The sequence below is a fragment of the Eulemur rufifrons genome, chromosome 26, assembly GCF_041146395.1.
Source record: "Eulemur rufifrons isolate Redbay chromosome 26, OSU_ERuf_1, whole genome shotgun sequence".
In the NCBI taxonomy this organism is placed as follows: Eukaryota; Metazoa; Chordata; class Mammalia; order Primates; family Lemuridae; genus Eulemur; species Eulemur rufifrons.
The window spans coordinates 4403327-4525222 of NC_091008.1; the positions used below are offsets into that span (position 1 = coordinate 4403327).

The following is a 121896-nucleotide window of genomic DNA, read 5'->3' on the forward strand; positions in this document are numbered from 1 at the left end:
CCCGGTAGCCGGTAAGTGGAGGCCATCTCTCCCGCAGGGATGTGAGATAATGCGAGTCTGCAAATTTGTTCCACTTTGGAGAATCCTCTCCGTAGGTGATTTGTAGCTCTCCGGGCTGCGTTTCCCTGGAGGTAGCGCAGTTGGCAAACAGACCTTGCAAAGCCGGTTCCTTTCGTCCACCCCCCCGGCACAGACACTCACGATCTACGGGGGTGCCGAAGTCTAGTGGGAAGCCAGACCACGGCTGGCATTTAAAATGAGGTATCTTGCCTTAAATCTTGGTGCCAACACTGCCGGGACAAATCCTCAGGCCGAGGATTAGCATTCTCAAGATAAAGGGCTGGGTACAAAGTTTCAGCTCCTGGAAGATAAGCCCCCTTCCCATTGTTACCCATTGGGGGAAAAAAAAAAAAAAGGTTCCATCTTAACTAGCAGTTAGTGACCTCTCCGGCCCAAGCGAATTACCTGGGACCCAGGCCTGGATGCCTGCCTTCCTCAATTGCTTTGGATTAGAACTCCTTTAAATTGATCACCGGTCGACTCCCGTCTTGCACTTCACCAGAGACACATTTTAAATGGATGCAGAGGATAGGACTTATTTGCAGCTGGCAACTAAGAAAAACAAAATTCGATTCTAAACCTGAGAATTGTGTTCCTCTTTTGATTCCAATTCAATCAGCTTACTTTCCTAAGCAATTTAAAAATCGAACCATCACAGGGTGATGTGATTTCTTTTTACTCTCTCTTTTATTCAAGTATAATCTTACTAAAGTAAAACCAAATGGAGAAAAACTTTTAATATTATGCATTCAAATGACAGGAATTCATACATTCTAAAATATTTTTATGAAAAATTAATCCGTTTAGGGAAATTTCCTTGCATTCCTTTTAGGCCATTAATCAGAACGAAAGATACTTTTTTTTTATCGCACAAAATATCATTAGCGGGCAAATCCATCTACAACTCAAATACCAATAATGTCGACGAAACAAAGCACATAAGCAAAATAAATTGAGAATCTTTGTTGCTGTAACATAAAATAAGCATACATAAGATTTCAATAATCAAACTTTCCTTAAAAATTTAATAGCCACCTTATTTATGGAATGTTTTGCTTTACCTCAGCAAAACTACACTTAAATTATTCAGGTGCTTTGTTCCTTAAGTTGAGTGTGTTTGTCTTCAAATGTCCCTAAAGCACTGGTATTAATTGGTTTAAAAGAAGGCTTACACATGGTAAAATACAGAACTGTATTAACTAGTATTTTAATTTCCTTAAATGATTACCCACTGCAAATTAATTTACTGGCTAATCACACCAATTTAGTTCATTTGAAACACATGTTCTTGTGCTGTTGATTTTTTTCAACTTTCCATTAAAGGTTTTGTTATGGGGTAACAAAGTGAATGGAAAGGGGGAGAAATGGGAAAATATTTGGAATTATTAGAACTATATTTTTTCCTGTAATTTTATTCTTGTGGCAGTCATCAGAAATTATTTGTAAGCAAATTATTTTATTTCTTAGGGCTTGCCTGTCTGCCTTGCCTGTGTGATTCCCAGTGCTCCATTGGCTAGGTGGTGCTTTTTAGCGCGCATACAATATAAAACTCAAGTTGGCCAAAACAATATTGCCTGGCATATAAATTCCAACCAGGACATGAACTTTTGCGGTGAGAGCTACCTCCCATCAAGAAAAGTCTCACATCTCAATTTGTGAGATTAGCCATCGAAGCCAGTCCCCGAAGTCTGGCGGCCAAATTTGTCACAGAAGACTTGTCTTGACAGGCCAAGCAAGTTTAAGGATCAGCAAGCAGGAATTGGAGGTGTCTTTTAAAAAATTATCTTTCCCAGTTTTGAGACTCAATCCTTCTAGTAGGCCTGATCGTTAAATGAAGCATAAAATGCAGGTCTCAAGGCTCATTTTGACTGCAAAATAAACCCCAAGTCACAAGGACACGTAGGAGTGAGCTAAGGAGCACGCCTTGACCTTCTTTTCAGTCCTTAGAGTGGAGCTCTATGAGTTCCTGAAGATTTGTTTTGTATTGCTTTGTTTGGTCTTGGCACTGAAGCAGGGGGTGGGGGCAGAATGTGTAATAATTGACTGACTTTACACCGAGAAGCCCAGTCTTTTTCTTTTGTATATTTCAGTCTTTAAAAAAAAAAAAATAAAAACTATTTGCAGTTACCATCTGCAGTGCTCCGGATACCGGCTAATAATGCAGCCAGTTCAGACATTAAAAAAAAAAAAAAAAAAAAGATTATCGAAATGATGATGACATGCAAATTTCCCCTGAAATTATCATAAGTAAACATTTGAAGTCTGGACTAATAAAATCCCATCTGTGTTACTTCATATCGAGTTAGTAGAAAGCTGTGATAATGAATTTTGTAATATCTCACGAACAGACATCTCAATCAGGGACTAATCCTGTGATTTTACTGCAGAATCACTAAATCTGGAGCCGCCAAACTGCTACTTCTGGGCCCACGGGCCCACAAGGATCGGATCGCCAGAGTCCCCCGCCTGGGTCCTCGCTAGCGGGTGGGGAAACCGCCTGGCGGTCCCAACCCCTCGGATCCCAGTGCCACAGCGCCCAGGCGGCTGCTCCTCTAGGCAGCGACCTTGGCCAGAGGCCCCCGGGGCCGGGCTCTCTTCGGGAGAGGCCGAGAAGCTGGGAAATGCGGCTCAGGCCAGGCTCAGGCCTGGAGCTCCCCGCCCCGCCTCTGCCCCTGCGCCGATCGGGCCATGCCGGCGGCCACCCCCGGCCCCGCACCCGCGCGCAGTGAGCCCTCCGGTCGCCGGCGTACCCGGGTTAGCGTGCAGAGATCCAAGGGGCCTGGGGAGCCCGGGACCTTCTTTCTTTGCTTCTGTCCCTAAAGCAACCGCGGCTCTGCTACCCACGCGACAGAGCCCTTCGAGACCCAGGTGTCCCGTGGGGCGGTGGCAGAGAAGGGTGCGCGCGTCCAGCGTCGCGGTTACAAATTCGAAAAACATTTGGCTCGCCCAGGAGGAGAAGCGGGGACAACGGCGGCTCTCCCAGAGCTGCTCCTCCGTCCTTGGCGGGCGGGAACCCCTCCTGGAACGTTCGCGCCACTCTCGTCAGCCTCGCTCGGTCCACCCCGTTGCTCTCGGCCACAATCTTAAATCAAACCTTAGGATAAATAAATGGCCGGGTGCGTCTCTCCAGGGAAGAGTGTGGCTAAATAAGGAACGGTGGCTCCCGGTGGATGGGAGGCCCGAAGGCAGCTCGCTCCCGGAGCACCCTAGGCCGGGAGCCCGTTGGTTTCGGAATTACAGAAAACCGAGGGAAGCTGCCAGTCTAGGACAAGCTGGCCCTGGTGTCCTACGCAGGTTTACTGAGCTCCAAGTGACAGGCACGGTGCTGAACGGTGGCCTTTGCACACGACCGCCCTGAAAGAAATGTCGTCCCCACCCACCCACCACCCTGCCCTCGTGCTCAGAAGGGCTCTTAACCCCCTTGAAAGGGGTTTCGCTGCGGCCCCAGGACACTGGCTTTGTGGGCTTCTGGCCCTTTCGCTGCCACTCCGAAGGGAGACCACTCTTGGTAAACATTTCATACGTCCTGGACCCCGGGGCTAAGGTGGCGACGCTGCTGCGCCGCCAGGGGCTGTCAGGTGGGAGAAACACACCGGAAGCCTAGCATACAGTAGGCGCCTAATAGCTCCTGCCATCGACCGCCCACAGGTAGTGTCCCCTGAGCCCTGCGCCCTCGACGGCCGCCGCTTCTCACGACCCTCCTCCTCTCCTGTTTTGCAGATATCGGGGAATGGAGACCAACTGCCGCAAACTAGTGTCCGCATGTGTGCAATTAGGTAAGAGCCCACTTCTCCTGCCCGGGTCACCCGACGAGAGACCGCGCCACGCGTGAGGGCGAGGAGGGGGCACTGACCCCCGTGGCGAGGCCCCGGCGAGGGGCGCTTCCCGGAGGGGCCAGGCTGGGCTGGAAGAAAATCAGAATCAGGATGCGGGAGCTCCCGGGGGCGGGGCGCGGGGAGGGGAAGGACGGTGGACCAGGAGGGAGCGTCGCGCCGCGTCCCCAAGCCCCTGGCCTACTCTTGCTGGCCGGACCCGAGGGCAGCCAGGGAGGCGCAGAGAGAGAACTGCGCCCTGCTCTGGATCGTCTGAGGGTCCGGAATACAGAAGTGCCACTCGCTTTTTCCTCTAACTGGGTCTTTGCTCTTTGTCCCTCTTTCTCCTCCACCCTGCCTCGCCCCCCTCTGCCACCCCCCGCTCCTTTGGGCCGCGCGGCCCGGGGCGTCTCTCTGCACCGCATGTGGGGTGGGCGCGCGCGCCGCCCAGGCGTGCAGCCGGCGGCCGTTGAATGCCTCTTCTCCAAAGACTCCGAAATCAAAAAGGTCGAGTTCACAGACTCTCCCGAGAGCCGGAAAGAGGCGGCCAGCAGCAAGCTCTTCCCGCGGCAGCATCCTGGCGCCAATGGTAAGGCCGGGAAGAAAGCGCAGGCCGCGCGCTGGGCACCCGCCTCCGGGTCGCTGGGCCTCGGGGGACGCGCGAGCAGGCGACGCCGCCAGCCCCGGCGCGCCCGCTGCTTGTAACTTAGGCACTTGGCCTCGGGGTGGGACGGGAAGCAGCCGTCCCGGGAACGTTAATTCCTTTCCCCAAATTATACTGCACTCCTGAGACCCAACACCTCTCCCTCTCGCTCTCTGCCTGTGGTCTGATCCCCTACGCGCGCCCCAGCCTACCTCGGTGCCTCTAGCTGGCGTGGAAAAGTGGTCCAACAGCGACCTCTGTCGCCCACCGTGTCCCAGTGCGCGCGGCGCCACCGGGGCCCACCCCGTCCCGGAGGCTCTCAGCCACGCCCCACCCCAGGCTGTGGGTGCAGGGTTTATCGCGGGAGGCGAGCACAGGAAACTCGTGCTGGCGAAGGTTTGCTTCGGCGGGTTGGGGGCGGGGCGGGGGCTGCCACCAACCCTGCTAGAGCCGGAGAGCGGCGACTGCGCTCTGCAGCCCCGGCTGGAACGGAGTGTGCGCCCCCCGTCGAGGCGAACCTGCCTGCTGTGCTTGTTGACAGGCCTCCGGTTTTGGAGATGTCGCTTGGTTGGCTGGTGTCACTCTGGATGAGTCAAGGGACCTTTGCCAGGCATAGTCTGCAGGCTTGTGTGAAAAGTTAAAACGTCTGCCACCCACGGCACGGGCCTTTGCTGCATTGAAACTTGTCCTTTAGTAGCGTGTGTGTACGGATGGGTGTCTAAGAGGGCGAGAAAAGTTTTCTCCGGGAATACGTGAAAAACTCAAATTTACTGTTCTCTCTTCTCCGGGTTTTCCAGGCTTCGTAATAAGTGCCTAGCTTAGGAGGTTGTCGACCTTTGATAGGGTGAGCAGATAAAGCCCCGCTTGGCCCTCGGCCCCTAACCTCGTTCCTTCCGGATTAAAGTGTAAGGATACAAAGTAATATGTGCCCGGGCGGGGGGCGGGGTTGGGGGGTGCGATTTGGGACCACCGCCAAGTAAACAAACCGTATTACTAGAAAGAAAACAAAGGTCCTGCACGTCGTCTTCCCCGCGAATCTGAGAGAAAAGCATCATTTGTTGAAACAAAACGTCTAAAGCTTTCAGGGTCCTGACACTGCGCACTGTCGCGAATCGTCCTGCTGGGCCAGTTAAACGCTCACTTGTCCGGGATTAACCCCCCGGGGTTAAATGGGGCAATGCGAGATAACATGGGGTGATTTCTGTCATTAAGATTGTGTTAAATTCTTCTTCTGTTTGATAATCGGTCGTAAAAATAAATTATTAGACCGGAGTATGTTTGGGATATGGTTAAAAATCAAGAGTAGCGATGACTCCCGGGGAGGATGCTTTGTGCGGGCTCAGCCCTGGCTCCGGCCAGACGACGGGAGCTCCCCAGTGTCGCTTCGCACGGGGCGGGCTGCGGCGACAGGGCCGAGGCTGACGTTTCTGGCCGCCCTGGGAGCCAGAGATGCTCACGATGTCCCCTCCTCCTGCTACTCCCCCACCCCGGGTTTCGCTGACCCGAGGGATGGCTTCTGAGGACAGGTGGCCACCTTGCGAGCTGAGGGAGGCAGGGCCCCTTCGAGGAGCAGCCTAGGGCGGGATGGGGTCCTCCTAAGTGGGCAGGAAGCGACCGAGAGCGGAGGAGGCCCCTTCTCGCGCCGGTCCCAGGCTGAGCAGGAGCCTCTGGGCGTTGGCTTTCGATAATTAGCAAATAAAGAGCTAGAAATAATGAACGATTGTTTTCTTAACCATTGCTTTCAGGCCTGGATTACTTTAGTGCACGTGAAAGGCTCTGCTTTTCTCCTACACTGTCAATACATCTACTTTGTACTTCTGGACCGAAGAGAAAAATTGCTGCCCAAACATGTTTAATGCCATTAATTAAGAAGAGGGCATGGAATGGGAAGAAATGAAAAATCTTGATTTTATTAGCTTTTAGGGAACTGGTAGACCAAAAAAAAAAAAAAAAAAAATGTCACACATGAGGGTGCAAAGCGACAGCATTGCTGAAGTGAAGTTGCCAGAGTACCCTTTACTGATTATGAGTTAATTTATGGGGTATGCAAACTTCTGGCCACAGCCTGCTCTTAAAACAAAAGAATGTATTTCTTGGTTTTGGGGGTTTGCTTTTATTTATTTATTTATTTTACAGTTTTCCTTTGCTTTTAAAATGAGAAAAGTTTACAATGACATGCAATTTTTTAAAAGGGCCATGCTATTCTATCATTGGCACGACCCTCCCTCCCCACAAAAAAAAAAAATAAAATAAATGCCATGTCCATGTTAAAAACTGTTTGAAAACGCTCTGAATAGGCAGAGGCCACCTCTGGGAGACCCAGGCTCTGCGTCCCTTCCCAAGAGAGGTCCCCTCCCCTTGATACGCGTTGGGCGGCCCCCCAGCCTGGCTGGCACCCGAGACAGGAGACACCCAGAGAATGACTGGAGACCCCTAAAGCCGGAGGTTAGAGAGAGGGTTAAGAGGGGAATGGCGAGCAGGGAAGGAGGGTTGGCAAGTTAAGCAGCCAGCGGAAAGGAGGCGCAGACGCTCTCTGGAAACGTCCCCTGGAGTAGAGGCCGTTGGCTTTCCTTGCCTTGGAGGCCCCAAAAGGCGCCTCTGTTTTGGCAGAATTAATAAAATGGTCTTTACGTTAAGGAAGAGGACGGACTGACCCTCCCCGTCGGTGACAAAAAGTTTCGGGGCGGCGACTCTGGGTTCTGGGCTAACGTCGCACAGCGCTGCAGCCCGTTTGACCCTGACTCCTGGCTTCGCGTCAGGACGTGGGGTGGGTACTTCGCCAGCCTCCCCAGCAAAGCCATTAAATTTTTAAATAGCTTTGGCAGAGTGGATGGGCCGAAAGTGTTCGTTCGGCCCAGGTCTCCGGTGTGTGCAGACTTCCTTCCCCTGGGAGGGAAGCTCGGTGGCCCCCCGAGGCACCCGCAGCCGCGACAGGACACCGACACGCGCCTCCTCGCGGGGCAGCAGCTCAGCCCCAATCGTCTTTAGAGGACTCAGGTTAACCCCGGCGGCCTCCGGCGGTCGCAGACCCTTCCCTGCCCCCATTCATTCAATCAGCAAATGTTTGCCAAGCACATACCATGTGGGCTCTTAATGTACCCGCTGAACGTGAATAATCCGGTTTTCCTGGCCGTTATGAAACGATTTCAATGCTAACACGGGTACCTGCGAGATGAGGACACCCGCTCTAGCAAAATGCAAAACGGTGGTGCGTGGGGTGGTGACCCCGGCCCTGAGAAATAAGGGGATGCGCGGACGAGTTGAGACCTCTGACCGTGGCCAGGGGACAAGGGACAGGTGCTTGCCGAAGGGGGCATGAGGCTGGAGGAAAAAGCAAGGAGAGAAGATTTCTCCACCTCGACCTTGCCCCACCCCGCCCCCGTCCAATCTGCAGTTTACTGGCAGAAGCTGCCTCGCTGCTCTGGGGCTTTTCCCCGCCAAGGGACATTGTACCAGTTGTGCAAAAGTAGTCAGTCCCTGCGGATCCCTGCCAGTAAAGGTGGCCCTTCCAGGTCGCGTTCCCTGCTCCCGACGCGGTACCCACTCAAAGTTTCTTAAGGCTAGTTGGGCTGGTATTCCACCCCCTGGCTGTTTAATATATGCAGCAGTTGTTAGAGCGACTCCGGGGAAAAGGAAATGTATAACGAAAGCTTATTCGTGAGCAGGAATATACTAATGGAACTATCTGATGTCTTCTTAATCCTATGTAAAAAGCTTTGTCGTCTTCCTAATATTGACTGAATGGGTAATTAATGGCTCTTCATCTAGGCGAATACCCTGTAATCCAAGATAGGCAAAAGACAACAAGCCCAAGGTAGAAGACAAAAGGCCCAACGGCAGCCACATTCTCCCTGTCTGCCCCCATTGGGAAAGTTTTCTCAGAGGAGAAAGAGGCAGGGAAGCGGGAATACACCTACCATTTCTAGCCTAGACTTAGCTACGGCACCTGGCGATGCAGCTCAGCTCTTCTTTACTCTGCCCTTTCTCCTCCAGTCCTTGTCTCTGCATTTCTCTCTTCCTAACTGCTCTAGGGTGTCTCCCACATTGTGGCCCTGGCCAGCACCTTTTCCTCCAAAACCTCCTCCTTTCTTTTGGAGATGAGATAGTTGAGCAACATACGAGGTCCCCAAAAGGCTCAGCAACGGATCAAGCTCCTGATCTAAAAAGAGACTCCGTTCTTATACGACCCAACACGTAGCATCTTTGCGGACTAAGGTAGCTGGAGCGCAAGGGAAGAAATTAACAGAAAGGAAGAGATCATATGGAATCGCGTGCGTGTATCAAGGGGCGGTCAGGAATGATAGAGTCACCTTCTTTGTGAGGATCAGACAGGAAGGCTGCCCAAGATTCTACCAGCATGTTTCTAACTGGCTGACATTTTCATTTAAACCTTTAGAAGAAATATATTACTTGGGTTACTACAAGGAGGTGGGTTCTTTTTTTTTTTTTTTTTTTTTTTGTCAGCTGACAGCTTTTAAAATATTATTTCGCTAGGGAAATAAAAGCTTCATCTCAGATTATAGGTGGGTATTTTTGGATTTATGTGATTTATGGTCACCATGACAACTAATGCTGAATGTTAGCTACCAGCATGTCTGGGAGAGAGAAAACCGAAAGAAGGGAGAGCAAGAGAAATAGAAAAAGGAGAGAGACATGAGCTGGAGAGGGAGGAAAAGAGAAAAGAGAATGAGAGAGGAGAGTTTTAATTCAACTGTTGTTTAAAAAAAAAAAAGTGGCTTCAGTTAGCTGCTTGCCACTTTCTTCTTTCCAGGCCTGGATATCTGTGTTTAATTTCTTATTTTCTCCCTCTCTCCCTCCTTCTGTCTCTCTCTTCTACTCCCAAAACACATTTATATTATACCATTCTCTTTATTTTACTTAGTTCCATGAAAAGTTGCTTTCCACAGATTAAATGAGCGCCTGCTAAAACTGCAGCACTAGCATGCAAATGCGAGGAAGCATTAAATGCTTGTTGGTTTAGTGGTTTCAGCAAACCCTCTCTCCTCTAATCCCTCTCTCTTCCAGCACCAGTGGGGGGAGGGGACCACCGCCACCGCCACCCAAACACCCTTCCTTCAGCTAGTTACCCCAAACCTCCAGACGCTGAGCCACTTGAGCCCATCTATGGGACATAAACCTGGGTACCATTTTCAGGGACCCAGAGAGAGTGGGTGTTTCTCAGCACATCTACAGGCTTCTGATTCAGAAAAGAGTCTTCCCCTTTTACCAAACCAGCGCTTTTTTTATTCCATTTAGGGCATGGGGGCAAAGCCAGCCACAGAGAAGCTTTTAATTTCCGAGGCCTTGGGTTTCATGGCTGTGGGCGGAGTAGACCCTTTCCAGCTCGGTTTGTGTACACAGAAAAGCCAGGCAGAGGAAAGAGGGGACGGAGGGACACTTCTTGGGCAGGGTGCAAGGTCTCCATCTGACCTCTGTGCCTTGCACCCTGCGCGCACACACTCCCGCCCGTCACATGTCCCCAGCTGAGTCCGGGCGGGCCTCGTCCTTGAGCCGGCCTGGGCCGGGCAAGGACTCCCTCCCCTCTACGGCCTGACAGCTCAAGGAGACATCTAATTGAGCCATCTTCCGAGTGAGCTCTGGGGACAGATTCTTTCCAAAAGTCGGGGATCGCTTGGTTGGGCCCAAGGCCATACCCGGCCCGTCGTCGCTACCGAGAGTCTGGCCGCGGAGCCTCACCGCCCACTGCCATGGCCAGAGGGACTTTGCGCAACTAACACTAACGACTGTGAAATTAAATAAGACTTTAAGACTAGTAATCGGTAGCAAATACCAGCTCAAAACGCGCCTGAACCCGTGTCACCCATTTCCCTCCTCGAGGGTCTTTCTCTGAAAGAATAAAGCAATAAAACCCAGTGGAGACGACTTCTGATGTCTTCCGGACCCCAAACCTCAAACCCGCACTAGGCTTCCTTTCCTGGCCCCACGGAAGCCGTGCGGCACCTCCAGTTTCTCTGTACCGATCATGCTGATTATTATTATTATTTGAAAACTGTAATGGAAGCTGAAGTCATAGTAATTTCTAGAACAAATCAAGAAGAATTCAGGTGGAGGTCACAGCAGTGCTGAACTCACAAAATATGTGCGATCTCTTGACTCTTCCAGAAATCTTTTTCATTTATATGCTATGCCGGCACACTTACAAGTCTTACGTAGGTTAACTCTCCAAAATTTCCCACCACCACGACCAGCAACCACCACCTCTATGGAGTTTTCATTGAAAAGCATCTCTTGGTCCCCCGTACACACCTCCCTTTCCTCATCTAGACTTTTCATGTCGCTGTCTGCCTGCCACCCATGGAGTGAACCTTCTTGGCCTGGGAAGAATGTCACCCAATCAGGGCTGCTCAGAGTGTATTAAAGTCATTAGGAGATTAGAAGAGTGTTGAAACTCCTGTTGGAAAAATGCAAAGAAAATCTTCACTTTTAATCAGTTGTTTAGAGAGCTGCTCTGTGTGTGTGTGTGTGTGTGTGTGTGTGAGATATTAAAATGGATGTGAACATATAATATATGGTTTTGGTTTTACTTTAATCCAAATTCTCTAGGTAATTGCTTTATTCTCCACTTGACTTCAGTGGATCCACACAAGTTAAGATTCCTTATCCTTTTAGGCTTATAGGCTGCCTGGAAGATTCCCAAAGTCTCCCCCACTTTGGCACCATGAAGAGCTGTCCTGTGCCCTTTGGTTTTTCAACCACTTTGGGGCTTGTTGCGGCCATTCATACGTGTATATTGGCCATGATGAAAGTTCCATCAGGAGAGCCCAGCCACCCGAGCTTAAGTTAAAAGTCTGCGGGTTTGCGAGAGATGGGTTTAGAAATCTACAACGTTCTGTGGTGCTTCTTAGCTTTCCAGGGTAAAGCATTTTGCAAAACACCTCAAGCTTCCAAAAACTCTTACAGCTGCAGGGTTGGAATCTTGAAAAAGAAGGAAGGAGGTATGATCACTACAGTGGAGAATTTTGCATTTCTTTGATATGATGGCGTCTCTTCCTGAAAAGAAACCTTAAGGGGCATGGTATCGTGGGGACCGAAACTATACTGAGGTTTGAAAGAAGAAGCTGGAATATGATTAGTAAACACATTGGGCGGAAAAGAGCTAGATTCATACTGATTTCGTTACAGGTCATCGGCTGGCAGTGCAATGGTAGGAAATATTTACTTTACACATACACTTTATGATCTTGGGGGAATTAGCGGAAATTCAACAAGAAAACGGCTAGAAACATTTAAAACCCTTATTTAAAAGACTTAAGCAAATTAGAGTCTTATCAGATTAAAAACCACTACAAATGTAAGAGCATTGTCTTCAGTGAAATGCTGTAGGGTCTGAGAAGAAGATTCTCCGCCAAATCTCAGGGATAAAATGCGTCCTTTAAGCACCAGATAATGAGCAGAATGTAAATTAATTTAACCTTCTTTACCAACAGGCTGCTGGTGTAACATGTATAATTTAGTGATAAGATTGCAGGACCTAATATAGTTGGATGTATGAGCCTCAGCTAAGGCGGACCTGTCACCTGGGGATGGGTTCCGCTCTGAGCAGGTGTGTGTATGCGTAGAATGGGGTGAACAGGAGTAAAAGATTAAAACCAGAAATGCTGATTTAAAGCTCACTATGACCAAAGTTCCCTGTTCTAGCTACATCCGTCTTAAAGTGGGATGATACTGGTAAGGCAAGACTGGAAAACAATTCTCACTTGGTTCCTTGGACTGCTCTCAAGCTGTTTACAATGGAGGAGGAGTCGCAGAGAGGGCTTGGGGGGCGCAGGGCAAAGGAGAGAAACGTAGGCTGCAAATATATTTGTAGGCTGCTTCAACCACTCTGTTCCAGACTGAAAACGTTTCCCAATCTTATGAACAAGGACAAAGAGAGAGTTTCCTGAAGATACCTCGTACTGACATTGCAAATCATTGACTGTAACGTCAAACAAATACACATTCAGGGATGATAACACTAACTCCACAATAAAACAATTGCCAATGCAGAAACCCAGGGGAGATTAGTTTGTGCTCTCTGGCTGACCTAAGCTGGGGGAACAAAAGGACTTTCAGAAATTACTTTGAATTTGTTTGCGTTTCTTTCTTTACTTTCTTTGGAAAGTAAAAAATGCAAATTAAATTTACTTGGAAATAGCACTGTAAAGAGTTGATGTCCCCAAAGATGGTTTCTTTTTGTTTTATATAAATGAATAAGGCTTTGCTTTTCTTAGTGGAGAGATCTTTTAGGCTTTTCCCCCTTAGCCCACACACTACCGCTTCTGCCTGCTTGGACTTTAATGATTCAAGACAGCCTTGAGCTGGCTAGGAAAAGAAAATGACTGTTAAAAATTATCCTTGAAATTGGTTATTTGGCAACATTCTTAATTGTATGAAAATTCATTAAGGCATATTTCATATATAATTAGCTCAAGGTTGTTGATTCTCCAGGCTTTATGGATTTGAATCTGATTGATAATAAAGTAAACAAGAGCATCGAATTTAAAGCATGGCTCTCTCGGGTTAGGACAAGCTTAATACAGTGTACAAGGAATTTGAAAGATCTAGGATATGTGTCTTAATCAACGTTAAATAGAATGGATAAGCTTTCAGCATTTTGAAAACGCTGGGTTAGGGTTTCTATTCTATTGTGTGTTTTCTGGCTGGGGACTAATAAGCATCACAGAGAACGTGATCTGAGGCAACTTTTTATTCTTGCATAAATCCAGAGTGAACCACCAAACAGTTGTTCGCTCAAAGTCAAGGTAATTTTCTTTTGACGGGTCCATTTGCTTCTGGGTTTCTAATTTATTGGCCTGCCTTTTCGGGGCTCTGTCTTCTTCGCAATTAAAGTAAAGCTTCTTCAGATTAGTGCAGCATTCGCTTGACAGGCTGTTTGGAAAATTTAAGATCGGAGAGGTGATTCGTTGGTGTTTTTCAAGTTTTTTAGTTTTAAGCAGCACGTCTCCTTTTTATACCGGGTGGGGGGGTGGGGGGCTTTTGATTGGAAATGGATGCGGTGAGACAAAAGGAAGGAGGGAGGGCTGCCTGGTTGATCCTTGCACCTTTGAGGCCTTGACCTTCCCGCTCCCTTCTCCCAAGCCTTCCACTCCCACTAGCCTCATCTCTCCGACTCCTCGTCCCAACTAAAAGCCGGATCGCCTGTGGCCGGGCAGGAGCAGAATTCCCAAGAGCCTGCCCGTGTAGACCTGGTGGGCACTGCGAGGCGTTAGCCCGGCCCCGCACTGTTGATAGGTACAGAGGGGACCGTCCCTCCGCCGCGGCCCGGGGCGTCCTGATTGGTGCAGAGCCACGTCACTCGCGGCCGGCGGAGGGGCTGGGACGAGGCAGAGGCGGAGAGGGCCGGGGAGGGCCGCGGCGGAGTGACGTCTGGGCACCAGGAAGCCCGCCTCTGGTTTTAAGATGTTAGGCCAACAGGGAAACGCGGAGCCGCAGAGCTGATCGGCCGCTCGCCCGGGTGCCTGGAGCTGAGCTGCGGCGAGGCCCGGCTCCGGCCCGACGGCCCGAGGGGTGTGCGTGTGCGCGCCGCCCGGGGTGCGCTCGGGGCCCGCGCCACCGCCACCGCCACCGCCACAGCCACCGCCGCAGCCGCCGCCGCCGCCGCCGCCGCCGCGGAGGATCTAATATCAGCTACCTGTCCCTGTCACTCTTGACACTTCGCTGTCAGGGCTGCTGCGCGGGGGGCGGGCAGAGCTAAGCCGGCGTTAGCCTTCCTCATTGGAGGGGCTTTTGCGGGAGGGAGGGAGGAAAGAAGGGGGTCTTCGCCCACTCTGGTTTCGCTTCGGAGCTTGGAAGCCTGCTCCCTAAAGACACTCCGAGCGGTGCCCTCCTGCCCACATCCCCATGTCTCCGTCTGCCCGCTGACTTTCGGCCTCCGGACTCTTTCGCTTGAGACTTTCCGAGGACACGGGGGCGGCCTGGTTCGAGGACTCGGCCAGGGTTGCGTCCCCTGGCTGCGCGCAGCGGCCACCGCGGGGAAACTCCGCGCCCGGAGCGCGACCCGGAACGGGCAGCGGCGGCCACGGGGGCTCGGCCGGGTGGCAGCCCGGGGACTGGCGGAGCGGCGCGCGCCCGCGTCCATGAACTGCATGAAAGGCCCGCTGCACTTAGAGCACCGAGCAGCGGGGACCAAGCTGTCGGCCGTCTCCTCGTCGTCCTCCTGTCACCATCCCCAGCCGTTAGCCATGGCTTCGGTCCTGGCTCCGGGTCAGCCCCGCTCCCTGGACTCCTCCAAGCACAGGCTGGAGGTGCACACCATCTCCGACACCTCCAGCCCGGAGGCCGCAGGTAAGGCGCCGCGCCGCCCGGCGGACGCTCCAGCCCAGCAGCCTCGAGCCACCCCGTCCCTCTTTCCCCCAAGGAAGTCAGCCCCTCCTGGGGGAGGCGTGGTGGGAGTGGTCGCGCTGCCTGCTCTTCCGGGAGCCGGATGCTGATCACCTCCCGTCCCTTTAGTTCTACCTCGACAGGCCGAGCTCAAGTGGCGCGAACGGGGCGAGCCATTCTGCCGACATCTCTATTTCTACCCCGGCCTCCCTTCTGTGTCCTGGGTCACAACGATCCCAGCATCTCCATTCGGGGACGTGCAGAGGCCGCCCCACCTCTGTCCTGTTCCCCTCTCGGCTTTCAGCTCCGCAGGGGCTGCGCTCGTTTGTTAGAAAAGTGTGTCTGAAACTCCCTAGACATGCTCTTCGCCAAGAGGCATTTGTTCTAAAGGACCCGCGAACCTGGGTGTCCAACCAGAACCCCGCATCTGCTTTTCCTCCCCTCCTGAAAGTGCATCGAAATCTGAGCTTTCTCTTGGGGGGTGGGGGGGATCCGCAAAACACGCGCGCCCGCGTGTCCCGGGAGGTTTGGTGTGTCTGCGCAGAGGTGTATAAATACACTTGAAAGCACTGGCTATAAAAGTGACTGTGCCGCCGCGGCCGCCGCGGGGAGATAAACATGTAAATAAAACGTGCGGCGCTGGGGGAGGGAGGAGACGGGGCGCGCGCACCCACACCGCCGCCTGCACCCCCCGCAGGCGCAGCGCCCCCCGGCCCGGGTCACCCAGCCCTGCTGTCGCCCCCCACCCCCGGCCCGCTCGGCGCTCGGAACTCGCGGGCTGCTGGTGGGCAGGCTCACAGGGACCTTTGTGTGGTTCGTTTTCAGAAAAAGACAAGAGCCAGCAGGGGAAGAATGAGGACGTGGGCGCCGAGGACCCGTCCAAGAAGAAGCGGCAACGGCGGCAGCGGACGCATTTTACCAGCCAGCAGCTGCAGGAGCTGGAGGCCACTTTCCAGCGGAACCGCTACCCGGACATGTCCACGCGCGAAGAAATCGCCGTGTGGACCAACCTTACGGAAGCTCGAGTCCGGGTAGGAGCCGGCGCGGAGCCTGGGAGGGGCTGGGGGAGGACGCTGTGGAGGTGCAGGCCGTGTAGACCAGGAGGGAGTGTGCGAGGCAGCGCCGCCCCGGGAGGGCGCCGGGAGGGAGCAGCTTTGCAAAGGCAGGAGGCCTCTCGGCGGCCCGGGCGGTGAGATCACAGCTCCCCCTTCCGAGGCCCGCGGGGGAGCCGCGGAGCAGCACCGGCTCCATGCCCCGACAGCCCGAGCCCTCCCCGGCTGGGCCGCTTGGGCATTTGCCTGCACTGGGCATTGTGTTCGTAGCTTGCAGTCTCCAGACAAGAGCTAATAAAATCCCTCCCAGGCCAGGAGCAGCTAACAGGCTCCAACCTGTGCGCCTTTAACAAGCAAAACCCGCCGGAGACACGCAAGGGTTGGCCCTCCCTGGGACACTTTCGCACCAGGCCTAGCCCCGAGCTCCAGACACGGTTTTTGAGATTTTTTTTTTCCCCCGGCCATTCAGGTCTCTCCCACGCACTATTCCCAGGTTTTGTAATCTCCGGAAGCCAAGTTTTAATACACAACTATTATTCTGCCAGTCATCTTAGAAGAAAAAAGAAAAAAAGAAGACTTTTCCGTTTGGTTTATTTATCTTCTCTCAGGAGTCGAACTCTTTGGAGATTGCTACTTATCCCCCCCCTAACTATCATCATAGTTTTATAAAAAGGACTTACCTTAACTTTGTAGCAAATCTGCACTTTATGGATTGGCAAAAAAATGAGCTTAAATAAATTACCCAATAGCAACGTCTTGGTTTACGCTGGTCGGTGGGAAATTCCAAATTTGTTAGGAGTCTGGAAGCAGAAAACAGAATCAAGCAGCAACCGGAGGCTTTGCTCTTAAAAACAATAAAAGTGCTCTGGATAGAAAAATAAAGCCCCCAGTTCGAGCAGAGAAAGCAAAAAGAAGAAAAGAGATAATGATGATAAAGATAGTAAGGAACAAATTGCGCTCCCAAGGCAGAGGGAACAAAGGCTGGGGATGGTATCCGTGCCGGGTGTGAGGCTATGCTGGCGGATAAAAGAGCCTGGACGAAGTTGGAAATGGTTTTAGTTTAACTGGCCAGAGCCAGCGCTCAGGCCGTGGCCTCGTGGTCGTGCGCAAGGTCAGCCCTTCCTTAGTCCTCCTTCGCATCCCGGGAACGGGCCTCGCACGTAGTCTTCTCTCCTGGGCAAAGTTTAGGTGGCCTAGGGTGAAAATGACAAGCAATTGAAATAAAAGCACAATCTGTGGGTTTTCTGGAATCCTGCGGAAATAGCCCTCCGTCCCCACCGTCCTGCAGCCTCGGTCCAGCCAAGCTGGAGTGAGGCGTGCTTTTTATAGCAGTCGAGAGCAAAGAGGAAGGGGGATAAAAAAGAAATCGAGAATGAAAGGGAAAAGGGGGGGAAATAAAGCGGATTAGGCGGCTGGGCCCTGGCGGAGATGTGTAATGTGAAACATCACCGGTGTCGGCTCGGAGACCTCAGGCCAGGCCTCGCTCCAATACACAAAAGCCGCCGTCTGGAGCGACGCGCAGGGCTGATGTGGATTGGGAGCGGGGTTGCGGCGGGGCCACTGGGTGTGGGTGGGGGCAGGCCAGCCGGAGCGGCCACCCGCAACGCCACACGACACGACTGGGCCCTTCGGGAGCCGGGGCCGGGGCGCTGGCCTGGCGGATGGTGGGCGGAGGGTGAGAGGAGCAGAAGGGAGGGCGACTCTGCAGACCCACCCGTCTGGGGTTCCCAGAGTTTTACACGCCAAGCTCATCGAGTTAACGAGCTGACGGGGAGGTGGTCTTCTGCTTTTTATTTGGCTGTGTTGCTAGGCTAGGAAGGGTGTCGCAGCCCGGCCCTTGCGGAGGGAGTACGTTCCAAGGAGTCGGGACGACGGGGAGGTCCGGGAGGGAAGGGAGGAGCTGTCCTCTGGTGCCCTCCCAGCCCCTTGTCCTCATCACTGGGTCTGTGGCTTTGGAATGGAAGCAAGTTTGCAAGGTGGCCGGGAAGGGTTGGGCGGAAAGCCTGCTTGCCCGGCGTTTATTTTGCAGTTAAGTGTTTTTGGACCCAGAGAAAAGCCTGAGTTAGTGATCAAGCTGCCCCGCAGGCCCCTGGGCGTTCGGCTGGGGTTTGTGGCGCAGCCTGGAGCCCCCGCTCGCTCGCAGGCCTGAGCCGACCCGGCCTTGGCGGGGGCTCCGGGCTCGGGGCTGGGGACCCAGTGCTGGGTGGACCTGGCGGCTGCGCAGCCACAGCCGGGCGGTGGGGACTGCGGAGGAGCGGGGCGGCCCGGGTGTGTGAGTGCACGCGCTTGGATGTGTCGTGGCGGGTGCTGGCCCCTGCTGCTTTCCGGGATCGAGGTTTTATTAATTGGCGCTGTGGACTCTGTTTGCTCCCTTGCCCCAACCGTCCCCCAGGTTTGGTTCAAGAATCGCCGGGCCAAATGGAGAAAGCGGGAGCGCAACCAGCAGGCCGAGCTGTGCAAGAATGGCTTCGGGCCGCAGTTCAACGGGCTCATGCAGCCCTACGACGACATGTACCCGGGCTACTCCTACAACAACTGGGCCGCCAAGGGCCTCACGTCGGCCTCCCTGTCCACCAAGAGCTTCCCCTTCTTCAACTCTATGAACGTCAACCCCCTGTCATCGCAGAGCATGTTCTCCCCGCCCAACTCCATCTCGTCCATGAGCATGTCGTCCAGCATGGTGCCCTCGGCGGTGACGGGCGTCCCGGGCTCCAGCCTCAACAGCCTGAATAACTTGAACAACCTGAGCAGCCCGTCGCTGAATTCCGCGGTGCCCACGCCCGCCTGTCCTTATGCGCCGCCGACTCCTCCGTATGTTTATAGGGACACGTGTAACTCGAGCCTGGCCAGCCTGAGACTGAAAGCAAAGCAGCACTCCAGCTTCGGCTACGCCAGCGTGCAGAACCCGGCGTCCAACCTGAGTGCTTGCCAGTACGCCGTGGACCGGCCCGTGTGAGCCGCGCCCGCAGCGCCGCCGGGATCCTGGGACCGTGCCGGAGGGGGCAACTCCGCCCTTGAAAGACTGGGAATTATGCTAGAAGGTCGTGGGCACTAAAGAAAGGGAGAGAAAGAGAAGCTAGAGAGAGAGAGAAAAGGAAACCACTGAATCAAAGAGCGATCTCCTTTGATTGCAAAGAGATGTCCTCGGTGTCTGACATCTTTCACTCAAGTATTTCCAACAGTTGCAAGGACACACGAACACAAGCAAACGTTTGACTGGATATGACATTTTAACATTACTATAAGCTTGTTATTTTTTAAGTTTAGCATTGTTAACATTAAAATGACAAAGGATGTATATATATCGAAATGTCAAATTAATTTTATAAAAGCAGTTGTTAGTAATATCACAACAGTGTTTTTAAAGGTTAGGCTTTAAAATAAAGCATGTTATACAGAAGCGATTAGGATTTTTCGCTTTCAAGCAAGGGAATGTATATACTAAATGCCACACTGTATGTTTCTAACATATTATTATTATAAAAAAAAATGTGTGAATATCCAGTTTTAGAATAGTTTCTCTGGTGGATGCAAATGATGTTTCTGAAACTGCTATGTACAACCTACCCTGTGTATAACATTTCGTACAATATTATTGTTTTACTTTTCAGCAAATATGAAAAAAATGTGTTTTATTTCATGGGAGTAAAATATACTGCATACAAATTGGTCTGGATTCTTTCTGCCCTTCTCTGTCTTCTGGCCAGGGCATCCCAGTCATTGCCCCCTAAACAAGCCAGTTCCCTCTGCCTGCCTAGTTAAACATACAAGGCAGCAGTACCTATTTAAATTTGGTAGAAATAAATTATAGCCCTGCATCAGAACCTAAAAAAGAAAAAAAAAAAAAAGAGGCACTTCCAGGGAGAAAAAGCTGCAAAGTCTGGTCTTGTCTCTCAGATTTTTCTTTGGCTTAAACCCCAAGGATTCCATTATTGTTAGCAAATAATATAAGAGAGAAAGAAGAAAGGAGAAAGAAATCTAGCAAGTATGCCAACCTGGAATGACTCTCAAGTTAACTCCTTTAGGGGAAGCCTGCACCTCCAGTAAATTGTTCTGGAGAAATATTTGTGCATGTGTACATGTACAGTTTATATACATTCCTCTCAGGAGGAATACATCTATAATAAATTTACAAGGAAACACCTCCAGTTCAAAATATTTAGGCCTCCAACGTTTATCTTTCAGGCTTAAGTAGAGAGATCCTTCATGTTATATTGCATTTCTATTTCCAAATCCTTTGGAGACATTAAAAGAAACAAAGACCATTTCTAATAACTACAGCCCTTCAGTTTCTCAAAGAGCCCAGGGGTTGAGAGGTTAGAGTGGAGTTTCCTGAGTCTTGTCGAGCAATATGTAGTTGAGGCAAAGGTCGTGCTCCCTGTGTTTTGTTTTAAATAATATTGACCCATTAATTCTAAACCTGCTTGTTCCTGAAATTATACAGGATTATAGTTTGCAAACAGCGGGGCAATGAAGCAAATCAAGATGAATTACGTCCCCAGCCCTCCCTCCCATCCTCTGACATCTAAACGGGGATTGAGGCCGGTGTGAGTGTTTAAAAGAACTTGAAGCACCGCTCGACTTCTTGATCGGTGGTTTTTGGCTCTTTTTTTAAAAAAATGTGAAATTTGATTTCATAACAAATAGAAGCAGATGCAGCTTAGCCCCAAAGAATTCATCACCATGGCCCTGGGAGGATGGGGTGTGTGGGGGGTGGGAAGTGCTAAGGTCTTTTATCATTCTTGTCACCCATCCCCCTCCGCGCGCTTACACACACACACACACACACACACACACACACTCACAAACACAGCAGGCGAGGACAAACACCACGCCAGGGAACTTAGAGCGAAAAGTAGCCGCCGGTTTTCTGGAGCCGAGAAAACCTGTGTTTTTGCGCGCCTCGATTGCTTTTATCTGGCTGCAACTTTACCTAAAAGCTTCTGGAGCTCAAACACGGAGGCTTTGTTCTGCAAGGAACTGCTGCCGCCACTTAAAGAGATTGCAGATAATGTTCCCTCGATTTAAGATCTGTGCTCAACGCACATTAACTTTCTTTCTTTTTCTTTCTTTTTGAAAGCTCTGTCTCCAACCCGCGGCGGGATCACGCGGCAGTGGGGGGGGGGGCTCACATAAAAGCCCTTTGGACGAGGGTCACCTCTGTCCTTGTCGTTCACTTGAGAGCAGTGGAGAGGAAAGCGGTCCCCACGGGCGGACTTTGGCTTCTGGAGCCGCGGGGCCCACCGGTCCGGGGCCTCTCCGCGCCTCCGCGGGGTCGGGGGAGGGAAGGGGCGAGGCGGGGGGAGGGAAGGGGCGAGGCGGGGGGGAGCAAAGGAGCCAGGAGAGGGGATTTGGGGATGGGGGCTGGAATCTCTAAGGAGACCCGCGGGGAGAGTCTGCGGCTCCTGCAGGTCGGTGAGTGCCCTGGGAGTGCTGGGTGAAGGAGGTGGATCTCGGCCTAGTTTGGTGGCTGAAATGCAACTACGCGGGGAAATCAATCAACCTGCAGGAAACAAAAAAAAATGGAAGTCGAGGTTTAGGAAGAATTGTCACTTCCCCGACTTGAGTGGTGCACACTGGGGGGGGCGGAGACTTGAGGCCGAATAGAGAGGCCTTTCCTATCACCTAAGTTCTTTTCCCCTGAACTTCCAGAAGGAAGAATTGTACCCTCTCCCCCCTTCTGCCCCCATCCCCATCCCTGATAGCCCCCCAGGCCACCGGCCCCTTTCTGCACCTCCTTGTCCCTTGGAGCAAGAAGCCGGTGGAGTCGATCGCCTCGCCCCTGTCGCTCCCACGCCAGTGTCCCTTGCAGCCCTGCTACAGCCACCGCCTCGGTTCCACTCAATCGATTTTTGCTGCATGTCAACACTTATTACCGGTGAGTGTGAGGGTATTTTTTTCTCCTTCTCTAGGTCTCTTAATGATTTCTGAGCTAGTTGTGTATTAAAGTGCTTAAAGGAACCTTTAACGTAATCTATAGCATGAACACCAACCTCCCCCGCCTGGGTTCAAAGATGGCGAGCTCGGGGGCCGGGCGGCAGGGAGCCCAGGCCTCCCGGGCCTCAGCCCACCGCCACCCACCGCCTAGAGCCACCAGGGGTTGGCCTGGCCCGGGGCAGGGACCCCCGCGCAGACGACATTAGTCTAGGGGCTTTCTCTCCCCCCCCCCAGCCCCCGCCCACCTGTTACTCACTTGCGCTGTTTCTTCTCCTGGTGTCCTTGGTCTATCTTGGGATTTTTATTTTATTTTATTTTTTACAAAATTTTAAAATATTTCCCAGGCCCCAAACTCTTCATTCCCCTCATTCTGATTTCATATTGGTGGAGACCTGGGGAGTGATGTCTACAGGCCCAATTGAGACATGTCCCAACTTCCTCCGGGTTCCTAAATCTGAGTTTGAATGCCTACGACTTGGTTAAAAATGTCATTTTAAAAAATATGTTGGGAAGCCTGGGCCATATAGGCGGATTAGGAGGCAAATCCTCCTCCTCCCCTCCTTGCCCTGCTCTTTTTCTCACCCCCACCTCTTTCTACGAGGTGCTGAAACCCGGGAGTCCTTTTAGGACTGCAACAAAAAAAATTAATGGGAAAAAATAAACAGCGTCTTAAAAGTCCCAATATTCCTCGAAAGCCCCATAAATTAACCCTATGAAGAGCGGCGAGCCCTTTTAAGGAGAGTCTATAAAAATCCAGCGAGTTCTCGGTGGAGGACTACCCTCCCCCCAGCCACTGTGGCGAATGTGACCAAACAAAGGTCTGCCCTGCAATCCACATCCTAATCCACGGGCGCCCCCCGCCGCCGTCGCCGGGACTCCCCGGCCTCCGGCCGCCCACAGTCGACGCTGGCTGTGCCTGGAGTCCCCGGCTCGCTGATCTGACTTTTTTAGAGAGGATGAAAAAAGCAGGGGTGTAATCAGATCAGAGGCCTTTATGAATATAGACTCCCTATTGATTGATTTATAAACCCCCCAGCGAACTGCAGTTAATCTAAGCACACGGCAAGCAAGCAACGTGGCTGCCTGAAGGGGAAGTAAACTGGAGGAATTTCTAGGAGCAAATATTCAGAAGGAATTTTGTTTAATACCTTTCCTTCCCCCAGCCTCCCAAACAATTGCATTTTAACTGAAGTTGGGAAAATGGTAATTAACAATGAATTTTTTAAAAAAAAAAAAATATGGGTTAAACAGAAACACATAAATCGATTTACCTTTTCAGGTTTCAGCAGACAACATCGGGGAAGTTTTACTCTAATCTTAAAAAGTTATCACTCTCGCCCCCTCCCTGCCTGTCCCCACCCCCTCCCCAAGGGAGGACTTCTCATTGTTGACTTTCTATCTGAAAAAATAGAAACCAGAATATTGTGTCTGAGATGCGTAACTTCATTCACGTCCGTGCTGAGCATTTGATGCATTTCATGTAAATGTTGATTTTAGATTTTGTTTCAAGATTAAAGTCCTACAGGAAATAAAATATATCCTACCGAAGATGTATTTAATTCTACTTCATTGCCTTTAAAAAATCATTTCTACTTTTGTAACAACGCATTGCTAACTGTTCAGTGGCAGTGGTGGAAACCAGGAGTTTCTTGAAGCTTAAGTTACTCAGCAGAAGAATGGCTAGAAGCCATCTGAATTCCTTATACATTGAGAAAAACATTTTTCAAACATTTAATGGCTACGTGGTAAAGGTGTTTATTGTGGGGTGGCAGTGAGGGAGGGGCTGCATGTTTTTCTTCTCTCAGAAGGACTCAGAGAGGTTCAGCCTCACTGGACCCTCCCTCAGCAGGGTGTGTGTCTGTGCCCTGTGACTTTGATGGATCTTTCCAGACCCAGGCCTTCTAGTCTTCTGGCAAAAATGTTTGAGATGCTTCCCAACCCTCCTGCTCTCTCTTTTTCTTCCCCATCTTCTCTTTCTCCTGTTTTGTTCGTCCACTGCCAAGATTTTGTTTTGTCTCCTGTTTTGTTTTTCCCCCTAGTCAAGCAACTTAGAAAATGGCCCCTCTAATGCAGGGACTTGATGATGTACCAAGACAAGGCCTGTGGCGGTTTCCCTACAGCCCAGGACTCCCTCTACCAAAGCTTCCTCTCCCCAAAAACAGCAAAGCTCTCTGCCTCCGCAGAGGGTTTGCAGCGGCGCCGGACGTCCCTGCCCGCTGTCCTGGGCAGGAGCATTTATCCTGGTCTCTCTGGGAAGATGAGACCTAGAACCGTCCCCGCTGTCCCTGAGAAAGCGATGGCGGCAGCATGTGGAATGTGACGTGGAACTCAGACCAGTGACAGCTGAATTCTTGGGTGCGTTTCCCCATTCTGCCAGTGTCAACGGTCCCCAAAACTCTGCTTCTCTGGGCAGGTATCACGGTGGGGTGGCTGCACCCAGGAGAAGCTTGATAACATCTTACTCTGTCCTCCCGGATGGACTGGCAGGGCCTTCTCGGTTGTCACTTACTGCGGTGTCGGTGTCTGCATCTGGTTGACCACTGGCCTCCCTGATAGCTTCGGCCCGCTGTGTGCGGGCGAGGGGGAGGAGGGGAGGGGACGACAGGGGACACCGACGTGGACGGAGGTGGAGACCCTGCAGGCCATCCCCAGCGCCAAGGAAGGGGCTTTGCCTGCCAGAGGCTAAGGCTACAACAGACTACTCATGACTTTTTTAGAAAATAAAATAATATCAAAAAAAAAAAGAAGAAGAAAGGAAAGTAAAATAAAGCCCCCCCACTCCTGGCGCTGGGCCTCCGGTGAGGTTCCTTCAAGGGACTCTACTGACCTCAACACCTCCAGCCCCTGCTTGAAATCCGTGAAATCAAGGGAGCCGTTCTTATCTGATGAGGTGGTGTCTTGTTTGTCTGTTTCTCAGACAAAAAAAAAAAAAAAAAAAAAAAGCCCCAAATCCTGCTAATGCCGGGCTGCAGCTCTGGGCTCCAGCTTCCTGGCGCGAAGCTCCCCAGCCCGGAGCCTCCTTCCCTGCGTACCCGGAGCCCGGGCCACCCTGGCAACCGCCACGCGCTGGGGGACGGCAGTTTGGGGAGCCCACCAAGCCCTTTTGGATCCCTGAATTCCGCGGGGACCACGCGGCCCGGCTCTCAGAACGATCTGAGGTGCAGCCCGCTCCACCTGAGCGTGCCCCCCAAGGTGGCTTCTCCTAGGTCCTCATTGGCCGCCTGAACCGTGGTTTGGGGACAACTGCATCCTAACCGCTTTCCATTGACCAGAACAGCTGCTGTATCTTGATGTTCATTTTTTTGACCGGTGACATGAGAAGATGTGCTGCCTCCATTTGCCCTGACAATATTTTCAGAGGCGCTGGGAGAAGTGGGAACACGAAGGCCACCTACGCACCTCCGGGGTCGCCCTCTGGGTCCTGGCACTCAAGCGTCTGCAAGGCCCTCCGGACATCAAAACCGGAATCTAATCTGCAGCTGCCGCTGCGCCCCCACTTCCCGCCCGCGTCCCTACCCTGAAGCCCCAGGCCAGGGAGAGAAGCCTGGGTGCTGGGGCCGCACCCAGCGGCCTCGGGGTCCAGCTGGGGCTCAGAGCCCGGCCTCGCGCCCGCGCCCCGGACGCCCCCCGCACGCGCCGCTCCCGGCCTGGGCGGTCGCCTCGTGGGCGGTCGGAGCCTCCAGGGACGATCGCGCTGGGCTGGGGCCGCCCTTGTGCCGGTTTCTCTGCTCTCTGCTCCGGGGACCAAAGGAGTCCCGGGCCGGAGGAACCTCCCCGCCCCCATCCCTTCTCACCCTTTCTGGGGCCTCTGCTCCTTCTCTGCCCAGCGGCCATATACCTTGAAGGGGTCATCCCTGCCTGCCTCCTCCAAGATGCCTCTGGAAGCCCAGGGGTTGAACATTAACCGGCCGGAGCTATAGACTGGGGTAAAACGTTACACATAAAAATGAATCATCTATCCGATCCTGGGAGCGAGGACCTATAGCGAGTTGTGACTCTCCGGGCAGCCACTTCCTGGGGACCGTTCGGCCACAGGCGGCCCAGGGCAGGTGAGGGCTGGAGGCACGGGGGTTACCGAGCCAGCCTTTCTCCTTGCGCAGCCTGAGGCTAAGGGCTCCTACCTCAAGAGAATTTCCTTTCCTTTCACTCTCGAGAAAGGTCTGAAACAGGTTTTCGTCTCTATATTATAAAGTTTAGTGGGTGCAGCCGGCGCTTAGGAGGACCTGGTGCCCACGGGGCTGAGAAAGGTCGCACCTCTGCCAGCCCTGGAGCTCGGGATGGGCTCCCTGGAGCAGGGCTGGGTGGCTCGGGAGTGGCCGTGGGAGCCCCGGAACCCAGGCCTGCAGCGGGAGGGGAGGCGCGCAGTGGGCGGTGCAACCTGGCTCTGGCGCAGGGACCCGGCCAGAGCTGGCCCTGGGGCTGCGACCACGCGCAAGCCCTGGCCTGTGGTCGCACCCAGATCCCAGGCTTCCGTCCCCGATCCCACCCCCCCACTCGCCTGGGCCCTGCCTCTCCCCGACCGTGACCAAATTCTTTTCTGCAAACACAAGTAATCAAAAGTAACAATGATAACTTCTGCACCGACTCGTGGGCTGGGCCCACGTGCCCAGTTAAATACACAGAATTTATAAAACGGTAACAGAGCTGAAGCGAGAATCCAAGATAGTGCACCTCCTGCGCTCCCGTGCCCTCACCTGGATACAGGAGTGACTCAGGGGCCCGCAAATTCCTGGATGGGAAGGTGATTCTGTTTCTGTATCTCCTTCCCCCTCTACCTAATCCTCTTCCCCTCCTCCCCCGTTCAAGAAAAGAGATAAAGTAGGTGCAGGCTAGAGAAAGAGGTGATGTCACATAGACTTTCAGGAATTGCCAACCACCATGGAGAACAAGTTTTATGCCTCTTGAGAAGGTTGGTTTATTTCTTATGCAAGGTAGTTGTTTATTTCAAATGCAGTGCCTGGTCCATAATAACCTCTCAGTAAACATTTTTTTTTTGAACAGGTGGCGTGCTCTCTCTCCCAACCTGGACCCTACCTCTGACCTGTGTATTAAACCAGCAGAATTTTTGCTGAGAACATTCACCGAGATCTTTGTGTTTAGGGGTGTGAGACAGTGGCCAGGGTGCTGTGCATGTCTGGCATGAGCTCTGCATCATCCCATCACTCTCAGTGACATCTTTGCTTCCTCAAAGGCCACTGCTGCTTCTTCGGTGTGTTCAGAGCCAGCACAGTGACCCTGAGAATTTCTGGCAGGGAATGGAGGAGGGTGGCAACAGAGAGAGACATGCAGTGAACAGGTTTTTCAGAGCCTCACCAGGCATGGAGCGGGTGGGGAGTACTGTGTATGTGTATTCATTGGACCATCAGGGTTTGAAACCATCAGGGTTTCTCTGGGAACCCCTCAGTTCCCAGAGAAAATGGCTCTGCATGTGAAATGTGGTTAGAGTGTTTATCACTTCACGCAGTGTCACTGCTCTAACTTCAGTGCACACAATGTTCTGTGTCATTTCCATGGAGCAATGCAGCCCAACTTTGTCATCACCCAACTTTGTGTTACCGCGCTCTCCCAAGAAAAACAGAATTGACTAGAATATGCCACTAATTAGCTCCAGACAGACAATGAACACATCAAAGCAAATAAATAAAAAGGTATGAATCTCACACTGGGCTGTCCTTCGGTGACTTGGAGACACAGAGAACTATAGGTGAGGAAAGGGCATTTGCATTTAAAAGGCAGTGGTTGGGGAAAGACGTATTATAAAGGGTATTGCAGCATTCATGCAAACTGTCTTCTCCCCCAACCTAATTACCATGTTATCTGACACCCTAGATCTATTTGTGTCCTGGGTAACAGACAGTTTGACCAAGAGGTCACAGACTAGAGGGCTGGGGTGACTGGAAACAAGTTTGACAAGAAAGGAATCTGGGTGGGGTGCCACCATGGAGGTGGAGAGAGGATGAGGCCACAGTGGCGGTGGCAGCCTAGCAACCCAGAGCCTCTGCTGGACCCTGCATTTCCACAAAGTGCCTTGTCACAGAATGGGGCACCAGGGGTAGCTGTCAACACAGCTTCATGGATGTGAGAAATTTAAGTCTTTCTCTACATCTCTTTTCTTTACCTTCCTTTGATTTCCTACCTTCTTCCTTTCCTCCATTTTTCTTGCCCTTCCTCCACCTCAGTAGGCTGTCCCCAGAATTCTGGTTGCTCCGGGATTATCCTCTCCTTGTCCTCTCTTTTGAGTGATGGCTTCAGATCGTTTTTAGTGTTCACTTTCCAGCTATGCAAGTTGTTTTATGCAATCAAGAGTTTACCTGTAAACCGTTTGTATTCGTGAGTACAGCAATAAAGGCTTCAGGACCGATAAGCGAGGCATGCAATATTGAAAGCTGTCTTTTCAGAGCATAAGACGGACTGTGCACATTCTTTAATAAAGCCCCCCTGTGTGCAAGGTGGACTGGGAGGGTCGATGGGCATACTCCCTTCACTCCAGGCAACATGACCCTTGGCATTCTCACCACCCAAGTGGGAGATCTCAGTTCATTTCACCTTTGTCACCTCAGAAGCTCCTCCTCCCTGGAACTTCCACCCATGGACTTGCACACATGATCAAAATTATGTGTTCCAAGAAAACACAGAAATAGTCCTTTGTAGAGTTTATGTGCTAATATGAGTTCCTCTCTGCATCTCTCCAGATAAATGCGGTTGTTTTTCTTGTGCTATCTCCTCTTATTATTGGATCGGCTGTATTTTATGGCGATTTGTCTTCCTTTTAGGATTGGGACACTCCATTGTCATCCTGCAACTCTTCTGGATTAGAACTTGGCTGAAAGATATCTTCTGCTCTACAGAGGGGCTGCTTTACCCTTCATTAGCCCCTTCTTTTCCTTTCTAACTGCCTCCAAAATCTCACTTAAAGGTAATTCTAAATTTCACAACTCTCCCTTCTTTTACTTTTAAAATTTCATATCTGGGCACTTACTATTCCCAGACCTCAAAACTACCTTTCATCCATATTACTTCTTTGGCAATTGCCATACGGGGTATTTTATTATGAGTTAAGATTTTGGGCATCACCTTTTTTTTTTTTTTTTTTTTTAGCTTCTTGTGGGAGCCAGCTGAAATACCTGGTAAGATAGTAGATGTTCAATAAATGCCTGTTTATCAAATACTATAATTAAAAGCTTTGTTCACAAAAATAAAAGTTCAAAGACATTAAAATCTATTGAATTGGCATGAATTAAGTCTCAGATTTATTCTAATTAATTTCTTAATCCTTTTCCCAACAAATTAGACATGTAAAAGAATTCTATAGCAGAAATTTCATCCTAATCTTTTTCATCAACGCTACCAACATCACTACATCAGAGCATTTTTAGGATGATGAATCGTGACCAGGGTTCATAAGATACTGGACAAATTTTAATATCTCTTAAAATACCTACATTAAAGAAGTTTTTTTTTAAATTTAGTTTGGGGAATATGTGGGGTAAAGGAAGTAGAGAGAGGAGATGTGTGTGTGTGTGTGTGTGTGTGTACAGAAGGGTGGGAGACACATAGATGACATAGAAGTTTCCAGCTCGTGACTGTCTAGGATCATTTTAGTAGTCAAGGGATGATGATGTCTAATCCTCACAATTATTTTATACTTTTTAAAATTTTACTCTTCCCAATTTATAGTAAAATATAGTGTATCAAAATATAGTGGACCAAGTTGTTTCTTCATTCTTATAGTTAGAGATAAGAAAACCTAAGAAATTAAAAATATTGGCCCAAAAACAACAACAAAAAGATTTAATTCAATCAGACTTTGATTAAAGTCACAGACCAAACAAATGGCAGTCATTTTAATTTCTGCAAATTTTTGTACAGTAGGTCTTACATATTTTTGATGAATTTATTGGTGGCAAAATATTTCTTAGAACATTTGCCTGCCATATCCACTCCCACTTTCCAGCTATTTCCATAAACAACAAACTAAACACACTGCGCCAGAAACAATGGGAAGAGTGACATTACCTTTGATGAAACATCTATGAAGCATTTGGTAACTCAATATATTCCAGAAAAAAAAAATTTTACCTTATTGTGCTAAATAAGTTAACAAAAAAATGCATACATAAACAAACAAATAAGTCAAATGGCAGGGCCCAGAATGATAGAGAATGACAATGAAGTGGTTTTGCAATGCCCCAGAGCTTGCTAAGGCCCCAGTCTCTGTGCACAAGCTCTAGTCCTGTTCACGCTGTTTCTTAGGGGGCGATACAGGGACGGTAGATAACTGGGGATTTGAAAAACCAAGGGGGAGGATGATTGGGAACTCACAAAAATGTAACAGATTGGACAAATTTTCTTTGATTGGCTTAGTCGCTACAATCATCATTTTAAAAAAGTATCTACACACTCATAAAGCAATGGGTCACTATGATTTTCACAGCACTCACTACATTTTTACCTTTATTTTATGCATCACCTTTTCTAAATATGACCGTAGAGAGTGATGCAGAAGACAATTTCTATGAGCCAGGAACTGGGCTGGTGTTTTTCAATCAGTTTTCGCAACAACCCTATAAAGTGGATGCTATTGTTTCCCTGTTTGACAGATGAGAAAACTGATGCTAAGAGATACTTAGCTCAGGCTGCCCAGTTAATGAGTGGCAGAGTCAGACCTCAACTGGCCCTCGAATCAGTCAGAATCTGACAGGGCCACCAAACAATACTGCCATCGTGAAAGAATTGCTAGTCTTCTATATCACTTTCTGTTCACGTGATTAGAAAATGCCATTCCTAAAATAAAGAGAAAAATTCCTTAAAAGTGCTATGAAGGCCGGGCACGGTGGCTCATGCCTATAATCCTAGCACTCTGGGAGGCCGAGGCAGGTGGATTGCTCAAGGTCAGGAGTTCGAGACCAGCCTGAGCAAGAGCGAGACCCTGTCTCTACTAAAAATATAAAGAAATTATATGGACAACTAAAATATATATATAGGAAAAATTAGCCGGGCATGGTGGCGCATGCCTGTAGTCCCAGCTACTCGGGAGGCTGAGGCAGTAGGATCGCTTGAGCCCAGGAGTCTGAGGTTGCTGTGAGCTAGGCTGACGCCACGGCACTCTAGCCCGGGCAACAAAGTGAGACTTTGTCTCAAAAAAAAAAAAAAAAAGTGCTATGAAAGTAATATTACCTAGTTAGCTTATAGGATGAATAGTGTTGGGGGAAAAAATAATTATAGTGACTGAGTCAATCAAAGGTAAAATTGTTTTACTCTTTCCCGTGTGTTTCCGGCCACGTTTCTTACACTAAAGCCAGAGACTCAACTTGTCGATATGGTTTGACACGTGACGCTTTAGGTATGATCAGAAAAGCAGCAAACTCTTGCTGATATTAAAGAAGGATTATGTGTGCACCTCCTTTGTATATACAGATACGCATATGCACAAATGTATGTGTACGTGTACACAGGTGCTTTTGCCCTGGTCTTGTGCATTACAATCTGCTCCTTCTCTTCTTGCCTCCCCCCACCAGCATTGCCCCCTTTTGAGGTTAACCCCAGGTCTCAGCTTAGACACCCCCACTCTAGGAAAGGCCTCCCTGACACCCTGGCACTGAGTTAGGTCCGTGTGGCCTTCCTGTGTACTTCCGTAGCCATATCAAAGCACATAACGCACTTCAATGAATTTAACACTTTTGAAGATTATAGGTCAGTAATTTTGCAGAATTGCAGAATGTCTGTCTTTTTTTTTTTTTTTTGGTGCTATTTTGACATGATTAGATTCAGGCTGTATATCTTCTGTGATATTCAGGCTATCACAGCGCATTGTGTGCCATGCTGTGTATCATAGTGCATCATCTCATGATGTCACCCAATGTCACTTTTTTTCATATGTGATTATGTCAATTGGTGACTTGATTAAGGTGATGTCTGCTTCACTATTTTCATGTTTAGAAGTTATTTTAATAGCTTCTCTATTACCATTATGCTTTTCCCCACTGTAATTGGTATTTCGTGAGCAGGGTTATGGTAACGAACGGAAGCCTCCGGCCAACAGCCATGTCAATGAGCCTGGAAGAAGATTCTCCGGCTCTTCCAACAGCTGCAGCCCTGGCGCACAGCTGGACTGCAACCTCCTGACCGTCTCTGAGCAAGGACTACGTAGCTAACCTGCTCCTACATCTCTGACCCTCAAAACTGCATAGGTTAAATATTGTTGAAAGAGGCTAAGTTTGGGGGTAATTTGTTACATTGCAACACACAGCTAATAACATACGATCTATGTTCTATATTCCAAAAGTTTTTGTCACTTTTTATCTATCATAGTCTCTCTCCTTCTTTGCACTTGGGGATTTATTCTTCTTTTTTTTTTTTTTTGCTTTTTTGCTGCCATTTTTGAGGAAAATAGAGATAAACAAATGTATTAATTCACCACATTTTATGAGAAGTCCAAGGAAGTGAATCTTAAGTACAGATTTGAAATAGAGAAGGGAAAGGACGCACAAAATACATTGAGATAGAAGAAATATGAGATAAACGCTAAGAGACAGAGAAAGATACTTTATAGAAAATAAAAAGCAATTGAAAAATATGCCTTTATTCACATTTAATAAATATAATTCTCATTTTCTAAAAATATAGCTTTAGGAATATTTATTTTGTCTGCCCAGCACCCGCCCCTATTTTTGGGAAACAGAACTATCTTCATTTTGAGGGAACTGCTCTTCTCTTTACTCATACTATAGTGTTCTAATTGAGGCTACCAATTATAGAACCGATCTCTGTGTTCCTAAGAGTAGGCATGTGACCTGGGCTGGCCTTGGGTCCTTCCCCAGGAGGTTTCAGATGGGAATTTTTTTTTTTTTTTTTTTTTTGAGACAGAGTCTCACTCTGTCACCTGGGCTAGAGTGCCATGGCATCAGCCTCGCTCACAGCAACCTCCAACTCCTGGGCTCAAGCGATCCTCCTGCCTCAGCCTCCCGAGTAGCTGGGACTACAGGCATGTGCCACCATGCCCGGCTAATTTTTTCTACATATATATTTTTAGCTGTCCAAATCATTTCTTTCTATTTTTTAGTAGAGACGGGGGTCTCACTCTTGCTCAGGTTGGTCTCGAACTCCTGACCTCGAGCGATCCTCCCGCCTCGGCCTCCCAGAGTGCTAGGATTACAGGCGTGAGCCACCGCGCCCGGCCTCAGATGGGAATTTAGAGAAGCAAAGCACTCCTTTTCATGATGAAAAGAGATGAGTTGTCAAAAGCCAGGTTCTCCAGGGCAGAAGATTGCAGTCTCTGGTTAAGACACAAAGCTGACTCAGAGAAGCACAGATTACGGTTGGCAGGAGAGTGTCCTGGTGCTGTCCCTACTACTGTGATCCTTGAGGTCCAGTTAAACTCATGCTCTCCCTGAGATTTTGCTACTCAGGTCAGTATATTTTCTGTTTTGCCTAAGGTAGTTCAAATTGGATTTCCGTCACTTGCAAAAGAGTTCCTAATTCAATAAATAGCATTCTCTTCCCAGCCCCCCAAAATAGTTTTCTCCCCTAGAGAGCAGAAAACAGTGCCTTTGGAGCCAAGATTTGAGAAAGCTTTTTGGGATACTCAGAGGCTCAACTGTTGAGTAGAAAGGTCTCATGTTCTAGTAGTTATCTGCGAACACTGCCTGGGAAGTATCGAGGGGAGAAGAAGAAGAGTTCTACACACACACACCTGTTAAGATTTTTGCCACCACAATATTATATTTCAGGCACTTTCATAAACATCAGTTCTACATTAATCCAAGACACTACATTTTTCAAATTTTTCCTAAAAGATGTTAACTACTAGTTTTCACAAAAATGAGGAAGTTATGAGAAAAGATTCTCTGGGCCCTTCCACGCCTTCTCCAGGTCTAGCCTATACCACAATCTGGGTGTGTCTTTAGCTTTTATAATATAGGTTTATCCCAAAAAAACTTGAAACAGGATTTCAAATGCAAATGCTATTTTATTATTAATACTTGAATGGCTTGTTGCTAAAGACATTTTGGGGAAAGATTATAAAAAAAAAAAAAAAAATGAGCCCAAAATGAAAATCAAACTACAACTAAATGCGTGACTTGCCTTGGAATTTTAGCTTTACTCATGGAAGTTTCTGTCCTCCAAAGAAGCAGACTGGGAATAAGTCAGCCCAAATCTATGTAAACAGACTTAAATTGGGGAGAGTTGTGGTATTAAACGCATTAATTCCAGTTTTGATTATTACTTTGAAATTTGGGCCCATGGTACTTGTCCAGTAATTTTTCATGTCTGTTTTCTCCCTTGGTCTTCCTGGGGGGAAAATGGTTACGACAGCTTAGGGTGCTCTTCTGAAGAAATATCCACACTGGCAAAGGTACCAACTTTTTGTTTTTGTGGGTGGGTGGTCTGGCACAAAAATTCCCCAGTGCCTGGGAATCTGGAGCCTGCCTAGGCCTCCCATAAGCTGCAGTATTTAAACATTTTTATGTGTAACTTAAGTTGTGAACTATTAGATTTAACACTGGGTAATTGGATTTTTCCCCTTAGAAATTTGTAAGGAATTCCAAGCATATTTTGTAGAGTTAAGACTATGCCATAAGTCTGTGTCAAAAATTAAATTTCTTGCTCACTTTTAAAAAAGAATGGACTGTCTGGACTCTGCTTTGTGGTTTTCATCGTCTCTTCTATATCCTTCCAAGCTTTTTCTGAATTGTTAAATATACATGTGTATTTAAAATATAATTCAAAATTCATAGTAGGTTTTTGTTTTCTAAATGAATCATTTATTTAATAAAGTTATTGAACACTATTGCAAAGCTAGGCATGCTAGAGGATGGAAAGATAAATTATTGTTTAATAAGATAAGTGTTTTATACCCATTACTCATTTAATTATGACAACAAATCAATGAGATAGGTATTGCTATTCCCATTTTATGGATGGGGAACCTGAGGTGCCAAGAGATCAATTAATTTTCCCAAGATCATTCAGCTAGGAACTGGTAAAATTGAATTTAAATCTGGAATTGTTTGACCTCCGAAAGTTTTTCTCTTAACCACACTATCCTGCATTCCTACCCACCACCCCCAAACCAATGTATGCTACTTATTTAACTCATTCCGTGATTTTAATTCATGAAGAACCACTTCTAAGTAAGGCAGATGAACTAACCACTACACATGGAATGACACAACCTATGCTCTCAGGAAGCTTAAAACACTCAAGAAGAAGTAAATCATGTAGGTAAATAACTGAAACCTAAGTTAGAATTCAGTGAATACCTTGAGAATGGTACAAACTACCGCGGACTCTCAGAAAAGGATGAGAAGACTTCTGGCTGGGAGGGTCAGGACATTGTGTTTGAGATTCTGTTTGATTTTAGTTTGGAAAGATGGGCAGGGTTTTGATAAAAGTGGAGGAAGATCATTTCAGGCAGAGAAAGAGATATAATAAAGACTTGATGGTAGATGTCAGATGAGTGTGGGGAACCAAGAATAATTCAGTGTGAAGAAGTCATGGAAGTTAGCCGGGCATGGTGGCGCATGCCTGTAGTCCCAGCCACTCGGGAGGCTGAGGCAGGAGGATCGCTTGAGCCCAGGAGTTTGAGGTTGCTGTGAGCTAGGCCGACGCCACGGCACTCTAGCCTGGGCAACGGAGTGAGACTCTGTCTCCAAAAAAAAAAAAAAAAGAAGTCATGGAAGTTAAGTCTGGAAGACAAAGCTAAACTGTGGCTAGAATGTAGCAGACACTGAGCACAACTAAGAAGTTTGGAGATTATTGTTCAGGCAGCAAGGAGATGAGACTGAGCTTTCTGAGCAGTGTAATGAACACATAGATGCTGTGCTTTATTTAGTAAGCTAATGTGCCAAGGATGTGTGGCCAGATGAACTACAACAAGGAGTAAACTAAAGGGTTTAAACTGGAATTATGGTGGAGAGAAAAGAGAAAATAGAGCTAAGCAAAACAGCCAAAAGACTACGGGATGAGAGGGTTTAGAGAAAGGACGAATTGAGGTCAATGTCAAGTTTTTGAGTTTATATGACTGACTGAATGAGGTCACTCAGATATAGCACAATGCTATTCACTTGAAGGAGAGTTTCTTAAATTGGGTCAACAAGGAAAGGAATCATGCACAGCAAGGCAAATAGAAATATAGTTTTGGAATCCCAGCCTCAGGAAGCTCAGGTTCCTGGTAAAGAATTCATCAATTGACATGTGCATCTAAAACTGACCTTAATAAGACATTAAGTAGATGGCAATTTAATGAGGTTTGTAAAGTCACCAAAAGCTTACCCAAATCTTTTTATTGGTCAACTGTATCAGAAAATTCATACCATTAGATACCCTAATATGGATTAAGGCATTGACCACAAATGCTCCCTAAATTTTATTAGATTGTCCAACTTCTTCCTTCTCAAAAATGGTCAAATGAAGATTCAAAAGGATTCTCAGTTTGAAACACTGAAGGTGTATTCAGGGTGCCAGGGGAGAGTTCCTAGTGGCAGGAGGAATTGGACACCAGGAGATTTGAAAGGAGGGGAATTCATAATCTGTAATAATTTATTAACCAGGTCACCAATGAAGAAACCTTTGTTAAGGATGTACTGGGCATAAGGCATCTTGCTAAGTTCAATGGGAGAAAACAACAGCAAAAAACATGGTCTCTAATCTTAAGAAGTTCAGTGGACAAAACATAATGAATGCATCCTACCTCATAATTTTGCCAGAAGCTGGTATTTTGTGTACAACTTTACCAATTCAATGTTTCAGTTTTCCAAATCAGAAAATTTAGAACTTGTAGTCTGTACTACTTACTTCTTGAGGGTTTTGTCAGTCTAATTACTGCAGTCTTTGAAAAATACATTAGAATTCCTGATGAGGTTGCAGTTTCTCACTGCTTTGCATATGATACTATCATAGTGCTTGGGAGAACTGGACCCCTATTTGTATCTGACAGAAAACAAATTTAACCTTCAGTAACCTCAGCAGAAGTCTTCAGTAGAGTGGGGTTTTTGTATAATGTAATCAACTCCATGAAATACTCACAATTTTGGAGTCTCTTAAAAGTTATAATTATTATTTTTTTGAATAATAAAAAAAGTTACAGAAGATGAGTTGATATCCTCATTCTTAAAAATAACTTACAAATTATTGTAAAGATAGTATTTATAATTATCTTAATATATCTGTAATACTTTCTTTGATAATTTTGCCTGATGTAATAACAGTTCCTAAAACAGAAATGTGGAAAACAAAGCCATAGTGTTTTACCAATTATCGCTGAAGTTAAGAATCTTTTCTCAGTTTTGCCATCTATAAATTGGAATTAATATCTATATAGAGCACATATGAATATTACACAAACATTATCTATTGTGTTTTGAAAATGAAGAGCCCGATAATTGTGAAACAGTTTTTAAAAGTAGTTTCATTTTTAAAATTTATTAAGACTTTAATCATTTTCACTAGAATAATATATATTAAAATGCTGACCTTAAGTCTAGAGTAAACTTTTTTTTTTACATTATAGAGCCCCCGTGTCCTGAGCTCTTCCTCAAGAGACTGGTCCACCTAAAAGCCCATCCTTAAATTGCTGTCTTGAAAAAAACTTATGTCCAAGAACTTTCCTTATCATTGCTCCTTTAGGCAAGTCCCCCAAGTTAGTTTTTCATCATCCTAATTTTGTTTTATATTACTAGTATAAAGTAGAAAAAATATATAAGGCAAAGTACACATAAACACATCAACATTCGAACATGTATATTAGCCTTTCAAAATCTTAGTTACTATGCCAAGATTTTTAGATTGTTATTCAAAGTTCTTAAGTCCTTTGCTTTATAACTGAGGGAGAATGTCTGTTTTTTTTTCACTTCTTATAAAGCACGTTCCTAGTCTATGAGCTTTTACCAATCCCTGGGATCCACTGGGATTAACATTTATAAACTACAAATACACAAAAAGCCAAAGGCCAAGGATTTCCAAATAGGTATAAATACGTTTTCTTTGCAGTGGTAAAATGAGGTAATCCTAATCATCATTAAAGAGAATGGAAAATTCTAATTTTCAATTTATACTACAATTAGATTAAGTTTCTCTAAAAACTGAATAGGTCTGGGGTTTTTTGGTTTCTTTTCTTTTTTTTTTTTTTTTTGAGACAGTCTTCCTCTGTTGCCCAGGCTAGAGTGCTGTGGCTTCAGCCTAGCTCACAGCAACCTCAAACTCCTGGGCTCAAGCGATCCTCCTGCCTCAGCCTCAGGAGTAGCTGGGACTACAGGCATGCAGGAACTAACCTTAAATCATTTAAAGAGAAAATAAATCTTAAAATGTAAAATGAATAGATTTCTATCTTCTCAACTGTCTCTAAAACTTATATGCCAATATCAAATTATCTCATTGTTATTGGTATATAGAACATTTATGAAATCCAATGTTCCTTTTCTTTGTCATAGCTTAAAGTGAGTTGTCAGTATTTGACTTAAAAGAAAATTAATCCATCTCCAACTTGTGTAATCCTTAGCCCTAATATGCTTTGGTCATGCTTTTTGCTTTATGGCTCTCATATTTACACTTTAATTCATAGCACAAATTAAAGGATATGCACCTACATATTTTGGAATATAACTTCACAGAAACTTTGATACATTATTATATTTCATAGAAGCTATGGTTTACTCAGTGTGTTACAATATTATAGAACTATATGATATTTTAGATGATATAAAGAGGAAAGAAGATAAATTTAGTGTGGAATTCACTATTACCAGGAGTTTATCAGTTACTGTTCTCAAGATCAAAATCATCAATGCAGTAGCAAGTATTTAGATAGCATTTTTTTTTTTTTGAGAAGTATTTTAGGAGAAAGTTTGGGAAATGCAGTTTGGAGAACATCTAGCCCATTCGCATACAAAAGAATAGCAAATACTTGGAGCTGACAGAACTGAAAATTTATATTCTAAATGTGTCTCATGTATTAGAAGACTAAAATTTTCTTTAAACTCTGAGCCCTTACCATGGTTTCCAGTGATTAAAAAAATGGAGAAATGCTACTCCTTTCAGTAAAGGACTTGAGGAAGCTTTTAAATACATAGTTTAAAAAAAAAAAACATAAATATAATTAAATTATTTTAAAATTTTCATTTTAAAAGGATCACTAAATTGTGAGCCTAGATGGATCTCACTTATCTTTGTATCCTCAGATCCTAAGAGTATATAGTACCAGGTAGAAATTCACTAAATATGTATTAATGAATTATTAAAAAAATAAAATAAAACTATAATTTGTGAAAACCTAGCATCTTTTATTACATTTGGCATTAATTCAATAACAACTCAAATTTTATTTTATTTTCAAAGGTCAAATCTATATCATTAAACACTAACATTTAATACGAATCAAAACTTAATAAAATTAGGCATAACTGTAACAATACTATTTATCATTTCCATATTAATATTTGCTTTAAAATGTTTTCCTGACTGGCTAAAATCCAGAGGAATAAAACATATCAAATAGGAAACAAATCTAAATGAATTGTTGAGGTTAAGTTACAAACAGCTAAAAATAGGAATGTATGGCAGAAATGTGAACAGAGTTGAACATCTGTCACTTATGTTATTAACTAGAATAAGTATCTTTATTCAACAGAATCTGGAGTTTATTTGCATTTATAACAGATACCTGGAAACTAGTTATTATTGCTGTGATATTGTTGCTGAACTTTTATTGGACTGCATGCTGTGCCAATTTTGGTGGACAGTAATTTCTTGTCTAAAAGTACAAATGTGTGAAAATTAAACAAAATGGAAATGCTGACAGATGTTCTGCTGAAGTATCACTACCTTAGACTTATTCCATCTTGTGTTTTCAAGCTTTTTTTTTCCCTCATATACTTTAAGAAACTAAACAACTCTAGAAGTGACAGAACGTCTTCACTGAGATCTCTCATGAATCTTGCATATTTTAATAATTGTCAAATTATGTTAAATGTCTAGATCCACTCTAGGATTACTAAATATATCAGGCTAAGTAATACCAATGTACTAAAAAGAATTGCTCCCTTTAGTGTATTCACAATGTTCTTTCACTTCTTGGCACTCCCATACTGAGTAATTTAATAAATGATGTAAATGATGATGACTGTTATGTTGATGATAGTGGTCTGGCCTACTTTTGCAATATTAAATTTTAATGTTTTCTGTGCTTGAATATGGGGAACTTCCACAATGATTGATTACAGCTGCTTACTGGATATTTTAGACTATTACATTTTTAAAACCCTCTGTTGAAAAAATAATTTATTTCTAAAACTCTCAAGATTACTTTGGAAACACAATCTGTACCACGTTATTTTGAGGGCTGTGGCCAAGTTGACATTAGCAAAGTAAAGAGGGGAATTAAAGCAATTGTCTCAATGATTAAAAAAGTGTTCTGGTGGAAGTAAGTTTAACTGAAAATCTAATTCTAGCTGTAATGCCTGTCTTTGCTCTGGTTACCATATACCTAAGAAAAACTAGACATTATCAGCCTATTCCTCTCTACTAGTCAGAAATATCGTGCAACTAATAATACAGATGTCAAAGCATTTGAAATTCTTTGGAGTTTTAACTTAAATTTCTAATACCCAAATAGAAAGTAAAGTAATGGAGCCACTGCAAAAGGAAGAATATTATTTCATTCTCAATTTGTTAACGCAGATCTGGACTTAAAATAATTCATTTGAAATCACAAGAGAAATTAAAATTGAAAAGCTATCCAGGTGATTACATGTATACAAGTCATTGATTTAAATGTGACAATAATAACAGATCGAAACAAACCAAAATCAGTTAGGAGACTCACTTTGCCTTCAAAGGAGGATTCCATTTTCTGGGGAATTTGAATCACCTGGGTAATTATTTCTGTATTCCACCATTTTGCCTAAACAGGCAAAGCCTTTTTCCAGTGTAATTTCAATCAACATAGCAGATGGCCTGAGTTACCGGTCCCATCAAGTTCTTGTTTTTCCGTATTAATAATAATAGAGTAATTCCATCAAGTTTTATGTAGTTTTGCGCCTTCCAAATGCTTAGCAAACATGGATTCATCATCTCAGCACTCCTAGGAGGAGGTAGGAATTTTTAATAAATAACGTTAATAAAATAGAATCTAGCTTAATTGATTTGAAAGCATCCGTGTAAGACAAGCAGAGAAACTGTAAAAAAAATTAAATGATTATATTAATTAAATGAAAGGAGGTAATACCGTTTTATGATTCATTCGCCCTTGAAGTCATTTCGGGAGGAACTCAATGGGAGTAAAGGGGCTTGTCAAGGTTTTGGAAAAAAAAAAAAAATCGTTTTCCGTCGCTTTTTTCAAGTGAACGGACAATTTAGCAATATTTCCACAGAGACGTGACTAAGTCCCAGGCAAGAAATAACCCTCGCCCCACGCCCGGGGCGGGGGTCACTGGACGCCCCAAGAACAGAAGCCCGGCCTCGCGTCCCCGCACGCTGGACACACGTCCCAGGCTCCACGTGGTCCCCTCCCCAGGCTCCACGTGGTCCCCCCCACCCCGCGGGTCCCCGAGGCGGAAATCCGGGTCTGGGAACCCCATGAGGCGCCAGTCAGGGCTTCCGGCCTCCTCCGCGCGGCCGCCTCCTTCCCGTCGAGACCGAGCGCGCCATCTTTGAGAAGCGTGAGGCCTCGTCCCCGCGCTCTGGGCCTCTCGGCGCGCGTCTCTGGCGCCTCGTTCCCGGGTGGAGAGGCCGCCTGACGGGGCGAAGGAACCGGCCCGAAGCCGGAGGCCGGGACCCCGCGGGCTGGAGGACGCTGGAGGCGCGGGGTCCTCCCCGCCGCGGTCCCGTCAGGCGCCGCCGGGTCTGGTGTCGCGCGTGCTGCGGGCGGGCCATGGAGGAGGAAGGATCGACGACGAGGTGATCCCCCGGGCTCCTGACAGCAGGGTAGGACCTCCACGCCCCGAGACGGCGCGCGGGGTTGGCGGCCTTTGCTGGGCCACACGTTCCAAAATGGTGGGGCCTGGTTAAAAGTCGAGGGAGACGGTGACAGAGGACATTCCCTGGTCTCTCTTCTGGGGTGACTCGGGTCAACTCTGAACCCCCAGTTTGCGTCCCAGCTTACAGCGATTTCAGCGCTATCCTATTTTTTTTTTGAGACAGTGTCACTCTGTCGCCCAGGCTAGAGTGAGTGCCGTGGTGTCAGCCTAGCTCACAGCAACCTCAGACTCCTGAGCTCAAGCGATCCTCCTGCCTCAGCCTCCCGAGTAGCTGGGACTACAGGCATGCACCACCAAGCCCGGCTAATTTTTTCTATATATATTTTAGTTGTCCATATAATTTCTTTCTATTTTTAGCAGAGACGGGGTCTTGCTCTTGCTCAGGCTGGTCTCGAACTCCTGACCTCGAGCGATCCTCCCACCTTGGCCTCCCAGAGTGCTGGGATGACAGGCGTGAGCCACCGCGCCCGGCCCGCTTGTTGACTTTTAGACAAAGGTAACATCGGTATCTTTGCGGCACTAGTCGATGAAGAACATTTTATTTATTCATTCATTTTTAATTTCATAACTGGTGAGAAGGGTTTGGATGTTGGGGCTCGGAGGAAGAAGAAACGCAGGTGTGTAAACGAGAAAGCATTTATTTGGCATAGCCTCACTGTTGGAGAAAGACTCTCCTTTGGAAAAGGTGAAGTTCGAGAAAGTTCGATGTTTCTCAGGCGTTTCTGTTTTCCCTGGGATATTTCTACTTTTGATCACTTCGCTTTTAAGGAGGTAGGAAAAAAACTAAGTCAGAGCTGGATTTCAATTCATCGAACCTGCCTTCATTTAGGTTTTAGTCAATCCTTTCTTCCTTAAAAAAAAAAAATGCTCTCCCACCCAGCCTCACCATAATTCAGATAATACCCCATTCAGTTAATAACCTGTCTTTGTCTACAAAGGATTAGGAGTGGCTTTTAAAGCTACATATTAAAAAAAAGAGACGATAAATAGAATATAATAAAAGTAGATTAAATAATATATAATAGCATAATATATAATGGTATAATAATAAAAGTAGATTCAGTAATCTACTACAACAGTTATTTTTCTGTACATTGCCAAAGCAACTCTTTTTTGCCAATTAAAGTTTGGCTAAACTGCTAAAAAATAAAAAATAAAAAAAATGTAAGAGTTAAGGACACTCAAAGTTGCGTGAAATTATGCATACATGATTAGTAGATTGGGCTCTGAGCTTGCTCAGAATAAGTAGTAAAAGAAGGCATTTTGGTTTCTGCAAGACCACTTTGTAAAATCCTTAATCTGCCACTAGAGGCTGCTCTTAATTCTTAACGTGAGGATTAATGGAGTAAGAAGAGAACTTTTTTCCCTCAGCCAGTGAGGAACTGGAAATTACTTTGAAAGTTGCATTTCTTTGCTATTCACGTTTTAATATCTTTTCCCCACTAATAGTTCTGTTCTGTTCTGTTCTGTTCCTTTCTTTTCTTTTCTTCTTTTTTTATTTTTTTGGTTTGTAATGGCTCTGTTTGATTTTTGTTGGTTTCTAAATAGAAAATAAAGACACTCTTGTTTTTAGCTTTTGTATTTCAGCACACAGTACAGGCCTGGGGTGTCTTGGGTTGCTGTTACTAAGTTTCCTTTTGCAATTCGAAAGAAAACCCACCTTTTATTAAGACACAATTCTCAGCCGGGCGTGGTGGCTCACGCCTGTAATCCTAGCATTCTGGGAGGCCGAGGCGGGTGGATCGCTCGAGGTCAGGAGTTCGAGACCAGCCTGAGCAAGAGCGAGACCCCGTCTCTACTAAAAATAGAAAGAAATTGGCCGGACAACTAAAAATATATAGAGAGAGAAAAAATTAGCCGGGCATGGTGATGCATGCCTGTAGTCCCAGCTACTCGGGAGGCTGAGGCAGGAGGATCGCTTGAGCCCAGGATTCTGAGGTTGCTGTGAGCTAGGCTGACGCCACGGCACTCAATCTAGCCCAGGCAACAAAGCGAGACTCTGTCTCAAAAAAAAAAAAAAAAAAAAAATTTTCATTTCTGACAAGCGGTACCCGTCCCTTAAGTGTCAGATGGCAAAGTATTAATCTATAACATGAGTCTTAAACATTCAGCCTTCTACTTAATATACATGACCTGCCTTTTCTGACTTCCACATCTCATTGTAACCTGCAAAGGGAATGGATTCTAACATTTATTGAGCTCCTGCTGTGTGCCAATTACTGTGCTAGGTGTTTTATGTACCACTATCTCATTTAATCCTTACAACAGTCTTATGAAGCCGATATGATCACCTTTTTAACATGAGAAAACAGAGTCAATGAAGTTATTAATAAAAGTAACTTATCCAGGATCCAGCAGCTACCAGCGGTGAAGCTGAGATCAGATCTGGTCTGATTGATGCCAAAGCCCATCCTCTAATTCGTCACACTGGAAGAAGTTTAGCAGGGACAAGAAAACCATTAAGGAATCATTCATATATTTGATAAATAGTTATTGAATTTTATTTTCATTAGCTAAAGTCCATACTTTATGCAGATTTCCTTATTTTTTTTCTAATGTTCTTCTTCTGTTCTGGAATCCCAAACAAAATACCACATTACATTTAGTTGTTATCTCTTTAGGGTCCTTTTTGTTTTTAACTGTTTCTCAGACTTTCATTGTTTTTGATGACCTTGACAGTTTTGACCTTGACCTTTGACAGATATTTTGTAGAAGGTGCCTCGATTGTGATTTGTGTGATGGCTTTTTCATGATTAGCCTGGGGCTACGGGTTTGGGGAGGATGGTCGGGTTTGGGGAGGATGGCCGCAGAAGTAGGCGCCATCCTTATCACATCATATCAAGGGTCCATGATGTCACTGTGATTTATCACTGCTGACGTTAACCCAGAGCACCTGGCTGAGGTAGTGCCTGTCCCGGTCTCCACTGTCCAGTTACCTTTTTTCTTCCTTTCCATTCTGAAACCACTGTGCACAGTGCTTACTTAAGGAAGGGGGAGTTACTCTCTGCTTCCTTGAGGGAAAAGTACCCTAATTATTTGGACTTCTGCACAAAAGTTTGTGTCTTCCATTTATTAATTTAATCATTTATTTGTATCGGTGTGGACTCATGGATATTTATTTCATACTTTGGGTTATCATTCAATAGCATTTTATTTTCTTGCATAGATTGGTCCAGCTTTGGCTGCTGGGAGCTCTTTCGGTTGGCTTCTGTGTCCCTCTGACATACTCTGATTCTGAGGGGTTTTTTTGGTCACATCTTGTTTTGTTTTTGAGCACTTCTTTACTTTCTAGCACTGTAAGATGCTATAGGCTCATCTTGTATATTTCCTACCCCAGTCCTAGAATCAGCCGTTTGTCCAAGGAGCCATGGCTTCTTTCATCAGAGAATAGTGTTAGAAACCGGGAGATGGGTGCTGTGTTCAATACTACTGGAGTAGCATTGTGTCTAGTCTTTGTCAGCTGTCAGAGCAGCTGACATAGGTATATATTGACTCCTATATATACATGTATCTATAAATGTCTCTACATGTAAGTGTCTGTATCTATATTAAGCTAAACATGAGTTCATACTGATGCCGCAAACTCTAATCCTTTACCACATGGATCGTTCTGGTCTTCTTCCCTTGCTTGTCTGTAACCTCCCACTCCAATACTGTAAAACGTGGCTCCTGCCATCTGCCATCTGTTTGCTTAATTGTTCAAATCCACTGTATGTCTACAGTGGTATCAGAATTGTTAACCAGTACTCCCATGGGAAATAACTTTGTCAAAGAAAGTACAGTGCTTACGTATAGTTTCTTTTCCCTTAATCTTTCAGATTCCACTCATTTTCACAGTTACAGAGGTCAGCCCTTCCCCCCCCCACCCTTTTCTGTGAGGTTGTGAATCATATTTGTCATACAGAGTTTTGGTCACTTTTTATATTTGATCTGGGATCCCCTGATCTCCTAAATGTTTTTTTTTTCCTAATTTGCACACCTTAAGGTTCATTCCATGTGCAATAGGTTTTGACAAATGTACAATGTCACGTATCCGCCACCACAATATCGTCCAGAATAGTTTCATTGCTCTGAAAAATCTCCTGGGCTTCAACTATTCACCTCTCCCCCCAGCCTTGAGTCCTTGGCAGCCACTGATCTTTTTACTGTTTCTGTAGTTTTACTTTGCAGAATGTTATATAATTGGAATTATACAGCATGTAGCCTTTTCAAATTGGCTCCTTATTACTTAGTAATATGCATTCAGAATTCATTCATGCTTTTTTGTGAGTTGATAGCTCATTTCTTTTTATTGTATAATATTCCATTCTTTGGATGTACCATAGTTTGTTTTTCAATTTACCTATTGAAGGGCATCTTGGTTGTTTTCAACTTCTGGCTATTATGCATAGATCTGCCATAGACATTCATATGCAGGTTTTTGTGTGGATATAAACTTTCAAATCAGCTGGGAAAATACCTAGGAGTACAATTGCTGGATCACATGGTAAGATTATGGTTAGCTTTGATAGAAGTTTCTAAATTGTCTTCCAAAGTGGCAATACCATTTTGTATTCTCAGCAGCAATTAATGAGACTTCCTGTTGCTCCATATCCTCACCAGCAATTGGTATTGCCAGTATTTTTGGATTTTAGCCATTTTAATAAGTTTATAATAGTATCTCATTTCAATTTTCAATTCCCTAATGACAAATGATGTTAAGAATCTTTTCATGTGTGTATTTGCCATCTGTATATTTTCATTGGCAAACTGTCTTTCAGATCTTCATGGGTGAACTGTTTGTCCAGATTTTTTTTTTTACTTTAATACATCAATGGTTTATTTCTTACTCTTGTTAAATATCCATTGAGGTATGGCTCAGGGCTTTATTTCACATCCTAACTGTTCTTACTTCTCAAATGAGGGTGATGTAGCTGCCACTATCTAGAACTGTGTCAGTTGTTGTATCAGAAGGAAAAGAGAACATGTTGAAGTTCTGCTGGTTTGGTGGCTTTTGCCTACCAATGGCACATGACATTTATACTTATATTTCAATGATCAAACCAAGTCAAATGGTCATATCTGATTTATTGGTGTGAGGAGATACAGTTCTACCATGGGTCTGAAAGAACAAAACTTTGTGAACAATACTAGTGAACACTAAATATAGAATATAGGTGTGGATTTAGAGGTTAGAGGTAGATGTAAATGTTTGCATATTTTTTCACTGTGATGAAATATACATGAAATCTTTTGCCCATTTTTAAATTAGACTTTTCTTTTTCTCCTTGATGAGTCTTAAAACTTCTTTGTGTATTTTAGGTACAAGACGTTTATCAGATGTGTATCCTGCAAATATTGCCTCCCAGGCTGTGGCTTGTCTTTTTAATTTTAATGAAGTCCAACTTATCAGTTTTTTTAAAATAGATTGTGCTTTTAGCATCATATATAAAAACTTATCACCAAAAAAAAAAAAAAAAAAAACCATCACCAAACACAGCTTCTCCTATATTTTCTTCTAGAAGTTTTATAGTTTTGCATTTGGTTGGGGGACGTTCTACTAGCAACTAGAGAATAAAGGCCAGGGATGCTGCTGAACCTTTTACCATGTGCAAAGCCCTCAAAGTATTATCAGGCCCAAAAAGTCAATAATGTCGATGTTGAGAAATTCTGGGTTAGAGAATAGAAGAAGTAAAAATAAAGAAGGGAAAGGAATTAAATGCAAAAGGAGGGAAGGAATAAAGATGAGCTTTAGCAGGGTTTTCTCTGGATGATTTATTATGTTAATATGTTTTGTTTCTGAAATAATTTAAAATAATATTTTACACATTTTTGTCTGGAAATTTTTTCTTTTATATCTTTTTCTTCCCAAACTACATTTGGATTTACTGGCTTAGCTGTATGGGTTGAGAAGTGATAATTAAGAAACAATAATAGGAAAGTATATAAAGTTACAGAGTACATGGTTAGGCACATTATTGCATAAAGTCTAAGCTAAGATTTTGATTGTTCCCATATGCTTCTCATCAAGCCAATCCTAGATGACTTTACATTTCTGAAAGTTACAAATAAATTTAGATTTTCCAGATATAGCACGTTGAAACACAGTAATCTACCATCTTTTCTGCCTGTTGGAATTACATTGTGGATCTATTAGGCATCAAGTACCATATTAAACATATTCTTGCCATCAGCTTCTACGAAATTGAAGTTGTTAATCAAGTCATGCATATAAATTTGATCAGTGCTTTTCTGTATGGATTAGGATCTAAGGGGTTTATACATAAAATTTATCTCTAAGAAGATACATCCTCAGATACGCAGAATCATGCTGGCGATGTCCATGGTTTTCCCCATTTTCACACCACGATTGCTAGGTGAACTCAATGCTAAACTCTAATTCCATTTAGTTTTATGGAATAATCTGCCGCCTTTCTTTGCTGAACTGTTTCCAATTATTTAGCTTTTTTCCTCTGAAATCTACGGAGCAGAGTTAAGCACTATGTTCCCTGTAATTTCATAGCATGTTTGAAGGAGCTCTGTAAGGAATGGAGCAAGATGAGAGAGTACCAAGCGTGAAAAGGCCAGATTCTTGAATCATCATTGTGATGTGCTGAATTATTTGGGGAACACTGCAGTCATTTTTATCCTAGATTAAAGTGACACTGGAAAACCATATTTTTTTCAAGGTAATCATTTATATTTATTTTTAAAAGGAGTGGAGAGTTCTCTTGTTGATTGTACAAGAGCAAAGGCAACAGCCGTTTCTTTGGCTAATTCATGCAGTCCTCGAGAAAAACTTAAGCCCAGGTTACTTTGGTAGGATTTGAAGTAGTAAGACATATGTGAATAAAATGATATTAGGTCTATGTAATTCTGAATAATAAAATAAAGATTAAAATGGTAATATTGGTCCCTCAAGTACTGGTATTTAAAGTTTAAAAATCAATCAAGAGAGAAGATTAAGTGGTGTTTCTTTGGTACTAAAAATGTAAAGCTAAGACGAAATTGTTCTCTTTTCACAGATTTAAGACACAAAGAATGATATTTAAAGACATTAAAATGACTATTAAATTCTCTTCAGTTTGTAAAGAATCTCCTGTGAAGCACACTTAGAAGAAATCCCTGAGTATATTAAATACCCTATTAGTATGTTCCTTCATAAACAAAGAGGAACCGTTTAAAAGCTTTTCAAGGCATATCAACACAGTACTTAGCAAAAGCACTGTTTATAAGGCTTCCTCCATAGTGCTTGCAAATCAGTCACCAAATGCTTAATAGGAGAAAGAACAGATTGACAGTATTAAACTATAACATTTGAACACATTAGCCATTGTTAGATAAATTAGAAAACCATTCTCTTATGGCGTCTGTATTTTGTTTTAGCCACTCGATATTGTTGTTCACAGTTTCCAACACTTGTGCCCTGGATGATTCTCCTGCTCCAGCATCTGGATATTTTGCGAAAAAGCTCTCGATCTACAAAAGAGAGGGCAATAATTAGGAAAGTCATTTTAAGCCAAATTATTCTCCAAGAATTTCACTTACCAACTGGATTTGTTTCCTTCTCACCTAGAAAGTCAGTATCACTGCACAGCCTGGAGTTACACCTCTTGGTGCATCGTTTGGACTGTGCCTGTCTCTTAGAAGAAACTGCTACCCCATGGCGTTTGGATGCCCACAACGTGTGAAACCAAAATATGCTCTGGTATGTTGGGGAAGGAGGGGGGCGTGTCAGTGGCTGGCATGCCCTTTTCAGTTTCTCTGGGTTCTCTATTTTCTGTAGCTTCCCCAAGGCATTCCCTAGAAAATCTGGCCCATGGAATGAGGGTTTTGCTTAGCGAATGCACTCCAGGAGTCTGGAGTATTTTGATATACTTTCAGTTCACTTATTAAGTACTCATTAAAAAAAAAAAAATCTCTGTTAAACTTGGTTCGATCCTCCCTCTGACCTCCAAAACCCTTCCCGAAACTCAACCGTACTATTATTTGCAATGCAAAAGTAAGAATTATTTGGTTTCTTCACATACAGAAGACTCTTAGCATTCCAATATCTAACACACAGAGAGTAAAACTTCATACCATCTCTATTTGTTCAAAGTTAATGGACATTCCCCCCCCCCGCCCCCCCCAGGAATTGAGATATTTGAAACCTGAAAGATTTGTGATTAGTTTTGAAACTCCAAAACTATGAATGTGAATGGAATCAAATTTTGACCAACTTATTCCACAGTTACATTTACCAGGAAAAGGAGGGACCTTCTGCCCACGCCTTGGTGAGCTAAAGGGTTTCGTGTGGCTGCCTCAGCCTTCCAAGCCCTCACCTCAGTCAGCTTTTAAACTGTAGACGTTGGCTCCATAGCTCATGGGTTAGAGCACTGGTCTTGTAAACTTTGTTTCTGAGTCATTTGAGGTTTTTTTTTTTTTAGTTTAGAAAACAAAGTAGGTGTACATTTTATAGACATAAGAATTATCTCTTACTTCACTATGTAAACTTATCAAGATAAATGTATCAAAACATCACGTTTTACACCTTAGATATATGCGATTAAAAAAACAGACAAAACCAAAAAGAATTATTTCTTTCTTTCTCATTGTCTTCTGTGATTTGGATTGAGATAATGCTATATCTATTTGGAAAAAAAACTTTAATTCCATTCCATTTTAGACAAATACAGAGAAATTTATCTTCATACCTGCCAGAGTTGTAGTTCAGTGTTGAATGGCTCTGCTATTGTGACAATTTGGCCGAGGTTTCTGTTATTGATTGTAAATCTGAAGAGAAATTTAGAGGAGAAAAAGGAAATGTCAGGGCTGAGAACGTCAAATCTTTTCTCTCAATGTGGATATTGTCTTTTTATTTTGTAGGGTTCTTTTTTAAAGTAACTTTCAATGTAAGCAAAACAGTAAGAAACTCATTTAATTTAAAATCATTCTATTCAGGAGAAATTCTCAGTAAATTCTGCACTTCTTTTTGGAGACAAATTCACACCACTTTCTCAGATGTGGCAGACGGCTTGCTGTATTCCCCAAATCTGTTTTTTTTTCCTGCACACATGAGCACCCAGCTAAAGACCACATTTCTCAGCCTTTCTTACACCCAGGTGTAGAGAGGTGACCCAACTCTCGTCAACAGAACATGAGTGCAAATGGTAAATTCAGCTTCGGTCTCCTTGCTTAAATCAAGAGAAATTGCTTGCCTTTGAGTTTTGGGGTTTTTATCTCCTCCTAGGCTAGAACATGGACATACCAGTGATTCAGCTTCAACCACACAGATAGGATAATGGCCTGGCCTCAAAAAGCAGAACCAACCTCACAACTTGGACTGTGACTTCAAAGTCTAGTCTGAGTGAGAAATAATTACCCACACCTGTCCTCGCTGCTGCTGCACTTCTGTTTCTCTTACAGCAGAACAGTTCTAGCACCGACACCCTAACGGATACTCTACGCATCTTCCTGTTGGTACAGAAATTTGAATCTAGGCTATTTATCATGCTTTCAAAAGGCTTCATTAGCTGCTTGCATTTTGGGGATTATGATCTATGTCAGGCTGGCCAAGCAAAGACACCTATAGCTAAGTACCAAGGTAGAATTTTGGAGATAATATTCTATTCTGTTCTTTTTGCATTTTCTCTCTTCAAGAGCAAGAATCAGAAGTTTCCTTACAGACCGTAAGACAAAGTGTCGTAATAGAGGTAAAAATCTCATTGCAACTAATCACAGTGCAAGAAAACCAACCACAAAATTATATTTAAACCTCGAACCACTGGAATGTTGGGGAGGGGTGCAAGAAAATACATCTGTGAATAAAGCAGTAAGAAAAATTTTGCATTTAAAAATTATCACGGAGCAAAAACAAAAACCGTTAAGACAAAAACTGATAAAGTTCATATTATACAAATTTAAAAGTGTTATACTAAAAAGAAAACCTACCATAAACAAAAGTAAAAGTCAACCACTAACTGGAAAAAAATAGTTGTAACATATATGATAAAGAGCAAATATTTTCACTATATAAAGGACTCTTACAAATTAGTAAGAGAGAGAAATATGGTAGCATGAGCTTAGCAAAGGAATGAAAATGTACCAACAGGAAAATGATGAAATGTTCTACCAATCAACCACGATCTTCAGTGTCCTGGGCCCAATGCCTGCTCTTACCGCAGACACCACTGAATCTAAATCCACCATGGTTTTCATCCCTACTGTCCGAAATGTGACTCTGAGGCATCTAGTGACACTGTCCCTAAATGTGTATGCTTCCTTTCCTCTCACATATTTCCTGGATCTTCCCAATCTCTCGAACCCTTTCACCTGGCCCCCGGAACTGTCCCTCCACAGGAACGCTACTCACTTAGAGAATGTTTACTTTCCCATCTCTCCTCTGTAGCACCAGGTCAGGCAATGGGATTGGTGTGCTCATCATGCTCCCCACTGCTGCTTCCAGAACGTTCCTCCCCCACCCTCTTTAAAAACTTCTGTTCCTTCAGGTTACTCCCTCTCATTTATGATACACTTTGACACCCGACTCCTAGTCTTCTCTCTACTCCAAGCCATGACATCATCTTGGGTGATACCAAGGTCCAGACAGATGATCGATATAACATCTTAGCTCCTTAGCTTCTTGACTTTATTTCCAATGACATCTTCTTCACTTGACCTCAGCCACCAAATTCCTGTGATACCCTGTGATCACCTGTAAGTAATCTGCCTCTAAAATTATTAATTCACACACCCTTTATGACATAATATACCTTTCATTCAGTTTCCGCTGTGACCATGCATTGACTCAGCCTGTGTTTCTGGCCAGTTAACGGTCCCCGCCCTACTTTCTCCTGGACCACCAGCTCTTCCTTTTCTTCCACTTATTTCTTTATATAGTTCAGATTCCGTGGCCAACCATTTTAAGTAACATTTTTGTCTAGGCCCTAAACTGGTGTGTATTTTCATAATTTATGTCTAATAAAGTATACGTGTATGTGTGTGATTCTTTTACTGCATACTGGTCTCTATCACTAGACTCTAAGCTTCATGAGGACAAAGAACCAAGTCTGTTTCTCCTTACTATTGTATCCCCAACTCCAGTCATAATGCCAGGCACATAGTAGGTGTTCCACAATATTTACTATGAAAGTGTTAAAATTTAAAATGAGCCAGGCATGGTGGCTCATGCCTGTAATCCCAGCTACTTGGGAGGCTGAGGTGGGAGGATCACTTGAAGCCAACTGTTCAAGACCAGCCTGGACAACATAGAGAGACCCCATTTCTATAAAAAATTTTTAAGAAAAATTAATCAGGTGCAGTGGGGCATGCCTGTAGTTCCAGCTCCTGGGGAGGTTGAGGTGGTAGGATCTCTTGAGCCCAGGAGTTCAAGGCTGCAGTGAGCTATGATTGTACCACTGCACTCTAGCCTGGGCAACAGAGTGAGACTCCTACCTCAAAAAAAATTAATAAATAAAAATAAAATTAGATATCAGTTTTCATATACTCAATTCACAAAGATACTAAAAAATAACAACACTGAATATTGGAAAGGGTTGGAAAAATAGGCAGTTATTAATAGTAAAATTTTTCTGGATGGCAATTCTGCAACATGTATCAGAAACCCTAAAAATAAACACATCATTTAACCCAGTAATATTACTACTAGTATTACTTGTATTCTAAAGAAATTGTCAAGGACATTTAAAAAAAAGAACTAAGAGATTCACTTTCAAAGACATTGTTCATCAATACATTATGTATAGTAGTGGGGGAACAATTCTGTTGTCCAACAGATAGGGATTGGCTGCATAAACTAAGAGACATGTATACATTGAACACCATGAAGCCATTAAAAATAACAGTGAAGATGCATATTTAAAGACATGAAAAGACATCCACAATATAGGATGAGGTGGAAAAAAGTAAGTCATAAAACCATCTATATAATATGATTCCATTTCTGCAAATTAAATAAACAGCCATAGAAAAATTTAAGGAAAAACAGTAACATGACAATAGGAATTATTTCCAGGTGGTTGTATTACAGCTAACTTTTGTATTCCTATTTTTGTTTATTTGCATTTTGCTTATTTTCATTTAAAGAACACATATCAGTTTTAATAAGAAAATGGGAATTTAAAAAAGCAAATCACACCAAGTTGCTGCAATGAGATTCTATAGATAGATTCAAAGAAAGTCTGTTAATTGTAGGTAATAAAACAACTTTTTTCAATGACCTATAATTTCTATAATATTCCTCTCTGGTTTTTCTTAGTGACTAAAAATTAAACGATATATTTAGAAACTAGAAATGAATAGACTGAATGAAAACTGCAACTACCTGTGTAAATGCCAGAAATGTGAGAATGAAATATATTCATCCCAAGAAACCAATCTCATATAAAGTATAGAAAATAGAGGGAATATTAATCATGTTGATTTAATCATGTTGATTATTTCAAAACCAAAAATAAGGATTTAATTATATTTTAAATAGTCTAAAAAATTATATAAAATCCTTTTCTTGGCCTTACTGTTTTTTTATTTCAAAATATTAAGGGGGTACAAATGTTTTCACTACTTGGAAACATTGTATAATGCTGAAATCAGGGCTTTTAGTGTGCCTTTCACCAGAATAGTGTCCATTGTACATGACAGGTAAGTTTTTATCCCTCACTCCACTCCCACCCTCCCCCTTTCTTGGTTTCCAATGTTCTTTACATCTCTTTGTACCCCTGTGTACATGTCATTTAGCTCCCACTTACTAATGAGAACATGCGGTGTTTGTTTCTCAAATCCCGAGATGTTTCACTTAGGATAATGTTCTCCAGTTCCACCCAAGTTGCCGAAAATGACATTGTTTCATTCCTTTTTATAGTTGAGTAGTACTCCATGGTGTACATATATACACCACTTTTTTTAATCCACTCATGAATTGATAGACACTTAGGTTAATTCCACATCTTTGCAGCTGTTAATTGTACTGCGATGAACATTCAGGTGCAAGTGTCTTTTTGATATGATGATTTCTTTTCCTTTGGGTAGATACCCAATAGTGACATTGCTGGATCACATGGTAGGTCTACTGTATTTCTTTGAGGAATCTCCATACTGCTTTCCATAGAGGTTGTACTAATTTATGGTCCCACCAACAGTGTTTAAGTGTTTCTTTTTGACCACATCTACACTGACATCTATTGTTTTTTGCGTTTTTAGTAATGGCCATACTGATAGGTGTAAGGTATCTGACTATGGTTTTAATTTGCATTTCTCTAATGATTACTGATGTTGAGCATTTTTTCATATGCCTGTTGGCCATGTGTCTATCTTCTTTTGAAAAAACTGTGTTCATGTCTTTTGCCCACTTTTTAATGGGGTATTTACTTTTTTCTTGCTGATTTGAGTTCTTTGTAGATTCTGGATATTAGCCCTTTTTGGCATATTTTCTCCCATTCTGTAGGTTGTCTATTTACTCTGTTGATTATTTCCTCTGCAGTGCAGAAACTTTTCAATTCAATTAAGTCCCATTCATTTATTTTTATTGTTGCTGTATTTTCCTTTGGAGTTTTTGTCATAAATTCTTTGCTTAGGCCAATGTCTAGAAGAGTTTTTCCTACATTTTCTTCTGGAATTCTTATGGTTTCATGCCTTACATTTAAGTCTATAATCCATCTTGAATTAATTTTTGTATATGGCAAGACATATTCCTTTGCATGTGACTATCCAATTTTTCCAACACTATTTATAGAATAGAGAGTCCTTTCCCCAGTACATGTATTTGTCTGCTTTGTCAAAGATCAGTTGGTTTTAGGTCAATGGTTTTATTTCTGGGTTCTCTATTCCATTCCATTGGTCTGTCTCTATTTTTGTACTATGCTGTTTGGGTTACTCTTTTTTGCTTAAGATTTCTTTGGCTATTCAGGCTCTGGTTCCAAATGAAGTTTAGGATTATTTTTTCTACATCCATGCAATATGATGTTGGGAATTGCATGGAATCTGTAAATCACTTTGGGCAGAATGGGCTTTTTGATGATATTGATTCTACTAATCCATAAGTATGGGATGTTTTCCCATTTGTTTATATCATCTGTGATTTCTTTCAGCAGTGTTTTGTAGTTCTCATTGTAGAAGTCTTTCATCTCCTTGTTTAAGTATATTCCTAGGTATTTTATTTTCTTTGTAGCTATTGAAAATGGTACTGCGTCCTTGAATTGATGCTAAGCTTGACTGTTATTAGTACATAGAAATGCTACTGATTTGTGTACATTGATTTTGTAATCTGAGACTTTGTTGGATTTATTCATCAATTCCAGGAGTCTCTTGGTGGAGTCTTTAGGGTTTTCTAGATACAAGATCATATCATTGGAAAACAGGGATAGTTTGACCTCCTCTTTTTTCCAATTTGGATGCACTTTCTTTCTTTCTCTTTGGCTGATTGCTCTGGCTAGGACTTTTAGTATTACGTTACATAGAAGTGGTGACAGTGGGCATCCTTGTCTTGTGCCACTTCTTATGGAGAATGCTTTCAACTTTTTCCCATTCAGTATGATGTTGGTTGCGGGTTTGTCTTATATGGATTTTATAATTTTGAGGTATGTTCCTTCTATGCCCAGTTTATTGAGGGTTTTATCATGAAAGTGTGCTGGATTTTATTGAATGCATTTTCTGCATCTATTTAGATGATCATATGGTCTTCGATTTTTGTCTCTCTTTATGTGGTAAATCACATTTATTGATTTGCGTATGTTGAACTATCTTCGCATCTCTTGTATGAAACCCACTTGATCATGGTGAATTATCTTTCTGATGTGCTTTTGAATTCAGTTTTCCAGTATTTCTTTGAGAATTTTTGCGTCAATCTTCATAAGGGATATTGGTCTGTAGTTTTCTTTTTTTGTTGTATCCTTTCCTGGCTTTGGTATCAAGGTGATACTGGCTTTGTAGAATGAATTAGGGAGGAATCCCTCCTTCTTGATGTTGTGGACAAATTTCTGTAGGTTAGGTACCAGCTCTTCTTTGTAGGTCTGGTAGAATTTGACTGTGAATCCATCTGATCCGAGGCTTTTATTTGTTGGGAGGTTTTTTGTGACTGCTTCAATCTCACTGTTCGTGATTGGTCTGCTCAGAATTTCTATTCCTTCCTGATTCTGGTTTGGGAGGTTATGTGTTTCCAGAAATTTATCCATTTCTTCTAGGTTTTCTAGTTTTTGTGAGTAGAGGTTTTTTCAGTATTTACGGGTGATATTTTATATTTCTCTGTTATCAGTTGTAATGTCTCCTTTTTCATTTCTAATTGAGCATGAGTCCTTTCTCTTCTATTTCTGGCTAATCTTGCTAGTGGTCTATCAATTTTGTTCATATTTTCAAAAAATAAACTTTTTATTTCATTGAGCCTGTGTGTTGGTTTTTTGCTTTCCATTTAGTTTAGTTATGCTTTGTTATTTCTTTCCTTCTATTGGCCTCGGGTTTGGTTCTTCTTTTTGTAGCTTCTTGAGATATGACTTTATGTTGTTAATTTGTGATCTTTCTGTCCTGTTAATGTAAGCATTTAAGGCTGTAAACTTTCCCCTTAGCATTGGTTTTGCTGTATCTTACAGATTTTTGATGGCTTTTGTCCCCTTTGTCATTCAGTTCAGAGAATCTTTTGAGTTCCTTCTTAATTTTATCATTGACCCAAGGATCATTCAGCAGCAGGTTGCTTAATTTTCATGACTTTGTGTAGATTTCAGAGTTTCTCTTGGAATTGATTTCTAGTTTTATTCCAGTGTGGTCTGAGAAGATACATGGTATGTTTTCAATTTTCCTGAATTTGCTGAGACTTGTTTTGTGGCCTAAGATGATGAATCTTGGAAAATGTCCCATGTGCTAATGAGACGAATATATATTTTATAGTTTTGGGGTAGAACGTTCTGTAAATGTCTGTTAGGTCCATTTGTTCTAGAGTCCTATTTAAGTCCAGTGTTTCTATATTAATTTTCTTCTTCAATGATCTGTCCGCTTCTGTCAGTGGGGTGTTGAAGTCCCCAGCAATTATGATGCTCCTGTTTATTTCTTTGCTTAAATTTAGTAGAATTAGTTTTATGAATCTGGAAGTGTCTGTGGTTAGGTGCATATAATTAGGATTTTTATGTCTTTTTGCTGAATTACTCCCTTTATGACTATATAATGACCATCTTTGTCCTCCTCTACCATTGTTGATTTAAAGTCTATTTTATCTGATATAAGAATGGCTACACCTGCTGGCTTTTGGTTTGCAATTGTATGGAATATTTTTCCATCCCTTGACTTTTTTTTTTTTTTTTGAGACAGAGTCTCACTCTGTCACCCGGGCTAGAGTGCCATGGCGTCAGCCTAGCTCACAGCAACCTCAAACTCCTGGGCTCAAGTGATCCTACTGCCTCAGCCTCCCGAGTAGCTGGGACTACAGGCATGTGCCACCATGCCCGGCTAATTTTTTCTATATATATATTTTTTAGCTGTCCACCTAATTTCTTTCTATTTTTAATAGAGATGGGGTCTCGCTCTTGCTCAGGCTGGTCTCGAATTCCTGACCTCGAGCGATCCTCCCGCCTCGGCCTCCCAGAGTGCTAGGATTACAAGTGTGAGCCACCGCGCCTGGCCCATCCCTTGACCTTGACTCTGTGAGAGTCCTTACAAGTTAGATGGTTTCTTGAAGACAACCTATAATTGGGTTGTATTTTTTCATCCATTCAGCCAGTCTGTGTCTTTTAAGTGGAGCATTAAGACTGTTCATGTTCAGTGTTACTATCGGTATGTGGTATACCGTTCTGTTCATCATGTTGAGTGATACCTTGTTTTGTTTTCCCTCTTATGCTACTGTTTTATAAGAGCCGTGAGCTTTAACTTTTGGGTGTTTTTACACCGGTGTGTATCTATTGTTCTGTTCCATCTATAGTGCACTTTTGAGTATTTCCTGTAGGGCAGGTCTAGTTTGAACTTAATATTTATGTAAATATTATGTTATCAAAAAATGATTTTGATGCACAAAAACCTTTTAAGTGCTTATTAAATTATTTTATGAAGTAAATGGTTTCAATCTGTCCCATTGACTTAATGTTTTATCTATAATCATGAACTAAAATCACACTATCCTCTTGGGCTCATTGGGCTTATTGGGCTCATTCCAGTTTCATCTATGAGTTTAATTGAAGAAAAAAAAGCAAAGAATAATTTCCAAAGTGTCTTTCTAACTTTGTGATTAAGTCTCAAACTGGCATAGACATTAGTGTTGTGGCCATCAGTTGTCATAAAAATCACATAAAAATTCACGTGACAAAAGTTTTATTTAAAAAAGCAGCTTATTTATTTTAGGGTGACAATAAATAATTTGGAAATAGAGGTAGTAAAACTATTCATCCTAAAATTTGGAAAACATTCAAGAGTTTGGAAATATTTGGATAATGCTTGACTCCTTTTTGTTTAATTTGTCTTATGCAATTTTTATGGAGAAATTCTATTTGTTCAAGCCAAACATAATTAATATTGGGTGTTTTGTGTGTTAGACATATGTTTATTATATAATTTTATGTTTGGGGCCATTCGAAATAATATCTCATGAGAATTAGATCATTAGACTAGGAAAGAATACTAAAAGTGGCCAGACATGGTGACTCACGCCTATAATCCTAGCACTCTGGGAGGCCGAGGTGAAAAATCTCTTGAGCTCAGAAGTTTGAGACCATCCTGAGCTCTGAGCAAGAGCGAGACCCCATCTCTACTAAAAATAGAATAAATTAGGGGAGCGTGTCGGCACACACCTGTAGTCCCAGGTGCCTGGGAGGCTGAGGCAAGAGGATTGCTTGAGCACAGGTGTTTGAGGTTGCAGTGAGCTATGATGATGCCATTGCACTCTAGCCTGGACAACAGAGGGAGACTCTGTCTAAAGGAAAAAATACTAAAAGCCTTAGGCAAGGCTTTTGGAACTAGCTCTGGAAATAGTTTATCAATTTATTTTTCTTACAAAAATTTCAGTTTATTAGGTCTAATACATTTATTTTAAGGCCAGATATATATGACCTTTATGACAAAGAAAAGCCTATTTTTTTCTACTTAATTTTTCAGAAGTATAACAATGCATTAATTTTTAAAAATGAAAAATGCATTATTTGAAATAAATCACCCCAGAGCTATTCAAATAGGCCTTGAGAAATACTTTATTGAACAATAAATGGCCATTTTGTTATGCAAAGTAGAACACTATTTGCTTATCTTTTCATAATACCTCAAAACTAAGCATTTTGCTTCATCTATACAGGTTTCTTACACACACACACACACACACACACACACACAGTTTTATGATCTTTTTGATTAAAACAAAACACACAGTACATGTCATATTAGGCATAGATCTTTGAAAATGGAGGCTATTACCTTGCATGGTATGAACTGTTACCTCCAATAACAAGTGTTCTTAATGGGTAGATTTATTCATTCTAAACCAAGCATTTCATTGGAATAATTATAAACAGATGAAAATGCATACACACATACACATGCACACTCTCACCAACCAATCTTCATAGAGATGGATGAGCAGTTACACTCAATAGTCACAAGAAGAAAGAAGGCAAAAAATTATCACAAATAGGCAGAAGCCATATAGTGCATTTTGATTGAGAACTAGAGATATAATCTGGGTCTCAGAAGGAAAAGAAATGTAAATGGACACAGTGGCACTCTGGTGAGTTCTAGAGTAGAAGAGAGGAAAGAAACAAAAGTTATCGTTGCAGCTGGTATCAAGCAGTCATTATCAACTAGGCAGCTCTGCAGGAGGCGCAGGAGAGATTAGGAGATGATGACAGAGGCTGTGTCCTAATGTAGGGATTGCAGATGGTAAAGGTCTTTTCATTAATGTTTGCAAATTTATTTGGGACGTATTTTATTTTTATTCTATATCCTATTTTATAAACTCTGTCAAAGAAATGCCTTTTTAATGAAAATTGAGCATTGTATTTACAAGATCCAAACCAAGACTGGCAATATTTCTTCTGCATGATGCTGAAGAAATAAGAAGTACGGAAAAGCATCTCTTTTGTTGATTTTGCTCTTTTCTTGTCCTTGCTATTTCCCATTTTAAAACTGTCATTACCTGGGAAATATTGTTCCCTTTTAAGAACTATTCATAACACTTGAAGTTTACTTGCCTGGTCAAGGCAGATAGAAGTTACCACCCATAAAAGGTCAATTTTATAGGGCTCTAATTTGAACCTTAGTCCAGGAATTCTTATTTAGTTTTCATCAAATATTAATCGAGAACTAAATATGTACCTGGCATTTTGCTAGGTACCAGCACAACAGACAGAATTGTATTAACTTGTTTTAATAAAACTAAAAATAATGCTATTTAGTCATCCCTCCAGATCTCAGAATCTTGTAGATCAGTTGGAAACAATGATTTCCAGAAAAATGATTGTGCCTAAAATGAACTACTACATTGCCTCCCTGGAAAGAAAATACCATGATCCTTTATCTCTAATAATATGCCATTTCAGGTATTGTATATATGTCAGAGAAAGTGCTCCAGAGAGACAAAAAAGGAATCTATAGATGACGTGAAACAAAGAGAACAATAGACTATTATCTGATCATCCCACCTGTTGACTAGATACTCCCAGTTGAGTTGTATCCAATTCCAGGCCATATATTTCCCATAGCTGTTGTACGAGATATATCGGATGACTGTAAACACATCCTGAGTTCTAATAAGGCTTGTGTCCTTGAGCAATTCCAAATACCTAAGAGAAGCCAAAAAGAAAAATAACTCAAAATGAACTTTTAATATGCACCCCTAACTAAATTCCAATACAAAATAGTTTTCATTCCAGCAATTCAATTCTTGAGGAATCAACTGACAAAGTTGATTAAATATGACAAATAATGAAAGACAATTTAAAAGTTTTTAATATATTTAACTGTTTTTAAAGAACAACCTATGATTTTGAGAACTAGGAAAATGTAAACCATAGGAACATTAAAAAATTAAATTATTTTGGAAATACTCAAAAGAATAAGAAAACACAGAATTTTAACTATTAATCTTTAAAAATAGTATTTACTGAATAGAGCACTTCAATCCCTTATTATCCCACCTAATTAAGAGAAAGAATTTATGCTCTTATTCTTTATAGGATAACAGTTAAATTTTGTTTGTTCTTCCCTAGATTGTAAGAAACAATCTTCTAAAAAACCTATATGGTTAGACTAGTTGTTTGTAATTATAGCATAACACAAATAAGTACAAGATAAAGTAAATAATCAAATGGATAGATTTTATCAAATTTATGCCCTGGCTGTACCCAGAGTTGCCTTTCTAGCCCAAAACTTTACAAATACATATTGTATTGAAAAGTATTTCCAAATAAGATCAGCACTTATTTTATTCATTCTAAGATAGCTAGTAAAAATTGGTATCTACTGCTGATAGATCAGATATATTTTCATATTCTCCAAGTCTTGCTACCCCCTGGCATCCTACCCACTGACACATTCATTCAGATCTTCAGGAGGATGAGAGGCAATAACTACAACAAAGGGATCACTGTTCAACTTGAATTGCAACATAGTAAGTTTTGAGAGTCAGCCTCTGTGAAAGATAGAAGAGATTTCTAAATTTTGTATGTTTTTGCTATATCAAGAGCCCTAACATACTTGACCATAGAAACTTATCTTACGGGGGGCTGGAGACCACAAGCTTTAAGGAAAGTCCACGCCACGTGGGAAGCTGGAAAACACCACTCCCTGCCGTCCCTAGAGAAAAGGCCTATAGTTCCGTATCAGTCTTCCCGCTGTGCCAAATGGCGTGGGAGAGTGAGCACATCTGAGCAAGGGGAGGTGAATATGTTAATGGGCTTACGGTAATTCCCCTGGTTCCTTTGACTTGTGCATGCATACCGTGAAGGGGGACCCAGAAGTTCTTCAGCCTAGCAATAAGACAGGGTGCTACTGGAAGGGCTTTGGGGAAGACAGAAATGCCACACGGTGTAGGTACTTCATGAACCGAAGCAAATGCCTGGGACCACAGCTTTCATCTCTGGATGACACACAGGGCTCCGGTGCGTAAAATATGATCAATGAAAACCCGAGGAACTCCGGTCCAGGACCAGAATAGGTAGATACCCTAATGCAAAACCAGCAAAGACCAGAGGTCTCTTTCTCCAGTACTGCAAGGGTGACTTACGTCTCCCCGGACAGAAGGACAGAAGGAACACGAGGAAGGTAAGGAGCTCTGGAAGACTGAACATTTACTGCAGGAGACTGTCTACATTTTCTTTGTACTTGCCGTTGTCTGGGCAAATCTACTTACGCGAAAACACAACACATTTGTCGTATGTTTCAGATGAGAAGGAAATTCTGGGGAAGCCTTTACCGCAGCCTGTACTTGCTGCAGAAACTTCTTTTGCTCTGGTCATCATTCAAAACTGACTTTGTAGATGGCAGAAGTAACACATTCAAATGTGGGCTATGTTGCCTCCAAAATTTAAGAAAAGCTTACTAAGCCCACTAAAATAATCTTTTGTTGTAGTAGGCCATGCAAGTTGCAGCAACTTCCTTTCACCTCAGAGGGAATACTGCAATATGCTCTAGACCTTTGAACTTCCAGAAACTGCACTAAAGTGGTGGGCTCCTGAATTTTTTGCGCAATTTAGCTTCCATTCCCTACTTCACAAGAGTCTTCACTAAAGCATCTAAAGTACTTGCTAATTTTCTTTTCAGATACAATCAGCACAGTGCCATCAAAGTAATGGATCAGTGCGATGTTTTGTGGGATGTCAAGAGGATCAAGTTCTTAATGGACTATTGTGGCCGAGAGCAGGAGAACTGACATACAGCCCTGAGGTAAGATAGTGAAGGTGCGTTGCTGGCTCTGCCACGTAAAAGCAAACTGCTTCTGATAGTCCTTTCAAATTGGTATTGCATGGTAATTTACTATTTAAATTCTGCTTCTCCCATGAGGCTGTAAGTTTCTCAAGAATAGACATCCTGTTTTATTCCTTCTCATTCCCACAATCTATATACGTATTCATAGAAAGGACACCATAAGTGTTGATTAAATGAATAAAGTAAATAACTCAGATGCCATAACCAAGCAAGAAATGAATTAAGGCAGAAGCTAGTTGATTTGGGGCATAGATGTAGGATGGAAAAAGATTCAGAGATGAACTTCAAGTGGTCTTTGTACCTTCCGAATGGAATGTAAGCACATTTCTGTGTGTGCACCTGCATACTGTGATGGACACTCCTCTTTCTCTCCTGGCAGAGCCCAGTTGTGTTGTGGTATCGTTAGATATGCTTGATACTAGGTAAGGTAGACGACCACCCCAGGCTCAGAGAATCATAGCTGGCTCAAATCAGCCAAAGGAATTCAAGTTCCTCATAGTCAGCAAATGCTCGAGTAGTAAACCTGGAGTGTGACCTAGAATGACTACGTGTGACCCAGTTTGGGGTTACGAGGGGAAGTGGAGATAATTGTCCCCTTAGCATAAACACAAAGCCCTGTGAGGAGAAACTCTTTCGATTCTGTCCTTCTTTCATTGGACACATTGGTGTAAAGAGAAAATATTTTGAGCTCTGGAAGTCATGAGACATCCGACACGTTGAACATGGCCACACAGAAAGAGATGGGCCTGGGGCCTGGGTGAAAACACTGAGCCACCACACACAGCTGGAAACCACCTACCCCCAGAATTGTTTCATATGAGATTACATTTATTTATTATTTAAGCCAGTCTTACATGGATACTTTGTTTCTCAGAGGTAAAATAATTTTTAGTGGATTTTTTTGTGGAAGATATTATACTTTAATAACTCTTAAAGAGACCGCGGCACGTAAACTATTAAAGACACTTACTTCATATAAGGGAAATAAAAGCCCAGCTTACCTTGACAAAAGGCTAACACTCTTCACTGATGCTAATCCATAGAGCAGTTTTACTTTTTCTTGCGCTAACGAAGTGTTCTGGTATTGCTCCAGAGTGTAGTTCCATGAAGTCTCGTTGCCAGAGTTCTGCATCCCGTACCGATACACCAGAAGCCTGAGGTTTACAGGAAGACTAGAAGCAGAAACAGTGTTTCAGAGACGTCGATCGCTCTTTTCTCAGTTCAAAGTCTTCTAGAAATAAAGCAAGGCAAGCAGTCACCTTACAGTCCCGGTTAGCCACTGCTCAAATAACTGGGAAGCGTTGCTCAGGGCTTCTGTGTCTCCCATCTTGCACGCCAGCCCCAGCACAGAGGTGCGGAGTAACCTGAAAGACAGAACAAAACAAACAGCCCCAAAGCCAGGACCGTAAGCACTTTTCAACATGTCTTAAAACACACAAACAAATGTCAAATGAATATTCATTTTAAAAAGATGAAAAAATAACTTTGTGAGATGGTCTCCAGTATCGGTCCATGCGAGAGAATCCGCAAGGGGCTTCACCTGGCTTTGGAAGTATTCCTGAAATAAAAGAAAGATGTACGATGAGTAACAATTTACTGCTTATCAACAGTATCCCGATTATGATAATCTGCAGCTCCCCATTGTAATCTATTTTCCCACTAGTTCAGAGAACTCTGGGCTTGCCCTTAGGAAAGGAATGTGTTCAGTTTTTATCACGTTGCAATTTTGCTTCAATCCTGAAGATATTTAAACTGTTCCTTAAACAAGAAAAAAAATCCTGAAGATGTGAACCATCCTGGATCTTTCTATAATGTTCTATAAAACTTTGGGTTTTAATCTCCCTTTTTAACCTCCGTTTCTTAGTTAACGTATGTAATAAATATAAAGACACCTGACATACTTCCTGCACTAAAAAGATTGTTGCAGTATTGATGAAATAATAAAAATAACTGATATTTGTAGATTGCCTTATGATTTACAACGGACTTTTATATTCTTTGATCCTCACATTACCACAGGCAGGCAAGTGCTGATGTTCTTATTATACAAAACAAATTAAGATTCACAAACATAAAATCATTTGTTCAAGATTTTTTCATTTAGTAAGTGGAAGAGCTAGAGATTTGAATCCAGAATTTGTTTAAAGTTACAAGTGTCCTGTGCTATAGAAATCACAAACCAAAAAAATAAAAAACAAAAAATGGTATTTAGAATGACAATCTTACAACAAAATCTCTATATGGAAATGGGCTGGGCACGGTGGCTCACGCCTGTAATCCTAGCACTCTGGGAGGCCGAGGCGGGTGGATCGCTCGAGGTCAGGAGTTCGAGACTAGCGAGACCTTGTCTCTACTAAAAAAAATGGAAAGAAATTATCCGGACAACTAAAAATATATAGAAAAAAAAAATTAGCTGGGCATGGTGGCGCATGCCTATAGTCCCAGCTACTTGAGAGGCTGAGGCAGAAGGATCGCTTGAGCCCAGGAGTTTGAGGTTGCTCTGAGCTAGGCTGACTCCATGACGCTCTAGCCCAGGCAGCAGAATGGGACTCTGACTCCAAAAAAAAAAAAGAAATATCAGTAAGAACAAGAAAATATAATGTTATATTTTGGTAAGAATAATTCATTGTAACATGTATACACTAAAAATAGGATCTAATTAGTGTTTATGGTTTAATATGTATATTTTAAATAAAATATTCATTTTTATGTTCCATTTAACACTGAAATATACCTTTAAGTGGTTAGTATATAGAACCACAAATATTAATACATTTCCAACTGAAAAAGAATAGATAGCCTATCTTTGCTTTGATTAGTCAAGTCTTTGCACTTTCTTTTGATTCCAACTGGCAGATAGATACGCTTTCGTGTACCCGGAGGCTCCTTCTCTCAGAAAGCATCCTGTTCTGCTAATGGCCAAACATTTGCTTTCATAAGATACCAGAGCATCAGCATCACCTGGATCAGAGGGTATAGCTCGGTATCATCTTCAAACATGCTAATGATGTAGTTTATGGCTGAAATGACTCTCTGCCACGGTAAATAATCTTCTTCTTTTTTGAGATACTTGGTCAAGTTCAGAGCCACATGATAATCTAGAAGTTGAGCTCTGAGAAAGAAAAAAAAAATAACACAGTTAGTTAAAAACCATAGACTTTATCTTCCATTTGACTGAAAGTACTAATATGACAATCACAGTGTTCCATGTTAATGAGAATGCTTCTATTAAACAAATAAGAAATTGCATTTATTGTTGAGGACCAATCAAAAAGTTTTGTTCAAAATGATATATTCATGCTTTCATACATTCAATAGTAAGGAGGAAGACAGACATTAAGATGTACATTTAGGCCGGGTGCGGTGGCCCACGCCTGTAATTCTAGCACTCTGGGAGGCCGAGGCGGGTGGATCGCTCGAGGTCAGGAGTTCGAAACCAGCCTGAGCAAGAGCAAGACCCCCATCTCTACTAAAAATAGAAAGAAATGATCTGGACAACTAAAAATATATACAGAAAAAAATTAGCCGGGCCTGGTGGCACATGCCTGTAGTCCCAGCTACTCAGGAGGCCGAGGCAGGAGGATCTCTTAAGCCCAGGAGTCTGAGGTTGCTGTGAGCGAGGCTGACGCCACAGCACTCTAGCCCGGGCAACAAAGCGAGACTCTGTTTCAAAAAAAAAAAAAAAAAAAAACATCACGCAAGGGAAAGAATCAGCATTGAACATCTATGGCATTCAGAAAGGACCAGAAATAAGCAGACAGCACATCAGAATCTGTCTTCTTCTCGCCTGCTCTCCTTGCCTTAACTTTGGAGAAACCAGAGGCAGTGTGGTGAGTGGGGAGAAGAAGAAGTTTCAAGCAGGGAAAGTAGAAGAAATCAAGCATCTTATTCCCACTAAAGGCGGCTGGTCTGAAGGTGGCCTGAGCTTGGGGCAGGGAGAAGCTGTAAATGAAGTAGAGAGCTCTGATGATTTCACTGGGCTGAGTATCTTACAGAACTGAGAGTGTCCAGGGGGACTAGAAGTGATGGGGCAAATCTCTGATCCTCACCTTGACCGAGAGACTAACTCCCCAGCAGGCAGTAAGAGGACTGGCCCTTCAAGAGCAAGTTTAAAGGGACAAGGGAATAAAGAATATGTTTATTTTCAGATGCACCCTTTTAGCCCTGACTATTGAACATAATAAAAACATTCCTTTTGAATGCCACGGTAGCGTTGTGTAAATACTGATCCTGCCCCAGGCACTTACCTGTTTAACTACACATTTCTGGTTTTCTTTGCTCCCTAAAGTTTCATAGTGGTCTTAGCATAGGTGGTCTTTTAAGCCGTCCTGTCAGCTCTACCGGGCTTCGGTGGAGTCTGTTTCTCTCTGCGTCCAGTTTTCTGCATGTATTTATTGCAAAGGGAAATCGGGCCAGGTGATGGCTCAGGTGTTTTCCAGCTCTGTTGCTGTGGGATTCCACATTTGTTTCGGCTTTCAAATTTGTTTCACTTTCTTCGTTTCCACAGCTTTTCAAAAATTTTATGGGGCTATGCCAAGGAGCTGAGCGAAAGTGAGAAAGTCTTTCAACAGCGTGAGCTGTTTGCTTTACACACAGCTCCTCAGCGAGCGCGTTCAAGAGGCTTCCATGTCATCTTAGCGCCAAATGGACCGTCTGCATTGTGTCGTGATGGGAATTAAGCTATTGAGATAGTGCAGTTCTTTGTAATTTCTAACAGCCAAGAAGCTGAGCTTTGGAAAAGGTACAGTGGATTCCTGGGAGAGTTTTCTAGGAAAACATTCTAAATGGTTCTGTTATGTTTTAAAATGCTTATTGATCATCTTCTTTCAACATTTAGTTTCCCAGGGTCTACCTGGCACATAGTGGATCCTCAATACGTATTTATTACATGAGTGAATGGTATACTGCAGTATAGTGAAAATAACTAATCTATTACATATCCAGGAGATTAAACTTGGACATTCACTAAAAAGCGTCCCATCATATTGTCCATTACCTACAAAGGGAATCTGGATTACAAATTCAGAAGAGCTTTTCTGATTGCATCTTTTGTTGCTACTAATCAATAGTCAGTGCATTGTGGTCAAGTAATATAATTTATTGAGCAGTCTCTACACACCAGATAATCTTTTCAGTGCTTTCTGTCCACGATCTCATGTATTCCTCACCAAAATCTTACAAGGTCAACTCCATTTTACTAAGGAAATTGAGGCAGAGAGAAGTTAAGAGATTCACTCAAAGTTATATGGAACTAGGATTTTAAACAGATTCAAAAGCCTGTTTTTTAACCCTGTAATTCCTTCCTTAAAAAATGTCAAGAAGGTTTTTTGCCTACCAGTAAGCTACCTGGGAAGTGTCTGTAAAATAGTTCCCCCTGCATTTAGTACTGTTACACTGTTCTTCCAGCCACCTATTCAGCCAGTATTTATTGAGCATCAACCATTCCTGGCCACACGGACTGACAGATGGGTTTGGGTGCCCACTTTCACGGAACCTACAGTTTGATGACTGAAATGGACGATTAATAAGCAATAATAAAGCAATACTGTGGGGCAGTACAGGAGCCCATAAGGGGGACACCCACACACAAAGGGGTCACAGGAGGCTACTAAGGAAGTGGCATCTCACTCTCAGAATATTGCTCACGTCTAGAATAAAGCCATGACAAAGTCAGAGAAATAAAATCGGCTGTGTTCCCAGCTCCTGAAAAGTACCAGAAACTCATAAGTGCTTGTTGAATTACTGGCGTTGGACTACATGACAAAAAAGTTTAGAGGTACCACGGAAACTACTCCTCAGCTCCCCCAGTCCATGCCGATTATCTTTTTTCTAAGCTCAAGTTAACATCAGGCTATGAGGGAAAAAGTCAAATTTCCTAAATGGTACCTTCATTATGATCAATCCTAGAGCGCCATGGCTCATTCTTCTTACCCCAATGACCTGAACAAGATCGGACAATTCTAGCCACAAAATCTTACGGTGGGCTCAGAGAACTGAATCAATGAAACATTGTTTGTCTTTTTATTAAATCAAATTATGAACGAGCACTTTTGAGCATTTGGAAATGTCACTCCTAATTAGCTTAAAGAGTCTGATATAGACAAACCATACTCAAAGTTAATAGGGTAGGTGAGTCTTTGTGTGTACATTAAGGTTTGATATCATCAGTATGTTGACTGTGAGGCTCATAGGAACTTCTAAAAAGAGAGTGAAAAATAACAATGTTTTAAATAGTGGCTTTGGATATTTTAAGCTAAAATTGATTAATACTTCAATGTTGTAATTCGTTTTTATTGATGACAAAACCCAGCATATTTTAAGTAATCTAGTCTCATTCCAGAACTCACCTCGCCAAGGCAAAAGCATCATCAATGAGACTTGCACGATCAGCAGAAGAAAAGTCCTGAGAAGAAGAAGAAAGAGAGGTAAGAAACGTGAATCTTAAAAGCACAGCATGCTGAAAAAAATTAATATCATGAAGCTGCTGTTCTTAGAACAAAAATAAAACAGTTCCCAACCGTTGCTACCTCTTACCTTGTGGTTCGAGGAAAGATTTCCAGCTATCTGGTTCCAAATTAGTACTTCATAATTTACACGATAAAACCCAATATGATCTGGGTTTATTTTGAGAAAAGCATTTCCACTAGGATTAGAAGAGTTCAAAGTGATTCCTGTGGTAGTAAATAAACACTAATGAGAAACATGTTTGCATGTACTATAAACACAGAGAAATTAGACCCAGAGGGCAAAAAGACAAGAAAAGAAAAGGAAAAAGACATACTAGCTCAGGGAGTCAAGTCTGATTCGGATCCAAAGCCCCAAAGCCTAATTCCTACTTAGTTGCCTAACTTTAGAATGTCACTGTAGTGAGTGAGCTAAAAAAATAAAGAAGCAATATAAACAAGTGTCCTGTAATTAGTGACTTGTACTTCTTACTAGCAGAAGCTTGCCAAATGGGTGAAATAATTTTGGGCTGGTCAATTCCTCAATAAAAGAAAACAAACAGACAGAGAAGTCCATGCCTCCAGGGGCAGTCCGTATATTCCTAATCATAAGGGATTAATTACACAAAGTGTATTCACTGGGGCATCCTGGGGAGGGGATAAAAATATAAACACTTGAAAGAATACTTTGTTTATTAAAATCAACATTGAAGTTGATGAAAATGACTATTGCTAAGCAGAATAATAAACTGAGAATCTGTAACACTTTTTAACGTGTTGCAATAGAATTGAAATTCAAATGCAACATTCTTGACTTTGTAATCCATTTCATACTTGCTGTTTCCATTTTATTTATCTTTGTAAAGTCTCCTACTTCTTCATTTTAGTTGGTTACATCAGTGCGTGTACCAAATTAACTTTCTCTCTAAAGTAGCATTCAATATTTACATAGGGCTCTAGCATATAGATTTTAGAAGCCCAACATCGAAGGAACAGAGACTTATGTTTTAGGCAAAAAATATGCACTTAAAATAATAGCTATGCTCTGACATGACTACTGTTTGTTAGCATTACTCCTATACTTTTCAATTCATATACTCTTTTGTTTACATGGTCAATATACAATTTAAATAATGGTGTAGGGACACTTAGTATATTTGAGGAATTTCACATAGTTTAATGTAGTGATAATATAGGGTGCGATATCTGAAAACAGCAGATGAGGCTGGAAATAAAGACCAGCCACATATTAATCCCATGTTAAGAAACTCATCCGAGAGATAGGAAAACAGGGAAGATTTTTAAGTGGGGAAATAACATGCTCGAGTCCAAATAGATAATTTTGACAGTGGCATGGGAGGCATTTTGGAGGAGATTCTGGAGGCAAGAATTCAGAGTCCGCTGTAACAACCTAGGGCAAGAGAGGATGAGGGGCTTACACGCGTGGAGAAGATGAAAAGAGAAAGGAGGTGAGGTATTCACAAGACATATCACAGGTCAAATCAGCACAGCCCTTTTCCTGGAGTGATGTGGACAGTTGGAGAAGGGGGAAATGGATTGCATGGTTGGATGAATTATGGGGCTGCCATTGGAGAATAGAGGAAGGTGAGTCAGCTTGGGAGGAAAGATGGTTTAAATTTTGGAAGTGTTTGCAAGGTCTGGACGGTACCCAGGACGCGGTAGTTTTTCACAATACACGAGTAAGCTCTTCAACAAGACAATACGTTTCTTTAGGAACGTTCAGAGTAGGTACTTGACAAATTATAAACCCTTACCTCACTCATGTCATATTTATCTTTCTTTGTCATCCTCCCGTGGACAAGTTGTTGAAAGGAAGCTAATCTTTTGGCAGCCGTACACTTTGAACGTATCAGGAGGAGAGTTGCTTGCTAAGTGTAAAGCCATATGTCACAGGAGAAAGAGCATGAACTTTGGAGTCTGAGAGACCTAGAATAAAATCATTGCTCTGTGGCTTACTAGCCCTGTGACCTTGGCCAAAGCAGTGGACCCCTCTGTGTCCCAGTTCACCACAAGGGAACTAGGGATAAAAATCCCTCCCTGGGCTGTTGTGAAGATTAAATAAGATAAAATAAGTAAAGTGTTGGTCACATAGTTATGTGTTACGTATCCAGCAGATGGTAGCTATCCCCATTATTATGAAAAGGGATATGCTGCCAGTTCTATAAATAGCAAAGCAAATATAAATAACATTGAGAAGTTCCTGGCAATCCATCTAAATACTGCTGTCTTCTAGTGTGCTTTATATGCACCTAGTTAAGCCTGTCTAGAGTTACTGTGATTTTTCTCACTTTATAGATGAGGAAGCTGCGATCCAGGAAGTCAGTAGTTAAGGACTTTCCAAGTTCATGCTACTTTCAGAACAGTTGTCAACAGCAAAACGCTGTTGGGTTGTTCAGTTACATACCGAAGTGAGTAGAACTAAAATACTGATGCCTATTCCCAGTGGCACACAGAAGTAAGAGCGTGTGTTTTCTTCTGTTTTTACACCTATTCATTTCTTTCTGATTATAACAATAGTATATATTCTTTATGAGGCACTTGGAAAATACAATAAGGTATAAAGGAAAATATGAAAATTACCCACCGCGGCTAACATGTTTTTATCTCCTCTGTGTGTGTGTGCATGTATGTATCTTCTATATGTTACACATGTAATTGGACCCTACTCTTTTTATGATTAGTAGTCTTTGCTCATCTGAAATTATATTGTAAACACCTTGCAATTTCATTTTACATATTTGGCAATGTAAGTTTAGTGGCCACATAATACTTTATCACTCAACTTCTAAATTGTTTTGTTCTGTTTCTTACTGGTTCTATGAATAACAGTATTGAATAAATTATCTCTGGGTAGGGGCCCTTTCTAGAAAATTCCTATTTTTTTCTTTTATTATATGTCTAAGTGGTAGAGAAAACTGATAATTACTGTTGCAAAATTTCATCTAGAGGCTATTTATTAATAATTCCAACCTAATGGATTTCAGTAACAGAGTACTCGTGACAGTTCTTTAATGTTACTATCATATGTAAATAATTTTAGATGAGTAGACAGCTTGCGATAGCCTGAGATTCCTAGAGAGTGAAACATGAAGCTCAAATAACAATGATTTTGTTTAAAATACGAAGTAATAATGCTAGGAATAACAACTGACGAAACTGACAGCATAAAAGATACTGTGGTTGGTGAGAGGAGAGAAAAATATACCCTCGTTGGTGAGAGGAGAGATTACTTGGAGTAGGTTAGAATAGCCAGAAAAGGTTTGGTGGTAAAGTTCCTCTTCTTTTGTTAAAAATTACACATCTAATTTGTAATGTGTCTTCATGCTTAAAATATTGTGCACAGTACAGAAGTAAATAAAAGACCTTGGGGGAAGTGCCACTATTGCCTGGGGAATTGCTAACTGATGAGGTCATCAAAGAAACCGAGAGGAGGGAGGGAGGGAGGATTGGCAACGTGAGCTGGCTGCCCATTCGGTGCCCTCGGGACGTGTTCGTCATCTGTGCTCAGAGCTGAGAGCTGAAGATGTCCTCAGACAGGAAACAGGAACTTATTGCACAGCCTAAAAATGGAACAGCCACTTTGAAGTAGGAAGAGATGCCTGGTTTGCATGACCAGCCATGAATCTGAAGTTTCAGATAAAGGTAGATTTGCCATCACAGCACTGCAAACATCAAAGCCTCCTCGTTAGTGTACTGATTCATTCATTCATTCATTCATTCAGTAAACAGTCATCAGGTGCATGCTGACAGTGCCTTCTGGAGACACAGAGCAACAGTGAACACACGCCATTTCCTCCAGGAATATTCTGTGGGGAGGGGCGACATGGATGAGTCAGCAGAGCACAAAATGTGTCACATTTAATGACAGAGGGACAGAGAGGAAGGACCCTACGTGCTCCCTGCTCTCTCACTTCCCATCTAGAGCACTTGACCCTCCTACCCTAGGTCAATCTTATCACGCATTTATACTCTATTTTGGCCTCTGAAATCTCAGCCTCGATGTTCTTTTTTTTTTTTTAGTAACCTTTCCTGAACTCCCAAATCTGGCTGGTGCTTCTGTGAGCATCGAGCATCCTCGGCTGCTCTACCAAACGGCACCCAGGACACAGTGTCACACCTGCCTGCTGACCCGTCCCTAGACGATCATCTACACTAGGGTTAGGATCGTGCTTTTTTCCTTCCCAGAGCCATCTCCATGCCTACCTCAGTGTCCGGCGTGTAAGCAATCCCTGCTTGAAAGAATTAATTATGTAACTAAGGATTAAATTTATTATTCCAAATCTTCTATCTAAAAAGTATGTAACACATATTAGAACAGTGTTTATTGTGAACTCTTGAAATTTATTTTACGAAGCACTCCAGTAAGCTCCGATTATTTGGAAAATTCACTTGTATGGAAACCTCATTCCATGAAAATGCTGGGTAGACTGGGTTAGGGTAGATGAATTATTCATGCTTTCAAATTTTTAGGCAGCTGCTGAGACGTTCTTCTAACCCTCAACTAGCTATGGTGACCAGTGGGGAAAATATGTAGCAATAGTTAAGCCAAAGCTACTGGAAACCTCCCAATGGAATCCTAACCTTATTATGCCTTTTGTCAGTGCTCTTATACATTTTTAAAAGTGTATTTTTTTTCTGTCTTCTCCATTTTCCTTTGGCAAATGTACTTATGAGTATGAAAATAGTCAGAAGACAGATCACAAAAGGCAGAGCTTGGTTGTCAAATACAACATAAACATACATAAAATACTAAGACAAAATGGCATTGATCTGGGAAATCTGAAAAAATTTAGAATTATTGACCACAATGTTAAAAATATCATTAGCATAAATGAGCAAGAGAAAATTTTGTTGTAATAAAGAAGTCTTTCCTCCATAATAGCAAAGCTGATAGGGTTTATAGTAAAAGTAAAAATCACAAAAGAGTTTACAATAAAAGTAAAACAAAACAAACAAACAAAACCCCCAAAAGGTAGAAAAATTCTGGATTGACAGAAAAACTTGTACACAAATGTTTACAGCAGCATTTTTCATAATAGACAAAAGGTGGAAATGATCTAAATGTCCATCAACTGATAAATGGATAAAGAAAAGGTGGTAGATTCACATAATGGGATAGAATTTGGCAATAAAAAAGGAATGAAGTATTGATACGTGCTACAATATGGACAAACCTGGAAACATGCTAATTGAAAAGATAGTCACAAAATACTACATGTATCATTTCATTTACATGAAATGTTCAGAACAGGCAAATCTATAGAGGCAGAACATAGATTAGTGGTTGCTTAGGGCTGGGGAATGGGAGGATAGAGAAGTGAGAGCTAGGGTTTTATTTTGAAATGATGCAAATACTCTAAAATTGACTGGTGTTATTAATATATCTGTGAATATACTAAAAGCCACGGGATCATACGCTTTAAATGGGTGAATTTCATGGTATATGAATTATATGTCAAGAAAGCTGTTTTTAAAAAAGCAATCTACCGGAAACAGGGTAAAAATTTACTTCTTTGAGGCTTTGGAGAAATCATAACTAATTAATATTTTAGAACATTTTGTAGGAGAATTAATCCTATGCAAATGAAGGATGGGTGATCTACTTTCTCCTCAGGAAAACACAGGTTACGTCCATACCAGATGCTATTCTGAGACTGAGTCCTCAGGGGATGGGGTGAAGAAGAGTCTAGCTTGTTCTTAGCTAAGAAATGGTTTTGGAATAAGTGCAATGGTAAAAGTATAAAAAGCAGAATTCTTCTGGGATTGCTGCTAAAACCTGCCTTATTTATTATTTGTTCAGCGATTTGGAGGTCTGTGTGATAAGGTCTCCTTGTTTTTATAGAACTCTAAAATTTTTCAAGTAAAACATTTAATTTACAAGGGAGATAGAACACACAAATATATTTCAAAAAATAATTGGTCTCATTGAATCAGAGAATTTTTTTAAACCTAGACCTTTCACATAACAGTTTAAGAAATTCAATGTCTTGGCCGGGCGCGGTGGCTCACGCCTGTAATCCTAGCACTCTGGGAGGCCGAGGCAGGTGGATCGTTTGCACTCAGGAGTTCGAGACCAGCCTGAGCAAGAGCGTGACCCCATCTCTAGTAAAAATAGAAAGAAATTATATGGACAACTAAAAATATATAGAAAAAATTAGCCAGGCATGGTGGCACATGCCTGTAGTCCCAGCTACTCGGGAGGCTGAGTCAGGAGGATCGCTTGAGCCCAGGAGTTTGAGGTTGCTGTGAGCTAGGCTGACGCCACAGCACTCTAGCCTGGGCAACAGAGTGAGACTCTGTCTCAAAAAAAAAAAAAAAAAAAAAAGGTCAATGTCTTGCTTATCTGATAAAAAGAAAAATAAAAAAGAAAGGAGGAAGAAAGGGAGAGGGGGTGAAGGAAGGGAGGGAAAGGGAGACGGAAAATGTATACATTGATCTTCCAGTGGTTGAGTATGTGACCCTTCTCCTTTGAATATGCTGTTTATTATTGGGTCAATCATAGTAAATCACTGAGAAGAATATCTCAAGGCAGAAAAGTTTTCACTATAGATAAAGATTTGGAATCATTATTTAGCTGAAATATTTAGCTGAAAATTGTATAAGTTCCAGCTTTATTGTTGCTTCTTTACACCTATATTAGTTTAATGTGGTACATTCATTCAAAGAAGAAATAAATCAACTGATGATATTTACCTCCTTCTTCTGACCTATTGTAGAGTGTAATACTTGTTATATTATCTTCAGTCCATTTAACTGGAATATTCCATGTGTAACTAAAATTTTTGAAAAAGAAAAATTTAACTTTTATCACTAAAAGATGAAAATTTCAAGAGTAAAAATAATTAAAAGGCAATAGAAAAGCCAATTTTCTTTATACATGATTGTCCAGTGTATAATATACTATTAATATAGTTAATACAACACTCTTTAGTGATGAAGATAGGCTGTGTAACTGCTTTCAATTTCATCTATAAAATGTAGAAATTTGTCTCAAAAGATTAGCTAAGGATGAAGACTATTATTTCAATAAAATTCCTTGAGGCTTTGGATAAAGATATTGCACAAATTGCAGAAATATGATACATTATAATACTGAGCATTCACACACAAAGTTGCACATACTCGAACATGTGTTTCAGTCAAAGAACACATGACATTTTTAGAATTCAGAAGACAATCTGTGAAACTCTGTGAAGAAAATAACACATTTTAGAAATTATGTCGAAATTATAACGCCACCACCATCCCCCAAAGCTTCTCCCATTCTCCTGTAAATATCTCCTATTTGGAATCATGAGAACTGGTTTGCTGCAAAAGAAAAATCATCAGGCAAGCATGTTTCAGGAGCTTCCAGTTCTCTTTAGCTACCTTAGTATTTTCCTAGTATGGAGTGGAGGCAGGGCGAGTTAACTTTGTATTTTGATAGACTATGTAATCAACATTTCCGTCTTGGCCGGGCTCGGTTGCTCACGCCTGTCATCCCAGCACTCTGGGAGGCCAAGGCGGGAGGATCGCTCAAGGTCAGGAGTTCGAGACCAGCCTGAGCAAGAGCGAGGCCCTGTCTCTACTAAAAATAGAAAAACTAGCCGGACGTGGTGGTGTGAGCCTGTAGTCCCAGCTACTCAGGAGGCTGAGGCAGGAGGATCGCTTGAGCCCAGCGCTTTGAGGTTGCTGTCAGCGAGGCTGACGCCACGGCACTCTAGCCCGGGCAACAGAGTGAGACTCTGTCTCAAAAAAAAAAAAAAAAAAAAATTCAGTCTTAAATGTCTCCTAAAAGAGTTCTTAAATGTCTTTTTGATGGCTTGAATCCCTTTGTTCTCCCAAGAGAACTATGCCTTTGTACCCGCCGATCACATACTCAAGAGCAGGATCTAAGGAAATGACCGGTACTTCTGCCAAATTTCTCCTTTTGTTTTGAAATTCGTTATACAGCCTTACCCAAGATCTGAAGCTGGCTGGGAAGGATCAGCTGTTGAGTCCAACAGAAAGCGTTTCTGTACAAGGTTCCGAGCGTCCTTCACGTTGAGCACAGGATAACCCATCTGTATGGTCCAGGTGTCCATGACTTCTTGCACTGGTAGATTACTTACCTAACATTGAAAAAAAATTGGAGATTAATTAATTAACAAATAAGGGGAAATGAAAGGATAGAATAGTCAGATAAAAAAAAAAAAGGATTGGGAAATCATTTGTAAGTCCGACAAAGAAATATTTGGGGATATACTCTTCCTTACCTCTTCCAGTACTTCCCAAAAATCTGAAGTTTTTGCATTCTGGAATTTGTATTTTTCCAAGTACATCTGTATGCGAAACATAAGCATTTTAGAAGTCAACGTTTGTTTTCTCATACTTGCACGATATGAACTGAACCACTAGTCACACCTGCTCAATTCTGCCTCCCTAGCACAGAACCAGAATCGACAAAACGTCACTGAATGAGCATGGCTGTCTTCCAAAAAAAAGATCACACACACTGAAATTTGAATTCCATACAGTGCTCATGAATCATGAAATACTCTTCTCCTCGTGGTTTCTTCCAACCGTTAAAAAATGTAGAAACCTTATTGAGTTCATGGGCCTTAAAAAAAAATGGATGGAGGCTGGGCACAGTGGTGCATCTTAGTCCCAGCTACTCTGGAGGCAGCGGCAGGAGGATCACTTGAGACCAGGACTGCAAGGCTGCAGTGAGCTACGATTGTTCCCGTGAGCAGCCACTGCACTCTGGGCAATGCAGTGAGACCCCATCTCTAAGAAAAAAACAAGAGCAGTAGCCCACGTTTACCCTGCAGGCAGTAGTTTGCTGGCCTCTGCTCCAAGGAAATGAATCTATAACCTTTGAATAATAATGATGATGATGGATGAATTGAGGACATTATTCACTTTAGGGAACGTCTTCGCTCTTCAAATATTTAAAAAAAATACAAATCCTTTAAAGAGAAGACTCTCCCTCTGTTCACAAAACCTCTTTCTGTACATGAATTTTTCAGATGTAGTGTGATACACTCCCAGAAAAAAATTCCCAGGCTTTTCCTAATCCCATAACTGGGAGCCATTTGCGGTTTACCAGGAAACTTTCCAAAGTTCCTGCTGTATCATTCCTGTGTTACTTTCTAGAATTGTCCCCTTGGAAATGCGGAAGTCTTTGATAGAAATGGAACCTTCTTAAATGTTCCCTAATTGTTAACTTTGCACATACCATTTTCACTCTAAGTTGCTATAATTTTCAGTAGGTCGTGTACCTAGGTCATATTATCTTCTAAATTTCTTTTTCTTTTCAGCCACGGAGAGAGAAAACAATTTTGCAGGGCTCCTAGAAGTTTGGAATAGAGTTGAAGCCAGTTTGGAATGCGGCCTCCGGGTTTGTTCTTTGAGTTAATGCACTTCTTGGAACTACCACCAGGGGGCAGGCAAAGGAAGGGAGACGCCGCAAGGACTGATCAATTTTAGGTATTCATTCCAGGGAGTACTTCATATAATAATTATAACCATAGCTGTGTTAATGATGATTTCTATAGAATAATATCTTCTTAAAATTAATTTAGATAGTTGCATACTCCCAATGTCTCGAGCTTAGAAATACACAATCTTGGAACTGAAAGGGACCTTAAATATTATTTAATGCAGCTCCCGAAGAAAACTGCTTTGCCTAACTACCTGGGTACACGCAGGGGTGAACAGATTTGCCTGAGATTAATATGGGAAGTCTGAATCCTGGATCAGTGTGGGTCGTTTTTACCACTGTTGCTGTTACTATTTTTTTTAAATTACAATTCCTTGCTTCTCCTGAACTAGAGACTAAATGGAAATTTATATAAACAGTATGTTAAAGGTACTAATTTTATATTGTCTAGATTAGTGCTTCTGAATATTCTATATTAAGAAATTTTTTTTCTGCACCTTGAATAATTATGATGTAGTCAAAATTACATGATGACTCAGTCATGGGTCCTCATTAGTTGGTATCGGTGAGTGAGCAGAAAAGGAAAAGAACAGTGTTTCTATGACTAGTTTCCCTGGAAGGGGGAAGACTTTTTTCAGCTGAGCCATTCCTGTCTTAGCAGGGATACTACTGATACTAGAAGAAAAAGAAAAGACAAATATATTTTTCAGTTTCTATTTTATACCCATAGGTGTTATGAATGTCCTATTACCTACTATACTTTCTTCTGCACAACTCTGGCCCTAAAGATTCTCCAGTTGGTAATGTGCTCTTATTCACCCCCGCCCTGTGCCTATTTTCTGTCTGAGGTTGAGTTTGGGGGAAGGTCGTGAGCACGGAAGAGAACAGACAACTGGCCGTCCCCAGATTTAGCACCATACCAGGTTAGCTCAGGGACAATCATTTTGGGGAGAAAGTTAGCATTTTCAAGGGAAAGACCTTCAACTCCACTTTCACAGATTGTAGGATTTAAGGGCAACAATCATGAAGTGATGATAACAACTCAAGGAGGATACAGTTCGGATGCTTAAACAATGTGAAGGAATGTTCCAGTTGGTCTGAGAACTTATTGAATGTGGCTTATATAGATCACTTAACATTTTCAGATATTAGCTAGTGTTTGAATAATGAAAAAAAAGAGTATTTTGGTAGTGGGTAAATTCATTCCATAGCACTATAATGATATGAAAAATTAATATCTATTCATCCTAGTTCAGTTTCCAGCACCCCATGTAGTCACAGGGTAAAGGAAGACTGTTTTAACTTGAGAAATATTCATTTTATATAAGACTGGTTTTTATTAATTATAACAGATATTGGTTAAAAGAAATGTGAGAATATTATTGAATTATTAGAATAGCTATTCACTTTTAAGGACTCTTTTGGTATGTCTATAAAAAAGTTAATATGAAAGATTATTTAATTTGAAATCAGCTCTGAAGATTCCAAGAATATGCTGTTTATCAATTACAATTTAATGTAGAATGAAAACTATGCAAATGGAATTTTAACTTAATTTTTGAAAATGAATTTTGCTTATTTCTATGTTTGTATTATTTATTATAGACTATTCACTCACTAATTCATTTAAAAAACATTTTCTGGATCACCTAATATAGATAATGCATTCAACTAGGCACTGGAGTATAAGCAAAGATGTAGAAGACGGAGTTCCTGGCTACAGGTGCTTTCAGTGAGAGAGGATATGACAAACTTTGAGTTTGAAGCTGATAGACAAGTTACAAGATGTTCTCATATACACATAAGCACAAACACATAGCTTCTCCCTTTGCACCTGAAGTATACACAAAATATTTTAGTAATGGACAGAGGAGGAAAACATACTGATGCACTTTCCAAACGTTTCCTAAATCCTGGTCTTATTTCTTACTTTAATAGTCACTTAGGTATTTTAGTACTGGGTAGACAGGGATCAGTTTCTTTTGGGGGCGGTGTAGAGAGGGCTAAACGCCACATAAGAGACACGGCGGTAGTGAGAGCCAAAAGCAAACACTGAGACAATTGGCTTAGGGCTGTGGTCCCCAACCCCCTCTGCCCGCTGACTGGTACCGGTCCATGGCCTTTTGGGGACAGGGCCACAGAGTTCTGCCACCCCACCCCTTCCCATCCGTGGAAAAATTGTCTTCCATGAACCTAGTCCCTGTTGCCAGATAGGCTGGGGACTACTGGCTTAGGGTCTGTTAGAAGAACAAAAATGAAACTGAAACAGCCACTTAAGCGGGATGTGTGAAATACTTTAGAAAGATCGTTGCCATTTCTGTTTCCAAAAGGAAGCAGGCCCTCTTTATTCATTGACTCCATCCTAAGAAGAATATTTATATTGATCATTTTCCAGTCCAATAAATAAGTGCAAAGCCTTATACTCACTGTAAGGGAAGGCCCTTACAGATAGACTTACATTTTTGTATCATATCATGTTGCCATGGAATGAATTGTGCTCCCTGAAATTCAAACGTTGAAGCCCTAACCCGGATGTGATGGTATTTGGAAATGGAGGCTCTAGAAGGTGTTCAGGTTGGATGAAGTCATGAGGGTGAGATCCTCATGGTAGGAGCAGTGTTTTCATAAGACACCAGAGAGCGTGCGCATTTGCTTTCTCTCTCTCCCCCTCTCTCTCTCCCCTTCTCTGTCCCTCTCTCTCTCCCTCTCTCTCTCTCCCCCCCTCTCCAGCAAGATGGTCACCTACAGGGCAGGAAGAGGCCCCTCCCCAGAAAGTGAACTGGTCAGCACCTTGATCTTAGACTTCCCAGCCTCCAGAACTGTGAGAACATATATTTCTGTTGTTAAACCACCCAGTCTACGGTATTTTGTTGCGGCATCCCAAGCTAATACACATGTAAAGGATATGAAAAATAACTGAGTAAGCTTTCTTAAATTCTCTATGAAACTTCTGCTAAATGATAGCTACACATACAATGTGGGTACTCAACTTGGTGTGAAATCACCTTTTCATCTTTTGTTCTATCTATCCCTGAGTAAGGAAATTAAAAAGGGAATTATCCTCACTTAATCACATACCAGCCACACATCAGTGTGATTTACTTTTAATGCCACTAAAAATAGTAAATAATACCTGACATCCTTTCTGAAATAGCTCAGGTGTCATCCAGTCTTCAAGCATTCTCAAAATGGAAGCTCCCTATGATGGAAAAAATGGTAAATTAAACTAATAGAGGACATGTCAGGAACAAATATCAGTTATCACTGTTGTGACTGTATTTCACGATCATGTTTGTGAGATTATTTCTTCAAGATGATTCTGCTAAATTACATGGCTCTATTATTTTAAGATAAAAATACCAGTTGGCACACTCCTTCCATCTGTGCCTCTAAGAAAAATGCACTGGGCATGCTGGCTTATGCTTGTAATCTCAGTGATTTGGGAGGCTGAAGTGGGAGGATTGCTTGAGAGCTGTAGTTTGAGGCCAGCCTGTCCCAAAAAAAGTAACAAAAATTAGCCGCGCATGGTGGCGCATGCCTGTAGTCCCAGCTACTGGGGAGGCTGAGGCAGGAGGATCTCTTGAGCCCAGGAGTTTGAAGTTCCAATGATCTATCATCACACCACTGCACTCTAGCATGGGTGACAGAGCAAGACCTTGTCTCTAAAAAAATAAATAAAAGGTAAAGAGAAATTGTCAAAATGGCCATCATTTCAGGGACTTGAAGCTCAAATAATGATGTTGCACTTCCCCAAATAAACCAGCAGATGGGGCTTTCCTAATAAAAGAGAAACAAGTCTTTAAAAAAAATCATGTTCTTTGATGAATTAGGAAAGTAGTTTCAGGGTAAAATTCTAGCAATTTATTAAATATATTTTCATAATTAAACTAAGAATAATATTTAGCAGAGGGAAGCATACAGTAGAGAAATTATGTGGCCAAATAGCTTAATATAATATAGATAGATAATTTTGGCATAAAATCCTTCTCTTCAAAAGTGGTCTATTTCATTTGGTTTTCTTTCATCTGAAGGATCTGATGAATGCCTCTGCTCTCTACTTTCTTTCCATGTATTATAAGATTAGTACCAAAATGCATTATTTATAAAATTTTAAATTTTCAAGTAGCTGCTGAGAAAAACTTTGCCTCCCCATTTAAGTTAGTAATTTTTACAGTAATTTGTTAAGCATTCTAAATTAATTTTGTACCTAATCAGAAGGTTAAAGACTTAGAAACATTTATTCCTGATATAATATCTTAAACCCATGGAATATCTAGGACTCGGGGAAAAACTGATTCAATAAATACAAATTCTTCCATGTGAGTTATTAGAATAGGCTCTAAGTAGATTAGAAATTTTCATTTTAAAGGAAAGATAAAAGAATCACTGAGAATGAGAAAGAAAGAAAAGACACCATGGGAATAATATGAGAGGGAAAGCCAAAAAATATGATGCTATAAATTTCAAATACTAATATGTAGAAGTTTTTTCCACTCAAGCCAATGTGACCTAGTATTCATTTTCATAGTTATAATATTTTTTACTTCAATAAAACTAATGTAGTGGGTAACCCATGAGAAGCTGAGGTGGAAAATGACTAAAATGAAATTTTAAATTATGTTACGTATAGAAACAGCACATGTTTGAAGGAGAAACTATAGGAGATGTTGCGGGAGAGACTATGTCACATAAAACTTTGGGTTATAGATTTTCAGCAACTTTTCATAAAATTTTACTGGATAAAAAGGCCTCATCTATAGCACGCTAACAAAGTTATTACATCTTTTCTGAAAATAGATAAAAATATTTTCTTCTAACGGAGTTGGATTTAAATGTTTGTTGCAAGCACTAAAATGTTCTACTAAAAAAGGTGCCTACCTATCTGGCATTTCTTCTTGACCACATAGAAGAAGAAGGATGATTTACTGTCATTTCAAAAAAAAAAATCAAATGAAACAATTTAAAATTTCATGCTTAAAGTCTAAATGTTCAATTATCAGAATGAAAATAGTCATAAATAAAAGTGAAAAGAGAAATTCTTTAAAATCTTTTTCAAAATCTGTGGCAATGGCTAGCATTGATCAGTTCCACTGAAAAGTATGAACCGTTGAGTATTCAGCACTCAGAATAAGTTCTGCGATATTTTTCAAGGCTCATTGGCACAGTCTAACCATTCTTACCATTTTTATGCACCTACAAAAAGAAAAGTCACTAAACAGGAATATATTCAAACCAATGTCATATATCACCCACCTTGCTATAGGATATTCCATCAAAAACAGATGTTATTTCCGCAGGGGTTGTCACCGTGACAATGATTGGATGTGAAGACGTTAAAGAATCATCTTCTTGTACAGATAGTACATCTTCATGTAATATCTGGTCACGCTGAAATGACAGAATGACAGAAATATAGTAATTCCTTTATACTGGTTTACATTTTAAAATACCTTATATGAGAAAAATTGGAGGAAAACAAATAGAAATGACTCAAATTACTTTAACATTAGGTCTTCAAATTAATCGTATTTTACACTCACTGATCTATATTGATTATCTACTCCTTCTATTTATAACTGCTTTGATGTTTTCCCCTGTCATACAGGGGAAAGACACACATATCTGTGAGTTCGGTTTCTGCTGCTTCTGTGTGACTTTGGTTATTTGCCAAACTTTTCAAGCCCCATTTCCATATCTGAGAATTGAGTAATGTTATTGCATGTCTGTTGGCCAAATATCGATGTTCAATTTTTATTTTGCAGCAACTTGTTATTTGCATGTATCTGATTCATAATTAATCAAAGAAAATATTAGCTTATTCTTTAGTTCTAATAATCAGTTCTCATTTCACTCCTACGTTTTCTCAGCATGTAGAGTGGTAGACAGGCCTAGCAGTATGGTCAGACTTCGATAATAGATATGTAAATTTAAGCAAGTCCCTCACCTGTTAAATACAGGTATTGATGACGTCTAGTTTTTTAAATAGTGCACATAATCATGCTGAGCACTTGGCATAGTACCTCCCGAGGAGTGAAAACCTGACACATTAGCTGCTACTATTATTTTGATTCTTAAGCATAAGATACTGAAATCTAACTTCTGTTAAATCACCACTAATTTAAAAAAATTAAAAACTATATTGGTCCTACTTAATTAAAAATATTTCCAAAAGAGGACCGTGCTATGTCAGCTTACATTTTCTAATTTTGTGGTTTTCATATATGATAGGCAATGTACTATGGCCAAGTGATGACTGCCAATCAAGATAATTTTGACCTGGACTTTTATTTTTGTACACCTAAGAAGTTTAGGTAAGTAGAAAGAGTCCTGTTCTCGGTATCAGGAAATTTGACTGTATTCTTAATTTTGCTACCAACTGTCTGTGTGATGTTGGACAGTTTTATTACCTTCCTGGCTCTCAGATTTTTCGCCTGTGAAATGAGGGTCCACTATTGTGGTACTTATCAAGCTCTCTTATCAAATTATCTTTTTTTTTTTTTTATCGGACCCCTCCATCCACAAGAACTTAAACTGGGAACTCCTTAAGGGCAAGAAATGTGTTTTATGAATTTTTCGTTTTGGGGTCCTCTTTGGTGTTTACTGAATGCAGAATGAATGAATGGATGAAGAAATTAATGAATTATTGTGTTGGACCGTGTGATTAAATTTCCTGTAAGACGTGCATACCAAATTCTTCTGGTATTTAGTGCTTTGGAGACACTGAAATTGGCATATTAGACAATATTAAAATGTTATAATTGCTTATAACAGCTTGGTATAGGAAGGGCTTTAAGAGGTTACTTTAAGAGAGAAAATAAAGGACAAAATAATTTTCCATTTATATAGTTTTATTTTCAATAAATTAAAAATCAGCAATGAGTGTTTCCAAACTGGGGATATTTTTGTCCCCAAGGGGACATTTGGAAATACATGGGGACATTTGGGTGGTCACAGCTGGGCCCGCGGTGACTGACATTTAGGAGACAGAGGCCTGGGACGCAGGACAGCCTCCCACAGCAAAAAATGATCTGGTCCAAATGTCAGTAGCCCCATGGTTAGAAAACCATGGGTGAGGTAAAATTTTTAAAGAAGTAACTGTTGCAAATAAGCTTTTTCCCTTTTTGAAGTAGGCTAGGAAGACTGCAAGAGCGTCAAGCAGTTAACGTTTTGTATTCTGTCCAGTAGAGGGCGATGTTTTACATAGTACACAACCTCTTGCAATTCTCCACTCTCACAGGTCTACGTATTTATACATGCATATATACAATCAGACAGGAGCACTTACATGACCTAAATACAAACAGCAAATATACCTAGCTTTTCTGAAAAAAAAAAAAAAATTGTAAGGTTCATAAAAGTTTCTATTCTAGACCCCTCAGGGGCACACTGTGTGTTACTAATAGTCATTGTATGTACATTTGGGAGCTTTTAAGCTGGCAAGATAGAGAATAATGTTCTCATTTCACAGAGGAGAAAACTAACCCAGAGAGATTATGCAGCTTGCTCAAAGTTACATTCCCTGTCATGCGTCTAAGCAGCGATGTCTCCGGGATTTGAACTTGAGTCTAACTACTAAGATTACGCTCTTATCACTGCCCCAGCATGATTCCAGCAATCTTTCTAAGGTAAATAAGTTCCCAAAACGAGACTTTGACATTTCTCAAAAGGGTGGGCGCCATGGATACTTTCCCGAACACAGAGTTAACATTTCGACACCACTTAATGTTTTTCCTGCCGTGACGTGTGTTTTTGAGTGACCCTGCCAAGGATACCCCCAGATTGTGGCGGTCAGCTGCCCTCTACGGACTGGGGGGCAAAGGTCTCAGCAAGGTGCAGGTCAGCGGAAGTCAGCTGGTTCCAGGCCGTTCTCACAGTGGCGTTCCCAATTCACCAGCGTACTTGGCCCCTGCCGCGGTGCAAAGGCTTTGCATGAGGACAGTCGAGACCAGAGCTTATGTGTTCAGGGCTCACCATTTGCCAGTCTGCTTCTGCATGGTCCACTCCAAGGAACTCGAAGAAAGAAGCAAATCCTTCATTCAGCCACAAGTCGTCCCACCAGTCCATGGTCACAATGTTTCCAAACCACTGAAATTGTAAGCAATACAGGGATAATTACATTCTTACGCTTACGGCAGAGAAGCCTGGAAATGTTCACAACATTTATTTGTCTACGTAAATTTTGTCACGGTGACACGGAAGTGGCAGCCATCACATTTATTTCCTGCTTTATCCTGATGATTTTTTTTTTTTTTTTTTTTTTTTTTTTTTTGAGACAGAGTCTCACTCTGTTGCCCAGGCTAGAGTGCCGTGGCGTCAGTCCAGCTCACAGCAACCTCAAACTCCTGGGCTCAAGCGATCCTCCTGTCTCAGCCTCCCAAGTAGCTGGGACTACAGGCATGCGCCACCATGCCCAGCTAATTTTTATATATATATATATATATATATATATATTTTTTTTTTTTTAATATATATATACTTTATATGTATATATATATATTTTTTTTTTTAGTTGTCCAGCTAATTTCTTTCTATTTTTTTAGCAGAAACAGGGCCTTGCTGTTGCTCAGGCTGGTCTCGAACTCCTGAGCTCAAGCGATCCTCCCGCCTCGGCCTCCCAGAGAGGTAGGATTACAGGCGTGAGCCAACAGGCCCGGCCCTTTATCTTGATTTTTAACTTATATTAAATTCTCCCTAGTTTATTGCCTTTATTTAGTTATTACTGGGAATATATCAATTTATAGGAAGGCCTCCTATGTATTTCCTAAAGGCAAAACAATGCATTGTAAAGTTTCTTTATGGTGAAATGTCTATCAGCACTAAGAAAGATTGTCATGCAAGTTTTTTTTTTTTTGAGTTGACTATTTTTTTATTTGCTAAGTCATAAATAATGTGTATTATTCCTGTGGTCTTAAGCCACTTTAAAAAAAACAAGCTGATCCTATACCTGGTGCACAAGTTCATGGGCAACCACAGTGGCCACCGTCTGTTGGTTGGAGGAGGCCGATTCGTCAGGGTCGTAGAGCAGGTTTGTTTCTCTGTAAGTGATGAGCCCCCAGTTCTCCATAGCACCCGTGCCAAAATCCGGAATAGCGATTTTATCTATGGAAAAAAGAGAGAGTCCAGGGAGAAATACATTCTTTCCGTTTGTTCACAGCATTTCATACCAAATTAAGTTCTTTGGATGAATGTTTTTTAAAAGGCTAAAAATAATGTTTTTCAGAGGGAAAAAACAGTGATCATTTGTGCAAACATTTCAGTCCTAATGCCCTCAAGATTTGCAGGGAGCTTTTCCTGTTGGCTCCAGATATTGACGTGTCTTTTTCTGTTTGTTTTTTTTAGGAAGGACACTAAAGGCAATGCTCCTTGCAAGGCCTCTACAATTTTATGTCTTTTGTTCCTCGCTGTACTCATTTTTATTAGCTTTTTCCCCCCATGATTTTCACGTGGATCATAGATAGCATCTGTTTGGGGAGATAAGTTAGTTGTAAGGAAAAAGAGAATGAAGTTTTCAAATGAGGACTTAGAAATGCAGAGCTTCTAAGTGCACAGAAACATATTTCCATCCAAGGATACAGAGTACTAGAGAATATAAAACTCCGTATTTTTTTCTCATTCTATGCAATTTGAGGTCCATGTGATTCCCTAGCACTCTGATCGCTTACCGTCCTCTTGCATGTATTAAATAAGCTGGAGAAACATGGAATTGCCTATATTCTCTCTAAAGTCCCTTCCAGTTCTAAAATATTGGGTTCTGTGAGGAGTTCCTACCTATTCTTTGTTCTTGCTGGGGCCTGGAATCTGAGCTATAGTATCTGACAGGAGGAGCCAGTGTTGATCATTTCTATGTTGAAACCCAAACAGAAAACGCTCAGTTGATGAGTGGGCAAAATACAGCATCTCTGGTTAGTGAACTATAACCAGAATGTAATTTCTTCATTATTACATATAACTTAACTGAGGCACAGTAGTGAAAATAAATTGAATTTTCATTTAACATTATAAGAAAAGGCCCTTTATTTCTGGTTAAAAGATTCTTAAGCTTTACATAAAAGAATGAAAAGAGATTTATCTTAAATAGAGGTCAAGATGGTAATAGTAGTCTCCTTTTCATGTTATGTTCATTTTTAGGTTTCGTTATTTTATCACAAGAATATCACTTAAAGGGTGGAGAAGTATCTCCCCCAGGGGTCAATATTTTTCATAATGTTGTGGAGTGTAGTTTGTACCTAATCCTGGATCAAAAGAAATGTTTTGTAATCTCATTTCTCTGGAAAGTATTGTCATTACATTAATAATTAACTGCAGTACATTTAATTTTTTTAGCGTATAGTAAATGCAGAAGTCATTTCTAAGGAGTCTAAGACAGAGTTAATTCTGAAAGGGTTGAAAATGCACGTAAAAGAGTATGAAAACAGAGTTGGAGAGGAGGAAGAAAGAGAGAAGAAAGAAATGGATTTGTGAGATTTCCACTTCCTAGGTTATCCTGGGTGGTACAAGTGAGATAAAGAGAAACAACCTTTACACTCATGTGCTTCATATTTTCTTAAATATTATTCTGAGTTTGATGAAAGTTTGTCTCTCTCTGTCTCCTTCTCTAGTAGTTGTTAGGCAATCAAAAATGGAACTGTTTGCATTGCAGAGCAAGTGTAGCATCTACAGACTGGCTCGGAGCCACAGCCGTTGCATGCAGAGAATCGAGCGCGGCAGTTGCTTTGGTCACTTGTTAAAGTGAAGGGCAGAAACAGAAAGAGGGGAGCGGGCTCTGTTTGTTGGTTGATTTGTTTTCTTACTGCCTTTGCTTCATCCTTACAAACATCTATATGGGTGTTTTCTTTAAAGTCTCTGCTAATAGCACTCAAGCTTATTAATAAAGCATTTCTGTTATTGATAGAAGTGTCATATCCACCCTGTTTTGAGTACAGGCCCACTTTTGTTTTAAAAAGAGAACATGTTTCCCCTTATATTAGAAAAAAGCATTTCTGGAAGGAACACCAGTGTTTCACTCTAACTGCTGGAGAGTCTACGATTTGTCTTGTCCAACAATGGAAAGATTGGAAGCACATGGGACTCTCAGAGCATCATTTATCTCTGTTATTTTCCAACTCCTTGATGACAGGGAGGAAATGTAAGCTATCGGTTTGGGTACTGATTTTATTTTTATTTTTTTTTTTTTTTTTTTTTTTTTTTTTTTTGAGACAGAGTCTCACTTTGTTGCCCGGGCTAGAGTGAGTGCCGTGGCGTCAGTCTAGCTCACAGCAACCTCAAACTCCTGGGCTTAAGCGATCCTACTGCCTCAGCCTCCCGAGTAGCTGGGACTACAGGCATGCGCCACCATGCCCGGCTAATTTTTTGTATATATATATTTTAGTTGTCCATATAATTTCTTTCTATTTTTAGTAGAGACGGGGTCTCGCTCTTGCTCAGGCTGGTCTCGAACTCCTGACCTTGAGCAATCCACCCGCCTCGGCCTCCCAGAGTGCTAGGATTACAGGCGTGAGCCACCACGCCCGGCCTGGGTACTGATTTTAAAGTCAGCCGATGCAGGTTGTTCCTGGCTGAATCGTTATCAAGATCTACAGTCGGATGCACAGTGCTTTCATCTTCATGTGGAAAGAAAAGACTGTATGTTTATCAGATAAGAACAGGGTATAGACATTATTCCTGAAGGAATCCAGGATGGATCTCTCAGCACCAAGTAGGCAGTAGGCACATATTGTAGGCATGTAATAAAGGAACATAGGGAGGACCATTAACTAATGGTGATATAATTGGAGGAAGTGAGTTAATTCAGGTGGAAACAAAGGCAATATTATAAATAAGAAAGTAAAAAAATGACTCTCACCTAATTTAGGAAGAGAATAGTTCATTGCAAAGTATTCTTCAAAATAATCAAACACAATTTTAGTTATGTTTGCAGCGTATTCAGCTGTGTGCTTTTGTTCTGGCTGGACATAAATAGTGAGCTATTAAACAAAACACAAATAGTTCAGTGAAAATCATTCTTCATTCAATAAAACACAAAAACTCTGATACATGATACAGTTGCAAGAAAGGAGGCTTTGGAGCCAGGTAAGTCTAATGTGAGTCCCAGTTCTGCCCCGTCGGAGCTGTGTGGTCTCAGATAAATCACTTCACATCCCTGAGACTCATGGAAAAGGACAATAAAATTATGCCACTCACTGAGTGATTTTAATGACTAAAAAGAATGTAAGACACAAGGGTTGGCACAGTGTCCCAGATATTTAAAATGTTATTACCTTTTTTCTATTTAGAACATATATTGTCTTCTTAGTACCTATGAATCTATGTATGTATCTATCTATCCATTCATCCATCTCTCCTCTCTCTCTCTCTCTCTCTCTCTCTCTCTGTAGTTTGTCTTTGAGGAAATGAATTCATGTGATTTTTCTCACCTAACAGCCCTTGAATACATGTTGCCCACTTGTGCTATTTTATCCAGTTATTCCAAATTACTCTTCTGATATTTCAACTCTTCTTCTCCCAGAGTCTCAAATATAATGATCCAAAATTTTCCTGAGAGGGAGTCATCTTGGTAAGCTACATCAATCTTCTAAGTCACCAGATTATTATATTATGCCTGGTGACATAATTTATAAATCAAATCAAGTATAAATTCCCCCCCCCCGCCCCAGTTCTAAGCGTGTATGACTTTGTAAAAAAAGATCAAGGATCCACTTAAACATAGTGTTATGTAATTAGATGTGATTCTTGTTTGGTTTTTTTTTTTTTTTGAGACAGAGTCTCACTCTGTTGCCCAGGCTAGAGTGAGTGCCGTGGCGTCAGCCTAGCTCACAGCAACCTCCAACTCCTGGGCTTAAGCGATCCTCCTGTCTCAGCCTCCCGAGTGGCTGGGACTACAGACATGTGCCACCATGCCCGGCTAATTTTTTGTATATATATATTTTAGTTGTCCATATAATTTCTTTCTATTTTTAGTAGAGACGGGGTCTCACTCTTGCTCAGGCTGGTCTCGAACTCCTGACCTCCAGCGATCCACCCGCCTCGGCCTCCCAGAGTGCTAGGATTACAGGCGTGAGCCACCGTGCCCGGCCAGATGTGATTCTTGGACACTAGGGTTTATGCCTGAGAATATCATAGCTGTTTTGGCATTTCGTAGTATGTAAAAGAGGAAAATGTGCTTCAGGCAACTAGTGTTTGCTAAAAGTTTGTGAGAAATTCAAATAAAATATACCTGCTCAACTTAAAACCTGATTTAAAACCCTCAAGTAAAGCAAAAGATGCAGGCATTTAGTAAGTTCAAGACCATTTACCTAACCAGACCAGGCAACTCAAGATAAAAAAATAAAAAAGGAAAAAAAGAGAAAAGAAATGACATCTACTCTCTTCATTTTTCTCAGTGCATTGCTAGTTTTGGGATTCATTTAAGCACGCATCTTGAACCATTTTCTCTTAAAAGTAAAGAACGCTGAAAAGAGTCGATAATTTAAAGAACCAATTCTGAAAGAGCATCCCTTGAACTTCCAGCGCCGCCTCAGAACTTCTGTCCGTGCAAAGTTCAGCAAATTACTCCTGAATTGTCACCACTTTTTTAATAACTGCCATCTTTCTAGTTTATGTGCTTTGCTTTACTGACAAGATTTTTGAAAAAGTGCGTGGCTAGCCGTATGGAAATGACACGTACGTAGTAGGGAGGGATATGTACACGCGTATTTTCTTTCTTCTTCTAGAAGAGTCGTGTGTGCCTTCATTATTCAAGGACCCTATTCAAGGTTAAATATAAAGCTTATACATAAACTTTATAATCATATATATAAACTTTATAACTTTATATATAAACGCTCTAACTTCATATATAAGCTCTATAACTTTGTATGTAAGTTTTTATATAAGTATGAAGTTTGTAAGGCTTCAAGAACCTAACTTTTATGCATATGTTTACTTTTGAAAGACAGTAAGTTTCCTAAGCAAATTGAAATCACCTGGGCATATCCCCGTTGGGTACTATCGGTTGTATTGCAAAGCACTGAATCTACTAAGCTAGAGTCAGTGGTAAAATCTGGGCTTTCTGAAGCCTGTATTCAGCTGAGGTGTGACACACCTGCTTCATCATGGCTGTCACTCTTCCCTTGTCACATTGGAATGTACCGTGAAGTAGTTTCTTACAGCTCATAGTATCATCCCTTTCGTTCAAGTATCTCCAGCAAGTTGAGAGGTGAGACTGAAGTCCCTGAGAATTGATTCCTGGTTGATGGCTGTCACTCCTTTTATGTGTCTCTTTCCCTAGACTTTCTATCACTTGATAGTCATGACGAGATCCACTCGATCAGCCTCCCTTGAACAACCTAATGAGGCCATGAACCCTCTTTAGGTTCAGTGGTTATTTACGTCTCTACAAACAAAACCAAGTACAAAGCTCAGCAATGCAATTATTATGATTACTTATGAGTCTCATTGAGAACTTAAAATTTCAGGTAACGAGATAAGCACTTCCCACGCAATGTCTCTTTCACGCTACACTTCGGTTCATGAATCTGCTACTCTTGGTAGTACCAGAATAGAATAATTTTGTATCACTGATGGTTCCATTGCCCCAGTCCTGTCACTGGTCCAGTCCCCACAACCCCTAGCCACAATTATAAATTCCAAAGAGCTCTGCAAATCAAAAGCTTTTTATATTGTTTAAGCAAACTAATTTGGCAGTATCCTATGACCTGAACCGATAGGAGGTTTTTTAATAATTTTTATTTTTCTCATATAAAAAATTGCTGCAGAAGTATTCCTGATTATAAGGTGCTGCCCAGATAACCCAGTAGTTACACAACAATACGCAGTATTTGAACCACATTACTGTTCACAAATGTGAAAATTTCTGAATTCCATCGCACAAAGGGCCACAAGAATTTTGGATAAGAATTGTAGACCTGTATGTAGAATTTCAGAGTCTGAAGGGAATTTAAAAATAAAGTTCTGCATTTGTATGCATGAGAAAAATGAAGTCTAAGGCAGAAGTGGTGCTAGAATTCAGGGAAAAGTTTGTTTTTAACCATATCATACGGCCTCTTTTCTTTCCTTGTAAGACTGAATCCTCACTGTCTTTAGCTACAAAATAAAGGTAACAACAGTACTTACATCACAGAGTTATCACAAGAATTAGACTAGATAAGGCACAGGCAGGCTTGACACGAAATAGTTCTATGTGTCCCATCAAGATCATGAGCATCACTGGAGACAGTGCACCGAATTAGTAACCCCTGTGACTGTCTTTGCACTTCCTTATTTGTGCGTGATGCCCAGGACGTGGTGTGCACACGGCCATTGGATACACTAGCAGAGTGCAGGGGAAAGAATGAACGCCATGGTTTTGACTTCCAAAATAGGCTCTGCGCGCCCTCACGATAAATGGGAAAGCCCAGCCAGGGGTGGGGAACCTGCAGCCTCAAGGCCACAAGCGTCCCTCCAGGTCCCCAAGTGCAGCCCCTTGACCGAGTCCAACGTCACAGAACAAATCCCTTTGTTAAAAGGATTTGTTCAGTAAAATTCGGATTCAGTCCAAGGGCTGCACTCAAGGATCTAGAAGGCCACATGTGGCCCCAAGGCCGTAGGTTCAGAGCCTGGTTTGGAAAAGCTTTTAGCAATAAAAACAAAAGGCCAGGGGAATAAAGTAAACCACAGAGCTTTTGCTCTAATAATCGGTTGGAGAGAGAATGGACAGATACTCAGACGACTCTGTCTCGGAAGCCAGAGGAAAGCTTCCTGGGCCGGGGAAGGAGAAGGAAGGTTGACCAGACGAGACCCGGAAAGGGTATGTTGGCGTCTGAGATGAAGACACGGAACTCAGCAAGACCACATGAACCACAAGGAATCAGCTTAAACAGCCAGCCAGTCACCACTGCCACCAACACTCAGGTCAGAAGCGGGGCCAGGGCCTGCGGGGTTCCACCTGGGAGCTCTGCAGGTCGGTTATACCTGGACCCACGTCTGTTATCCTCACCTGTTGAGCATCTCGTATTGATCACAGTAAACCAGGCATCCAGCTTTGCCCAGGAATAGAAGTCGCTGGGGGTAAGTCTTCTCCTTATCCCAGCGTAACTACTAACACCTGCTTTATTATTTATATTCTATAGATGATAAAACATACAGTCACTGTACCTACTGACAGCAGCCTGACCTTCCCCAGCTGACCATCCAGCAGAAGTAGCACCATTCACCTCCTAAGGTTTCGCAGGCTGTCATGGGAACTGCTCCAAAGTGGCACCACTTCAAATACCCGGGACCCCTGCAGGGCCTCTGAAACACAAGGTGAGGGCCTTGGTGCCCAGATGGATGGCACTGCCAGTAAAGACCTGAAAGGACACTTGGGTGGCACTGGGCAGTGGTGACGGCTTCTGCCTCACCTCTCAATGGAGGTACAGATACCCTATCATATTTCCCTCCCTTAAGGGCTAGCAGCCTCCTGTGTACATTTTTATGAAGATTTATAAAATAACATGATTGAAGGAACTGTCTGTTCCATTGTCAATACTGAGGCAGCCAGGATGATAAAGAGCAGAGAAATCTATATTGTTTTTAACTCTATAAATGCATGCATTTAAGGTACGTAGTATTACTGAACATGTCATCAACATGTTGAATTTCGCAAGTTTACATTCTTCTAAATGTTCCACCAGCAATAGGCAGAAAGTTAGGTAGAAAAGAATAGCAATACATTGGGGTTTTTTTCCAAGTTTCCCCTTATCACTGTGATATATTCTTCCTAAATTTTTATTTTCCCCTTACTCATAGATAAATTGGTATAAATATGCAAAATCGTGGCTTTCACTTTGGGTGGATAAAGACCTTTTTTCCGCTATGGTTGTGCTGGTTCAAACCACATTCAGAACTTTGGGTTCAGAACGCAGCTGCTAAGAAGTGCTGTTAAGGAGAAAGTCAGCATGGTCACTTAGGTTACACAAAGCATTTCCTGGCAGCTGACTTTCCATTTCAGCCAAAATTTAAGTGCAAATTCCATGCAAGCAGAAAACCAAAAGCAAGCAGGAGTAGCTATGCTTATATCAGATAAAACAGACTTTAAATCAAAAACAGTAAAAAAATAAAATAAAAACTAAAAAACAAAGAAGGTTATTATCTAATGATAAAGGGACCAATTCAACCAAGGGATGGAACAATTCTAAATATATATACACCCAACATTGGAGCATCAAGAGTCATAAAACAAATAATTAATACTAGACCTAAAAAGAGGAGATAGCAATGCAATAATAGTGGGGGACTTCAACACCCCACTCACGGCACTGGACAGATTGAGACAAAAGCAATAAAGAAACATTTGACTTAATTGAACTTTAGACCAAATGGACCTAACAGACATTTACAGAACATTCTGCCCCACAACCACAAAATATACAGGCAGAGAATTTTCCAAACCTAGATGGAGATATGAAAATTCAGGTACAAGAAGGTCATAGAACACCAAGCAGATTTAACCAACTAAGACTACCTCAAGGCATTTAATAATCAAGCTCCCCTAAAGGCCACAGATAAGAGGTCCTAAGGGAAGCAAGAGAAAAGAAAAAAATAACACATAAAGGAGCTCAAATACAAATATATCTCTGAGTATTAGAACAATGATAATTTTTCTAAAAAGACTATTTTCCATGAAGAGAAATACATCAATCAAAATCCATGGCATAAAATGTAAAACTGTTATAAAAAAATAAAGTCCATCTAAAAAAAAAAAAAAAAACGCATGGCATATACACTCTCTGGCCTCCACCAATCTTTCCAATCCAGACAAACAATGACCCAAGACGGAAGCCAGTAAGAAGACATAGTCAAGTAGCAAGAATTCATTGGCAGGTAGAATTCTAGGTGCATTTATTCAGGGATCTTCCTGTAAGGCTTTTTGGTAGAAAGCACAGTACACCGCTTCTACTCAGTTATTAGAATTAATACGGTTCTAGAATAAACCCGGTTAAATGGATACCCGCTTCCACCAGCCTTCTCTTAGTGAACAGTGCTTCCCAACCTCTTCCTCTGATCGGGAAAGCCAAGGAGAATTTGACTGGACTTGAAATAATCCCCAACAGGGTAAACTGTTCCTTTTTGCATATTCTCCTTTACAAAAGACCGAGGCCAGTTGCCCCAGAGAAATTCAAGACTTATAGAACTTTCTGTTTCCCCGGGAACAGGATCACACTTGCTATGTAACTTGGCCTGAGTTTGATTCCTTATGGACTGGTGCAAAGCTAGAATATTCTGGCAGAGTTACTGTAGGTCAAACATACCTCAGAAGGCATCACAGACCTAATAACTTAGAATAATATTACATGTAATAAATATGGGTGATTTTTCTTTTTCCTATTTCCTGTTTTTCTTCCAGATTTTCTATAATGTATGTATATTTAACTTATAACTTAAAATTAAAAATATATTATCTGAGTCATGGCACCAAAAAAAGTATATATTTATAATCCACACTGTTCTAGATTTAAAAACAAATTACAGTATATCCCAGTGTGAAACTTTGAGCTGAATCATCAGGTTAATGACATACTTATTGGGGATATATTGTTTCCTATGATAGGACTCCTACAAGAACAATGGGATCACATTTTTCATTTGATAACTCAAGAGTTAGTTCATCTAACTAAAAAGTCATATAATCTCTCTTTACTTTGTGTAGTTCAAGGTTTGTTTATTTGTTTTTCTGACATAAAATTCAGTAATTTCATTTACTTTAAAATCCTTAACCAATCAACTAAACCTCCAGAAGGCCTCAGGAGTAGCTTTCTTGCCAATAGAGTTGTGAAAATCCTTCCATCAGTGTCTGGCCTCAATGGTTGCTAAACTATTCTAAATAACTCTTCAAGTTACTTTTTTTTTTTTTTTTTCAGGATTGAATGAAAATGCAATGCAATTCACCTTCCAAAAAGAATATATACAGAGTCAAAAGTCTTCTGAGATCCCTTCAAAACTAATCTAATTTTTCTCATGAGCCACGATGACATTTTAGATATAATGAATGGTTTTCAGCCACTAATGTCTGCTATGCTCTCTCCCAGGAAACAATTAAGAAGAACATAGGCCTTGACTCTGTGTTTATTAATATAAAGGAAGTCTTGTGAGAAGGGAAAACATACCCAAGAGAGTTTTTAATCAGGGCCTTACAGATTCTTGGGTTGCATAGTATAATCTGATTACAAACAGCAGGCAGTTAATGTGTGAGAATAATACTGTAAGAAGCAGAGTAGATGAGCATAGTCTTTTGATTCCTGGAATTTCTACTGAAAATGGTGTACATAACAACTACCTAGCTTCAATTTTAATATTTTAAATTAAAAAGTAATATAAGGACTTGTGTCAAGATGGTACATTTACACTTTGGTGTGCCCCCGCGGCTCCTAACACTCTGAAATTATAGATAAAATATAAAAATTGGAAGAAATTGGTCAGAAACAGGTTCCTGGGAGTCAGACCCAGGTCGTACTTTGAAGATCATGGTTTTAAACTCTTACTACTACTTCTGGCTGTTCCCTTCTCACTTTTCATTTTTTTTATTTTATTATGATCATCCCTTCTTTAATCTCTGAGTGTACTTAGAGTTTCTCTGTGTGTACACATTTAATTATTTATGACTTTTTAAAAATTCTCTTTTCTTTCTTCAATTATTGCTATTTACTCTCACTGTGTTTTTATTTGTCTTAGTTTTGTTTTTTGAGACAGAGTCTTACTCTGTTGCCTGGGCTAGAGTGCCGTGGCGTCAGCCTAGCTCACAGCAACCTCAAACTCCTGGGCTCAAGCGATCCTCCTGCCTCAGCCTCCCGAGTAGCTGGGACTACAGGCATGCGCCACCATGCCTGGCTAATTTTTTTCTATATATATAATTTTAGCTGTCCAGATCATTTCTTTCTATTTTTAGTAGAGACGGGGTCTCGCTCTTGCTCAGGCTGGTCTCGAACTCCTGAGCTCAAACGATCCGCCCACCTTGGCCTCTCAGAGTGCTAGGATTACAGGCGTGAGCCACTGCGCCCGGCCAGATATTTTTTCTTTTATGGTTTTTTTTTTCCCTTCATATCCCTGGTTGTCTTAGGTTGTCTGCTCAGCAGTAAGAATGTAGGACTATGGGGCTGGTGTGGGTTTCCCTCTGATGTTATATTTCAGGAGATTTCAGTAGGTTGATTTTCCTGTAATTCTCTCTGAAGTGGAAAATCATGCCCAGATCACATTGTACTTGGATGGGTGTCAACTATCAGATTTCAATTGAGAATAAGTGTGTAGAGAGCCAGAGGGGGAACCTTCCAGATGCCCAAGGGGAAGAATTTACTACAGAGTATCACCAATCACAACTAGGTGCCTTAAATTTCTCCTATAAGGTTCTGTTCAAGTTTTGAAGGAAACAGCCTCCCGTTTTTTTTTCTGGAGGGAACCCCTGCTTGCCTGTCCTCTGCAGAAAGTGGAGGACATGGAAGGAGGGACCTGCTCTGTTCAGTTTCTTTCTTGCTTTCTTGGAATTTGTCTGGCTCCAGAGCCTCCGAGAAGTTTTAAAAGGGAAATTGGCTTCTGTTGCTTTCTCACTGAGTAGATGGTCAGAACGTAATATCTTATGACAATATTATCTTTGTTTCCCTCCCAAATGTTGAAACTACTGCACTGATTTAAGATAGAATGTTACGTTCTCAGCTTTCACGGAAGAATCATTGAAGACATATCTACCAAATGCAGGGCATTTGGGAATCTTTTGCCAAATTATATTTTCCATGATGTCACTCCACATCCTTTATATAAAATCCAGGCTTAGAACCTAGCTAACTAACTGGCACAAGCTCTACTGACTCCCCCAGCTGGTACAGCGACCTTACAAATAAGCGTCTTGCTCGGAGGACCTACTGGAAATTCAAACTCACTGTGCCTATTATTAGAGCAAATAACTCCAAGTATAATGTCCTCTGCCGATTGGTTGGTTGCACTGATCTTATTTATGAAACTACATCATCATTGGTAGCATTGTTTAGCCTTTCTGCTTTCTCCTGGTGTTTCTACCCAAAATAGAAAAACTTGCCCAGAATGGAACAATAATTTTTAAAACTTGCTGTGGAAAGCACCGGCACCTGATGACAGACAGCCACGCAGTTGGATTTTGAGTGATGAAGAAAGCACCTTCAGACAAAAACTCCACTGAAAGAAAAAATGAGCTTGACTCATGTTCTCTCCGCTGTACTAGGCAAGACGGGTGTAATCAACTGCACTCACCACAACCCGGAAGAAACAACTTCGTGTTTCTGATACTGTTTCTTTTTCATATCTGATATTGTGTGTTCCCCACTGGTAGTGACCTTTGCCATGACTAAAGGTCACATCAAAGCAACGTGTGTGGCAAGGGAAAGAAAAATCTGGATGAGTCGTCACGATGCACAGCCCCTTTGCCAAGGTGTTTGGACGTTCCTCTCTCACTATAATTTGGATACAGTAGAGGCAGCATGTTCAAAACCCAGGTTTAGGGTATCTCAATATGAACCCCTACTATACCAAAATGAAGGTAAATTTTTCCGGAAGCTCGTTACACAGGAGATAGAAGAATCCAATGACTGGTGAAGAGGTAAAGATATTTTCAGAATATTATATTTAAAAATGCTTAGCCAGGTGCAGTATTTGGAAAGAATTTGGAATTTGAGTCTCTCTACCAGTTGCCATCTGGGTTTTTTTTTTTTTTTAAAAAAACTGTTGAACTAGCCATCTTGATTTTTCTTGGGAAAAAAGCTTATTTAAATTTTCTCTCACTTTTAAAAATGCTTTTGACACTTTGTTGCTGTCTTATTTTGAAGTTTATATAGGAATGGCACCACGACCTCCTCAGTGCTGAATATCCAAGGATATTCATCTACCTCTGGTTTCTTCCTCCTGCTCTGGTTTCTACCTGAGACCACAACCCAACACATGCAAGCAACCGTTTTATTAAATTAGGCATACCCACATATTTTGATATATTTCTACTCGTGTACTTAAGAACTGGCTCCTGATTTATAGCGAATTTTCCCCTTAAAATAATTCAAAGCCATCCACATCTATGTCTGTCGTGTTTGTTCATTTTTTTCACCTCTGTCCTTTCAGCTTACATTTTTCTGTATCGTTTGATGTATTATCAAGTTCACAGACCCTGGTGACTAATGGTCTTTTTTGGCATGTTGTATGGAAAAAAAAAAAAAAAACTATTCAAGAAAAGTAGAACATTCATCACAAATGCATAGATGGAAACTTTCCAAAATGTAACGAGACTCACGGGTTTTCCGCTGTTGGATGTTCTCTTTACAGAATCAAACTGATGGACAGCAAAGCACACCAGGTAAGTGCTCATGGGGACAGACTTCTGGAACGTCGTCCGCTGCCATGTGTCATCCACTGCCTCTTCTTTCTGTTGAGAACAAAAGATAAGCTTTCATTTACCAAAAGATCAGTCCTCTACGAGACAAACAAGCAGTCGCCCCGAACCTGGCTTTCTGGTCCGAAGCTCTTTGTCAAAGCTTAGGAGTGAAATTGTGGTGTGGCTGAAAACACTAAAGGAAAATTCGCTTTATTTTTAGTGCCCTGAAAGCGTGATTGAATCGTACACTCAGGGAGAAATAAGATCTTGACTGTGATACCCTTTAAACAGAAGTTTCTCTCTCCATGCTAAACACACAAGGTGACCCTAATATTTGAGGGTGCTGGAATCCCTTCATGAAGACTAAGCTCGTGCTCCGTGTCTTGCATTGAGGAGGAGCTAAGGGGGTGTTTGCTGATTTGGTACGTGCAGGTGTGCAATCAGGCAGACAGCAGCAGGTTGGCGTCTCTTAAAGAAAGGTCTGGTCGCTGAAGTCCGTGACTTGGTTCCCAGGAATAGAGAGGAGGACTGCGTTGCTCGGCGCAGCTACGGACCCGTCAGGGTTTTTTGGTCTATGCCAGCTCCGCCATCCTCACCAGTCCTCGGGCTTCAAACACGGATACTTACTTGCCCAGCTCACGCTACCGCTGTTTAAACGTCTCCACATTCCCTGCAGCCCCTCTCGGTCTCTCTCCGCGTGGGAAGTGGGAAGCGTTAACAAGGGATCGGGCGAGGGGGGCCGGAGGACAGGGGCGCATCACTGGCTTGCAGGCGAGTGTGCGCAGGGCTGGCGCCTCAGCAGGGCGGGTTACCCTGCAGTTCACACCTGGCAGTGCCGGTTCTATCTCCTGATGGCCCGAATATTCTCCTTCCAGCACAACTGTCTGGGTCTAGCAGAAGGTGCAGAAGTATAACTCTGCGCAGTGAAAAGGCCAGAAGGGGAGATCTTAAGCGGGGCGCAGTGGGTTTGCCTTCTTTCTCCTCCTGCCTTCACCGCCCCCATCTGTGTTTGTGCCAAGACATTCCGACAACATTCTACTCTGATCCGATCTTCTGGATTGGTGGGTCACACTTAAATTTATGTTTCCTCTTTCTTCTCCCATCAAAGCTTAGCTTCTCAGGTGCCCGACACCAGAAGAAAACAAGCTGAAAAACTAGTTCACACTGGGGCAAGGATGGAGGATGAAAGTATATTTTAATCCTCTCAAGCTTCTGCCTGCTTTATTCTGTTTTTTGCTTTTTCAAGAAATCTTTTATCCTCAAAGGAGATTCATTGCGATGATGATATTTCAGAAAGTGGATCAGGAAGATGGGAGATATAATTCAGGGCTGAGTATCCCTCTGGTCCTAGGCAGATGATGATTATATCTAAAGTCGAGCCTGCCATTTTTCCAGGTCAAACGTTCAAATTATGAGAAGCCTCAACTTGGAGCTAATGACACCCTGGGTGACGGCATTAGCCATTAACGCAGGTGAGGAGCAGTAACAGAGGAAAGAGTCTTCAGTTAATTAATAATTACACAGACAGAAATTATTGTAACCTGTTTTGTTTTGGAGTTTTTTTTTAAACATTTAACAAGCACTTCCCACTGACCAGAAAATCTACTGGCCTAGTGTTCTCTGGAGTTGACTTCTACAACCCAGTATTTGCAATAATTTTTTATAGTAGCTTTATCTTAAAAAAAAAAAAAAAAAAAAAACTAGGCTTATATTCAACTGAAAACTAAATAGTAGGCCCTCAAATATTTTAAAGTCTGTAATTCCATTAGTTTGCCATTCCTGTAATTTGTCATGACGTAGAAATTGTCAGTTATGCAGAGCAGAAGCTAATGTATGTCCATTGTATTCTCTCTTGCTTAGAAACTCCAGAGGGGCTTTTTTTTTTTTTTTTTTTGAGACAGAGTCTCACTCTGTTGCCCAGGCTAGAGTGAGTGCCGTGGCGTCAGCCTAGCTCACAGCAACCTCAAACTCCTGAGCTCAAGGGATCCTCCTGTCTCAGCCTCCCGAGTAGCTGGGACTACAGGCATGCGCCACCATGCCCAGCTAATTTTTTCTATATATATTTTTAGCTGTCCATATAATTTCTTTCTATTTTTAGTAGAGATGGGGTCTCGCTCTTGCTCAGGCTGGCAGAGGGGCTTCTTTATTGGACCGTGATATCTCAGTTGAAAGACTTCTAAGACTCAAAGAAAAAGAAATTGCCAAGGTGTATTTCAATCTTCCAACTAAACCGTGAGTGCACATTTAGTTTTAGTATTCAGTGGGTTCTTCTCCGTAGTAAATCAGACAATTTACCTGGTATTTTAAAACAGACTATCTGCATAAACAAGACATTTAAAAACTACTCACCTCCACTGGCATATTTGAAAGTGCTTCGTATTCTTTGGGGTGGATGATAGATATTGTGTAAGTTGCCTTTTTGTTGGGCTCATCAAAGCAAGGGAAGGATTTCCGGGCATCTGTGGGTTCATGATCAGTAGCCGCTATGCTCCTTGAATGCAAACACAGAAACAAAATGCAAACTGCCTCTTCCGACAGCCCCTGTGTTTCTATCCCTAGAACAAAATCAACTATGCAATTATTCCCATGACATTTCTTCTCATGAGGCTCCACCTAGAAAACCATCGAATAGTTGTCAAAGTCTCTCCTGAAAGTTTTAGGTTAATAAAGAAATGAAAATCCTGAGACAGACCGCTCCGGCTATTTCGTGTAAATATTTAGATATTTTGGTGCCATAACTAAAAATCTGTAGCTGAGCAAAAATAAATCCAATTATGAACTATCACTCTCTCCAGCCCAGAGCCGTTTAGCAACAAGTAAACACAAAGCCAGACTCGAAAGCTTGTTTCCAACTGTCCTGCGGGACATGAACAGCTGTGTTGTGTCACAGAGGAGAGGAGTATACTCCAGAGTCCCCCGTTTTCTTCCCTAATGTCACATTCTTTCTTATTTATGCTGCACCAGGGACAAAGCCCCAGTTCTACTTCCGTGCAGAGGCGGTGTTGAGTAATCCCCCAGGTGAAGCAACCTTTGGCCTAGTTTAAAGCCCATTTCTGGAAAGAGACACCAGCATTCCTTTATGGCTCTAACTGGGCATCTGCTCGTGTAAACCAAAACGTTCATGTTTAGTATTTCCATGAGTTCAAACTGAAAATATTTTCTCCAATGGTGCAAAAAATATTAATAAACATACACATTTTCACATGTAAGCATATTATACTAAGAGCATTTTTGTATCTTTGCTTAGACACCTAAGCAAAGTAAAAAGTATAAAAGAAAGGAAAAGTAGGCCGGGCGCGGTGGCTCACACCTGTAATCCTAGCACTCTGGGAGGCCGAGGCGGGTGGATCGTTTGAGCTCAGGAGTTCGAGACCAGCCTGAGCAAGAGCGAGACCCTGTCTCTACTAAAAATAGAAAGAAATTATATGGACAGCTAAAATATATATAGAAAAATTAGCCGGACATGGTGGTGCATGCCTGTAGTCCCAGCTACTCGGGAGGCTGAGGCAGGAGGATTGCTCGAGGTCAGGAGTTCGAGACCAGCCCGAGCAAGAGCGAGACCCCCGTCTCTACTAAAAATAGAAAGAAATTAGCTGGCCAACTAAAAATATATATAGAAAAAATTAGCCAGGCATGGTGGCGCATGCCTGTAGTCCCAGCTACTCGGGAGGCTGAGGCAGGAGGATTGCTTGAGCCCAGGAGTCTGAGGTTGCTGTGAGCTAGGCTGATGCCACGGCACTCTAGCCTGGGCAACAGAGAGAGACTCTGTCTCAAAAAAAAAAAAAAGAAAAGAAAAAGTAAAGAAATCTTGATTTATGTTCATTAATAATGAACATATTGCCGGGCGCGGTGGCTCACGCCTGTAATCCTAGCACTCTGGGAGGCCGAGGCGGGTGGATTGCTAGAGGTCAGGAGTTCGAGACCAGCCTGAGCAAGAGCGAGACCCCGTCTCTACTAAAAATAGAAAGACATTATATGGACAACTAAAAATCTATATAGAAAAAATTAGCCGGGCATAGTGGCGCATGCCTGTAGTCCCAGCTACTCGGGAGGCTGAGGCAGTAGGATCGCTTAAGCCGAGGAGTCTGAGGTTGCTGTGAGCTAAGCTGACGCCACGGCACTCACTCTAACCTGGGCAACAAAGTGAGACTCTGTCTCAACAAAAAAAAAAAAAAAAAAATAATGAACATATTTTGTCTTTCGGGATTCTCAGGGACTCAGGAATGCATATCATAAAGAATATCAAGCTAAATTATTAGATCACATATTCATCTAATGAATATTCATCGAGCCCATCCCCTCTTTACACAGACTCCACACACACACACATGCACACACGTGCATACACGCAAATACTTAGGCATGCACACAGGGACACATTTGCAGACATTATTCTAGGTGCTAAGGAAACCACAAAGACTGTATAGCTAAGGTCCCAGCTTTCTTGCAGGGTGTCAGACAATAAATGTACAAATAAACACATAGTTTAGGAGAGTGATGAGAGCTATGTAGGCAATAAAACGCAGGCAGTGGCAGAGAATGACTGACTAGGAAAGTGCTGAGCACCTATAGGTAGAGTAGAAAGAGACAATCTCTTGGCATAGATGATGGTTTACTGAGATCTGAATCCCAAGAAAAAGCCAGACAAGTGAAGATTAAGGACAACGTGTTGGAGCAGAGCAAACAGGTAGGTGCAAAGTGCCTAAGGGAAATAGAACTCGACATGGCTGAGGACCTGAATGGTGTCCAGTGTGGTTGAAACCCAGTCAGTGTGACACAAGGTCAGCAGAGGCCAGATGGGGAAAATATCACAGGCCATGGGAAGAGTCTGCATTTTACTTTGGTCCAAGAATTTAATATAGGATTTGACTGGATTGGCCACACCTGGAGGTGTTGGAACATCAAAATAAATAATGGAATTATAACCCATGGAATAAAATCAAAATCCGTGAATCTTTACTCTGATTTTAAGAAGGAGTAAATAAATAGGGGAGAAGGGAAAGCTCTTCCTCATAGTAGGTTGCCTACTGATAATTTTTTAAGGAAAAATGGACTTAGGAAATCATCAGTGGTTGCCAAAACAAGTAGGTAAAACTTTGATGAGGAAGGGATATTAGCATCGTTTCAAAGAATGTCCCGGAAAATTACTTACAAAGAGAATAACTGTAATTTTACAATAGAGAAACTTTTTGGATACTATCTTAACCAAGCAATCCAAGGTAGCATCACCAATAATCGCACAAACCAACAAGATGTGCCTTCTGATGTGTTGAGGGGGACACATTCCCGACAAAAATGCTTGACTTGCATTTTTAAATCATGAGGAAAGTCAGACAAACTAAAATTGAGGAACATTCTCAAAATAACTGCCCTGTACTCTTCAAAAATATCAACGTTGAGAAGGACAAGGAAGGGCCAAGGGACTCTTCCAGTGTAAAGGAATCTAAAATGCAACACACAATTCCAGACTGGATAATAGACTAGGAAACAATTGCTTTAAAAGATGTTATTGGGTTAATTGATGAAACTTAATTATGGATTGTGCTTTAGCTCATTGCGTCGACGTTAAATTTCCTGATTTTATTGTACTGAGGTTATGTTAGGGAATGTGTCTGTACTCAAGAAGTATACTCAGGCCGGGCGCGGTGCCTCACGCCTGTAACCCCAGCACTCTGGGAGGCCGAGGTGGGTGGATCGTTTGAGCTCAGGAGTTTGAGACCAGCTCTGAGCAAAAGCGAGACCCCACCTCTACTAAAAATAGAAAGAAATTAGCTGGACAACTAAAAATATATATAGAAAAAGTTAGCTGGGCATGGAGGCAAGGAGGATCACTTGAGCCCAGGAGTTTGAGGTTGCTGTGAGCGAGGCTGACACCACGGCACTCTAGCCTGGGCAACAGAGTGAGACTCTGTCTCAAAAAAAAAAAAAAAAAAAGAAGTATACTCTGATGTTAAAAGATAAAAGGAAACGATGTCTCGCTAAAAAGGGGGGAATTGGGACAAAATGTAAACAATTGGTGAATCTGGGTAAACTATTGCTAGCAGTTCTTTGTAGTGTCCTTGTAACTTTTCTATAAATTTGAAATTATTTCAAAATCAAAAATTACCCAAGAAAAGTCTCAGCTAAGAATTTATTCTGTAATCGAATAATTACTAGTTTTGTGACATTAACAGTGTAGTCAATTGGAGTTTCTAAACATCTTGCAGATTGTGGTTAATTGCAAATACATTAGAAGGTAAAGAAACCTGTACACTTTCCCACAGGACTAAGGTTTTATAATAAGATCCACCAAGTTCCAACCCCATGTTTAGTCAGCTGCCTTTTTCTTCTGAATTCCTCTGGCTCCTGATTTCTTCCAGAAGCAGAGGAAAAGGAAAAGTCACTCCCTGCAAGAGCGTTTGGCTTAGTCAGGCCCCAGGAATAAGCCAGCTGACTAACTGGAGAATGTGAGCGAGTGCTCGCCTGCCTGCGTGGTAGGTGAGAGCAAAGCGGGAGCGGGATTACACTCTGCTAAGCAGCGCGCTTGAGTAGGTTTTCAAATACTTTGCTCACTCTCTGCTAGATGCTAGAGAGTAATGATAGTCCAGAGAACCCCGGAGAGGGAAGAATTTTCAATCTTTTTATCACCTTCTCTCTCGATTGTAGGCAAGACCTGTCTCCCTAAATTACAATATTCTTGGACATGAAACAGTACAGTGCTAGAGATGTCACTGTGCGTGTGACATCTTGGTGGTCCTCTCAACAAATGTTAATCACAGCGGGTATAACTCAGTGACCTGGATTTACACTGGTGTAGGTAAAGTGATATTCATCAACCAGAGGAGCTACAAAATGTGTATGTGTGGTTTTTTTTTTTCTTTTTTAAGGTGTAAGAAAACCCTTTTCTAAGAGTAAAAATCCTTAGATTCTGATGCTACTGTGGAGCCTTAAGAGTGACTTTGAGTAAGTCACAAAACCTCAGATTTTAGTGTCCTCGTCCGTAAAACCTGGTTACCAGAGCTTATATGGCCTCTTCACAGGCCATGGGAAAGTGAATGGGGGTAGATCTCATGTAGTAATACATTTGAAACTCTCTTAAAATTTACATAACAAGGTTAGGATACAGCTCATTCTGAATCTTGTAAATCTAGAAGCTAACTATACATTCTGACGTAGCATTTTCCACAATCTAAAGTATTCAAAATTCATTCACTTGACTGTAATATGTACTGGAAAAAAATTACTTGGTATATAAATACTATGGGCAATGTAACCACTTTTTAAAACGGTAACCTGTTATTTTTCTCATGAACTTCGAAATAACTCAAAAACCCCTATTTATACATGTAAATTCCATCAACAGTCACTAAACTTTTCCAAATACTGGCAAATTTGAAAACAAGGTATACGAGATAGTAATACAAAACCATTTTAGATCACAGCTTCTTTGGGGAGGTTTTATTCAGTGATTAAAACTCCTTTTTAAAATCAGATGAATTGTGTTGCAAATTAACAGGAACAGCCTGACTAATAGCACAACATATTCGCAGCGACCCTTGGGTATGCCAGGCAAACGTGCTGAGCTAAACCACTTTTCCACAGGGCCGCCCTGCGCCGTGTTAATAAGTCACTTACTAGACCTAGCACAGTACAACAGTATTCTATGCAATTTAGTCATTTACAAAAGGGAGGAACATTTCTCTGACTTCTCTGAGTGGATCAGACCAAGGTGGCTTTACTTACTTATTTTTTATTTTTATTTTTTATAGAGACGGGGTCTCGCTATGTTGCCCAGGCTGGAGTGCAGTGGCTATTCACAGGCACAATCCCACTACCGAGATCAAGGTGAGTTTAGAGAAAGCTGAGGGAGAGAAGCGGTAACACAAGTCACAGCTTGGTTCACTTTGAGTCAACTTTAAAAACAAAACAAAAAACTACCTGATTATCTCATAAATCACCTGGCATGCTGTTTCTGATAGGGACTGTCAGGCTGTGTCCAGCAATTTAGTAAGATGCACTAGCAGAATCAACAGCAAGGTCTGCGTGAAACCCTTGAACACAAGGCTTCTGCTTCAGACTTACTTGTCCAAATGACTGCTGGCCATCTCATCTTAGGTGTCTGACAGGCCTTCAACACATCTGACACTGAATTTATAACCCTCCAAACCAGCTCCTTCTCCTCCGTTGCTAACATCAATTCAAGGGGAGGGTTCTCAGTCCAATCAGATCAGGTATCTGGGGCAGCCTAAACCCCTAACTTTATTCGCGCTTCCCCATAGTTCATCAATCTGTAGATCTTGGAAGCCTTACCTCCAAGCTCTTTTCTCCACCGTGTCCTGTTCTCTCTATCCTGAAATCACCGTCCTCCTTGTTCCTGGATTCTTGCTCCATTTCCACATACCAAGGTGCTGAGTTAGCTCTTTCCTTCCCCATCCACAGCCAAAGGTCAGGGGTCAATATTTCCTTTTCATGCCGCCGATCAGCGATTCCCCCTTTTCTTCCCACTGGTTCTCAGTTATCTCGAGCTGGCCTCTTCCTAGAAACCTCCCCTACAAACGGATTTTCCTGTCCCCACTATACTTGTCTCGCTTGATACCTTTCCCTTCTGCTTTTTACCTCCCCCCATGTCTCTACGTATGGAAATTCCACCATAATACCAAGATTCAGCTTCCGTTCCACCAATGCAATGAAGAGCACCCTGAAAACACAAACTAGAAATGACCTGACCCTCTTGTAAATTTGTTGTGCTTCCTGTCAATCTAAGAATTCTCATTCCTTAAAGTATGAAGATTGCATTCCTAAGCCAAAAAAATTCATCAGCCTTCCACAGAGTTTTGCACCGTGACTGAGTGGGAAGGTAGAGGTGTCCTTGGCGGAGGGTGGACTCGTGTATGGGACAGGGGCTGTGTCCTCGAAGCACGTCCGGGCATGTGTCAGAGGCCATCAGTCACGTGACAGCCTATAGCAAAATATTTCCATATATTCGTTCAATAATATTTTAGTGCTCACCGTGCGCCAGGCAATCAACAGGAGGGATACAGCCCTACTCTCAGGAATGTCACGGAAGAGTCCAAAGTCACAGATAGATGAGAAACTGCATACTCTGCCATTCTCTTAGAGAGAGTCATAATGGGCATCATTATATAATATAAAGCCTTTGAAAAGTTCCACCATGAAAAAACAAAAACAGATCATTTGGGGTTTAGTATTATTGTCCAAACTAACAGAATCCCTCCATAGTTTTGGTTTTGTTTTTTTTTCCCCCCCCTCTTGGTAATATCTACCGAGATCCCACGCAGCTAGAACTCTGTGGAATGCATTTTGGGAAACGCTGAGTAAGCACAGTTCAAATACTACGAAGGAAATGCTGACCCTCGGAGAGAAGAAAATACACAGTTTGGAGATGTGAGGAAAGGAGAACTCTTTTGGGGACAATAACAACTGGAAATCCCACATAATAGTGAGAGAGTGGGAAGGAGGAGGTCAGGGAGACATTCCAAAGGTTCCAACCCTTCCAAGTGGTTTTCCTCAGACCCTAAGTAACAGAGTCACAAGAGGTAGATCAATAAAGAAAAAGTGACTTGTGATGTTTCTAAACTTGCTCCTCCCAAGCGTCACCACAGCTCTGTCCCCAGCAGGACGAGGTGGCAGTCACTGCTGAGCACTCTAAACTAGCTCCCCCACCTCTCCCTCTGCCCCTCAGTCTTGGGGGAAAGAACCTTGAATAGTTGTTTCCTCTTTGTGAAGTTCAAAGTCCCGGTCGTATTTGCAGAAATCGAGTAATCTGGGTTACTTACAGAGCGTGATCATGTTAGTTTGCATTGTGCTTGTTGCATTAATATCCCAGACTGCTACTACTCAGTCCGGGAGTTAAATTGCACATTAAGGCAGAAAGGTAAGAAAATATAATTTTGACTGCGTACTTCAAATGCATTCCTGAGATGATACGCACAATTGCACGAGCGTCATCTATGAGGAAGCTCACTCTGCAGTCTGAAAGAATGATGCTGCTCCCGGTGAACTCACTCGGGCAGCCCTTGTCTGGACTCCGTGGATGAGAATTCCTAGAGGCTGCGTTGTCAAAATGTTACTCACAGGCTTGGGGGAAAAAAAAAACCATAATGCACTTTTCTCATGTGCTTGAAATATTTCATAACAAGGAAAACCAAAAGTATTCCATTTGGCCTAAATGAGGTTATTGAGCAGATGCCAGAAGGGTTCCAAACCCACGTGTGCAGAACAGAGCTGGCAGCATCGTGTGTCACGTGAGAGCTTTCAACTTCTCCCCGTGGAAACAAAGTCAGGAAGACCAATGAGGACCTAAATGATCATCAGCCTCACTTGCCAATCTTGTGTCACTTGGTATTTCCCAACAAAAAATTAAGTCAGTGAACTTCATCAGAATGTCAGCTCTCAGGTATATATTTTACGGTAAAATTAACTGGTACAGTAAAACAATCCAAAGAGTCAAAGTGAATATTATATATTTGAGTATATAATGCTTTATCATACATAACAGAAACGTATTAATGGAAACTATTTAGTTCCATACGTTTTGGCCTTCCTATTGTGTGCAAAATTTAATTTATTTTATAAATATTTTGATGGCTTTACTCAGATGGAATTTCTATTGTTTTCACAACCTAAGAAGGAGTTTTAAAGGTTTAGTAATAATAATTTATTTCTTTAATTTTTTTTTTTTTTTTTTTTTTTTGAAACAGAGTCTCACTCTCTTGCCTGGCTAGAGTTCCGTGGCGTCAGCCTAGCTCACAGCAACCTCAGACTCCTGGGCTCAAGCCATCCTCTATCTGTTGCCCAACAATAGGGAATTGGTTTTAAACAGTGCATTCAGGCCGGGCGCGGTGGCTCATGCCTGTAATCCTAGCACTCTGGGAGGCCGAGGCGGGAGGATTGCTCGAGGTCAGGAGTTCAAGACCAGCCTGAGCAAGAGCGAGACCCCATCTCTATTAAAAAAAAAAAAAATAGAAAATGATTTGGACAGCTAAAAATATGTAGAGAAAAAATTAGCCAAGCATGGTTGTGCATGCCTGTAGTCCCAGCTACTCGGGAGGCTGAGGCAGGAGGATTGCTTGAGCCCAGGAGTTGGAGGTTGCTGTGAGCTGGGCTGACACCACGGCACTCTAGCCCGGGCAAGAATGAGACTCTGTCTAAAAAAAAAAAAACAAAACAGTGCATTCATACAGTAGAATACTGCAGAATCTTTAAAATCAGATTCTTAAAAATATTTAAGAATAAGGGGAAATCCTCATGATATATTAAGTAAAAAAGGCATGTAGACAGATAGATTGATAGATTGGCAGAAATCATGCATTTACATGCATTTTGATTGCCTAGAAAAATATTAGACTATACAATAACTCGTTAATAGGGATTACCTCTAGGTGGTGATCTTATTCATAGGCTTCGATTTTCCTTTTTTATAACTTTTTTATCCTTTCAACAATATAATTTTTATGGACAGAAAAATATGTAAACAATAAAGAAGCTTGTTTTATTGCCAGCAATGCTAAGATACAGAATCTACATGAGCATGATCCCTCCAAATATTTTCTTCAAGTTATCTCTATTCTATTTATCAGCATACCACATAGTACTACAGGAATATTTAAATATTTCTTCTTAGTCCTGAGTCTCTCTAACAAGTAATAGGAAGACTGTTGACCAAAAGATACGCTTTGCTCTATAACATGCTTAAAACAACAGAGGAAAGGGAAATTCAGTGGACTGGCCCCAGACTCACATTTCTGAATCGTGACATGAAACACTCTTAATCATTTACCGCATCAGAATCTAAGCAGGCAAAGGTCAAAGCAGTTTCAAGTTCAGTTACACCCAGGGCGTAGCGTAGCCCTCCTCCCTGAGTCAACGGCTACATCCACAGTGGGAAGGTTTTTTGAGTTCACTGAGAAAGTTTATGCCTTTCACACAGCTATAGTAATACTCACGGGTGGATACAAACACTAGATAGATTAGAATATGCATAGGTGTGAAGCAAACACACACACACACAGACACACACATCCATCTCTGCTTGCAGAACTGTGGGGAGAAAAAACAACTGTATGCACCTAGTTACTTAGCATATCTTTTATGTTGCAAAAGGCTCAGCATTACCATTGCATTTTGCATGATGAGCCATGAGCCCCCAAACTGACCCCTGTGCTACTGATGCGTGGACTCAATGAGTATTTCCTGAAAGCCTGTGTCTAAAACACGGTTTTGGCCATATGAGACCAAAAAGACCCAGTCTTGCCTTCCTTCCTAGATAAAGACACAAAGATAATTCTGTGGATCTCATGTAATTTTTTTTTTTTTTTTTTTTGAGACAGAGTCTCACTCTGTTGCCCAGGCTAGAGTGCCATGGCATCAGCCTAGCTCACAGCAACCTCAAACTCCTGGGCTCAAACAATCCTCCTGCCTCAGCCTCCTGAGTAGCTGGGACTACAGGCATGTGCCACCATGCCCAGCTAATTTTTTCTGTGTGTGTGTGTGTGTGTGTGTGTGTGTATATATACATATATATATTTTAGCTGTCCATATAATTTCTTTCTATTTTTAGTAGAGACAGGGGTCTCGCTCTTGCTCAGGCTGGTCTCGAACTCCTGACCTCAAGCGATCCTCCCGCCTCGGCCTCCCAGAGTGCTAGGATTACAGGCGTGAGCCACCTGCCCGGCCTTAATGTAATCTTTTAATGTTTCTCTTCTCCAATAAAATGGACAAAACAGTAATTGAAGTTTACTGTTTTGTCACCTAAATTTAGTGTAATACCACTCTAAAAGTTCAGTTTAAAATCCAATATAATCCTGTATAACCCAATAATATCCCTAGTGAAATTTATCAATCATATGTAGTTTTAAAAATCTGACATAATTTATGTAAATACTAAGGATAGGGTGCAGTATATTATGATTTCTCCGGATGGAATAACTTACACTCATTTTTGACCTCGTGCAGTTCATTCACTACTTTCTAGTTCGAGGATAGGCTTTTAACACACAACAGGGCAACAATTTTTACTTTCCAGACGAGCAGGCAGCATTGAAACCAAGGGTAAAGATCAGACCAACAAAATAACGAAAAGGTGGAAAGTGCAAAGGAAACGCCAAGAGTGACGAATAGAAGCCAGATAAACGTGAGTCTCAGGAATGTCAAGCAAAAATGAATATTTACTTGGTCTGTCCGTTCTCCGTGTAGGTGGTTCTGTAAAAGCCCACGAGGGAGCCGTTCAGCCAGCCGGCGAACTCCAAGGTCAGGACGTAGAGACCGTCGTCGCCGCTGGGGGAAAGCTCTTCTTCCGTCTCGATCACCAGGTACTCCTGGGTTTCGTACTCGAAGCATCTCTTGACTGGCACCTGCTCCCCGGCGGGGCTCTGCAGCGCCGGCAGCTGGGTGATCCTCGTCTCCCGGAGGTGCAGCCACACGTAGCGCGTGGCCGCGCTCACGTTGATGGAGATGTTCACGGTGCCCGTGTAGGTGTCCTCCTCCAACACGGGCTGCACCTCCAGGTCGTAGTGCGCGGGGGTGAGGTAGTCCGGCAGCCTGAAGTTCGTCCACTCTCCGCTGTCATCGTCGCTGGCAGGGCAGACGTCCTCGTCCTGGGCAGGAACGGTGGAAGTCTCCGCGGTGGAAGAAGGCAGGTGAGACGGGGCCGGAGATGTCCCCTGCCCGGAGCCCCCGGCGGAGTCACACGATCTGGTCAAGCCCACGGACAGCCCTACCACTAACCCCACTCCCACCACGACGGCGCAGATGACGGCCACATGCTTTGTCTGGATGCAGTATCTCTTAGGGCCCTCCCTGTCGGCAAAGTTCATGTTCGTTCCCCAAGTCCGGCGTCGCACAGCCAAGGATGTTAAATTTAGCTAACGGACGTCAGCAGACTTCCTTTTTAAATTGGAAGGGATCCCCTGGTTTGACAGCCTGGGGTTTCGCTTTTCCCACACCTCTGGCTTCCTGCGTCCTCTCCTCTGTCCCTTTGTCCCCACCGGCCCCTCCAGGACGCAGTGGAAACAGGGGGTGGGAGAAGGAGGCCCTAAGGGGACCCGAGCTGGAGGAGGAGGACTGCCCAGAACATTGTCACCGCTCCTCTTATAAACGCCGCATCCCCACCCCTTACCCTTCCTGCGCTGGAGCGAGTTAAATATAAAACAGGGCTTAGCTTATCAGCCAAGAGGGGACGATCCCTTGCCAAAGCCCCGTCAGCAGCTTGCAGGGAGAAAGCGCAGGGGTGAGGTGTGCTTACCGCAAAAATCGCAACCTTTGCCACCCGCTCTGCTCTGCGGCTTCTTCCTGTTGTGCTCACAGGCTCTCCCTTAACTGAAGGGCTTCTTGGATTTCAGCTGTTTTCATCAGGTAGCCTGCCAAAGTAGCGAAATGTTTTCTTTTCACTCTTTTTTTCCTCTTCTGTCAACATTCAAAACTCTGCCCTTTGGAGAAGTCATATCCTGGAGTTGGAGACACAGGCGCACGGACCCCTGAAGCACTCAGTAAACATTTGTTAAACTGGTGGATGAGCACAGCCAGGTGACAGTCCAGTTGATACTGGGTGACAGAGAGAGGGGACACCAAGAGGTCGCCCAAAGCAGTAGCGGAGCTGGAAAGCAGAAGAAAAGAGAGAAAGTGAAAAGAGTGCAGTTTGCCTCCTGGTGAGATTCACTTGATGTGATAAAGCAGGTTGGGAGCACATTCCAGATTGGAAAAGTGGCCCCTGTGGAGATCCATTATCAATGCAAACCTACTGCTTCAGAATGACAAGGCAGAGGGCCCAGAATCACAGTAGCTTAGATGTAAATACCCAAGGCACCTCTATTAATAATAGCACTCCTAAAATCATTATAAAAATTTTGAGAGTCTTCTTTCTATATGCCAGGCACTATGGTAATATTTTACAGGAGTTATCATTTAAATCTTCCCAACCACCCTATGAGTTTGGTAGTATGAAGGCACCCATTTTAGAGATGGGAAGACTGACATTTGGAGAGATTAAGTCATTGCTCGAGGTCACACGACTGGTAAATAGCAGAATTGGGGTTTGAACCCCGGTTTTCTGAGTCAAAGTCCATGTATCTAACTGGTACATTACCCTGCCTCCATCTCTGAAGAGGAGAAATAGTCAAGGGTTAAGTAACTATGAAAAAGTAGGCCGGGCGTGGTGGCTCAGGCCTATAATTCTGGCACTCTGGGAGGCCGAGGCGGGAGGATTGTTTGAGCTCAGGAGTTCGAGACCAGCCTGAGCAAGAGTGAGACCCCCATCTCTACTAAAAATAGAAACAAATGATCTGGACAGCTAAAAATATATAGAAAATATTACCCGGGCATGGTGGCGCATGCCTGTAGTCCCAGCTACTCGGGAGGCTGAAGCAGGAGGATTGCTTAAGCTCAGAAGTTTGAGGTTGCTGTGAGTTTGATGGCACTGCACTCTAGCCAGGGCAACAGAGAGAGACTCTGTCTCAAAAAAAAAAAAAAAAAAAAAAAAAAGAATGTAAGTTCTATAAACCCCCATGGTCAATCCATGCGTTTCCAAACTTTAAAGGGTTAGGTAGAGTTGAAAACGAGAGTGCCATTGTGTCTGCCTTGGCTAACCATGAGTTCTAAATCCATGTGGGCGACAGAAACAGAAACTTTTCAAAAGAAGACAGACTAATGGCCAAGAAACATAAAAAAAAGTGCTCAAACATCTCTAATCATTAGGGAAATGCAAATCAAAACTACAATGAGATATCACCTAACTCCAGTGAGAATGGCCCTTAGCAAAAAGTCCCAAAACAACAAATGCTGGCGTGGATGTGGAGAGACAGGAACACTCGTACACTGCTGGTAGGACTGCAAACTAATACAACCTCTGTGGCAAGTAATTTGGAGATACCTCAAAGAACTAAAAATAGAACTACCATTTGATCCAGCAATTTCACTACTAGGCATCTATCCAAAGGGAAAAAAAGACATTCTATAATAAAGACATCTGCACTCGGATGTTTACAGCAGCACAATTCACAATTGCAAAGATGTGGAAACAACCCAAGTGCCCATCAGTACATGAGTGGATTAATAAAATGTGGTACATGTATACCATGGAACACTACTCAGCCACAAAAAACAGCGGTGATCTAGCACCTCTTGTATCATCCTGGGTAGAGATTGAGCCCATCCTCCGAAGTGAGGTATCACAGGGATGGAAAAACAAGCACCACATGTACTCGCCATCAAATTGGTACTAACTGGCCAACACTAAGGTGTTCACATGGTAGTAATACTCACCGGGTGCTGGTTGGGTGGGGGGTGGGGGATATATCCACAGCTAATGGAAGCAGAGAGCACTGTATTGGGGGGGGGGGGCACGCTTGTAGCCTGGGCTCGGAGGAGGCAAACGCATCAAATGTAACCAAAATGTTTGTACCCCCATAATATCCTGAATAAAAAATAAATAAATCCATATGGGCAATGTTCTTTGTGATCCTGGCCAATTCGCTTGGAATTTCAATGCCTGCGCTTTATTCTTGCTCTTTTATTTGGCCTTGGCAACAGTTTTAAAATGGTCAGTTGGTGCCACGTTGTAGCTGGGCTCTAAAAAATAACAGTAACAAAATGAAATGTTCAATTGGTTTTAAGACCAAGTGAACTAGATTCACTTTTTCCAAGAGCCGAAAACTGCTACAAAGAGTTTTAAAACAGAGTGTGCTCAGCAAGCCCCCGTCTCATTTTCGCTGGTTTGTAAATGCTGCGTTTGCTCAGGGACTGGCCCAACCTGGGGAACTACAACGGTGGGGAAGATGAGGAAGAAGAGAATGAGAAAGAGGGGGGCAGGAGGCAAAGGGGAGGAAGAGCAAGAAGGAGGAGGATTTTCAAAGAGGATGAGAAGGAAAATAAACTTCCAAAACACATCCCAACCCAATTCAATAAAAAACAAAAATCAATAGAACAATAGATTTCGATCTTCTCTATTTTCTTGTTGTTGTTTCCAGGATGTTTTGAGAATTCTCTGAGGAGTTTTCTGGTATTCACAGACTTGTTCTCACAGTATCTTCTGCCCACGTCCCCGTGGGCACCAGGGTTTCTCAACTCACAAACAACAATTACATTCCTGTTTATTCATTCTGATTGCGCTGGAGAGAATCAGGTCGCTTGACCTGCCTGCCTGGAAAGTGTCTGTGGGCTGCTGTTCATTCATTCATTCACTCAAAAAATTTTTTTTTTTTTTTTTTTTTTTTTTTTTTTTTTTTGAGACAGAGTCTCCCTCTGTTGCCCGGGCTAGAGTGCCGTGGCGTCATCCTCGCTCGCAGCAACCTCAAACTCCTGGGCTCAAGCGATCCTCCTGCCTCAGCCTCCCGTGTAGCTGGGACTCCAGGCATGTGCCACCATGCCTGGCTAATTTTTTCTATATATATTTTTAGCTGTCCAGATCATTTCTTTCTATTTTTAGTAGAGACAGGTGTCTCGCTCTTGCTCAGGCTGGTCTCGCACTCCTGACCTCGAGCGATCCACCCGCTTCGGCCTCCCAGAGTGCTGGGATTACAGGCGTGAGCCACCGCACCTGGCCAACAAATATTTGTTGACTCAGTATGTACTTTTTAACAAATATGTAGTAGGCGAGGAATTCGAGGATAAACGTTAAAATGTGGGCATCAGAAGAAGTATCAGTGAATACTCTTAGAGGCATGTAGGTAAAACCCTGCTGCGGGTTTTTTGTTTGTTTGTTTTTGCTTTTATCCCTTCCACGCTCACACTTTATTTTGATGAGTGACAGGTCTCTGTCCCTTTCTCTCTTCAATGCACCAGTGGCCCTTGTTAGCAGCCATCCAATTCCACAGCCCACTTTTTATCATTCCCCGTGTAATTTTCACAAACAGAAACGAGATCCCCACGGTGCATCTCTAGCTCATCCCAGTTTCCTGCAGGGGAAATATTAGGGGTCCCAGAGGTGACACATGCCCTGGGGACTGTCAGCCGTCCTCCTGCCACCTGTGATGAGGTGCTGGTTGCCATCCTGGGGTGAGTAATCCCACCCCAGAGACTGTCCCCGGGGGTGGCTTCCTAGGATCATGGCTGTTGGGTCGCCTTCTTTAGAAGGAGGCCATGGACAGGGGTTCAAGAGGTTTATTAAGGGGATGGGACTTACGAACAGAAGCCACATCTGGTGGGGGGGGACACGAGACAAGATGGGGGATCCCTGCCCAAAGCCCTGCTTTGTTCTCAGCACGTAGACGTTTAGAAAGTAGTTAGCAAAGCAAACAAAGTAAAACTAAAGGATTTATTATTCTCATAATTTTTAACTGCTTTTACACTGAGTTCCCTAAGGTGCAACCTCACATATTGGGAGAAACTGGCTGGAGATAGGAACAGCAGGAGAAAATTCATAGTGATAACATGGCCTAGATTTCTGTTGTTCTAAGAATTTCAGAATTATCTTTCTGCATTTTCTCAGGGCACTAAATCACAGCACTGTACTCCGAAGAGTTTTAGAACTTCCTGAAATGCTTAATGCACTCAACATTTCCTGTCGGCCTTTGTAGTATCAGAATTCTTGGCAATATTTTCTTCTCTCTCTTCTCTTCTGTCCTCAGAAGTCTACAAAAACAACGTTGCTGCAGGAAAACTATGACACTCAGTGTTCTTTTACTCCAGAATGAGTCCAAGCGAACTGTCCTGGCGATGATGATTTTGGACCATGTTCCCATAAAAGTTCGAACAGACCCGTTCTTCACCTTAGGTAATATTATTTCTTTATTTATGAGGAAAGGTCTGTAATTTTCCAATTTTTATTTATTAGCACTAAGCTGTTCGGTTTGAAAATTTATGTATCACCACATTAATTTTAACCAAATAAAGTTGTCTTTAATTTTTGTTTTCCTTGCACGTAAAGACTTTGCCTGGGCCGGGCACGGTGGCTCACGCCTGTCATCCCAGCACTCTGGGAGGCCGAGGCTGGAAGATCGCTCGGGGTCAGGAGTTCGAGACCAGCCTGAGCAAGAGTGAGACCCCCGTCTCTACTAAAAATAGAAAGAAATAATCTGGACAGCTAAAAATATATATAGAAAAAATCAGCTGGGCATGGTGGTGCCTGCCTGTAGTCCCAGCTACCCGGGAGGCTGAGGCAGGAGGATGGCTTGAGCCCAGGAGTTGGAGGTTGCTGTGAGCTAGGCTGACCCCACGGCACTCTAGCCGGGGGAACAGAGTGAGACTCTGTCTCAAAAAAAAAAAAAAAAAAAATAGATATATCACAGGAACAAATGGGAGTAAAGATAATTGCATTCAGGTGGAAGAAAACAGGAAGGAAACTGAATGGAGTAGAACCAGCCTTGGTGCCAGATGTCTTTTATTTACTGTCTTTTTAGTGCATCCAGCCGGGCCATGGGTGAGTCATTATGAGACCCAGCTGCCACTCACCACGCCAGGCTGCCTCCAAATCTAATAGAAGGAACTGGGTACTATTTATGGCCTAGTCCAGACCTCTCCAGGAATAATGTTGTATTTCAGCTACTTTCTGGGCTATATAGACTTTTACAGATACCCTAGGAAACAGATCAGATATACTGTTTCTGAAGAAAAATGTGCTACAAGATCCAACATATAAGACATATTTATCTGGGTATCAAGCCAATCAATACAACTGGGAGGAGCTGCTCCCCAACATGGGCAGAGCTGGGGTGGATGTCGCATGACTTCTTGTCCTCCAGTGCCCTGGGGGTGTCCCCATCTGCTTGGGGGCATTCAGAGAGTAGTCTTGTCATTTAGGTAAATACTGCCTAGCTTATTAGTTAAACTAAGACAAATGTTAGTATAGTGAAAGAACAGAGGAACAAGACTGCAAAATGTGATGCGTCAATGCTGTTTCACGCAAACCAATTGTTACTCTGTTTTTTTTTTGTTTGTTTGTTTGCTTATTTTTTGTTTTTTGAGACAGAGTCTCGCTCTGTTGCCCGGACTAGAGTGAGTGTCATGGCGTCAGCCTCGCTCACAGCAACCTCAAACTCCTCGGCTTAAGCGATCCTCCTGCCTCAGCCTCCCGAGTAGC

The 121896-nt window shown here is 42.3% G+C and overlaps 2 protein-coding genes across 9 annotated transcripts in view; one reads left to right on the plus strand and one right to left on the minus strand.

The window, feature by feature from the left end:
• PITX2 (paired like homeodomain 2) overlaps window positions 1–19574 on the plus strand; it is a 24961-nt gene extending 5387 nt beyond the window's left edge. Inside the window, exons 1-6 of one of the 7 annotated variants that reach the window (XM_069459166.1) lie at window positions 1–11; window positions 2448–2686; window positions 3781–3836; window positions 4324–4461; window positions 15682–15887; window positions 18301–19574. The exon at window positions 1–11 is cut by the window's left edge and continues 221 nt beyond it. In XM_069459166.1, the coding sequence (XP_069315267.1) occupies window positions 2682–2686; window positions 3781–3836; window positions 4324–4461; window positions 15682–15887; window positions 18301–18864 (969 nt within the window). In that variant the 5' untranslated portion in view covers window positions 1–11; window positions 2448–2681 and the 3' untranslated portion in view covers window positions 18865–19574. Of the gene's footprint in view, window positions 12–2447; window positions 2687–3780; window positions 3837–4323; window positions 4462–14612; window positions 14821–15681; window positions 15888–18300 lie in introns of those variants that run through there. The other 6 variants (XM_069459167.1, XM_069459164.1, XM_069459170.1 and 3 more) reach the window with 6 other exon arrangements.
• Window positions 19575–47554: 27980 nt separating this feature from the next.
• On the minus strand, window positions 47555–115949 carry ENPEP (glutamyl aminopeptidase). Of its 2 annotated transcripts, XM_069459025.1 has the most exons (20): window positions 115056–115949; window positions 104235–104376; window positions 101805–101936; window positions 91389–91509; window positions 88491–88645; window positions 87518–87631; window positions 84800–84934; window positions 82680–82745; window positions 78381–78446; window positions 78085–78236; window positions 76840–76919; window positions 70217–70353; window positions 70030–70085; window positions 66644–66794; window positions 65167–65240; window positions 64942–65046; window positions 64684–64854; window positions 61399–61539; window positions 50494–50572; window positions 47555–49276 (listed from the first exon to the last, which is right to left on the minus strand). In XM_069459025.1, the coding sequence occupies exons 1-20, from the start codon at window positions 115697–115699 to the stop codon at window positions 49124–49126; spliced, it is 2874 nt and encodes a 957-aa protein (XP_069315126.1). In that variant the 5' UTR covers window positions 115700–115949; the 3' UTR covers window positions 47555–49123. The 2 variants fall into 2 exon arrangements, with proteins under 2 accessions (XP_069315126.1, XP_069315127.1); XM_069459026.1 differs by lacking the exons at window positions 65167–65240; window positions 66644–66794.
• Window positions 115950–121896: the final 5947 nt, after the last annotated feature.

Bases quoted from the DNA above. Each gene is read 5' to 3' on its own strand.
- ENPEP (XM_069459025.1), bottom strand. From the start codon at position 115,699: ATGAACTTTGCCGACAGGGAGGGCCCTAAGAGATACTGCATCCAGACA. The intron at 87,632-88,490 runs GTATAGGATCAG...TTACAATTTCAG, and splicing joins CCCATGAACTTGTGCACCAG to TGGTTTGGAAACATTGTGAC. The intron at 78,237-78,380 runs GTAAGGAAGAGT...TTTCAATGTTAG, and splicing joins TTTGGGAAGTACTGGAAGAG to GTAAGTAATCTACCAGTGCA.